The sequence below is a fragment of the Phascolarctos cinereus genome, unplaced genomic scaffold (assembly GCF_003287225.1).
Source record: "Phascolarctos cinereus isolate Bilbo 61053 unplaced genomic scaffold, phaCin_HiC Scaffold_4;HRSCAF=312, whole genome shotgun sequence".
Lineage (NCBI taxonomy): Eukaryota > Metazoa > Chordata > Mammalia > Diprotodontia > Phascolarctidae > Phascolarctos > Phascolarctos cinereus.
In genome coordinates this window covers 339,309,701-339,453,879 of record NW_027555847.1, presented here as the reverse complement: position 1 = coordinate 339,453,879, position 144,179 = coordinate 339,309,701, and the positions used below count along the sequence as shown (strand labels likewise).

At 39.6% G+C, this 144,179-nt stretch overlaps 2 protein-coding genes across 2 annotated transcripts; one reads left to right on the top strand and one right to left on the bottom strand.

Moving 5' to 3' along the window:
• Nucleotides 1-83,133: 83,133 nt before the first annotated feature.
• On the top strand, nt 83,134-94,914 carry GZMA (granzyme A). Its single transcript, XM_020997160.2, has 5 exons — nt 83,134-83,257; nt 86,246-86,387; nt 88,667-88,808; nt 92,404-92,676; nt 94,570-94,914. Exons 1-5 carry the CDS (start codon nt 83,188-83,190, stop codon nt 94,729-94,731), a joined length of 789 nt encoding a protein of 262 aa, XP_020852819.1. The 5' UTR covers nt 83,134-83,187; the 3' UTR covers nt 94,732-94,914.
• Nucleotides 94,915-101,813: 6,899 nt separating this feature from the next.
• Nucleotides 101,814-143,367, bottom strand: CDC20B (cell division cycle 20B). The gene is made up of 10 exons (XM_020997195.2): nt 143,121-143,367; nt 134,449-134,582; nt 132,364-132,457; nt 128,821-128,931; nt 122,900-123,096; nt 121,986-122,080; nt 113,036-113,258; nt 107,961-108,086; nt 107,372-107,489; nt 101,814-102,890 (listed from the first exon to the last, which is right to left on the bottom strand). The coding sequence occupies exons 1-10, from the start codon at nt 143,365-143,367 to the stop codon at nt 102,790-102,792; spliced, it is 1,446 nt and encodes a 481-aa protein (XP_020852854.2). The 3' UTR covers nt 101,814-102,789.
• Nucleotides 143,368-144,179: the final 812 nt, after the last annotated feature.

The window sequence follows — 144,179 nt, the reverse complement described above, 5'->3', positions numbered from 1 at the left end:
TGTGTTATCTTATATTGGTCAGTTGAGTTGTTTTAGTCATGTCCTACTCTTTATGACTCCATTTGGGTTTTTGGGGGTTTTTTGCAAAGATACCAAAGTAGTTTGCCATTTCATTCTGCGGTTCATTTTACAGATGAGGGACTGAGGCAAACAAAGTTAAGTGACTTGCCCAGGGTCACAGAGCTAATAAGCATCTGAGGCTGGATTTTAACTCATAAGGATAAGTCTTACTGATTCTGAGCCTAGTGCTCTATACACCGTACCACCAAGCCAGCTGCCTATCTTACATTACTTCTCTGTTAGTACGTAGCATCTTCTCCATCTCTACCACCATAACTCCCACTCTCAGCCCCAGTAGACTACAAGTTGCTTGAGGACAGGAATTGTTTTTCATTTTTGTCTTTGTATCCATAGCACCTAGCACTTGTACATTGTAGGTGCTTAAGAAATGCTTATTGAATTGAAATAAACTGAAGTCACCTAAAGGCACACAAATATCAATTGATGCCAATAATCATACTTACTCTTTCCTTGTTGCTTCTTAAAATCCTTCATTGATCATCTTCTTGTATTATTTTGGCAAATACATAACCTACCAGAGATGAGAGTCAGAGTGACCAAAACTATTTAGGCTGAGCCAACAGCCACGGGCAGAAAGTGGGAAAGGGTATAAGAGAACAGCTTCTAAGATAACTCCTCTATAACTCTATGTAAGAAGGAAATAATTCAACAAGTATACTTGAAATTCCAAAAATAAGCCCGCTGTAGAAAACAGAAAGCAAAAATTTCTGGAAGTGCCAGCCCATCCATATGCAAATTACTCAGTAGTATGCAAATAGCTCAATGGCATAACCAAAGGCTGCTGAAGAAATCATTTCTATTTTTATTCCTAGCTATAACCTAGTTTTATTCATCACATAACAAATCTGAACTTGAAATTTTCAAATCATTGGTGCTGCAACTGTGAATGCAATTAAGATGAAAAAAATAAATGTCCCAGTCTTCATCCTGTGTATTCCCAAGTGTCCATAAGAGAACTATCCAAGATGGCTGCTTGCTCTTCATTTAAAAAAAAAAACTGTCAGTGTTTCTCATATCAGGAATGTTCTTCCTTCACAGAGTCATAGATTTAGGTGTAGAAGGGACCTTAGAGGTCATCTACATATATACTTGAGGTTTGTAATCAAAGTGGCACATAGTAAGCACTTAATAAATGTTTATCGAATCCTGTGAGCCTATGATATATCCCTAATTGTTCATGCTGTCTTATTCTTCAAATTATCTTGTATTACTTGTCTGTTTATACTGTATCATTCCATTTCTCCCATAGAATATAAGCTCCCTGAAGATAGGGGTTGTTTTTCATTTTTATCTTAGTATCTTTAGCACTTAGGACAGTGCCCTGCACATAGTAAGTGTATAATTTTATAGATGAGAAACCTGAGATCTGAAACTTGAGTGATAGAGTGATTTGCTCAAGGTCATATAGATATTAAGTGGCAGAGATGTGATTTGAAGCCAGGTCATCTAAATACATTCAGTACTCTATCCACTGCTCCTCACTACCATATTTTGCAAATGGCCTTCCTACTTCTCCTAGAGTGAATTGCATAGATATATGTCTATGTTGAGTCAAATTTAGCTGAATGAAGTTCTGGACAGAAAGAATGAGGGAGGATAAAATTGTGTCTATAACCATCAATGACTCCTCTCATCTAAAACAAAAAACAAAAATAAAAGGCATTATTGATTTTTAAAAGTACATTATAGCATCTTCTTTAAGGCCGAGAAACTCTAGCTGCCTTCAAAATCATTAGATGCTTAGTTACACAACAATGTATCTGTTAAGCTGTATAAATTGACAGCTAGTAACTGTAACTGTGCTATTATCCCTTCTTTCCATTTATTGTGTAAATTCACACTTCAAAGGGAGCTTGATTATTTAATGCTACAAAAAGAAAGCTAGCAATTTAGATATGTCACCTGATTATGGTGACAATCACACAGTCCAAGCAGGAAGATGTAAATCAGATATGAATTCAATTAAGTTAAGAGCTTAGCATGATTTTTTCATCTTTTAAAATTATATACTATATATGTGAATATGGATATGTACATATATGTATATATGTGTGTATGTCCCTTGAGTTTTAGATATACACATATGTCTTTGTGTATACATATGCATATATGCATATACACACATATACATATGTGTATGTTAAATATAAAAACACAAGATAGATGAGATAAAGAGATTGCTATAGATACATCTATAGATATCTATGGATACATCTATAGATCTTTGTTTGCAAATGTACATAAGATCCCATATATAAGGGTAATGGTATATAGAAGATCCCTTAGAGAAATCTATAGATATCTATATATTAAACTTAGTCTAGTCCCCGGGGATCCTCACACATGGGGTCCCCTGAATGTTACCCCAGAATCAGGACCCATTGTAGGTATAATTCCACACCTACTAGAAACCTTAGCTCACAACTCCTCCCCTACCATCATCATCACCATCATTTCTGCATTCTTTTGCCAGCTAACAAGATGCTGCATTATTTCAAAGCAACAAAAAAAAAATTAACAGCAAAGTGATAATATTTTCTATACGCAGGAAAGCTCCCATAGCTTACTACACTACTATCGAGGGAGAGGATGTGCACAGGGAAACAAACATACATGGGGGAGCACAGATGCTGGAACTACATGTGACCAGGACACATGCATGCCCTGGGTACCTTGAGCCTCCAGTGCTATGGAGTCATCAGCCTCTTCTGGCGATTTCATGGGGCTATCTACTTCCTCTGTTGTGCTGCGGTCTTCCCTTTCTCTGATGGCTCCACCATACTCCTTACTGCTGAGTACTTCTATCAGGCTGCCTGTTGGCTGTTCTTTCTTTGCAAAGTGTTCCCTCTGCTCCTGCTGCTCCCTATTGGGCACCTCTACCACTACTGTGTCTCCAGGCGCTGCTGTTCCATTTTGATCCTGTCAGTCTTACGCTATTAAGTCAACTCCTCCCTGTAGAAGGAGATGTCCAGTTGTTTAGTTAGATATCCTCAGCAACTAGCTCTAGCTCTTTTTGTTACATAAACTTGATCAGTCATACCTAATCACTTAGCTAGTGGAGCCCTTCTGGCACCTTTAAGCCTGCCTTTTCAGCATTTCTATGTATCACAAAACACTGCAATAAGAGATACTTTAAAAAAAATCCCATTTAAAATAACTCTAGACAGTATAAAATACTTGGGAGTACACCTGCCAAAACAAAATCAGGAACAGTATAAATTATAAATTATTAAATTATTTTAAAATTATATAAATAAAATCAGATTTAAATAATTGGAGAGATATTAATTGTTCATGGGTAGGCAAGGCCAATATAATAAAAATGACAGTTTTACCGTAATTCACATATTCAACACCATCCCAGTTAAATTACTAAAAAATATTATTTTACTGAATTAGAAAAATAATAACAAAGTTCACTTGGAAAAACAAAAAGTCAAGAATATCAAAAGAAATAATGACAAAAGTATAGAAGAAAGAGGTTGAACAGTAGCAGATCTTAAACTGTATTATAAATCAGCAATTATCAAAACTATCTGGTACTGCCTAAGAATAGAAAGGTAGATCAATGGAATAGAGTAGGCATACAAATTACAGCAGTAAATAAACATAATAATAACCTTGTATTTGACAAGTGTAAAGACTTAAGATTTTGGAATAAGAATTCATTATTTGGTAAAAATTATTGGGAAAACTGGAAAACAGTATGGCAGAAACTGGGCATAGACCAATATCTCACACCATTTACCAAGATAAGGTCAACATGGCTGCATGACCTATATATAAAGAGAGATTTTACAAGAAAAGTAGAAGCACATGGAACATATTACTTATCAGACTTGTGGCTAGGTGAATGATTTATGAATAAACAGAGATAGAGAGCAAAATTAGGTTTAAAATGGATAATTTTTATTATATTAAATTAAAAAGGATTTGTGCAAATAAAATGAATATAGCCAAGATTTGAAGGAAAGCAGAAAATTGTAAACAAAAATTTTATAGATAGTTCATCAGATAAAGGTCTCATATCTCACTTATATAAAGAACTGTGTCAAAACTATAAAAGTATGAGTCATTCCCCAGATGATAAGTGGTCAAAGGATATTAAAAGGCAGTTTTCCAGTGAAGAAATCTAAACAATTTATAGCCATATGAAAAAATGTTCTAAATCATTGTTGATTAGAGAAATGCAGATTAAAACAACTTTGAGATATCGTTGTATACCTACCAAATATATACCCTTTGACTCAGCAATACCACTACTTGGTTTATGTCCAAAGGTGATCAGGGAAAAGGGAAAAGAATCTATATGTTCTAGAATGTTTATAGTAGCTCTCTTTGTGGTGGCAAAGAACTGGAAATTACAGGGATGCCCATCAACTGAACAAGTTGTGGTATATGATTGTGATAGAATACTATTGTGCTGTGAGAAATGATGACCTCAATGATCTTAGACAGTGGTGGGAAACCTGTGGCCTTGAGGCCACATGTGTCCTTCTAGGTCCTTGGGTGCGCATTTTGACTGAATCTACATTTGACAGAATAAGCCCTTTTACTAAGGGGATTTGTTCTGTGAAATTTGGATTCAGTCAAAAAGCCACACCTGAGGACCTAGAAGGCCACATGTGGCCTCAAGGCCGCAGGCTCCCCACCTCTGTCTTAGAAAAACATGGAAGGACTTTCACAAAACAATGAAAAGAGAAATGAGCAGAACCAAGAAAACATGTATACGTAATGGCAATATTGTTTTAAGAATGACTTTGAGCATATAAGTTATTCTATTATAAATACCCAAATTAACTATAAAGGACTTTTGAAGAAAGATGCTTTCTGCATCCAGAGAAAGAACTAATAAATAGAAATATGTATAGAATAATTTTAAATATATATACCCATTTGTGTCTAATGGTAGCCATCTCTAGGATGGGTGGGGAAGGGAGAGAGAAGAAAAAAAGAAAAAAGAAATTTAGGTGATAATTTTGATGTATATTTGCAAGGAATAGTAAGTTATGATAGTAGATTTGTGGTTTCATGTACAATCATTTTTTATTGTACTAGGTTATAGAAATGTTTGTTTTATCCCATAAATGAAAAAAAAAATTTTAAGTCTGTCTTTTGAATTCACTCTTCTCCCCTGCCTTTTGTTTTCTCTCAGTCTAACTCTTCACTGAGTCTAGTTGTTGTCAGAAAAATCCTCTTAATTCCCATCATATAAATGGTCCAAAGTAAATAATTCCCAGGGGCTCCACTTAGCAAAATTATAAAGAAATTGAGTAAATCCATAGTAAGGATACTCTTTTTAGACTCCCCTTTCAAAAAAAAATTCTTCTTATGTTTCATGCAAATCAAAGGAACTAGGGTGGGTGAAGTTTGAAAAGGACTAGCAATGTGTGCCCTACTTCCCACCAAGAGCCAAAAACACTTCATTCCAAAAAATAACCTCAACTAGAAAAGCAGATTAGTGTTTTAGTGGAAGCTTTTTTTGATTAAATAAATGTCAGCATTGCAGATGATACCAAGCTAGGCTAACATATCAGATGAGAATCAAGACGCAAAAATGTCGAAACGTTGGGCTGAATGTTAAAATATTACATTTTAAAGTGATAAATGTAAAATTTATAGCTGGGTTCAAAAAGTCTTCATAAACACAACATAGAGGAAGAAGTTGAACTGAAAAACACCTGAGAGTTTTAGGGGGCTACAAGCTCAGCTTGAGTCCACCCCATGATATGGCAGCCACAAAAGTTAATTCAAACCTTTTTCACTTCTCAGTTTGAATGAGAAAGGGTGGAGATTCTTGTCTTTTTATCTCCTCACTCCTTCCTCAATTCCACCTCATGGAATCGTTCTCTTTCTTCTCAAGAACCATCTTCCACAGGAAACCTTTCTGAATTCCTTTCTCCTCCTCCTCCACCCATCTAATTGCTAATATCTTCCTCCCCATTTATTTATTTCATAATTATAGTGTATATACTTATATATGAACATGTCTCCCCTGGTAGAATGAAAACTGCTTGGCAGGGGAAGGAGAGGGAGGAGAGGAAGAACCACTTCATTTTTGTCTCTGTATCCTCCAAAGTTAACACAGTGTCCGACATATTTTTTTTACTGTTCAGTGGTGTCCTTCCCTTCCCTCCCCCCCACCAACCCCCCATGGCATACCCCTCCCATGATCAACCCCCACCCACCACCCATGCCAAGGAATTTTCATTCTCCATTAGGGATTTTCTTGACAAAGATACTGGAGTGGTTTGCCATTTCCTTCTCCAGCTCATTTTACAGATGAGGAAACAGAGGCAAACAGGGTTAAGTGGCTTGCCCAGGGTCACACAGTTAGTCAAGTGTATGAGGCCAAATTTGAACTCAAGTCTTCCTGCCTCCAGGCCCAGCATTCTATCCACTGTGCCACCTAGCTGTCCAGCCTGACACATATTAGGAGCTTTATAAATGCTTGCTGATTGGTTGATCTATTGATTGATAGGCTGCATTGAAAGGCATCTCCCAAGAACTGGGAGATGATAGTTCCACTGTACTTTGCTCTGGTCAGAACACATCTAGAGAACTGCATTAATTTTTATTACCACATTTTAGTGAAGACATTGATGAATTAGCATTTAGAGGAGAACAAATAAGATGATGAAGGCCTTCAAGATCATACAATAGTCCATCATACATGAAGATCTCTTGAGAAAGAAGGTCTAGACTTATTCTGCCTTGTCCATGAAGACTGAAGCTAGAGAAAGGCAGATTTGGACTTGACTTAATGGAAAACTTTCTAACAATTAAAGTTAGGCAAAAATAGAATGGGCTACCTATGAAGGTGCCAGCTTTTCCCTCACAAGAGATCCTCAGTCAGACTGGATGGCCACTTTATCAAATATATCATAGGTCCTTGCTTGAAGACCTGCAGCCAAGAACAATTCACTGTTCATTTCCCAAGGGTCACCCAACTTATTTTTTGAAAAGATTTAATTGTTGAGAAGTTTCTTAAATCAAACCAAAATCTATCTCTCTAACTCCCACCCACTGCGCCTACTTCTGGTCTCTGGGACCAAATAGAACCTGTATTTCTTGTGAGAGCTCTTAAAATATCCTAAAACAGCTACTGTGTCCTCTAAAGTCTTCTCTCATCAAGGCTAGATATTCAACCATAATCCATTTGGAATTATCTCCCAAGCCCTCACCAGCCAATCATCCTTGTTTGGACAACCTGCAATTTGGCCCTTTCCTTTTAAAATGTAAGGCCCAGAACTGACTGGGAAAGAATACAAAGGGATTAGTGATCCTTAGGATTCTGGACCCTAAGCTTCTTCATGCAGTCCAAGAGCTCTTTTTATCAGTAGCCTTGTCTCACTGTTGACTCCTACTGAACTTGGAGTCTATGATAAACCTCCAACCTTTTTCAGATGAACAGTTATCAAGTCAGGGGCAGCTAGGTGTCACAGTGCATAGAGCACTGGATTTTAAGTCAAGAAGATTTAAGTTCCAATCCAACGTCTGTACTTCATTTGTAAAATGGAGATGATAGCACCTTCTCCCAGGTTTGTTGTGAGGATGAAGCAAAATAATATTTGTAACTTATATAGCCATGATGGCCTCATCTTGTGAATTTTCATTAAGATCACTCATCCTGGGGCAGCTAGGTGGCGCAGTGGATAGAGCACTGGCCCTGAAGTCAGGAGGACCTGAGTTCAAATCTGGCCTCAGACCAATCACTTGACACTTACTAGCTGTGTGACCCTGGGCAAGTCACTTAACTCCAATTGCCTAAAAAGGAAAAAAGAAAAGAAAAAAGAAAAAAAAAAGATCACTCATCCAAAGTTTACAGATTCCACTCACTTCCATTTGTTGGAAAAATGGAACAGCAGTCACTGACAGAGACTCAGCTATCATCTACCAGTTTTTTTCAGACCATGCACAGCCCTCCCTCCCTCAAATCAAAGTCAATTGCAAGTCAGGTCATCATCTCCCTGATGCCATGGTCCTCTTTAAGAAAGAAGGACAAACACAACAACCTCTCAAAGACCAAGCCTTAAACCTAATTTGCTCTGGAGCTCATAGATTGGATAACAATAGGTCCCTGCCCAAGCACCACTTCATGGTTCTTTTTTGGGCCCTCCTTGCTTAGAGTGAATGTAAATACTAACTGTTTTTCTTTTGGCCAGCAACCCTGAGGGTTCTCCCCTCCTGGTTTCTTTTTTTTTTCTTTTGGATAATTTATTTATTTTTGGTTTTGAACATTCACTTTCATAAAATTTTGAGTTTTAAATTTTCTCCCCCTTCCACTTCTTCCTTCCCCACCAAGATGGTGTACAATCTTATATAGGCTCTACATATACATTCATGTTAAGCATATTTTCCCATTAGTTATGATATAAAGAACAATTAGAACTAATGAGAGGAACTACGAGAATGAAGCAATAAAACAAAACAACAAAGGAAAAGGAGAGCAAGTAGTATGCTTCCATCTACCTTCAGACTCCAAAGTTCTTTCTCTGAGTGTGGATAGCAATCTCCATCGTGAGTCTTTTGGAGTTGTCTTATATCCTTGAATTTCTGAGAAGAGCCAAGACTATCAAAGTTACTCATCACACAATGTGGCTGTTACTGTGTACAATGTTCTCCTGGTTCTGCTCACTTCACTCAGCATCAGTCCATACAAGTTTTTCCAGGTTTTTTTTAAGTCTGCCTGCTCATCATTTCTTATAGCACAATAGTATACATTATGCTTCAGCTGAAGTAAAAAATATCAGGGGTAGCCATCCTGATGTCAGACAAAGCAAAAGCAAAAATTCATCTAATTAAAAGAGATAAGGAAGGAAACTATATCCTGCTAAAAGGCACCATAGACAATGAAGTAATATGATTACTAAAACATACATGCACCAAGTAGTATAGCAGCCAAATTCTTAAAGGAGAAGTTAAGGGAGATACAGGAAGAAATAGACAGCAAAACTATACTAGTGGGGGATCTCAACTTCCTCCTTTCAGAACTAGATAAATCTAACCACAAAATAAATAAGAAAGAAGTTAAGGAGAGTAATAGAATCTCAGAAAAGTTAAATATGGTTGACCTCTTGAGAAAACTGAATGGGGACAGAAAGGAATATACCTTTTTCTTGGCTGTACATGACACCCACATAAAAATTGACCATGTACTAGGGCATAAAAACCTCACAATCTAATGCATAAAGGCAGAAATATTAAATGCATCCTTTTCAGATCATGATTCAATAAAAATAACATGTAATAGAGGGCCATGTAAAGATAGACTAAAAATTAATTAGAAAATAAATGGTATAATCCTAAAGAATGAGTGGGTCAAACAACAAATCATAGTAACTATAACTTCATCCAAGAGAATGACAATAATGAGACAACATAACAAAACTTATGGGATGCAGCAAAAGTGGTGTGTAGGGAAAGTTTTATATCTCGAAATGCTTATATGAATAAAATAGAGAAAGAACTGGGCATGCAACTAAAAAAGCTAGAAAAAGAACAAATTGAAAATCCCCAATTAAGTACCAAATTAGAAATTCTGAAAACCAAAGGAGAGATTAACAAAATTGGAATTAAGAAAACTAACCCAGCAACAGCACTGCTATGGCTGTATCCCAAAGAGATCATAAAAATGGGAAGAGGACCCACATGTACAAAAATATTCATAGTAGCTCTTTCTGTGGTGGCAAAGAATTGGAAATTGTGGGGATGCCCACCAATTGGGGAATGGCTGAACAAGTTGTGGTACATGAATGTAATGGAATACTATTGTGCTGTAAGAAATGATGAGCAGGCAGACTTCAGAAAAACCTGGAAAGACTTGTATGGACTGATGCTGAATGAAGTGAGCAGAACCAGAGAATATTGTACACAGTAACAGCTACATTGTGTAATGACTAACTTTGATAGACTTAGCTCTTCTCAGCAATGCAAGGATCTAAGACATCACCAGAAGTCTCATGATGGAAAATGCTATCCACATCCAGAGAAAGAACTGTGAAGTTTGAATGTAGATTGAAGCATACTATTTGCTCTTTTTTTCTCTTCTGTTTTCTTTTGTTTCTTCTCTCTTGTGGTTCCTCCTATTGGTTGTAATTCTTCTTTACAATGTGACTAATGTGAAAATATGTTTAATAGGAATGTCTATGTAAAGCCTATATCAGATTGCATGTTGCCTTGGGGAGGGAGGTGGAGAGAGAGGGGGAAAATTTAAAACTCAAAAGCTTATGGAAGTGAATGTTGAAAACTAAAAATAAATTAAGAAAAAAATTAAGAAAACTATTGAACTAATAAATAAAACTAAGAGCTGGCTTTATGAAAAAAACAATAAATTAGATAAATCTTTGGTTAATTTGATTAAAAAAAGAAACAAAACCAAATTACCAGCATCAAAAATGAAAAAGGTGAATTAACCACCAATGAAGAGGAAATCAAAACAATAATTAGGAGCTATTTTGCCCAACTGTATGCCAACAAATTTGACAATCTTAGTGAAATGGATGAACATTTACAAAAATATAAATTGCCTAGATTAACAGAAGAGGAAATAAAATACTTAACATCATTTCAGAAAAAGAAATTGAACAAGCCATCAGTGAACTCCCTAAGAAAACATGTCCAGGGCCAGATGTATTTACAAATGAATTCTATCAAACATTTAAAGAACAGCTAATTCCAATACTATATAAACTATTTAAGAAAATAAGTGGAGTCCTACCAAATTCTTTTTATGATACAAATATGGTGCTGATACCTAAACCAGGAAGAGCCAAAACAGAGAAAGAAAATGATAGACCAATTTCCCTAATGAATATAGATGCAAAAATTTTAAATAAATTATCAGCAAAGAGATTACAACAACTTATCTTGAGGATTATACACCATGACCAGGTAGTATTTATACCAGGAATGCAGGTTGGTTCAATATTAGGGAAACTATCAGCATCATTGACCATATCAACAACAAAACTAACAGAAATCATATAATTGTCTCAATAGATGCAGAAAAAGTATTTGACAAAATACAATACCCATTCCTATTAAAAAAAAAACCACTAGAGAGCATAAATGGAGTCTTCCTTAAAATGATAGATAGCATCTATCAAAAACTGTCAGCAAGCATTCTATGTGATGGGGATAAGCTAGAAGCATTTCCAATAAGATCAGGGGTGAAACAATGATGTTCATTATCGCCACTGTTATTCAGTATTGTGCTAGAAATGTTAGCTGTAGCAATTAGAGAAGAAAAAGAAATTGAAGGAATTAGAATAGGCAAAGAAGAAACAAACCTTGACTCACTCCTTAAAGAGGCCTATTCACTGAAAGTGAGAACCTGAAAAGACCTCACCTTAAAAGGACCAGGGTCTTCCATTGCATCCTGGACCATCTCCAGTCACCCTGATGAATATCTGGCCACTGGACCCAGATGGCTCTGGAGGAGAAAGTGAGGCTGGTGACCTTGCACAGCCCTCCCTCCCTCAAATCAAAGTCAATTGCAAGTCAGGTCATCATCTCCCTGATGTCATGGTCCTCTTTGAGAATGAAGGACAAACACAACAACAACTAGTTATCTTGAGTCCTTATTTTCTGTCCTTTTCAGTCCAGAAATCAGTCTGCTTGGATTCATCAACTTCAGGCTGTGGGTTCTGCCTCTTCTTTGATCCTGCTTCTTTACCAATATCCTTCTTTTTCAATCCTGTCTTTGTTGATATTTTCTCATTTAACCACTTCACTTGTGTGAGCAAGTTCTCCTGCAGTGCCCATCTGACCCCATCTCACTGATCTGTCAGATACATATCATTAAGCTAGTTGAACTCACTGTTACATTCAGCCAGATGGAAAAGCAAAAGTTAACAACTCACCTGCACAAGAGGTTGGGTCAAGCCCCTAGAGGAGGGAATTCTATCATGCAAGGAATCTAAACAAAGCAAAACAAAAAAATAAAAATGAAACTATGAGGAGTCCCTGTATCAATGCATGCAATCTTACATGTCTGAAAAATGTAAAAGAAAGTCTGTGAATGGCTTGGACCTGCAGATCCTTTGAGAGTCTGCAAAGCATAGGTTAAGAGTCCCTGCCATAAAGCCTTTCAGCCAGGTGTAGTAAGAATGACCTGTGTTCATTCTGCCTGTGTTTTTAGGCTTTCAATTTTCCTCTATTTAAGTCTCTCAAAACAGAGTTTGGTTCAATGTTTTAGATCCTCACTAGCTCAAAGAACGATATCTCTAAGCAAACTTCTGCGATTAAAAAATTCATACCAAGTCAAATTAAATCATGCTAATTGAGTTCTTCTCATTTTCCCAATGGGTACCTAAGTCTGGGCTTAATGTGCTAAGTCATTTTATTTACACCTTTCCCTTAGTTGAGGTGAATATTGCCTGTTCCAAAAGGGTTCATTACACCCAATTCTCTGCATAGGAAAGAATAAAAATGGATATTGATAGAAGAAAAATCTCCCACCAGGCCAAAGTATAATTTGGTAGAGTACCATTTGCTGAGTTCTATCCCAATATCCTTCACACTTGCTAAAGAAAAAATAATTGTGGTTGTCTGAAACAACAGAGCCAAACAAGTAAATTCAGGGGGCCAAGAGTGAGTTACAGCCTAGTCTAGACCATCCCCCCGGGACCTCTCCAACAGGAAGAAGCCCAGCCCATGAAGGCTATGACCTGTGGATGCTATTCACAGAAAGTCATCTAATCCAGGGAACGGGCCAATATGCTGGGCCTGGGCAAAAATCCCTCTTCTGGTGAGCTTTAGTCTCTAGAGCCGGGAAACCACATTGGGAAAGGAGAGCCTGGACAGAAAGTCAGTTGTGAGCTACCACCAAAGTAGAATAATGAAGAGGGAGGCAACCTTGGGACGGGGGACCACACATATATCAAGCATCCAGCAGAAGAATATTGCCTGGGGATGAATGGTGTCTTGCTCTCTTTCTCATCCATTAGTTCCATGGGGCTGGAAAACTAGACAAGTATGTCCAGCCACACCCTTAAGGTTAAAAAAAAAAAATCAGGACTGGAACCAAGTGTCAGGTGCTGGCTGGGGAATCAGGAGAGTTGTGTCAACCCCCTTGACAGGTTACAAGAAGTCACTGTCACTGTCAGTTGAAAATGTCCAGTAGTAAAAATTATTATGGTGATGACCCTACAACAAAAGTCATGGTGTGTGCAAGACATGTAAAAGGTCACCTCTTGCAAGGTGAGATATTAAAAGGACTATTTTAAATGTTGCCCCACCCCCCACCCCCACCTTTACCTATTAAATTTCTACTCATCTTTTAAAACTCATTAGAGTTTAACTCAAATGCTATTTCCTGGTTCCCATTATTAATTAATTTTCTCCTTTTCAGACATCACAAAAATACCTCTCTAATGAATTTAAGGTATATCATTTTCTTATTCTACTTGCTCCATGTACCCTATCCTCATTAGATTGTGAGCTCCTTGAGGGCAGAGACTATCTTTTCCCTCATTTTGTATCCCTAGAGCTGAGCACAATGCCTGGTACATAGTAGGCACTTAATAAATGCTTATTGATTAACTGCTAGTCTGTAATGGACCAAGTATGATCTACCCTTCCTATCTCTTCTCAGCAGATAGAACAGTGATACTCAGAGTGGTTGCTTAGTGAATGTCTGTTGCATTAAAAATACATCTCACTTTAATTCTCTGAAAAATCTGATGAGTACATAGCATATATAATAACTAAACATTTGAAAATTTTCTCAGACCACTTTCTCCAGTCATGCCAAATGATGATTTCAATTCAATTCATTTTACATGACTGTGACTCTTTCTGCTGTGTTTTGGTCCTCCATGATTCACTGAGTGGTTCCTTTTGCTATTCACTGCCTTTGTGTTCTGTAATATCCAGTACAAAAGTCCTGGCCTCACTACACTTATTATGTACCTAATATGTTCAGAGCTCATAGAGGAAAAGTTTAGTTAAGGCATGCCCTCATGAATCTTAAAGTCAAATTAGGGATAAGGCAAAAATTAGATAATGATGATAAACAATACTTCAAAAATCTGTGATTTTGGAGGGAGATTATTCCCTTCACCAATACGGGTCACAGCCCCTTTTGTGACATGTTAGATGGTCTCTAAGAGTTAATGCAAGAGAAAAAATACATCGTCCTATGCCCTTTAGCTGAGCCACTCCTTGGATGACAAGCATAGTCCATTCATGAGCTTGTGTTCAGAGTTTTTACAACTAAGTAGAATTTTACAGAGTTTATTTACTTCTGGTAACTTCTGGTCTCAGGGGCAGCTAGGTGGCACAGTGGATAGAGCACCGGCCCTGAAGTCAGGAGGACCTGAGTTCAAATGCGGCCTCAGACCAAACACTTGACATGTACTAGCTGTGTGACCTTGGGCAAGTCACTTAACCCCGATTGCCTCACTAAAAAAAACCCAAAAAACAAACAAACAAAAAAACCTGGTCTCTTCTCTATCTCAAGGAGTCATCAGAAAGGACTATAGTAGAGAGCAACATACACTATTCCATGACAAGTGGATCAGGGAGCTTTAAAACAAATCATGTGTAAGGTCTGAGGTGGGCAGCTAGGTGGCACAGTGGATAGAGTGTTGGGTCTGGAGTCAGGAAGACTCCTCTTTCTGAGTTCAAATCTGGTCTCTGACCCCTACTAGCTCTGTGATCCTGAGCACATCATTTAACTTTGTTTCCCTGTTTCCTCATCTGTAAAATGAGCTGGAAAAGGAAATGGCAAACCACTCCCAGTATCTCTGCCAAGAAAACCCCAAATGGGGTCACAAAGAGTTGGACAGGACAGAACAACAACAAGAAAAAAAAAACAACAAAGTCACGTATAAAGTTTGAGATGGGGAAAAATCATCAATGAAGAAGGTGGGCTAGGTAACCTCCAGGTGCCTTCTAGATATATGATCCTATGAAGTTCCAAGCATTTTATTATTATATTATATTTAATTATTATATTGGATCATTTTGATTTCATTAAAGACATACTTGTCATAAAACAAAACAAATTTTAAAAGCCTGTATTCACTGAGAGCTCCAGGAAAGGAGAATAGAAGAAAACAAGTATTTATAAAGCACCTACTCTGTGCCAGACAGAGATAGTTTGATCCTCACAATAACCCAGGGAGGCAGGTGCTATTAAAAGGAGGAAGCTCCAAAGTCACTCTGGGACTCCTGAGGTCGAGGAGGGGAGGGTATAAGATTCAAATCCCAAGATCCTCAGTCAGTATGCACCAGTTTTAAAATCTCTTTACCATGCCAAAAGGGACCTTTCAACTTTTCCGCAAACTCCTGTTCACTCACATCTTGGCAAAAATGTCTCTAGAACCTGATGGCTGGGTTTTCCTTTCAGGCCTCCCTCTGTTAGCAGATTTTAGTGGTAGTAGCGCAAGTTACCAAAAAGGAAGCTTCTTTCAGCAGCAATCACAGACCCAGCGACTCTGAAGTAGGAGGAGAAACGGTTTACTTTAAGTTGATGATGGAGTCCACAATGGAAACGCCTCAGCTCCAGGAGCTGGCGTCTTGTTCCTGTTGCCAGGACCTCACCAATGACTGTCTCCAAGTGCTAAGAAACCAAACTCCCCACAAATTAGCCTTCTAACTCTGTCTATAGACTCCAACAGAAGTTTCCAAATAGTTTTTTAAATGGTCTTAATTACCTTGATATTATAATCAAAACTGATTTTATAGGAAGAGTCTGAATTGTCCAAACAACTGTCTCCATTCCCCACATGCCAGTATTGAATGCCTGCTTGCATTACAAACATGGAGGAATTCCTGCTTCCTTACATCTAGATGGGACAGACATGGAAAACAGAAAGCCCAAATGTGCAACTGTGCAATAAATTAATTGGGTGGAGGAATGTGGAAGAGTTTTCTGTTTGTCTTGGAATACAAAGCATATTAAATTTTAAACTCCTTGATAAGAGATTGAGTCTGCTCTATCTTCGTATTCCCCCTCAGTGTCCAACATAGTACATTTTGAACATATTGGGCATTTCACAGATAGTTGCTGACTGAGTGAATTAATGAATGAAATGAAAAGTCTTCAGTAAAAACTTCTGAGTGGAGAGTTTGCTTAAGCAGGGGTGGGGACCTATGGCCTTGAGACGTTCTAGGTCCTTGGGTGTGATCTTTCCACTGAATCCAAGTTTTACTGAACAAATCTTTTTATTAAGAAGATTAACAAATCCTTTTATTAAGAGGATTTGCTCTGCAGAAGTTTGGTTTCAGTCAAAGGGCTGTACTTGAGGACCTAGAGGACCACATGTGGCCTTGAGGCTGCAGGTTCCTCACCCCTGGTTAAGAGAGACTATTCAACAATACAAACCATTGAAAATCAGGTAGCAGAGCTTACTAACTTGTCTTCCTCATTAAGATCCTGTGGATCTTATAATAGTTTACATGGAGCAAATGTAGTGGAAGCATAGGTGTATAGACTATGATAGAATATAAGCTCCTTGAGGACAGGCACTGATTGATTTCTGTCTTTTTATACTCACACTTAGCACAATGCCTGGCACATGGTAAGTGCTTAATAAATGTTTATTGCTTGACCCGAGGTCTAGAACTAAAAGGGACCAACCCCCTAATTTTACAGATGAGGAAGAAGTCCAGATGGAAGACAGAGTGGAGAGCTCCTTTCAGAATCTCTGTTTAAGGAGAGCACCTAGGTGAGCTATCATTTTATTTCCCACCCAGCTGCCCTCCTTTGAACTTCTCCATCATGTCTATGTGGCAAATATCTTTCCTCCCCTCACTCCTAGCTTTTCAGATTCCTTTTGTGTATTGTCTTTCCTTAAGCTCTGTAAGGGCAGGGACTGTCTTTTTCTTTATTATTTGTATTTCCAGAATTTAGCTCAGCGTCTGGTAACTAGTATCTACATAATAAATTATTTATTGGTTGACAAAGTACTTTGTAAAGCACTATATAAATGTAAGCCCATGGATCCCATCACTTCTGGATCCTCACAGGCTTGGAGTCAAATCAAGGGGAATTTTAATGGTAATTTATCTATCTTTTGCTAACTTGCTCCCACCCAGTTCAAAATCTGGGAACTTCTGAAGTTAAGGTGGGCCTAAAATCTAGTGTTTTGCCATCCTCACAGACACAGGTAAGCAATAGCATCACAACAATAGGACGTTTAATTAGAACACAAATTATTAATTTACAAAAAAAAAAAACAGAAAACATTCTTGGCCACATTCTTCAATGAGTTAATTCCCTATTCCATGAAAGTAATTTGGGAAATGAGCTCCCCCAAAAGACTCAAAGGTTCTAAAGGACCAACTCTCTTTCTCTCTCTCTCTTTCTCTCTCTCTCTCCTTCCCTCTCCCTTTTCCTTTCTCTGCTTCTCTTTCTCTCTCTGTCCATCTCTGTCTCTGTCTTTATCTCTGTCTGTCTGTCTGTTTCTCTGTCTCTCTGTCTCTCTTTCTCTCTCACACACACAGATATACACATACACGCTTTCTGTCTCACACACACAGATATACACATACACGCTTTCTCTCTCACACACACATGCTTTCTCTCTCTCTCCATCTCTGTCTCTGTCTCTTTCTCTCTGTCTCTCTTTTTCTCCCTCCCTCTCCCTTTCCCTTTCCCTCTTCCTTTCTGTCTGTCCATCTGTCTCTATCTTTATCTCTGTCTGCCTGTTTCTCTATCTCTGTCTCTCTATATCTCTCTGAATGTCTTTCTCTGTGTGCCTCTGTCTCTGTCTATCTGTCTCTCTCTCTTTTTCTCTCTCTGTCTCTCTCTGTCTTTATCTTTCTCTGTGTCTCTCTCCATCTCTCTTTTTCTCTCCTAGTGGAAGGGAGAATGGAACAGTCTTGGACCCCAAAGAGTTAGCATTTTACCAAGGGAAACAACATGTTAAGTAAATAATAATAACAATAATAAGTCAACATTTATCTGTACCTTTGGTGTGCCAGGCACTGCACCAAGCATTTTACAATCATTTGACCCCAAATGAGATAAATATAAAATGCATACAAAATAATTTTATAGAATCTGGGATAGGGAAAGCCTAGTCTAGGAGGTGCCACTTGACCTGAGCCTTGAAAGGCAGAGATTTAAGTGAGGCAGAGCTGCGCAAAGTCATCAACCTCACTCTCTCTTCCTGACTCATCAAAGTCCAGTGGCAAGACAAAAGTCAGGATGACTGACAATGGTCTGGGATGCAGCAGATGACCTTCGTGTCTTCAATGTCTGACCAAGCTCTACACCAAAGGTTCCCAAACTTGTTTGGCCTACTGCCCCCTTAAAAAAAAAATTACTCAGTGTCCCCATGGAAATCTACTTTCTTTAACCCTTTAAATGTTTTTTTTAATTTGCATCATTTCAAAAAAAATATAAAATATTTTAAAGTGGCGCATCTTAAATTTAAGAATTTATTGTAAATTTTTGGGGGTTTTTTCCTGCATTGAAATTTTGATGATACAATATTGCATCATGTAGCCATATAGTATTGTATTACAAACAAGTCATTATACATACATATCCCTGCCAAGGCTGGACTTCCCAACAACCTTGACAGGCTTGCCTGCCAACACTTGCTTGATAAGACCTGTTTCCAGACTTGACCACTGATCAGTTATATCTTGCATTTTGTGTGTTTATTTGGAAAATAATTTAATCATTATGACTTTGACTCTGTTACACAACAGATGAAACATACATGGTTTTTCAAAATGTTCTTCTCTTCTTTCCTGATGCTTCCACCACCCCCTTATTTTTATTCAATGTCCTTCAGTTGCACTCGAGGCTACTACCGCCCCTCCTGAATCATTCCAATGCCCCCCAGGGAGTGGTATTGCCACTTTGGGAACCTATGCTGCATGCTCCACAGCACCTGTTTCAGCCACCTTCATGGATGTTGAAACAAATTGTTCTCATCTGCCTTCTTGGAGCCACAGGTGAGAATTGGGTGAAAAGTGAACACCAAAGGTGGATAAGCAGCACAGAAAAGGGCCTGGCAAGCCCTCACTCTGGAGGTGCTAGTCCTCCCTCATATGTCCCATACATCTTCATACATTACACCTCATACATCCCAGGTACCAGGAGGCACAACGGATAAAGTGCCAGGCCTGGAGTCAGGAAGATCTAAGTTCAAATTCAGCCTCAGGCACTTACTAGCTGTGTGACCCTGGGCAAGTCGCTTAATCCTGTTTGCCTCAGTTTCCTAATCTGTAAAATGAGCTAGAGAAGGAAATGGCAAACCACTCCAATATCTTTGCCAAGAAAACCGTAGATGAGATCATAAAGAGTCAGACATAACTGAAACAACTGAACAACAAGAATTTGAATACAGGAAAATCCGATCATTACAAATTTAAATACATTTATATGTATGCATGTACATAAGTATATGTGTACAGATAAGTGTGTATATAGATAGGCATACATATGTAGAGATAGATAAATAGATCAATAGATCAATCTACTTCTACCCAACCAGAAACTGTTCCCCTTTAGAGGCCTAAGCATTGTAAGCAGCACTATTATTATAGGAAGAAATCATGCCATTCAACACTTTTATTATATTTGACCAATAATAAGTCAATTTTTTTCAGCTGCATCAAGAACCACAATTGGTCAGCACTTTAGGGTAAATTGGGGTCCCATAGCCAAGTCTTGGTATCAAGTTAGAACTTTCAGAGACTAGGAAGAGTGTTAGTGTGCCACAATTTGAACTTAGTGTGGTCTGATCAACCTGCCCTTGAGTTTACCCCTTCAGCCATCTCTTTTCCCAAGGACCCAAGAGAACTGGTGAAGCATACAGTTCATCTGACTCCCTGGAGGTGTCTTCTTGTCCTGTGTGTTCTGGGATTGGCATTTCTACACACTCTTTGGATAGTTGAACCACAGTAAATTGAATAGAGCTCATACTCTGGTACGGTATGAATCAGTTGCATTTATGTATGCCTATGGTCTTGGTTTCCTTGTGGAAGGGAGAATGGAAAGAACACTGGATTTAGCATCAGAGGACCAGGGTTCAGATCTTACCTACTCCAATTGTTACCTTGATGACAATAGCTAAATCATTTCGTCACTCTAAGCCTCCATCTGTTTATCTGTAAATTGAAAAAGGGAAGGGCTTAAGGTCCTCTCCAGTCATAAACCTTTACTCCTGTGGATGTTGGACCTTAGTTTCCTTAATTTCAAGATAATAGTGACAAAACAAACATACCTTAAGTTGTTTTCTGCATCCGAGGTATAGGAGGCATAACTAGAAAAAAAATAAAAATAAAAATAAAGTTTTCAGATGTAATGGCATAACAATGATAGGAAAGTTATTGGGCTTCATACTATGGAATCTCCTCCTTTGGGAGCCTTCAAGAATAGGACAACACATCCATCTGGGATGGGTTCAATATAGTTCTCACAGGTAGGTGGGCAGGCTAATTGCCTCTTAAGGACCCTTCCAATCCAATGATTATGGTCACTGTGCCTTGGAAGAAAAACTCTATGTAAACACTGAGTAGAATTGTTTATTTGAAAGTCACAATGAATCTTCATTCAAACCCTGGCCTTGCTTTGTAATGAAAAAAAAAGGTTATGAAAATAATTAGTATGCCCAGCCTAAAGCAGATAACTTTCAAAGTTACTTGTTTTGGCCACATCACTGTTTTCTAAATACCAAAGTGGCTTCGTCAACTTTTTAGCAATAAAGGGCTGTAAAACTGTAAATCATTTAATTAATTTTTAAGCAAGTTTTTATTTTTCCACAGAAATGGAAAACTGAAGGCATTTAGCCAATGTTAAGTGCTGGTCTTCAGTGCTCTATAGAACTTTCTTTGCAAGCTTGGGTTCTGTCATTATCTTGGCATCCTAGCATGCAAGCTCCTTGTGGGCAGGCATTGTCCCATTGTTGTCTTTGTATCTCCATCACGGCGAGGTGCTTTCTGATATATAGTAGATGCTTAATAAATTCTTGTTGCTTAGATTATTTAAGTAGGAGACAGATACCAGACCCCTACTATAAATTCCTAAATGGAGGCACAGGGAAGGCAAATTGCATGCCATTAATCTCACATCTAATCAACACAGATCCAAGGTTGGAATTCAGGCATCTTGTTGCTCAGGAGCTGATTTTTTTTCAGCCCATTTGAGACCCTCAGGAAAACAAGAGGGAGAGAAGAAGATGAAGAAAATAGTATACTTACTGAGGTGCTAGTGAATCAATCTGTGCTCAGAGTGAACTATGGTTGCTCCTTAAGCCTCTGAAAATACCGATGGTCTAGTTGTGGTTCACACTGTCAGTGTTTGGCAGAGCCATCATGTACATATGAAGAAATTGCTTGCATCTAGAACAAGCAGCACAAAAAGCTCTCTCATTTCAACTTTTTAAGACAAATTCATTTGGGAAGTTGAGTGGATGTGGCCCCAGGACATAGCAATGCTATACTCCACCACAGACGAGAAGGAAGCTCACCTAGAGTATGGCAGCCCAGGAAAAGAAACTTTCAAAAATTTACCTAGAACATAGCATTCATAACAGGAAAGTATATGAAATAAGGCTGGGAAACTACATGGAATCCAGATTGTGGAAATCCTTAAATGTTAGGCTGAGAAGTTTGCATTTTATCCTAAAGGTAATGGGAAGCCACAAAAGGCTTTTTTAAAAAAAATTTTCAGTTCCAAATTCTCTTTCTCCTTCCATCTCCTACCCCCTCCCCACTGAGAAGGCAAGAAATATGATACCCATTGCACACATGAAATCATGAATATTCACATATTAGCAATGTTGCAAAAAGAAATAAAAAGAAAGTGGGGGAAATATGCTTCAATCTGTACTCAGAATTCATTAGTTCTCTCTTTAGAGGCATATAGAATTTTTCATCGTGAGTTTTTGGGGATTTTCATGAATAATTGCATTGATCAGAGTAGCTGAGTCTTTCACAGTTAATCATCATTACAATATTGCTGTTCAATGTTTTCCTAGTTTGCATCAGCTCATACAGGTTTTCCTAGATTTTTAAAAATTCATCCCCTTTGTCATTTCTTATAACACAATAGTATTCTATCACAATCATATACCACAATTTGTTCAATCATTCCCCAATTAATGGGCCCTCTGTTTCCAATTCTATGCTACCGCAAAAGAATCAGCTTACCTTTGGGTTCTCTTCCTTATGCTTTGATCTCTTTGAGGCACAGACCTAGTAGCAGTATTGCTGGGTCAAAGGGTATACTCAATTTTATAGCCCTTTGGGCCTAGTTCCAAATAATTCCCCAGAATAGTTGGACCAGTTCACCTCTCCACCAATCGTACCTTACTGTAGCTATTTTTCCACGTCTCCTGCAGCCTTTCTCATTTCCCTTTTCTGTCATGTTAGTCAATCTGATGAGAATTAGTTGTTATCTCAGAGAGGTTTTACTTTTTATTTCTTTAATTATTTGTGATTTAGAGCATTTTTCGTGTGACTTGATAGCTTCTCTTTCTTATTCTGAAAACTGCCTGTTCATATCCTTGACCACCTATCAATTGGGGAATGGCTGTTAGTTTTACAAATTTGGCTCAGTTCCTTATATATTTGAAAAATGAGAAATTATGTATTTGAGAAATATCAGAAACTAACTGCAAATTTTTTCCCCAGTTTCCTGCTTTCCTTCTGATTTTGGTTGCATTGGTTTTGTTTGTGCAAAAATATTTTAATTTAATGTAATTAAAATTATCCATTTTATTTCCTGTGATCCTCTCTAGCTCTGGTTTGGTCATTTAATCTTCCTCTATCCATTGATCTACAGGTAAATTTTATTCCATGCTTTTCTAATTTACTTATGACATCACGCTTTATGTCTAAACCACACACCCATTTTGAGTTTATATTGGCATACGGTGTGAGATGTTGATCTATGCCTAATTTCTGTTAAGACCGATTTTATAAAAGACTTTTAAAAGAAACTCTTTTTTGCTTTTTTTTTTTTTTTGGTGAGGCAATTGGGGTTAAGTGACTTGCCCAGGGTCACACAGCTAGTAAGTGTCAAATATCTGAGGCTGGATTTGAACTCAGGTTCTCGTGACTCCAAAGCCAGAGCTCTATCCACTGCACCACCTCCCTGTCCCCTTTTAAGAGAAACTTGATCAAACTTTGACCTTATGAAGACTATTTTAGTGGCTTTGAGAGGATGGGTGAGAGAGGGAAAAGATTAGCTGCAAAGAGAACAGCCAGTAGGCTTTTACAGTAACAGAGGTAAGAGATGATAAAGGTATGTGTGGGGCATTGGTTGTATAAATGGAGAGAGGGGAACAGATGCAAGAGATAGAATGGAGGTAAAATCTATAAGAATTGGAAACTAAGATTGTATTTTGGGGTGAGGAAGCAATAAGAGTGAAAGATGAATGTGAGGCTACAAAACTGGATGACTGGGAGAATGGCAGTACTCTCAAATAGGAAAGTTTTCAAGAGGGACAGGTTAGGGAAGATGATAAAGAGTTACAGCTTTGGACACATTAAGTACAAGATTTCAATGGAACATACAGGAATAACTAGCAGGTAGTTGATGACGAATGCCTAGAGTTTAGGAGAGGGATTAGGATTGAATACAACGGTGGGCTGATAAATATTTAACAACCAGCTCTCTCTCACACTCTCTCCCCCCCTCTTTCTCTCTCTGTCTCTGCCTCTCTCTCTCTCTCTCTCTCTCTCTCTCTCTCTCTCTCTCTCCTTCTTCCTCCCTCCATCTCTCTCTCTCTCTCTCTCTCTCTCTCTCTCTCTCTCAAAAAAGACATTTTTAAGTTTAATCTGCATTATTAACATTTTTCCATCATTTTCTTAGGTCTAGACAATCAACAATAGGCCCTGATTTGTAGCATTTGCCAATTTCCAAGGTATAAATGCTCACATTGAAAATTTAAATATCAGCTCTCACAAGCTGGTTTGAGCTGGCTCCAGCATGCCTCTCTATGTATATGTATATGTACATTATGTATTGTATGATGGCCTAAAGTCTTAGTTTAAAGATATTAAAGCTTAAAATTTAACTAAGACTTTTGAAACACCCTATATATATGTATGTATGTCTGTGTATATATGTATATACGTGCATTTGCCTGTGTTACAAATGTCTGTGCATGTATTCACACTCTGTGTGTGTGAGTGTGTGTGTGTGTGTGTGTTCCCAGAGGATCACTTCTACCTCAGGTTCAGTGTACTTCCCATTAAAAGTCAGCTATTAGACACGATTACTTCTTAGCAAAAGCATTTACTAAGATCACATAGTAAAGACACTAGCTACAAATTATTCCCCTCCAGAAACCTGGAACACACATATACGTAGTGTTTGTGGTAAGAGTGGAAATAAATTTAGAGAAAAATGGGAATGAGGCACATGTGTAGGGAACACCTTTTGTCAAAGAAACTTAGAACTCTGGTATTGCAAGGCTACAAAATCTTTTCTGTACTCATTCATTCCTCTATATAGTCCAATTCTTAATTGTCAGAGCTCTATCTTGAGTCCATATCTGGTTCTGTTCTCTACTGACAGAGGTCAGAACTCTCCTTAAAGCTACTTCCAGCCTTGAGTGGTGGTCTTTCTGTATCTATGTCTGTCTCAAATATGCTTCTGCTGCCAGATGGAGTGTCTACTTCTGTAAATATCTCTGCTACTGAACATCATGGTCATTGGGGAAAGGGGGGCAAGAATTGCTTTCTCCCCCTACAAAAAATGAAAAGTGACGTCTTTCCCCAATTTCTAGTTCCTCTCAGAACAGCTTCAAATAAACTGGACTTGGGGTAGCTAGGTGGCGTAGTGGATAGAGCACTAGCCCTGGAGTCAGGAGGACCTGCGTTCAAATCCCACTTCAGACACTTGACACTTATTTAACCCCATTGCCTAACCCCCCCCAAAAAAAAATTTAACTGGACTTTTTGGAGCCACTCAGGAAGGCCCATCATTGTTTGTCCAATTAAATTATTCCTTTTGACTTCTCTAAGGGTTTGTGTATGTGCTTACATGTGTATACACATATATACATATATGTATGACTCTGTTACAATTGTCTTGGTGTATTAATATACATGTGTGTATATTATATGTATGTGTATTATATGTACATACCTATGTATGTAGATATTCCCACAAACATTGTATGTATTTGTGTATCCCAGCTTTCTAGAGGGGAATATTTTATAGCTGCTATCCTTACTTAATAGAACTGTGTGTATGTGTATACACATATGTATACATAGAGGGAAATGAATGTATCTACATGTATTATACTCACATACATACGTGTATATTCCCAGAAATTGCTGCTACCTCAAGTTCAGTGTACTTCCCATTAAGTCAGTCATTAAACACAATTACCTCTTAACAAAGACATCTACTAAGATGGCATAGGAAGCACATATGTTCATATTTCATAAAGGAATCATCTGGTACAGCTGACTTTTAAACATTTAGTTTAATACCTCATTTAGTTTCCCCTTTTCTGTGATTGTCTGGGCTTCCAATGATCAACTCTCTCTATATCACGTATATGTGTGTATACATGTATACGTATTTATTTGTATGTTTATATATGTTTGGAAATCATTTAATTTGAGAGGAAGCTTAACTAAAGGAGTTAATGAGATCTCTTACAGAATGTATAGAGAGAAGAAGAATAGGGCAAGATATGGATGGTGATCCAACAAAGGACCCTGAAAAGGAGCCGTGGTCATTCAGGTAGGAAGAAAACTAGAGAGAGCAGTAGCATAGAAACACCAAGGAAGGTCCAGAAGGAGGTACTGATCAGCAATGTCAAAAGCTCCAAAGATGTGAAAGGAGACAAGGTCTAATAAAAGCCCATCAGATTGAAACATCGAAAAAGTCTTGATGAGAGACAATGTGGCACAATAGGTAGAGTACCACCAGCTTAGCGTCAGGAAGACTGATGGTCAAATTCTGTCTTTGACGCATACTAGCCATGTGACACTGGGCGAGTCATTGAACCTCCCAATGGCCCCAGGCCATTTCTCGAGATTCAAAGAGCAGGTATACTTCTGTTTTGAGAGAGGGAGTTTCTTCATCAGAAGTTTCTTACGCCAATAACATCCTAGGTCCAGTTGGGAAAAAAAAAAGTAGCAAAAGACAGAGTATTATTCATCTTGAGAAGGGCTATTTCAATATGGTGCTGAGGTCAGACCTAAGATTCCAAGAGACTGAGAAATGAATGGGTGGTGAGGAAGCAGAGACATCAATTCCGGGAGAGTAGCTATGAAAAAGAGAGATTTGGTGAATGGCAGCATCAAGTGAATGTTTTCTAAAAATGGAGTAGACCATTTTATATGGCTCTTTAAAGAACTCCTGGAGAATAAATGCCATGAAAATAAAAAATTAAGTAAAAATTAAAATGGAGTAGACCTGAACATGGCTTGTGGGAAGAGACAGAAGAAGAGAATGCCAAGGGAATGATTGGCAAGACAAGCTTTGGAGCAGGAAAGGGATGAGATGAGTATTGGCTTCAGCAACATCTCAACAAGGTGCCATTTTGCCAAACAAAGGAATATCGAAAATGCCGTATTTTATTCAGAACTTATTAAAATAGAAACGTATTGCTAGCCTACAAGAATACTTTTTAAAATTAAAAACAAATTGTTCAATATGTATCACATGGGCAAATTAACAGTAACAAAGTGGGTTGACAAGCCTGCAAACAATGCCCATGTTTATCTCCTCTGCTCTAAGTATTTGAAAGCAAAGTGTGACATTCTTCTTTAAAACATTATGTTTTTCAAAGTGTGCTGATAATCCTTTGAAGTTTTGTAACTTTGGAGAGGGATTAGCTAAAGAGAATTTCCCAGTTGTTTACTGGTGGTTCAGTTGGAGGGCTGTAAAATAACAAGGAATTGGTAAACTGCTCTTTTTGTTTTCAAAAGCAGTAAATCATAAGGACCATCAATTACTTTGTGAAGAAAAATCTTATAAGTTTAATATTAGCTATGTAATTCACAAACCTACCCATAACATTAACAAGCTAACTTCACACTTGAGCTGACAGTGGCTTTACCATCCTATGTGTTCAGCCCTAGTAACCAAGAAGCATCCATGCATATGCATGTGTGTGTGTGTGTGTGTGTGTGTATGTGTGTGTGTGAGAGAGAGACAGAGACAGAGACAGAGACAGAGACAGAGACAGAGAGACAGAGAGAGACAGAGAGTAGAGGAGGAAAGAGAGAGAGTGAAAAAGGGGCAAGAAAGAGATAGAAAGAGACAAAGAGAAAGAGTTGGGGTGAGAGAGAAAGGGAGACAGAGAGAGAGAGGGAGAGAGAGAGAGAGAGAGCGTGAAAAAGACAGAGAGAAAAGGAGGGGAGTTTGAAACTACAAAGTAATTGATTTTTTAAAAGATACCTTTTTCAATATTTCAATAAATTACCTTGATATAACACTTTAAGATTTACAAAGCACTTTCCTCACAACACTATATGATAAATGACACTAGTATTACCCTACTGATTTTCCTAAAACACAGGACGGACCACACTTCTCCCCTGCTCCATAGGCTCCAATGGTTTCCTGTGCATTTAGGATCAAATACAAACTCTCTGTTTGGCATTTAAAACCTTTCACCACCTGGCTTCAATACGCCTTCGCACCTATTATATACATTGCTGCCCTCCATTTGGGGCAGACACACTGGCTTTCTTTGCTGGGCCTCATCCAAAGCATTCCCTCTCCTGTCTCCATGGCTTATCAGTCTTCCCATATGATAATATCCACTTCACAGGACTGGTGTGAAGACAAATGAGATAAGGTATGTCAAGCACTTTGCCAACCTTAACACACTATATAAATGCTAGCTGATATCATCATTACTATGCCTGGAATTCACACCTTCCTCACCTCTGCCTCTTCCTCTCTAGCTTCCTTCAAAGTTCAGTTCAGGTACCATCTTCTACTTGATACTTTACCTGAATCCCCTCCAACTGATAATACCTGCCTCCTCCCCAGATTACCTTGTATTTATCCTGTCTTGTAAGATAAAGGGAAATAAGGCTCATAAAGTCCTTTGTAAGCATTAAAGCACTATATAAATATTTGCTGAGTTGCATATATTTATATGGTAAAGAGAAATTGTTTTTATTCAGTCATTTCAGTTGTGTCCCACTCTTTGTGACCCCATTTGGGGTTTTCTTGGCAAGATATTAGAGTGGTTTGCCATTTCCTTCTCTGGTTCATTTTGCATATGAGGACACTGAGGCACAGTTAAGTGACTTGCCCAAGGTCACACACCTAGTAAGTGTCTGAATTCAGATTTGAATTCAGGTTGTCTTGACTCCAGGCCCCAGCATCTATCTACTGTGCCACCTAGCTGCCCTTATATAAATACTGGCTATCATTATTATTATTATTATTATTATTATTATTATTATTAATTTTATTTCTACTTATTTGCTTTGGCTTGTAAGCTCCTTGACAGCAGGGACCATTTCATTTTTGTCTTTGCGTCCCCAGTGCCTAGAGCAGTCTATAAGCATTTATTAAGAACCTACTATGTGCCAGGTGCTGTGCTAAGCATTGGGAATTCAAAGAAAAACAAAAATGCTACATGCTAGGCACTTAATTACTTGTTGATTGTTTAATCTTTATTTTACATATTAGGACTTAAGATGGAGAAGTTATGTGAATTGCCTGTGATCACACACAATGAGTGGCTTAGAGAGCATTTGACCTCAAGCCTTCTAACTCTAAGCTCAGGGTTCTGTCTCATCCACCACACTGCCTCTCAAAGGAATAATAATTTATACGCACTTACTACAATTACTGAACTTCATATTCAAATGGAACTTTTTGTAATTGTATTAACAAAAATGATGTCATTTACATCATTATATAGAACTGAAAGTCATAAGGATCTAGACAGGCTTCATTGTGTGAGGCCTCATACATAATCTCAGTGGTTTGGGGCTACAATCTTCTCTCCACACACATCACTCTTATCTTTTTCAATCCCAGTTAGTTTTCAGTCTATGAGCCTTCACAGGGAGTCACCCAAGTTGCCATGGAAACCTTTCAATTGTGGCCAAGAGCCATTTGTGTTCTGGGCAACAAATTGTTTCCAGTGGCTACCTCCAGAAACTGAGCACCTCTGCCATGGGGCTGCCGGGCAGGCAGCAGCAGTTATGGAAAGCCCACGACTAAATACCTGAGAGCTTCTATTACTGAGAAGAATATTCACTCACAGAAACTAGTAACAGGCAGGCTTTGCTTTGATGCCATCTGGCAACCATATGCCTGTTTTTACCTTCTTGCTCAACCCACACAGCTATTGGTTGTCACTTTGGACACATAGCTACAGTACCTATTAAAGGAGGCCAGTCATCCCTAGTATACAAGATCAGAGCACAACTGTGACCAGAACAAAGTTTTCTGTGCTCTTCCATTCTCCAACTCACCCCGTTGCCTCATTGAGCCCTCCTTGCTCCCTTTCAGTGACCTCCCACCTCCCAACTACCTGAAATACTCATGCTCATGCTTATGCTCACACTCATGCCCACAGAGTAAAGACTATACAGGCATGAAGACATTCCCTAAGCTAGCAATGCTTGGACAAAACTCTAAAAGAGAGGCAACATGGCAGAGTAAAGCTAGGCTCAAGACCTGCCTCTGACACAAACTGGCAGTGCCACCCAAAGGAAGTCATTTAACCTTTCAGTATCCCCAGCCAACTCTCCAAGACTGCAGATTGAGGAAGAGTTGGGGGCCTGAAGTTGTAGAAGGAGTTTCCTCCCTGGAGATTATCTACCTCCAAGGATGTACTGGCAGATATTTAACAACAACAAAATGTACCTGGGACACACTTTTATGTTTAACCTGCATTATTGGCATTTTTTCTATTCCTTTTTAAGTCTGTTCTAGCCAATCAACAAGACAGTAAATCAAGCCTTCATTTATAGTCTTTGCCCATTTCCAAGTTGTAAAGCCTCACACTGAAAACTTAACAATCAGCTATCATGAGCCAGGCTGATATCTTTATGCAACTTTGCCTCACTTAAATCCAACTCACACAGGAGTCAAGACAGCGCTCCATGATGTCATTGATCCCCTTTAAAAATGAAGGTGAACAGGAGCAGCTAGGTGGAGCAACGGATAGAGCACCGGCCCTGAAGTCAGGAGGCCCTGAGTTCAAATCTGGCCTCAGACCAAACACTTGCCACTTCCTAGCTGTGTGACCCTGGGCAAGTCACTTAACCCCAATTGCCTAAAAAAGAAAAAAAAATGAAGGTGAACAACAGCAACGTTGGAGCTGGCTCTAGCAGACCCCTGTTTAGATCAGTGAAATAATAGTTCTGGACAGAAAAAGAGAGAAATCACACCCAGCAACACTATATGAGGTCAGCTTGTACTTTATAGTCTAGAATCTGGCAAGATAAAGTTCATAGTAAATCTTGGTCCTTAGATAAAAATTCAACCATTCTATAGTGATTTTTGGTACAGTGCTTCAAATGATGGATAATTTGTTTATGGAGATGTACAAAGGGAACAAAACAGAGAGCCTGCAGTATACCAGTCACCCAAATGAATTAGTAGTTGGGAGGGCTCCCTGTAATTAACAGAGATGTGGGAATGTTTCAAAGGCCAAGTATATAGGCAAGAGCAAAGGGAAAAACAAACAGCATTGAGTGCAGCCCTGGCAGGGGAGCAGATGTGTCAGTTTCTGATAAAAATGCACATTGCTGTTTTTCAAAGGTATATAGAGACCCTTTAACCTTTGCTCACTCATGGTAGCACACATCTGAGCTTACGATCACAATTACAATACAGAGCTCTAACTAACAAAAGAAAATTTGCAGTATAAACTGTGTCTCAACAAACAAAGAATGTGCTAGGTACTGGTGATATCTATATGGAGAGAGAGAGGGAAGGAAGGAAGGAAGGAAGGAAGGAAGGAAGGAAGGAAGGAAGGAAGGAAGGAAGGAAGGAAGGGAGGAAGGAAGGAAGGAAGGAAGGAAGGAAGGAAGGAAGGAAGGAAGGAAGGAAGGAAGGAAGGAAGGAAGGAAGGAAGGAAGGAAGGAAGGAGGAAGTATCCCTGACCTCAGGGAGCTTATATTCTATCAGGGGAAGGGGAAGGAATACGCATTTATATAGCACCTACTACATGCCAATTACCATACTAAGTGCTTTTTACAAATATCGCATTTCATCCTCACAATAACCCTGTGAGATAGATGCTATTATTGTCCCCATTTTACAGATGAAGAAACTGAGGCAAACAGAAGTTGTGACTTACCATGGGTCATATAGCTAGTGTCTGAGGCTGGATTTGAACTCGTGTCTTCCTGATTTCAGGCCTAACACTCTATCCACTCTACCACTAGCTAGGAGACATGTAGAGAGAAGAATCAATAGAAAAATATATGCAAAATATATGTAAATACCAAGTACTTTGCAGAGAGAAACCAGTAAAAACTGGAAAACTTTCAAGGCCCCTCAACTTAATTATCACCCATTTAGAGTCAGCCATGTAAGACCATTCTAAATTTTGGTGCCTTCCATTTTAAACTATTAGAATGTAAAAAGTCCCCTTTCCAAGCCCCTTTCAAGCTTGCCAATAGCTACTGCTAGCCCACAATCCCCTACTCCTTTGCTCAGAATTCATCCCACATTCCCCAAACTGGTGACCACAAACTCATGGTCTCTCTATAGTACAAAATCTCTTTCACTCCTGGATTCTTGTCACAGCTCTCCTAAGGAGTTTCCTTCAGAGCTGCCATGAACCTGTCATCAGGGAATTACCCAAAACGGTTAAATGTCACACTGCTGGTTTTTTCCCTTCCTCCCACATCTTATTGTCTCCCTCAAACACACACGTTATGCTAACAAGTTGTATTCAGACAGCTGGTAGAATAGTCGTCCTGTGACCCCAGTGCCCTTAAAATTTCCAAAGAGAAAAGACCATCATAAGAGTACCCAGGGCCGTGGTTGCCATATGGCAGATACCAGCCTCCTCCATGCTCACCAAATAAATAAGAGAGTTGGACTATGTGATCTCTAAGGGCCCTTCTTTCTAGCTCCAACACTTTACAATCTATGATTCTGTGGTTTATATGGCTCAGTTTGGGAAGGAATTAAATCTCAAAGGTTCTGTAGAAGTTACAATTAGCCATGTTGCTGTTGTTTGAGTTGTATATCTAATTAGCGGGAGCATTTTCTCATCCAGAACATATCATTCTTATTAGGCATTTCTATGGAGTTTGTTGAGGTAGCAAAATGAGACTGGTCCTGGGATCTGCTAAAAATATATATATTTTTTAATCTGAATTTAATAATAACTCTGTGACTCCAGAGTAATTTAGCTACAATAGGCAACCTCTGTCCTCATAAAGATGATGATGAGTAGGAGGGCAGCATTCTTTGTATCTAAAAATTTGGCCTACAATGCACTATGATTTGGACCCAAAAAGTTGAGCAGCCTGCATTGCCTTTGGAAAATTGCAAAGTTCTTTCAATGACCACAAACTTCTCCCTGAAACAAAGCTCCTTTTTTTAATACCCATATGCTAACATGTTGTTGTAAGGATGTGACTCATGCAATGCTACAGTCTCGGAAGAACTGAAAATGAGTATCACCCAGAGGGCCAATGGAAAGGCAGAAGGTAAATGTGAGTGGGTTGGCTGCAACACGTAACAAACATGGAAGCATGGTACAATTGAAAAAGCAATGACTTTCAAGTCAGAAAACCTGGGTTCAAGATCTGCCTTTTATTCTTACTACCTTGGGCAGCTGGGTGTTGCAGTGGATAGAACGCTGGTCCTGAAATCAGGAAGACTCATCTTCCTAAGTTCACATCTGGAAGATTCATCTTCCTGAGTTCAAATCTGACCTCAGACATTTGCTACCTGTGTGACCCTGGGCAAGTCACTTAACCCTTTTTGCCTCTGTTCCTCATGTGTAAAATGAGCTGGAGAAGAAAATGGCAAACCAGTCCAGTATCTTTGCCAAGAAAACCTCAAATGGGGTCAGGAAGAGTCAGACAGAATTAAAATGACTGAAATAACAACAACCTGTGACTGGGGCCAATCCTCTTTGCCTTTCTATGTCTCAGTTTCTTCATTTGTAAAATGGCAGGTAGGGTGGGACCAGATAGCCTTTAAGATCCCTTCTAAATAGAAATCTATGATCCTAAGGAATTATGGAGGAGCGGCAAAATCAAAGGAATATAAGAGCAAAAAAATGGGTCCATCACATGGTGAGAGTAGTAGAGAGTTTATGTGCTCCACTGGTATCTTCATATCAAGAGAAAGGAAAGAAGGCATTCACCACAACAGAACTCTTTGTGGAGAACCCATGAGAGCACATACTCAAGAGCCACACAGGAAAGGTAGGCATGGATGGGTTGTAATCTGCATCCCTGTAAAGCTCCTAGGCCCATAAGAGCTTTAACAACTGAGTCTAAAATAGTCACTGTCACACTTTCTCTGAAAGTACTGGTGAATTTGTACTCAGCTGTATGTAGCACCACAAGTTAGAGGGGGTTTCAGATATGGGGGTGCACTGGAGTGCAGAGAGCCAGACAAGGAAAATTCATTCAGAATTATAGAATTTGAAAGCTATATGGGGCCACAGAGGACATTTAATCTTCTTCTTTACCCATGAGGAAGCTGAGCCCCAGACAGGGGAAGAGGCTTGTCCAAGGTCACATAATTTACTGGAGGTGCACAAGAACAACAAAAAAGTAAAGAACCCAACTCTTCTGACTCCTAGTCCAGAGTTCCTTCTACTATAGAAACATTATAGTGCATAATCAATACTTAACAAATGTTCTGTCTATCTATTGCCATCTCTACCCATCTGTAATCAGGAAGTATAAAAGTTGTCAGTGGTGAAATCAATACACCCTCTTGCCTAAATCAGACCATTATTTGTCTGGTATATAATGGACACTCTAAATAATGCCAAACCAACTCATCCCTGTTTATTCAACAAAGATCATCAGTAACATGTCAAAATTTTTGTTGTTATTCAATAGATCAGTTGTATCCGTCCCATGAACTATAGTACACCAGGGTCTTCTATGCTCTGTTATTTCCCAAAGTCTGTCCAAGTACATGTTCATTATTTCCATGACACCATCTATCCTTCTCATCTTCTGCCATCTCCTTCTCCTTTTGCCTTCAATCTTTTCCAGCATCAGGGTGTTCTCCAATGAGTCCTATCTTCTCATTATGTGGTCAAAATATTGAAGCTACAGCTTCAATATTTGACCTTCCAGTGCATAGCCTGAATTAATTTAAGTATTGACTGATTTGATTTCCTTGCTGTCCAAGGGACTCTCAAAAATCTTTTCCATCACAATTTGAAAGCATCAATTCTGTGACACTCCGTTTTCTTATAGTCCAACTCTCACAGCCATATATTGCTACTGGAAAAACCATAGCTTTGACTCAATGGACCTTTGTCAGCAAGGTGATGTCTCTGCTTTTTAGTGTGCTGTCCAGATTTGCCATAGCTTTCCTTCCAAGGAGCAAGCATCTTTTAATTTCATGACTGCAGTCACCATCTGCAGTGATCTTTGAGCCCAAGAATATGACATTTGACACTGCTTCTATTTCATTTCCCACTGTTTGCCAGGAAATGATGAGACCAGTTGCCAAAATCTTAGGGTCTTTGTGTGTGTGTGTGTGTGTGTGTGTGTGTGTTTGTGTGTGTGGTTTTTTGTTAAGCTTCAAACCAGCTTCTACACTCTCTTCTTTCACCCTCATCAAGAGGCTTCTTGAACAAACAAATTATACTATCTAGTCATTGAAAGACACCAAAACAATGGTGGATGCTATGAAATTAGGTGTAAAAGAAATGAAGACATCACACAAGCAAGTCAAAATTGACCAAATTGAGGATATACAAGCCCAATTGGAAGATATGATGGCAGATGCAAATGAAATCCAAGAGGTGCTGAGCCGCAATTATGGAACCCCCGAGATTGATGCAGATGACTCAGAGGCGGAATTAAATGCACTTGGTGATGAGTTCTTAGCTGATGAAGACAGCTCTTACTTAGAGAGGCAGCATTTGCACCAGCAATTCCTGAAGGTGTTCCCAGCGATGCAAAAAACAAGAATGGTGTACTGGTGGATGAATTTGGACTACCACAGTTTCCAGCTATATAGAGATATGTCTTTAAAGTATATTATGTATAATAAACACAAATTATGGAAAACTGGGAAATATTCTTTTTTAGAGAACTGATTCATTTAATAGGAACTTTCTTTATATAAGATTTTAAAATTCCTTTCATCTTACAAAAGAAAAAACTTGTAAAATATTGGTGGTTGTATAGAACTTCTGTTTCCATTTATTTATATTTTATTTCTGAAATAAAACCAAGAATATGTGATTTCTTTAAATTCTTTAATTTCCTGATAGCTTGATAAAAAAGAAGTGATATATTTATAAGACCTACTTCCTTATCAAGATTGTTAAACTATTTTGGACCATTCCTGTAATTCAATTGAGATGTAGGTTTTGTCGTGTCTTTAGGTCAGTGAATCATCACTATTTTCAATATTTACATCGATTTTCTTCCTATGCTTTTTGTTTTAAACCTGGATAAAGTTTTAATTCTAAGGTTTCCTCAGTATTACAACTGAGTTGTAATCATTAATGAAATTATATCCTGACAACTTAAATGTATTTGTACTCAGTAAATATTTTTCAAAAGGATATAATAACATTTCCTTCAACCTAAAGGCACCACTAAAAAACAAAATTTGCCAATGACAATGCATCATGGACAGTGACAGTATGGTAGAAAATGCTCTAGACTGAGTGCCAGAAGACCTGGACCCTAGGTCTGTGTCTGCCAACTGACTAGCTGGGTGACTTTGGATTAGTCATTTTATCTGGTAAGTATAGCTTACTTGCCTGTCTTGCAATTGTTGAAAAGATTAAGTGAATTAATATAGGACTGTAGGTTTTTAGAGCTAGAAGGGATCTTGGAGATTTTCTAGTCTAACTCCATCATTTTACAGATCAGAAAACAAAGGCCTAGAGCAATGAAGTGAGTTGCCCAAGGTCTCATAGGTAGTAAGTAGAAGAGCTGGAATTCAAGCCTGAGTCTTCTAACCACAAATCCAGTGTTCTTTCCACTGTACTGTGCCACTTCACATGTGTGTTCAATAACATATGGACACACTCTTTGTAAAATACTACACAAACATCATGTTTTTACCACATAGGTGCTCAATAAATATTTGTTGAATTTGAAAAAAAAAGGCTTCTTAATTTTAGGTTCTACCTAAAAAGAAAAGTGAAAGAGAAAATCCTAACAGTTAAGGAGGTAATTTGGGGAAAGGGGTAGCAAGCTTTTTTTGCTACAGAGAAGGAAAATGGAATATTGTTGTCCTGGATATCAGTACTGATGTCTACACTGGTGTGATTCACTTGATGACAGGTCAATGTAGGGACGTCACATTGTCTGTGTGGATACAACCCAGAGCTGTGCTCAGCACAAGAAGTCAGAATAATTCCTTTCTTGGGAAAAGGAAACGTCTTACTTAAGATGTCAGAATATATGGTCTCTAATATTCAGTACTTTTTCTAGCATACATGTACATGCACACAAAAACCTGAACCTGCACTTTGTGCCTACTAAGTTACCTTAGCTAAATTTGGAAGCACTTTGGTGTGACTGTTTTGAAAGCACACGTTGTACCAGCTTTCAAGCTGTTAGCATGGCACTGTCATGCCAGTCTCCCCACTTTTCGATTTCCCTGTGGGCCTTTGCTTTCCCAATTCCACGGCTAATGGCTGCTGGGTAGCACTGTGCCAGACAGAGTGAAAGAAGCAGAGGCATAGAAAGCCAGGCAGGAACCACAAAATGCTGCTCCCTGCTGGTCTCACTTTCACCGGTTTGGCAGCCACAGCTCTGTCCTACACTAGACAAGCAGACAGAAAAAGGCATCCCGGGCAAACCATTTTTCTTCCTTTAATAATATTTAACAGCATCCATGGAGATGGGAAGCAGCTAATAGGTTCTAAACAAAATAAGGCCAGACCAAAATGGAATCAGCTAGTGGACGTGAAGGAAATTGAACCTTTTGCCTCTTTTTTCTATTCTGTGTGTGTGTGTGTGTGTGTGTGTGTGTGTGTGTGTGTGTGTAAAGTTTTCAAATAGAGTTTGAGAGGAATCCTGCTAAATGGATTAACCTTTTAGCATACCAAGTGGTTGAGGGGTGGGATTGAAATGGGAAAGAATGATGGAGTCAACTCAAATTTTGTGACCTAGTAAAAATTTTTGGAAACACAAAGATTTTCTATTAGCAGGGATACTTACTGTATAGTGAATTGAGAAAACTGTTCCCAATCAACATTCTTGACACTTTGGTACATCCCCAAACCATTCTTGATTAATCAAATTGACCAGTATTTATTAAGTACTTACAGCATGGGATAATGTGCTAGGCACTGGGAGTACATAGACAAAAATAAATTAGTCCTTATCTGAAAGAGGGAAACAAAGAGGAAAAAGGAAAAATGGAAGGAAGGAGGGAAAAGAGGGAGGGAGGGAGGGAGGGAGGAGGCAGAGAGGGAAGAAAGGGATGAAGGAAAAGAGAAAATAAAAGAAAGGAAAGAAAAGAGAAGAAAAGAGAAGGTATTTCTGGATAAAATTGAGCCTAGAATCCAAACTTACACCAATAATGCTCGGCACTACATTTTTGTAAACAATTTCTTACTTACACTGTGAGCAAAGTTATGTCATAGTAATGATGATAATTTACTTTTCTATAATATTTTAAAGTTTATTAAGCACTTTCCTCGCAACAACCTTACCAGATAAGTACTACAAGTATGAAGTAGGTAGTTATCCTGAATCTTTTAAGCCAGTCCTGATTTTAAGAAAATAAAGTACATACTAATGAGTCTTTGAAAAGGAATTTTCTTTTGACGTTGGGGGAAAAAGTATATTTTCTTTTGATTGTCCATTGTTCAGTCATTTGATTCTGTCTAATTAAATGATAAGGGTTTTATGTAAAATTTTACTCACTTTTTCTGTTGGCAACAGAGGCAGTGTGACTCTGATAGAAATCCAGCCTTTAGTCAGGAAAATCTGGGTTTGCATGCAACATCTGCTATGATTCTGCATAAGTTTGAGCAAGCCCTTAACCTCTCCATCAGTACCTTTAAGCAATTCTCTAAGCTAATAAGTGACTAACTGTCAATCCACAACTGTAGAGGCAGCTTCCTCATAAGCATTTCCCTACACCAATAAAATCAAAGGTCTGGGACCCTGAAATAAAATAAAATAAGCTCATAATAAAGAGGCTTCATTTTGTAGGGAATATTGCTAGACTTAGAATTAGGAAATTCTGGGTTCAAATCTTGCCATTGATACTTACTACTTGTGTGACATTTGACTAGTCACAGATCTCTGTACATCCTCATCTGAAAAATTCAGGACAGGGAACTAGAATCAATTGTCTTTAAGATCCTTTCCAGCTCTAAATCGGTGATCCTAAGAACTCACTCTTTGAAAAAAACTGCTGGGAAAACTGGAAAAGAGTATGGCAGAAACGAGGCATAGACCCAAATCTCACACCATATACCAAAATAAAGTCAAAATGGGTTCGTGACTTAGATATAAAGGCTGATACCACAAGTAAACTGGGAGAACAAGGAATAGTTTACCTATCAGATCTATGGAGAACAGAAGAATTCATGACCAAACAGGAGAAGCAAAATGAATCATTTTGATTACATTAAATTGAAAAGTTTTTGCACAAACAAAGCCAATGCAACTAAGATTAGAAGGAAGGTAGAAAATTGGAAAAGAATTTTTACAACCAGTCTCTCTGATAAAGGCCTCATTTCTAAAATATATAGAGAATTAAGACAAATTTATAAGAACACAAGCCATTCCCCAGTTGATAAATGGTCAAAGGATATGAACAGACAGTTCTCAGATGAAGAAATTAAACCCATCTATAGTCATATGAAAAAATGCTCTAAATCGTTATTGATTAGAGAAATGCAAATCAAAACAACTCTGAGGTACCACATCACACCTATCAGATTGGCCAACATGACAAAACAGGAAAATGATAAATGTTGGAGAAGATGTGGGAAAATTGGAACACTAATCCATTGTTGGTGGAGTTGTGAAATGATCCAACCATTTTGGAGAACAATTTGGAACTATGCCCAAAGGGCTACAAAAATGTGCATACCCTTTGATCCAGCAATAGCACTTCTAGGGCTATATCCCAAAGAGATCAAACAAATGGGAAAAGGACCCACATGTACAAAAATATTCATAGCAGCTCTTTTTGTGGTGGCAAAGAATTGGAAATTGAGAGGATGCCCATCAATTGGGGAATGGCTGAGCAAGTTGTGGTATATGAATGTAATGGAATACTATTGTGCTATAAGAAATGATGAACAGGCTGACTTCAGAAAAACCTGGAAAGACTTATATGGTCTGATGCTGAGTGAAGTGAGCAGAACCAAGAGGACTTTGTACACAATAACAGCCACGTTATACGATGACTAATATTGTTAAACTGAACCCTTCTCAGCATTACAAGGATCTAAGACGCTTCCAGAGGCCTCGGGATGGAAAATGCTGTCCACATCCAAAGAAAGAACTTTGGAAGTCCAATCGTTATCACTTATTTTTACCTTCTGTTGAGTTTTGTTTCATCTTTCTGATGGTTCCTTCTATTGGTTTTAATTTTTACTTACAACTTCACTAATGTGAAAATATGTTTAATGGGTATGTAAATGTAAAGCCTATGTCAGATTGTGTGCAGTCTTGGGGAGGGTGGGGGGAGGAAGGGGGAGAAAAATTTTCAACTCAAAAGCATATGGAAGTGATTGTTAATAAATCAAAATAAAAATAGAATAAAAATAAAAGAAAAGCAAGGAAAATAAATGAATGAATGAATCTGTGATCCTAATAGAGGCTTCATGATGTAAACTAAAAGACTGCTGACCTGGAGTCAGGAAGACATCACAACTTCCCAGCTCCCTAAGGCTCATCTACTAAGAAAAGGGTTGGAATCTTGTAGAGAGAATTTCCACACCAGGAGCTCCCCACTCCGACAAAACCACAGGTCCCTTGGCATTTTTTTTAAAGCAATATGCTTTCTCACCGAATATTCTATCTTTCAGAGAGGAAGCTCAGTGTAATAGAGAGCCAGTCTCAAAGCTAGGAAAACCTCCTTTCAAGTCCCACCTCTGAAAAACCTGGCCATGAGACCTTAGGCAAGTCACTTAACCTCTAAGTACTCCAGGACACACTCTAAAACTATTGTTGTTGTTCAGTTGTACGACTCTTTGTGATCCTACTTAGGGTTTTATTTTTTGTTTTTTGTTTTTTTGGTGAGGCAATCAGGGTTAAGTGACTTACCCAGGTTCCTAGTGAGGATCATATGTCTGACACTGAATTTGAACTCTAGTCCTCCTGACTACAGGACCAGTGCTCTAGCTAGTTCAGGATTTTTTTTTAGACAATTGGGGTTAAGTGACTTGCATAAGGTCACACAGTAAGTGTCAAGTGTTTGGTCTGAGGCCAGATTTGAACTCAGGTACTCCTGACTTCAGGGCCGGTGCTCTATCTATTGCACCACCTAGCTGCCCCTCCTTTAGGGTTTTCTTGACAAAGATACTGGAATGGTTTGTCATTTCCTTCTCCAGCTCATTTTACAGATGGGGAAGCTGAGGCAAATAGGGTTAAATGACTTGCCCAAGGTCACACAGCTAGTAAATATCTGAGGTCAAATTTGAGCTCAGGTCCTCCTGACTCCAGGGCCAGCACTCTATCTACTGCACCACCTCCCTGCCTTCTATAAAACAATAAATTGCAGAAAACGCATGACTTACATTAGAGGAATTCTATTCTTACTCACACACAGTGTATCCCAATTTGGAATTTGGAACAGTAACTGTAGATACTGCGCAGCCTCCCTGGGAATAGCACAGAACTGATGAAGGTATTTATTAAGCAAAACTCTGACAGTCTTCCAGTTGGAATTATAGAATAGGGTATATTACTCCTTACCAAGTAGGATGGGCCAAAATGGCCTGTCACAGCTGAAATTTTCTCTGGTCTAGTTATTAAGTCACCATAGTCATCTGATCAACAGAATTTCTAGTCAATCAATGATTGATTCCAAGTTCCCTTGGGATAATGCTGCTGTGTTCCTCAGGTGGTAGCTAGGTCATGCAGTGGGTTATGTACTAGACTTGGAGTTAAGATGACCTTAGTTCGAATCCTACCATAGACACTTGCTAGTCATGTGATCCTGGGCAAGTCAGCCTCCTTCCCTCATTGGAAAAATGGGAGAAATAATAGCACCCACCTCAAAGAGTTATTGTGAGGATGAAATAAAATAACATGTAAAGCACGTTGCAAACCTCAAAGTGCTATATAAATGCTATTATTATTATTATTATCATTAAAGCAAAAAGGCAACTTCATTCCTCTGACCCAGAGATATCTCCCTAAAAATACAAATGCTGGAAACAGCTGAGCACTGTTTAAATCACTGTAACACTAAAGACAGTGGGGTATGGTAGCCAGATCACTGATTAAGAGTAAGAGGACCGGGGTCCAAGTTATGGGTCTGCTACTTACTGTGCATGACCTTTGGAGACTTTCTCCTACCTCGGGAACCTTACTTTCCTCATCTGGAGTTGCTGGATGTCCAAGATTCTATTCCTTTAATAAGCATTTATTAAGGCCTATCTTTCGGGCAGCCAGGTGACACAGTGGATAAAGTGCCAGGCCTGGAGTCAGGAAGACTGATCTTCCTGAATTCAAATTTGGCCTTATCAGCTGTGTAATCCTGGGCAAGTCACATAACCCTATTTGCCTCAGTTTCCTCACCTGTAAAATGAGCTGGAGAAGGAAATGGCAAACCACTCCAATATCTTTGCCAAGAAAATCCCAAACAGGGTCAAAAAGAGTTGGACATGACTGCAAAACGACGAAACAACATCACCATTTTTTGTAAGGTACTGTGATGGGTGTTCTGTTATACATAGGCAAAAATAATAGTCCCTGCCCTCAAGGTTCTTTCATTCTGTTGCAAGGAAGTAACAGGTACCCAGATAAGCCAATACAAGATTTATATATAGAAAATAACTTCACAAGAAAGGTCACTAACAGCTGGGGGATTCAAGAAGGTCTCAATGTAGGAGGTGAAACTGGAGCTCATCCTTGAAGGAAGGGAGAGATCCTAAGACGCTGGTGAGAAGAGCGTGCATTTCCAGGCATGGAGGACAGCCAGCACAAAGGTCCGGTGGGAGGTGGAATTAAGTGTACAGGGAGCAGCAAATGCACTAGTTTGCCTGGAACATAGAGTACATGAGGGGGAGGATGTGAAACCAGTCTGGATAGGTTCAGTCCACACTGCACTCTCTGCTTTTTTATAGAAGCAAAGGGGGCACTCTGAAGCTTCTCAGATAGGGAAGGAGGGGTGAATGAGATCAAGGACTCCCACCAGTAGAGAGGCTGGCTCTACCTCGGGGAGAAATGTTGCTTCTTTGTCAGAGACTGCAACAAAGGAGAAGAGAAGAGGAGATCGAGAGATTCTGAGCAGCAGACTAGGGAGAAAGAAGGAGAACTTGGGCAAATGGTCTCTAGTACCTCAGCGAAGGATGTGGAGATCCTTTTCCAAGAGGGAGGGGGAAGACTTGAGGAGGGAAGAGAAGGTTCGGAACAGGCTTCAGGGAGTCTGATAGTCAATTAGGTTTCAATTTTTTTTTTAAGGCAATTGGGGTTAAGTCACTTGCCCAGGGTCACACATCTAGTTAAGTGTCAAGTGTTTCGTCTGAGACTGGCTTTGAACTCAGGTACTCCTGACTTCGGGGCCGGTGCTCTATCCACTGTGCCACCTAGCTGCCCCTCTGATAGTCAATTAGGGAAGAATAAAAGTAACTCTAGACTCTGGAGGCTCGCTAGCGAGGTTTTAAAGATTAAACTAGGGGATGGAGAGATAGTAAGAAGGAGGGAAAGATGTTTAAATAAATGGCAAAGCTTAACCAGAATAAGTGGGTAGTGAACACACTTACAAAGTGGGTCTGAATTTATGTTTTTTGGCTTGAGCAGAGTGTGTGAGAGGCTTCAAAGGCAGAAAATGTAATTTAGGGAAGCAGTTGGCCTTCTGACACTCACCAGCACTGCTGTAGGCAAATATATAGGAATATTTGGAGATGATTGGGACCCCAGTGTGGGTTACCTGACAGCCGCTTGGCCCCCTTGGTCAGCACCACAGACTCCAGTCTCATTAGGTTACAATGACCGCCCATCACTCAGGGGTGAGAAAAACTTCGAGAAGTTTTCTCAGAGTTTCTGGCCTGGTCTTCTGCGTAATGGTGAATGAGTCCTGTTTCTAGGTGAGTAGTCATGGGAGCACCATATTCAAAGTGATAGAACTTAGGCTCTCACTTTGTGCCAGGAGTCTTACTGATGCTGAGTAAAAAAAAAAAATTTAAAAAAAAAAAAGAAGGCAGTCCCTGCTTCCAAGGAGCTCACATCCAATGGGGGCAACACTATGGAAACAACTATGTATGGACAAGATATCAGTGGGAGAACGTGGAGATGGTGACAATGAGAAGGCACTCACATTAAGGGGAATCAGAAAAGACTTCTCCTTATAGAAGGTGGGATTTTGTTGTTTCATTGCTCTTCTTCCTTCAATAGAAGAGGACCAAAGACGTCACAAGGGTGAAGTCCTGAAACGCCTGTGAAGTGGATTTACCATATTTCACTGTATAATCATAACAGATTTTATGCCAGATTTTTTTTTCCATTATGTGAAGCTTTTTTTAAAAAATGTGCTGGTGTTACTTTAAAAAATCATTTATTATTAAACTGTATCACTGGCAGATGAATTGTACAGTTTAGCTACAAGATGCAAGTTTTACCTTATCATCTGACTTCCTCATGGCAGGTTTGCTTGCCCACCCTCCCCTTGTGCCTACAGCTCTTCAATGGTCTGAGTGACAATACCGTTAGTACTGCAGCGTTCTAAACAAACCATGCAAGTCGGAGTGCTAAGAATTCTATGCTGGCAGCTCACAATGTGCAAGAGATAAATGCATATCCATGTGCCACTGGTGAATACATTGCTGTTCTGTTTACCTTTTAAGCAGCATGGCAAACAGAATTATGCCATGCAACGATTACTCGATGAAAGGTTATAAACCAATTTTTGGACTGAAAAAAAACCTCCCAGGGTGTTGGGGATGATTGGGACCCCAGGGTGTTGATACCACATAAGCAGTATCAACAATTATGCAGTAAAATATGGGAAGTGAGCTGTAGGATTTTAGCTGAGGTTTAAATATCAGCTGAGCAGGACTAGTCATAAGGAATGTGGACTAGAAAAAACAGCCAAGAGACTGGATAGTAACAAACTGACAAGCCATCACCTCATCCAAAAGTCAGAATGAGCCAGGGGTCTAGAAACCAGTGGGACCCTAGGTGGCGCAGTGGATAGAGTGCTAGGCGGTTGAAAGGACCTGAGTTCAAATCTGGCCTTAGACACTGACTAGCTGTGTGACCCTGGGCATGTAACTTAATCCTGTTTGCCTCAGTTTCCTCACCTGTAACATGAGCTGGAGAAGGAAATGGCAAACCGCTCCAGTATCTTTGCCAAGAAAACCCCAAGTGGGGTCACAGAGAGTCAGATACTACAAATTGACTAAACAACAACTGAAAACCAGCGATTCAGGATAGAGGCCAGGGAGGTTGCATGGCTCAGTAGTCAAGATCAGGCCAGAGGGGTCTGAAGGCCAGGGGAACAGTCAAGTAATGATGCAGCAAGCATAGCTTAGGGGAAAACAGCAAAACAGACAGGAATCCAGGTCAAGTAGGTTATTCCCTTAGCACTGGCTTCTCCTTACGCTGAAACACAATCTGCTTCTGGAGGCAGCTGGTGGTGCAATGGATAGAGCCCCTGGTCTGGGATCAGAAAGTCCTAAGTTTGAATTGGGCCTCAGACACTTGCTAGTTATATGACCTCAGATAACTTAACAGGTTTGCCTCAGTTTCCCCAAACGTAAAGTGGGGATAACGATAGTCCCTATTCCCTCCCTCCTCCCCCACTTCTCTATGGCTTCTACCCTACGGCCCTCTGAGGGGTCAAGAAGGGCAAGTCTCTTTCTTGTGGCTCCTGCCCTTAGGTGTCCACCTGGCCAGTGCCTCAGTATGGCTCACTATATCAAAAGAGCTGGATTCAAGACAATATTTGGAAATTGAATAGATATATGGGATGAGGGAGAGTGAAGCCTAGAGATAATGCCAGGATTACAAACCTGGGAGACTGGAGAAATGGAAAATGCTGGACCTGGTTGCTCCAAGTATGTTTCATCTTACTCCTGGGGATCTTCTTCCTGCTGTCTGCCTCATGGCCCAGACCAGAGGCATCAGACACAGAGCCCGCAGGAACAGGGCCCACAACACTCCCATGTGTAGCCCAAACCAAATTAAAATGTAATTGGAAAATATTTAACAAAATGAATAAAAATGCAATAGAACCTGGACAATGTTGATATGTGGTTTTCTAAGTCAATATGCCACAGAGATCTTTATGCACAAGTTAGTGGTCCAGGTTCTAGTTGAGTTTGATACCACTGCCCTAGAAGATTTAACCTTTTCAGCTCCTAAACTCCTGTCCTAGCCCCCTTTTGGTCCTGATTGGGGAATGAGGCCCACTCTATGAAGCCAGGTGCTCTTCATTTTACTCCCCCTCCATCTTCTCACCATTGGGGTTGTACCCTCCTTTTGCCTCCTCCCCTGCTTTCCAGCTCTGGAACCATAATCAAATATAATGCTACTATTACTAGAAAGGTGACAAGCTACCTGCCATGTCTCCCCTGTGACATTCCAAACCAAAAAACTCTGCCAGTTACCATTGTTTTATATGTTTGGTCTGTCCCATTAGAATGTAAGTGCCTTAGTGGGCAGCTAGATGGCACAGTGAATAGAGCTCTGGCCTCGGAACCAGGAGGACCTGCATTCAAATCCAGCCTCAGACACTTAACATTTACTAGCTGTGTGACCCTGGGCAAGTTGCTTAACCCGATTGCCTAAGCAAAAAAAAAAAAAAAGAATGTAAATGCCTTCTGGGATTTTGTTTTTATATTTGTAGCGTTTGACATAGGGTTTGGAATGTATAAATAACTTAATACCTTTTTTTCATTTATTTATTCATCTATTCAATAAACACAAGGTAGTTAAGTACAAAATAATTGGGAATGGAAGACAAAACAGTTGAGAGGATCTAGAAAAGCTTCGATATGGAAAGTGTTTGAAGTGTGTCTTGAAGGAACAGAGGGATTCTATGTGCTAGAGGTAAGGAGAGAGTGCATTCCAGGCATGAGGGACAGCCAGTACGATGACATGGAGATGGAAAATGAGGTGTTCTGTAAGAAACAGAGAGCAAGTCAGGTTAGCTGGACCCATGAGTGCAAGAAGAGGAGTAAGATACAATGAGGCTGGAAACAGAGGTTGGGGACAGATTGTAAAAGGCTTGAAAAGCCAAACAGAGCAGTTAGTATTGAGTAGGGGAGTCATGTGGTCAGAATTGCTTTTTTTTTTTTTTGGCAAGGCACTCTTCTTGATCTGTTTTCCAGATCAGTTGTTTTTCTTATGAGATATTTCACATTCTCTTCTATTTTTTCATTCCTTATTTTTTAAATTATTATTTCTTGGTTTCTTATAACTTTGCTGGCTTCCTCTTACCCAATTCTAACTTTCAAGGAGTCTTTTCTTCCTTAAAATTCTGGATCTCCTTTTCCAGTTGGTTAACTTTCTTTTTATAATCTTGTTTTTCTTGGATTGTTCTTATTATTTATTTTTTAGTTTTTCCTCAATCTCTCTTGTTTGATTTTTAAAGTCTTTTGAATTCTTCTTTGGGTCCTTTTTGGGCAGGTGACCATTTGACATTACTCTTTGGGGTAGGAGAGGCTTTTTTGCTTCAGTATCCTCCTCTGAAGATGAACCCCAGTCTTTTCTATTCCCATAGTAACTTTCTGTAGTTAAGTTCTTTCTCCTTTGACTGCTCATTAAAAAATAAAAGTTATTGTAATCACCTCTAGTTCTGGGGTTTGGGGGATGGTGCCTCTGGCCTCAGGTCCTCCTTCAGTTCTCCCCTCTGGCCTGGACCTGAAACCAAGAACTCCACCCTCTTATAAGTGTCCACAGCCATCGGCATCCCTACCCCACTGCTTCTACACTCACCAGGCATGTGCTGGCTGCTTCTTACCCAGGTCTGAGTCTTGGCAACACTGCTGGGCCTCGCTTCCCTTATCAGCAGAGGTTCCCTCAATCTTCCCCCACTCAGACACCCAACTCCCCACACTGTTCGGGAGGTAAAAGTTCCTGTGGGTGGGGCCAAGCCTTCCTCCCAACCCAGCTTGTTGCTTGTTGCTTCAGCAGACAGGGACCAAACCTTGGTCCTTCTCTGGTTGTCCCAGGAGTCCCACTGTTCTGTCCCAACTCTTGTTTATTTTTTACCACTCTGTACTCACCCTAAGGTGCTATTTTATCTTGTTTGTGAAGGGAATCTGGAGAGCTTGTAATTTTCTGACCTACTCCACCATCTTTTCAGAATCCTTCCAGATCTGCTCTGAAGGAAAATCATTTTTGTAATAGCATATAGGATGAGCCAAAGTGGGGAAACCCTTATGGCAAATAGACTGATTAGGAGGTCATTGCATACACTAATTAGGAGAGAGGAGATAAAAGCCTGAACTAAGGTGGTAGCTATGTGAATAGAGAGAAAAGATACAGATTCAAGAGATACTGCGAAGGTAGAAATGCCAAATTTTGGCAACTGTTTGCTAAATGTAGGGTAAAGGAGAGTGGAGGATTAAGGATAAAGCTGTGGTTATGAACCTGGAAAGCTAGAAGGGTAGAACCCTGAACAGAAATAGGAAAGTTTGGAAGAAGGGTGTGGGGAAGGAGATAATGAGTTCTGTGTTGACTTTGAGATGCCTACAGAACATCTGGTTTGAAATATCCAATAGGTTGCTGTTGACAAAGGATGGAAGCTCAGGGGAGAGATTGGGGCTGGACATATATCTGTGAGTTAATTACAAAGAGATGAATCAATGGGAGGCTATGAAAACCTATCAAAAATTCTTTCTAAAATTCATCAATGCCATTCCTAAAATGTGGCATCCAGAACTGAGTACAAGATTCTAGATGTAATAAGAGGAGATCAAAGAAAGCACGACTGTCACCTCCCTCATTCAGGGCATTCATTACACTACTCTTAATGCAGACTACATCTGCATTAGGCTTTTTGGCCACCATATCACAGTACTGACTCGTATTGAGCTCATATTTCATGAAAAATCCCAGAGTCGTTTCAAATACACTGCTTTCTAACTATTCCTTTCCTTATCTTTCTAGCCATACCTTCCCTATCAATTAAGTTGATTTTTTAAACTCATGTCAGACTTTAAATTTTATCTTCATAGATTCAGTCTGACATTCTCAGTGGCCTAGGTCTTTTGGAATCCTGACCCTGCCATACATCGTGTTAGCTATCTCCTCCAGCTTTGGGTCATTTACTAATTTTCTGTGCATATAATCTTTGTCGTTGTTGTTTTTGTTTTTGCAGGGCAATTGAGATTAAGTGACTTGCCCAAGGTCACAAAGCTAATGTCAAGTGTCTGAGGCTAGATTTGAACTCAGATCCCCCAGGATCTGGTGCTTTATCCACTGCTCCACTAGCTGCCTGCTGTGCATATAATCTATGCCGCTCTAGTGGCAATCTTCTTTCTGCTGCTGCTTCGACTTCTCCCCTTGTGGGGAATGGTAAGTCTTGGGCCCAAGCAACAGAAAAAAGCTACTACAGAAAATGATTCAGGAGCAGAGAAGATGCTTTATTGAAGGTCAGAGGAGGGCACCAGATTGAAATAATGATGCTGCTCTGCCCTGGCACTGGCTGCTGAGTCCACTTGCCCTGCTCCACAATGGGTTAGCTAAGGCCAAAACCAATCAGAACAGATGAGACCAGGGAAAGCAGTGACCTTCATGAATAACAGTTCACACCCGATCCCAAGTTCCATGTCCTGGCAAATGAGAAAAGAATGAGCATCTAAGTACCACAAATATGATCAGCGACCATATGAGGTAGGTGCTATGATTATCCTCATTTTACAGATAAGAAAACTGAGGCAGAGAGAAAAAAAATGACTTGCCCAGGGTTACATAGCTAGTAAATATCTGAGGTTAGATTTGAACTCAGGTCTTCCACACTCCAAGTCCAGAATTCTATCCATTGTGCCACCTCAGATGAGCCAAGATATTAAGTCCAGAGTTTCTGTGTCTTTGTCTAAAGACTGTTGCTATTGGAAGTTTGAGTTGAAAGAAAAGGGGAGCTGTGTTATGTTGTCCTTACTCCTTTGCCCATTCACCAGGTAATAGGAGTTTGGAACTAAACAAACTCATTCTGCCTCTCCTAGAACTCTCAGATTTGTAGGGATCCTATTACTACCTGAGGTCTGAAAGAGACGTGGAGGTGGCATGCAGTCATTCAATAGATATCTTATTGTATATTTTTCAATGTTTGTAGCATGCCTGTTCTAAAAATAAATGCTGCTAGTATATAAGGTTGCCTGTAGTTTCTGAGAGAGATGACACCTTTATGCCGCATTCACATGACTAAGGCTCAAGAAACAGAGTAAATTCAGGGAGGATAGGGGTTTTGCAAAAATGGAACTCAAACACTGAATTTTAATTGGGTCAATCTATAATCCACATACTCCTAGATAACAAATTATCATTATGTCCACAGAGAAAGACAGAAAGCTGTCTACTCTCTGAGAATCACAGAGAATTCAGAACTTTCTCTTCATTTTGACCCAGCAACTTCCTGGTTGACTATGGGGTTCTCCAGGGTCAGACAACTTTTTTTCTGTGCAGGATCAGGAGCATTACAAAGCATGGGGCGGGGGGAGCATTGAGGTGTCACTAGTAAGTGATAACAATATACAAAAAGATTATCCATAAAACATTTTTTAGAGACTTCAGGCAAAAATAAATTTACCAACCTTCATTAGGCATACGCCATTATTGGCCAAGAACCTATCATTCCAGAAACCTAAATCAAAGTCTTTTTTTTTTTGGCTTTTTAAAAAAATATAAATTTATTTTCTATTAGTTTTCAATATTTACTTCCACAAGATTTTGAGTTCCAAATTTTCACCCCATCTCACCCCTCCCCCCACCCCAAGATAGCATGCATTATGAATATCCCTTCCCCTAGTCTGTCCTCTCTTCTATCTCTCCCCCACTTCTCTTATCCCCTTCTCCTTCTATTTTCCTGTACGGGAGGATAGACCTCTGTACCCCATTTCCTGTATTTCTTATTTCCCAGTAGCATATGAAAGCATCTTTTTAAAACATATGTTTTTAAAACTTTAGGTTTCAAATTTTCTCCCTTCCTCCCTCCCTACCCACCCTTATTGAAAAGGCAAGCAACTCAATATAGGTCATACATGTGCAGTTATTCAAAACACTTCCGTAGTAGACATGTTATGAAAAACTAACTCTATTTCCCTTAATCCTATCCTGCCCTCCCATTTATTCTATTCTTTCTTTTGACCCTGTCCCTCCTCAGAAGTATTAGCTTCTGATTATCCCCTTTCCCAATCTGCCCTCCTCTCTATCATCCCCCTGCTCTCTTGTCCCCCCTCCCCCATTTTCCTGTAGGGTAAGACAGATTTCCATACCCAATTGAATGTGTATGTTATTCCCTCCTTAAGCCAAATCCTATGAGAATAAGATTCACTCATTCCCTCTCATATTCTCCAGTTTCCCCTCCACTGTAAGAGCCTTTTCTGGTTTTTGTTTGATTGTTTGTTTGTTTTTGGTGAGATAATTTACCCCATTCTACCTCTCCCTTTCTTCTTCTCTGAGTATAATCCTCTCTTATCCCTTAATTTTGTTCTGCAGCTATGACCCCTTAATCTTCAACTCACAATGTGCCCTCTATCTATCTCTATCTATCTATCTATCTATCTATACATACATACATATAATTTTTTTCCTCCAACTACCCTAATACTGACAAAGGTCTCATGAGTTATATATATATCATCTTTCCCTGCAGGAATGTAAACAGTTCAACCTTAATAAGTTTCTTATGATTTCTCTTTCCTGTTTACTTCTTCATGTTCCACTTGAGTCTTGTATTTGAAAGTCAAATTTTCTATTCAGCTTTGGTCTTTTCATCAAGAATGCTTGAAAGTCCTCTATTTCAGTGAATGACCTTTTTCCCTGAAGGATTATACTAAGTTTTGCTGGGTAGGTGATTCTTGGTTGTAATCCTATCTCCTTTGCCCTCTGGAATATTATATTCCATGCCCTGCGGTCCTTTAAGGTAGAAGCTGCTAAATCTTGTGTTATCCTCACTGTGTTTTCACAGTACTTGAATTGGTTCCTTCTGGCAGCTTGTAATATTTTCTCCTTGAGCTGGGAACTCTGGAATTTGGTTACAATATTCCTAGGAGTTTTCTTTTGGGATCTCTTTCAGGAGGAGATCACGGATTCTTTCAATTTCTATTTTGCCCTCTGGTTCTACTATATCAGGGCAGTTTTCCTTGATAATTTCTTGAAAGATGATGTCTAGGCTCTTTTTTTGATCATGGCTTTCAGATAGTCCAATAATTTTTAAATTCTCTCTCCTGGATCAATTTTCCAGGTCAGTTGTTTTTCCAATGAGATATTTCACATTGTTTTTTTTTTATTCTTTTGGATTTGTTTTATAGTGTCTTGATTTCTCATAAAGTCACTAGCTTCCAATTGCTCTATTCTAATTTTTAAGGAAGTATTTTCTTCAGTAAGCTTTTGGACTTCCTTTTCCATTTGGCCAATTTTGCTTTTTAGGGCATTTTCTTCATTGGCTTTTTGGACCTCTTTTGCCATTTGGGTTAGGCTATTTTTTAAGGTGTTATTTTCTTCAGTATTTTTTTGGGTCTCCTTTAGCAAGCTGTTGACTTGTTTTTCATGATTTTCTTGCATCACTCTCATTTCTCTTCCAGTTTTTTCTACTTTCCCTTACTTGCTTCTCAAAATCCCTTTTGAGCTCTTCCTGGGACTGATTCATATTTTTCTTGGAGGCTTTGGATATAAGAGCTTTAACTTTGTTGTCTTCTTCTGGTTGTATATTTTGATTTTCTTTGTCACCAAAGTAAGATAATATAGTCTGACTCTATTTGTGCTGTTTGCTCATGATCCCAGCCAATTATTTGAGTTTTAAACTCTTTGTTAAGGTAAGAAGTCTGCTTCCAATGTGGAGAATGTACTGTCCCAAGCTTCAGGGGTTTGTACAGATGTTTTCAGAGATACTTGTAGGGAACTATAAATTTTCAGTTCTTCCAAGGTGGTATGATAAGGGGCGAGGTGTTTACTCCTTTCCTGGCCTATGCTCTGGTCTCTGAATGACCACAAGCACTCCTTTCTGTCCTGTAACTGTGAGGAGGGTTTTCTCTACAAGGAGGGTGCCACTACAAGCTCCACCACTCCAGTGTTCCTCCTAACCCCAGGACCACCACCTAGAACTGTGACCCAGATCCAAGCACAGGCAAAGCAAGAGATTCCTGCCTCAGCACTGGCAAAGAGATCCCTGCAGTCCCCCTCTGATCAGCCACTGGATTTCCCCTCAGTCGGTGGGCCAGAAGCTCAGGAGGCAGCTGGCCCCCACCCCCACCAGGCTACACTCTCAGGGAACTGGAGTTGAGACCCTGTGCTCCTCTCTCAGCACTGCAGAAACAGACTTTTCCCACTGACCTTCTAAGTTGTCTTTGGCATTCGTGGATTGAGGAGTCTGGAAACCACCACAGCTGCCCTCAATTCAGTCCTCTGAGGCCTGCTCCAGGTTCACTACGGCCTGCTCCAGGTTCGCTGCAGCCTGCATGCCCATGCCGCACTGCGCTCTTCTACCAGCCTGGCGTGATATACCTTTCCAATCAATCATCTAGGTTGTCTTGGGCTGGAACTTTGTTTCACTCTGTCTTTTTGTGGGTTCTGCTGCTTTAGAATTTGTTCAGAGCCATTTTTTATAAAGGGGTTTGGGGGAGAGCTCAAGCAAGTCACTGCTTTCACTCTGCCATCTTGGCTCCACCCTCTTAAATCAAAGTCTTAAGCATTATCTTCTTAACCAACTATTGCCTTCCCAAATCTGCCTTTCTCTTCTGAAACCCTTACCTTTATTGAACAGCAATAAAGAAAACCCACTTTTGCCCCTACAGTTTTCGTTTTCTTGCCCAAGTCTTCATATTCCTTATAAATGCTTTCTAGAATGCTTTCTAGGATGCTTTCCAGCAATATTATTTGAATGACCAGAAGTAGGTGATTGACATCAGGTTTGGTAGTCATATACTAAATACTTGCAAGAAACCAGACCTTTGAATTGCTAATGCCAGGTCAACAAACAGCTGCCTCAAAACCCCTCAGAAGGAAATAACATGAGGGAGGGAAAGATGAGGGAGAGTATAACCAAGATGGTAGAAAAAAGCCAGGAAGTTGCCTGAGCTCTCCCCAGCTTCCCTTGGAAACAATGTGAAATCAAACCCCTAAACATATTCTGGAGTGACAAACCTACAAAAAGATGGAATGAAATAATTTTCCAGCTTAAATAACTTACAAATATTTCGGGAGAGGTCTGTCTCACTTGGGTAAAAGGGGAGCATGGCCCAGCACAGACAGTGTTGGGGCAAGCCAGTGGGAGGCTTTTAGCCACAGCACAGATCAGCAACTGAGGCCCCTTAGTCCTGGCTCAGCAGGCCAGTGACACAGCAGGACAGCTGGGAGGCCTCCAGCCCCAGCTGAGAAGGCAAACTGCCAGTCCCAGAACCCCTGGAACAACAGATACAGCTAAGCCAGTTCACTCCAGTGCAGTGGCAAGCCACCAGCACCTGAGGCTCTGGCACAGAAAGTCAGAGACTAGGCCATTGGCCTCCAGCCCTAGAAGCTTGGGACACTACCCTTTGTGCCCCAGAAGCAGAGCTCAATTTCAAAAGTCACGAAATAGACTATAAATGATGGGGGGAAAGAGCCCTGATCATAGAAAGCGACTATGGTGACAGGGGAGATCCAAACACAAACTCAGAAGAGGACAATAATGTCAAAATGCCTACATGTGAAGCATCAAAGGGGACTATGAATTCTTCTCAAGCTCAAAAAGCCTGCTTGGAAGAGCTCAAAAAGGATTTTAAAAACCAAATGAGAAAGGCAGAAGAAAAATTGGGAAAAGAGAGTTATGCAGGAGAGAGTCAACAGCTTGGAAAAGGAAGGACAAAAACTGACTGGAGAAAACAATTCCTTAAAAAATACAATTGGCCAAATGGGGGGGGGGGAATCCACTGAAGAAAACAATTCTTTATAAAGTAGAATTGGCTACGTGGAAAAGGAGGTACAAAAGCTAATTGAAGAAAATAATTTCTTAAAAATTAGTATTGGAGAAGTGGAAGCTAATGACTCTATAAGACATGAAAAATCAAACAAAATCACAAGAATGAAAAAACAGAAGAAAGTGTGAAATATCTCATTGGAAAAATAACTGGCTTGGAAAATAGATACAGGAGAGATAATTTAAGGATTATTAATCTACCTGAAAGCCATGATAAAAAAAAAAAAAAGAGCTTGGACAGCATTTTTAAAGAAACAATCAAGGAAACTATACCCAAAGGGCTATAAAAGTGTGCATACCCTTTGACCCAGTAATAGCACTTCTAGGGCTATATCCCAAAGAGATCACACAAATGGGAAAAGGACCCACAGGTACAAAAATATTCATAGCAGCTCTTTTTGTGGTGGCAAAGAATTAGAAATTGAGAGGATGCCCATCAATTGGGGAATGGCTGAGCAAGTTGTGGTATATGAATGTAATGGAATACTATTGTGCTATAAGAAATGATGAACAGGCTGACTTCAGAAAAACCTGGAAAGACTTATATGGTCTGATGCTGAGTGAAGTGAGCAGAGCAAAAAGAATGTTGTACACAATAACAGCCACATTGTGCAATGACTAATATTGATAAACTTAACCCTTCCTAGCAATACAAGGATCTAAGACATCTCCAAAGGCCTTAAGATGGAAAATGCTGTCCACATCCAAAGAAAGAACTATGGAATTTGAATGCAAATTGAAACATACTACTTGCTTTTTTTTTAATCTTCTTTTGGGTTTTGTTTCCTCTTTGTGGTGGTTCCTCCTATTGGTTCTAATTCTTACTTACAGCATCACTAATGTGAATATAAGTTTAATAGTAATGTATATGTATAGCCTATATCAGATTGTGTGCCATCTTGAGGGGGGTGGTGGAGAGGAAGGGGGAGAAAAATTTTAAACTCAAAAGCATACGGAAGTGAATTGTTGATAAATCAGGGAAAAAAAAATTTTTAAAGAAAAAAAAGAAATTATCAAGGAAAACTGCCTTGATATCCTAGAACAAGAGGGTAAAATAGTCATTGAAAGAATCCACCAATCCCCTCTGGACCTTAACAGACCCATACCCTAACAAAGAGTTTAAAACTCAAGTAATTGGCTGGGATCATGAGCAAACAGCGCAAAAAAAAAAAAAAGTCAGACCATAGAATCTTTCTTTGGTGACAAATAAGATCAAAACATACAACCAGAAGAAGACAACAAAGTCAAAGCACCTTCATCCAAAGCCTACAAGGAAAATATGAATGAGTCCCAGATCATGGAAGAACTCAAAAAGGATTTTGAGAAGCAAGTAAGAGAAGTAGAGGAAAAACCGGGAAGAGAAATGAGAGTGATGCAAGAAAATCATGAAAAACAAGTCAATAGATTGCTAAAGGAGACCCCAAAAAATACTGAAGAAAATAACACCTTAGAAAAATAGCCTAACCCAAATGGCAAAAGAGGTCCAAAAAGCCAATGAAGAGAAGAATGCCTTAAAAAGCAGAATTGGCCAAATGGAAAAGGAAGTCCAAAAGCTCACTGAAGAAAATACTTAGTTAAAAATTAGAATGGAGCAATTGAAAGCTAGTGACTTTATGAGAAACCAAGACATTGTAAAACAAAACCAAAAGAATGAAAAAATAGAAGGCAATGTGAAATATCTCATTGGAAAAACAACTGACTTGGAAAATAGATCCAGGAGAGATAATTTTAAAATTATTGGACTAGATCATGGAAAGCTATGATCAAAAAAAGAGCCTAAACATCATCTTTCAAGAAATTATCAAGGAAACTACCCTGATATTCTAGAACCAGAGGGTAAAATAGAAATGGAAAGAATCCACCAATCAACTCCTGAATAAGATCCCAAAAGAAAACTCCTAGGAATATTGTAACCAAATTCTAGAGTTCCCAGGTCAAGGAGAAAATATTGCAAGTAGCCAGAAAGAAACAATTCAAGTATTGTGGAAACACAATCAGGATAACACAGGATTTAGCAACTTCTACATTAAGGGACCAGAGGGCTTGGAATATGATATTCTGGAGGGCAAAGGAGATAGGATTACAGCTAAGAATCACCTACCCAGCAAAACTTAGTATAATCCTTCAGGGGGAAAAATGGATATTCAGTGAAATAGAGGACTTTCAAGCATTCTTGATGAAAAGACCAGAGCTGAATAGAAAATTTGGCCTTCAAATACAAGACTCAAGAGAAGCATGAAGAGGTAAAAAGGAAAGAGAAATCATAAGAGACTTAATTAAGGTTGAACTGTTTCTATTCCTATCTATTTCCTATGGAAAGATGATATTTTTGTAACTCATAAGACCTTTGTCAGTATTAGAGTAGTTGGAGGGAAAAAATTATATGTATAGATAGATTGGCACTGGGTGAGTTGTAGATGAATGGATGATATCTGGAGAATAAAATTAAGGGTGAGAGAGGATTATACGGGAAGAAGGAGAAAGGGAGAGGTAGAATGGGGTAAATTATCTTACATAAAACAGACAAGAAAAGGCTTTTACAGTGAAGGGGAAGTGGGGAAAGGTGAGAGGGAATGAGTGAATCTTATTCTCATCAGATTTGGGTTAAGGAGGGAATAACATACATACTCAATTGGGTATGGAAAGCTATCTTACCCTACAGGAAAATAGGGGGGAAGGGGATAACAGAGTGAGGGATGATAGATGAGAGGGCAGATTGGGGGAGGGGTAACCAGAAGCAAACCCTTCTGAGGAGGGAGAAGGTCAAAAGAGAGAATAGAATAAATGGGGGCAGGGTAGGATGAAGGGAAATATAATTTAGTTTTCCACAGCATGACTACTTTGGAAGTTCTTTGCATGACTACACAAGTATAACCTGCATTAAGTTGCTTGCCTTCTCAATGAAGGTGGGTGGGGAGGGAGGAAGGGAGAAAATTTGAAACCTAAAGTTTTAAAAACAAATATTTTTTAAAAATTGTCTTCATATGCAACTGGGGAATAAGATATGCAGGCAATGGGGTATGGAAATCTATCCTGCCCTACAGGAAAATAGAAGAGGAAGGGGATAAGAGAAGGGGTAGGGGAGATAGAAGGGAGAGAAGATTAGGGGAAAGGGAATTCAGAATGCATGCTGTCTTGGGGTTGGAGGAAGGATGAGATGGGGAGAAAATCTGGAACTCAAAATCTTGTGAAAGTGAATGTGAAAACTAAAAATATATAAATTAATGAATCTTAAAGAAAATAATAAACCCAGAAGTTGTTGGGGGGGGAGGATTGGGGGAAAAAATTTTGAATAACCATATTTCAATATAATTGATTTTCTTTGTAAGTCTATGTATTTCATGTTATACATTTAAGAACATGATTCTGAGAAGGGTTTGACTGAGAAGGGTTTCCCCAGACTGCCAAAGGGATCCTTGGCACTCACACGCAGTAGAAAATTCCTGTTTTAAAAAATGTTTCATTTGCCCTCAAACCACTCTACTGTCTAAAAAATAAAAGATGAAAGAGAGAGACACTTTGACAATAGAAAGAGATTACCTATCTGTGGAGGAAAGTCAAACATCAAGCATTTAATGGAAGTCACTTCAAAATTCTCCTTGTCCTCCATACCTGCTGTAAGCAAGATCCTAGTCCTCTGTGGTTCCCTCTAGTAGCTCTCGCGGCCAAGTTCTCTGGCAAACACCAATGTCTGTTTGGTCTCTAAATATTTTTATGTATCCCACTGAGTATGGGTGGCCCTGAATCCACAAGTATTTATAGGAAGCAATGGCAGTCATAAGGAGGGTCATCATGATCCTCACTAGAACAGAATCAGATATGCTAGGATTATTTAAGACAGTCTTTGTCTTCTTGCATTTTTTTTACACAATTTTTCACTGACGTCACAGATGACTCGTCACATCATTGAACTATACAATGCCAGAGTAAGAAGGGACCTCAGAGATCATCTCATTTAAGTCCTTCATTTTAGAGCTAGAGAAATTGAGACTAGTGGCTAAAATGACTTGCCCAAGGCCCCACAATTAATGGCAGAGCCAGACCTAAAAGCTCCTACCTTTCCAGTCTTCTTACACCCAAAACATACTCTTCAATCTAATGACACGGGCCTCCTGGTTGTTCCAAGAACAAGACACTCCATCTCTTGTTGTCAGTATTTTCTCTAGTTGTCCCTCATGCCTGGAATTCTCTCCCACCTCCACTCTGACTGCTGATTTTCTTGGCTTCCTTTAAATGCCAACAAAAATCCCACCTTCCACAGGAAGCCTTTCTCAACCCCTCTTAATTCTAGTGCCTTCCCTCTTTTAATTATTTCCTATGTATCCCGTATGTAGCTTTCTGTGTGTGTGTGTGTGTGTGTGTGTGTGTGTGTGTGTGTGTGTTTACTTGCTTGTTGTCTCTGCCATTAGATTGTAAGTACCTTGAGGGCGGGGATAATCTTTTACCTCTTTGTGTTTCCCCAGCCCTTAGTACACTGCCAGGCATATTGTAGGCACTAAATAAATGTTGATTAATTGGTTGATAGTGATTAGACATAACTTCATTGGCATGAGGAATTTCCAAGCGAGGAAACTCCCTCTACCAATGTAAGTCAGTACCTCTAACTACAACTTAAAAATTTAGAGTTGCCTAACTCACCAAGAAGTTAAATGGATTGACCAGGGTCACATAGCCAGGATGTGGCAAAGATTAAACTGAAGCCCAACTCTTCCTGGCTTTAAAGAGAGCTTTCATGCTGCCTCTTATTTTTTCATGTCTTAGAGAAATGAAAATGTTGAGTCTCTCTCTTCTCCATACGAGGATATCAGTTAACAAAGCTTGATTGATTATCACAGAGAAACTAGGAAGACAATTTGGGCAATGGCTCAGACTTATAATGGGAAGCTCTCTACAGTTGAAGGCCTAGAGTTATTCAGGGATCAAACTTACAGAGTTTTAGACAAAGAACTGACACAGTACTGATAGGAGACTGCCCCATCACCAATGGGATGAGGCAATGGGGTGGAATGAGGATATTCTCTGAATTGCCTAATAAGGATGAAAGAATGAAGGGCAAGGAGTCAGGAATCTTAATTGTAATTGTATCACAGCAAGTAAGCAGATAGAAGAGGATGGTACCTGGTCTCTGGGTTGGTTAAGTCTTAGCCATACATGCATCATGAGCTGTCCTGGGGACTGGAAACAGACCAGTCAAATCAGGTTTCACTGGCTCACAGACATGGATAAAGATCTAGATATATAAATAGGTATACACACATGCATCTTTGTATGTATATACATTATATATGTATATATATATATATATGTATAGTATATATATATATGTTTGTGTATATGTGTATGCATATATATGCAAACAAACATGTTTGTATATGTATGTATTGTGTGTCTATGTATTTGTATATAGATGTGTATGCACACACACAAGAAGACAGGCCAGAAGTATGTGTAAACATATATAAATGTATGCTATATACACGTATGCATGCATATATCCAAGAAAGAAAGTTGTCTGGAAGTGTGGGGGACTTCTTTGCTTAGCTTTTTTTCTTGTTTGACTTCAAGTGTTTACTCATCTGAGTAAATCTTGGGAGAGAACTTGACTTGGTGATCCAAGTCTCGAGACAGCTTCCATATTGTCAGATGGGATTTTTTTTGGTAGAATTCTCCAAAATTATTTTGGGAACACAGCAGCCCCAAAAAGTGGTTAAAGAGGAACCACAAGGATTTTTTAACCCAAAGTCAGACAGTTGTCAAGTACCATGGACTCTGACTCAGTCCCAAACATAGTCAAAAGAATAAACTTTTAAAAAGCCTGGGAGCATATTGGCTGGCTTTTATTTGACATTATTAGCTTAGGGTGGAGGCTCATAGGCCTAACCATACTAAAAAGCCTGCTCTTGTCAGAAAAAGACTATTAAGTCAATGCATCTTGGTAAGAACAGAGAATCAGTAGTTGTCCTAAACAGCTAAAACCCAGTAGATGGCAGCAGAGAGCAGTTCAACCTAGATGAAACAGTACCCAGAAGAGAGGAGATATAATTGTCCAGAAAATGACATGCTTAGCAGTTTGGTGATGCTACCAAAGGATTTTGACAATTTTGCATTTAAGAATTGCCCTGGCCATGTATGTTCCCTGACCACACTTTTCTCTATAAGTATGTTCTCCATGTGTGCCACAGCTGCATGGATCCCTGGCATGCACCCTTTCCTGCATGGTCTTTGCCCACATGTGTTCCCTATGTGTATTTCCTCCATGCATATTACCTGGTCATGTATGTTTTTTTCATGTTCATCTTCCTCCACTGGTAATGTGGTAAGTGATGATAGAAAAATGGGAGGAGTGATCATTTGTCATCACTGTATTTACTATTCTACTTAATTGAAGTCTCAACTAATGTATTCTCTGTCTAGTGGGTAAAAGTAAACATATTGTTAAAGGTTCAGGAGTCAGGACCCACACAGCATCCTAAACATGAGGCAGCTTTCCTGGGGCCCCAATAATAAGAAGGATTTCACTGGGTGCTACATATCTGTATCTATATCTACCTATATTTACGTTTTTATGTTTCTGAACTTGGAAGATAGCGTGATGCCAGCAGAGGGGGGGAAACAAATCAGAAGAGTAAGTGATTAGTTTATTCATCTCCCTACCCATAGCCAATGCCAATGATATAGATATATAATTAAGCAAAATTGGGCTAAAGCACTTGGGCACCTCTCTGTATCTGACTAATAGGACCCCCTTCCTTTAGAGGTGATCTGATCTGGTGGGCAGATGGGTCCAACAAAGGATTCAACCCCTGTATTACCACTTCCATCGCCATCCAAATAGAATTTGGTAGAAGGATTTCTTAGGAATATTGACACTGTTTGAGTCTGGGGGCAGCATGAAGGCAAGGGATGCCAACTAGTTACTGTGGGATTCTTGGTACAGACGAAACTTCCTTTTCCATGAAGTTTATCATTATTATTGTTGTTGTTGTTGTTGTTGAGAATAATAACAATAGCTAGTATTTATAGAGACCTTTAAGGTTTTCAAAGCACATTGCAAATATTATCTCATTTTATTCTCAAAACAACTCTGGGAGGTAGGTACTGTTATCCCATTTTACAGGTGTAGCTACTGAGGAAGACATAGGTGACTTGCTTAGAGTCACACCACTAATGAGTGCCTGAGGCTGGATTCTTGCCTTCATGTCCAGCGTTCTATCCACTGAGTCACCTGGCTGCCTAAATAATAGCAATAACAACAACAATAATTATAGCTAACATGTATATAGTACTTTAAGATTAGAAAAATAATTTATGTATATTATCTCATTTGATCATCAGAACAGCCTTGTGAGGTCGGTATTATTGTTGTCCCCATTTTACAGATGAGGAATCTCAGGTGGAGAGTTGTGACTTGCCCAGAGTCATACAGGTAGTAGTGTCAAGGGCAGGGTCTAACTTCAGGCCTTCCTGGCTCCAAATCCAGCATTGCACTTACCAAGGACCTTAGCCGCCTCCAAATTGGGGTTCATGTTGTTCTCCCAGGGGGTACCTCTTCAGTGGTTTCTTTTTCTCCCTTGCTTGGCTTTTCCCTGTGCCTAGCTTATAAAGTCACTAGGCACATACTTATGTTGAATGCATGTTCTATTTAGAAATATGGGGCAAGTCTGCTATGAATATGATACTTTGCATCGTGCTGATGAATGATTCCACAAAGATTAACCACTTGTCCCATGCCCCTCCCATTTCCCACATTAATTTTTATTTTAAAACTTATAGTAGAGAATTTTATTCTAGACCATGTTTTCATATCATTAGACTTCCCCCATCTGAGGCCCTTAAACAAATCAACCTTCTTGGCATTTGCAAAAGCTCCATTTGGGAGGAGGAGACCGAACACAACATGTTTCAGCCACGTCAGCGTGAAAGATGTCTCACCCACTGCAACCAGACACACTGCAGCTGTACAAGAGCAAGGCTTGCACTGGGTGGGATCTCTCGACTTCTTGAAGATGAGGCTCATCTTGGGGGAGAGCAAGTTTAAAAGGACAGGAAGCATGTCTTTATCTTAAATGGGGAGGAGGAAACTTCAACTCTCTTTCTTAACTCTGACAGTTCAATGCTTTAGGGCTCCATGACCACACAAGATCTTTGTCTCTGCTCCTCAGAATCTGTAACAGGCCCTTACTTGTCTTCTCACACTCCCTCAAATATACCCCGCTATGGTGGGAGGGAGAGGGGGCTGGGCAAAATCATAGGATCATATTAGATTTAAAGCTGAAAGGGCCTTTAGACATTATCTAATCTAACCCCCATCTTTTAAATATGAAGAAACTGAGGCCCAGTGACTTGCCCAAGACCACACAAGTAATAAATGGTAGAGAAAAGATTCAAAGCAAGGTACACTGACTGCAAATTCAGGGATCTTACTACTGTACCACAAGATGGTCCAGGACAATGACATTCTCAGCCTTATGCTGTTTTAAACCTGATCAACAAAACCCAAGGAAATGAAACTTAGATTCTAAGTGTAGAGTTTTTAAAGGTAATTTTAACTATGAATGTGAAACTGAAAATATGTGAAGGAGATTATATGAAGATGATATTATATCAAATTATTCTATATTATGGAGATCAGCTAAATACATATCTATGCAGATATATCAATTTATAGAGATAGATGGTATAGAGATCAGCTAAATATATATCTATACAGATATATTGATTTATAGAGATAGATATAATAGAGATCAGATATGTGTATGGGCATCTAGGTGGTGCAGTGGATGGAGCACTGGGCTTGGAATCAGGAAGATTCATCTTTATGAGTTCAATCTACCCTCAAATATGTACTGTGTGACCCTGGGCAAGTCACTTAACTCTGTTTGCTTCAGTTTCCTCACCTATAAAATGAGTTGGAAAAGGAAATGGCAAACCCCTCCAGTATCTCTGCCAAGGAAACCCCAAAATGGGGTCAAGACAAGTGGGACACAACCGAAACAACTTAACAACAACAACATGTGTTTGTATCTCTCTTTCAAAAGCTTGTTCATTCATTTTCTGGTATACTAGCATATTGTACATTCTATGCTTGGAAAATAGCATCTCCATTCTATGAAAATAGTTCGGCAATAGACATTCTGCTGCTTTCCAGCATTCCGCATCCTGACCCTAAACCCAATACACACCCAAAACTCTCTTCATGCGAGAATGAAGACAGCGTAAAATCCCAAAAAGTAACGCTATCACCCTAGCTTTTTCTCCAAGACACAGTTCATATATATTTATGTGTTTTCGGTGCTTGTGAAGAGTGCTCCAATGAAGAAGCTGGAACCCTTTTAAAAAGATTCATAGATTCAAAGAGCTTTAGAGCTGGAAAGAACAGCTTGTCCAACACTCTTGTTTTTGGATGTGAAAACTAAGGCCCAGGAGGTGAAGTGATCTGCTCAACATGACATGGTTACTCAGTGGCACAATGATCAGCCTTAGATCTCCTGACCCCTAGTTCAATGCTTTTTATACCATACACTCCAAGTTTCCCTCTGTTGAACAGATAGCCTGCATGTTCCACTGCTATCCACATGTCAAGAAAATGAAAGAAAAAATCCCTAACCCTTTGAATGCACTCTGCAGAGGATTGATGGGGGAATGAGGGTTATGCCAAATAGACAAGCACAAATGGGCTACAATCTATACCATTGTCCCTTATGTAAATACCATAATTTATTCTGCTATTTTCCAATTGTTGGACATACGAGTTATTTCCAGTACTTCTATTACAAATAGAACAGCTAAGAATATTTTTGAGCAGATAAGTCTTTTCCTCCCTTCTTCTATCTTAAGGACAAAGTCCCTAGCATTGGGGAGAAAGGGTCAAAAGAAATGACCAGTTTTGTGAGTCATACAGGGCATGGAATTTAAACTTACATGACTAGCCATTCACCTCCATTCAATAGCAAGGTGTTTACTATTACCGTAACTGTAAAATCAACCACTAGATCCAGGGTTCTTAACTTTTTGTGTCATGTACTCCTTTGGCAAGCTGTCTGGTGAAGCCTAGGGACCTCTCCTCATCATAATGTGTTTAAATAATTGAAAAAAAAAATAAGCTGGGTGTGGTGGCTCTAGCCAGGGAAGGCAGAAGATGATGGATAGCTCAAACGTGGTAGTTTTGAGCTGCCAAGATGATCAGATGTCCTAACTAATTTCAACACCATTATGGTGAACCCCCAAGACCTAAGGAGGAATCACATGGCCCAGGTTGGAAACCTGCCTCAGTGAAATCTTCACTTTAGAGTTACCCTTCACATTTTGGATTTAGGTAAGTGAAGGAAGAAGGGGAGAAGTTTTTATAAAATGTCTACTACATGCCAGGCACTTTTTATAAATATTATCTCGTTTGATCCTCACAACAACCCTGGGAGATGGGTCCTATTTTTATCTCCATTTTCCAGTTGAGGAAGCTGAAGCAAACAGAGGTTAAATGACTTGTCCAGAGTCACACAGCTAGCAATTATGTGAGGTCAGATTTGAACTCAGGTCTTCTTGACCCCAAACCCAGCACTCTATCCACTACATCACCTAACTGCCTGGGCAGAATTTATACAAGATCCCATTTTAGATGTTGATGTTTGTGATGAATCTCTAGCATGGACCATTTCTCTCTTTATCAGTGCTCAAAAGGCACAGATTGGTGAGGGTGGCACCAACTCATTTTGGTGACTACTTCTCTTGGACAAAACTGATCCTCTTTACCTGAAGCTTTGCCCTCGAAAGGAAAGAGTTCATACAGAAGAAGAGGACAAGTGGAGGGAATAGTGTCTACACTGTCAGCCTCAGTCACCATGTTGGTTGTTTTTGCTGAATTCTTTTTTTCCTCTTTCTTTTTTTTTCTATTATATGGATAACTCCCTGAGTAGAGATGGAGAGAAATATGAAGGTAATCTAAAAACAAATTATTTATAAGTGATTTTTTTAAGGAAGGAGAATGGAGAGGTGCTGACAAGAACATCCTGCTAGCAATTGACTAGTAGTCTGGAAAGGAGAATGCCGGTCTCCAGAGCTTCCTGCCATGGTACAGTCCCTGCCACCAGAAAGGCCCAAGGAAAGGTGGCTTGGGCAACAGCCTAGGAGAGCTTTCCTACGGATGGTGAAACTGAAGCACCACTGTACAAGGTCTCTTTCAAAAGTAAATGAACCTGCTTTTTCCCCAGATAGCAGAAGGGCAGGTCCTGGTGATTGATGGGTATGGCCATCTCCTGAGCCATCATCCACACAAAGCAAATGTTCCTCAATGGGAAGGGGATAGTTGTCTGCTGTAAAGGAGCCAACATTTCAGAAAACTTCTGCAGAAACCATCTGCCCTTTCTTTGACAGCACATGAACACAAACCCTTTATGGGGCCTCTGTCACTTCTTCAGAGCCCTAAGACACGTCAGGCCAAATCCAACCCACTGCCTGCTTTTGTTTAGCCCTCTGGGAGTTAAGAATGGATTTTACATTTTTATATATGCTAAAACCAGCCATGGGAATAAAAAAAGAGATCAAAGGTCCTGTTTAGGAATATAAAAACACCTTACAATAAGAATCAAGATGATGTCAACAAAAGAAAACAGGAGCCAAGAAAGATTGAGTCTAGCTTCATTTACATTCCAATGAGGAACAGCCTTTTGAAAAATTCTTGTGACTTTGTGACCTTTCCTCATTGCTTTTATATTTTATTAACCCTTATCTATTTCTTGTAACTACCAGTAGCAAAATCATTTTATTTTTTTAATTGTATTTTATTTTTTCCTATTATTTGTATGATTTTTAACATTCATTTTTTAAATTTCTAGTTCCAAGTTTTCTCCCTCCTTCCTTCCCTCCCCATCCTAAAACAGTAAGCAATTTGATATAAGTTATACATGTACAATGATATAAAACAAATTTTCACATTAGTCAGGTTGTGAAAAAAGAAATAGACTGAAAGGAAAAAACACATACACAAAAATAATAAAGTGAAAATAGTATGCTTCTACCATCAGTTATTTCTCTGGATATGGATAGCATTTTCCATCATGAGTTCTTCATACTTGTCTTGGATCATTGTGTTGCTGAGAAGAGCTAAGTCATTCATGGTTGATCATCACACAATGTTGCCGTTACTGTGTACAATGTTCTCCTGGTTCTGCTCATTTCATTTTTCATCAGTTCATATAAGTCTTTCCAGGTTTTTCTGAAATCTGTCTAGCCTAAAAAGAATTGTGAGCTTATGTTAGATGGATCAGGGTAGGGTAGAGCTGAAAGAAAAATTAGAGGCCACCTAATCTAATTTTCTAGTTTTGTAGATGACAGAATTAAGGCCTACTGAGGTTAAATGTCTTGTCCAAGGTCACACCATAGTCAATGGCAGCAGATCAAAGATTCAAATCCCAGGTTCTTTGGATCCAAATCCAGGGCTATTTCCTCTCTGCCATGTGCCTTAGTCCTATTACACAAGAAACCTGGGGGTAGAAGAAACTTTCTAGCAGAGAAAATAATGCCAAGTAAAGCCAAGCCCTTCAGTTCTCAAAAAAAGAAATCAAGCAATAAACAACTGTATTTTTAAAATGCTCTTGGAGGTCCCCAAAGTGTCCCTGGAATGATCCAGGGAGGTGGTAGTAGTTTCAGGTACAGTTGGGGGCTATTGAATAAAAGTAAGGGGCAATGGAAGCATAAGGAAAGAAGAGAAGAGAAGAAAATTTTGAAAAAACATTTGTGTGTTTCATCTATTGTGTAACAAAGTTAAAGTCATAGTGATTACATTATTTTCCAAATAAACACACAAAATGCAAGTTATAACTGATCAGTAATCAAGTCTGCTGACAGGTCTTAACAAACAAGTGTTGGCAGGCAAGCATGTTGCACATTGTCAGGAAGTCCAGCAGGCATCAGCAGGAATATGTGCATGTAATGACTTGTTCATGTCATGATACTATATGGCTACATGATGCAATATTGCATCATCAAAATTTCAATGCAGGAAAAACATACAAATTTACAATAAATTATTAAATTTAAGATGCATCATTTAAAAAAACATTTTATATTTTTAAATGATTCAAATTTTTAAAAATGTTAAAGGATTAAAGAAAGTCAATTTTCAGGGGGTGCTGAGTAATTTTTTTTAAAAAGAGGGTGGTAGGCCAAATAAGTTTGGGAACCTCTGCTCCAAATTGTTAGTAAGAAGAAAAAAAAGCAAATTAAAACAAAGGTAAGTTTTATCTCACACCATCAGATCATCAAAGAAAAATGCTTTGAAGGCATTTCCTCATGCATTCTGGAGTTCCCTATGTTAATGAAATGACGGGCTCATCTCCTACTCGAAATATATATATACACACATATCTATTATACACACACACACACACACACACACATATATATATAACTGCACAAAGCAAAAGTTTCAGTTTCTTATATAACCCACTTCCTTAGTCTTCATATCTTGAAATGTTTGTGTTTGTTGACAATTAATAAATAAAACATTTTTTAAAAGTGAGTGGAGAGGAAGTAAAGGAAATGAAGTAAATGGAATTTTTCAAGTGTTTGCCTCTGAAAAAGACAAATGATATAAGAGATCTTGAAGGGATGGCAGGGTCAAATGAGGGTTATTTATTTGTTTGGTTTTTGTTTTTTAAGGAAGAAGGGTACATGTTTATAGGTAAGAGGGGAAGTCTCTGGATAAAGAAAGATTAAATATTATAGGGGGTGGGGGAATGTTCTGGGAGGAGACAAGAGATCTTCCATCTGGAGAAGATCCTTAGGGAATGGGAGGTGGAGGGATTCTTTTCCAACGGGGTCCAGCCTAAAGAAGGCCTTGGGCCAGACCAGTGGAGAGGAGGCAGGTGTCAGATTCTTGTCCTCAGGAAGGCAAGGAATGAGAGGGGAGCTAGGTAATAGGCATCAGTGGCTTTTGATTCCATCGCACGTATCACTGTGAAAGAAATAAATCCAGTTTACCTTTAGAGATTCCCTCTGGAGTAGAATAATTGCAGGAGATTCATAGTCCTGAAAAGGTATCTCCCCAAGTGCTTGCTGGTTCCTGAAATTCATTTAACGCAGTTAGACGTAAAGGGTTTAAAATGTCTCTGTCTCTAACAATGTTCTGAGATTCCAGAAAGGGCCCTCCAATATTCTGAACCTCAAATATTCATGGGAGTCTAACTCCAAGAGGGAGAGGTCATTGCAAGAACACAGAGCATCCAGGGTAAAACCAAGCAGGACTGAATATCTTACACAAAAATGCAGCAGGGAGTGAAGTTTGGCTCTGGAACAAAGCCCAAAATTTAGGAACTAAAGCTAGAGAGATAAATAAATCAAATAAGACTCCTACAAGTACCAAAAAGTATTGCAACTCTAGTTCTATAAAAAATGTTTTAAGGTGTGCAAAGCCTTTATCATTTAATCCTTACAACAATCCTGAGAGGTAGGTGCAATTATTATTCCCATTTTACAGATGACAAAAATGAAGCAGATAGAGAGTAAGTCACTTAACCCAGGATCACATAGCTAGTAAAAATGTTAGGCAGGATTCAGACTTAGGATTACCTGACTCCAAGTCTAAAGCTCTGTCTACTATACCATCTCAGTGTCTCCCAACTACAAGCAGAGACTTAAAGGAAAAAAGCAGATTTTACATAAGGACAACATTAATAACTAGAAGAAATAAAATAAGAGATTAAAAGAATCAAATAAAAGAACATGAGGAAAGAATTAGAAGAAAAACAAGTACCCTCAAAGACAAAGTGATGAACCTAACCCAAGAAATGGAATCTCTAAAAACTAAAATAGCCCAAACAGAAGTCAATGATTTCATGAAATATTGCAACAAAATCAAAAGACTGAAAAATAGAAGAAAATGTATGATAACTGATATTGGAAACAAAAGGCCATTTAAAAATCCCTGGACTTCCTGAAAAAAAAATTATTTTTTTAAAAGCCTGGACACTAATATTAAGAAATCAGATGAAAATTAGTGGAAACTGTCCAGGTATATTAGAGCAAGAGGGCAAAGTAACAATAGAAAGAATCTAACAACCAACTCCTGAAAGAAACTCCAATGGAGAAAGTCCCAGTCATAGACAAAATAATAACAACAAGCATTTATATAGTGCTTAAGGTTTACAAAGTGGTTTATAAATATTATCTCATTTATCCTCACAACAGTCTTGTAAAGTAGGTGCTATAATCCCCATTTTATAGATGAGGGAACTGATGCAGATAGAGATTAAGTGGCTTGCCCAGGATAACACAGTTAATAAATGTCTGAGGCCATATGTAACTCAGGTCTTCCTAACCCAGGTCCAGCAATCCATCACACATCAAATAAAAAACACTACAAGAATCCAGAAAGAAGGAGTCCAAGTATCAAGGAATTACACTCAGGGTGACATGAGATCAAATTCTACTAAAAAAACCTGAGAGGATCTTGGAATACAGTACTCCAAAAAGCAAAATATAAAGATTCTCAATTAAAAATAACTTACCCCGCAAAATTGAATATAATCCTACAGGGGGGGAACGAATCTTTAATGAGATCAAGGACTTTTCTGATGAAAATACCATAGATGAGTAGGAATTCTGAAATAAAAACACAGAGCCCAGACAAATCTAGAAAGGTAGATTTATTGGAACAATTTAAATATGCATGATGATGTAGTGCTAACATGAAGTAGGGAAGAAGAAACAAGTATCCCTTTAGAACCCTAAAGTCCTCAAAGAATATCAACAAAGTAAAATTTTTAAAAATATAGATTCTTGAGGTAGATTGGTTTTGTTCTGAGGATTTGAAGAGAGGAAAAAGAAGGGAGAGCAAGAGGAAGAATACGATAGTGTAGAAAGGAATAAATGGGATGTAACTTGGGGTGCATGAGAAAAGTATACAAACATGAAGGATGGCATTAGAGGGAGTGGACATATAAAGCTCACTCTTATCAGAACTGGACAAAGGGAAAAAACACACCACGTTAGTGTAGAAATACATGAAACTCAACCAGGAAACAAGTAGGAATGACTAATAGGACTAAAAGGAAGGATAACACCTGGTAGAGAAGTCACACAAGCAAAACAAACTTCTTCATCCTGAGCGGGGAGTTAAAATATGGGAGAAAGAAAAAAGGGCTCAGATTCTTTGGAGTATAGCCAAAAGCTCGGATTCTTTAAGAACCTAGCCAATAGCTCACAAATGTTCAGATTCCTTAAGAGTCTGGCCAATATGGCAGATCTTTAGTAAACCTTGTCTCTGGTTGAAAAAAGGCTTGGGGGGAATTCATTCAGGCAGGATCCACATGTCATGATTTTGGGGTCTCAGCACCCCTAATCTCCAGACTTCAGCATATGGTTCCCTGCCAGGAAGAACTGCCTAATCCCAAGCACTTCTCCAGCCAAGACTGGAAGATGCTTGAACTCTTTTTGTAGAATCACAAGCCTTATTTTCTTCTGCTGTTAATATCTTTCCTTTTGATTTATCTGCTTATGGTCAAAGACTTTGGGCTTTCTTTCCTCCTTCTGAGATCTGTGGGGGAACTTTAACAAAATAGAGGACTTCCAAGTATTCTTGATGAAAAGACCAGAGGTGGAATTCTACGAAAGGGAGCAAAAGTCTTCTTCCATTCATGGCATCATTGGGGCAGCTAGGTGGTGCAGTGGATAGAGCCCTGGCCCTGGAGTCAGGAGGACCCAAGTTCAAATCTAACCTCAGATATATAACCCTCACTAGCTGTGTGACTCCAAGCAAGTCACTTAACCCCAACTGCCTCACAAAAAAAAAAAAAAAGAATACAACATCCATTACATCATCAGAAAGATCCAGGAATGAGCCGGTCACATAATGATCTTATATTCCTGCAGCAGCCTGATGAGATACACAGAAAATCAACAAAGATAACAAGAACTGTTAATAAGAATCTGCTTTCCATGCACAGGAGCAAGAGTAAATTGAATGTCTTCTCAGTGGATCCCTCTTTATAAAGCTCTGTGTTAACTTCTTATGTGACATGCATACCAACTGGACAGTTATTTATGAAGCAACATTAAAAGATATGAACATAGACATACAACTATATACTTTGAAAAGTGCTACTTGCTAGATCTCTAAACTTCATTACAAAGGGAAAGCTCTTTGGCTAGTTGACATTTTGTTTAAATGGCTTAATATTTGTTTTTTCAGACTGATATATTAAAATAGGACCTGGGGGTAGATATAGGGGAAAAAAAGATTGATATATATATTTTGGAAATAAAAATAGAACTGCAATGAGAATGTAAAATGAAACTCAAAAATGTACAAGAATATTATCCTTTTATGTTATCCATATTACTTGATAAGTTTTGTAGTTACTTAACATAGGTATATATTATGCTAAACATTCTCTAAGTTTATTTTTAGCATACTTGCAAATGTTATTTTTAAAAATTAGTGTTTACATTTTTCTCAACTATACAAAAAGCTAATATTGCCATTGTAGCATTTAATTAATAACTTCTTTATGTAGAATACTGGCTAAGAAAACTTGAAAAGAGAAAATAGCCATAAATTATACTGTTTTGGTCATGTCTACTATGAAGAAGGGGGGAATGCAAACAGGCTGCAAACAGGAGTGAACCAGCCCAGGTCAGAAACATAACAGGTCAAAACTTTTGTGTTCATTAGTAGTGGCATCAAGTCAGTGAGAAGCACCTGCATTTCCAGCCTAGAAGACATAGAGGGATGTTGCTGGACAGAGGACTTTTTGCTGTAGTGATACCATGCCTCTTGCTGCTGTCATAGCCTAAGCAAATTTCTCCCTTGTATTTCTGAAACTTAGTTTCCAGCATTACCTCTATTTGACTTTTGCTTTTACCCATTTCACCTTACGTGCATTTATTTTTAAAAAAAAAACAAACTCTTAAAAAAATAGAACTAACTAGAATCTTTAAGAATGTATTTGATTGTCTCTTAGGCAATTGGAGAATGGTTGAAAATGCTGTGAGATATTAATGTGATGGACTATTATCGATATGGCAAAAGTGACCATTTCAGAGTATGCTGGGTGACATGAAATGATGCAGAGTAGTGTGAGCAGAAGTGCAACAATTTATACAAGGACAACACTGTAAAGAAAAAAAACACCTTTGGAAGACTTAATTCTGATCAAAAATGTCCAGAGGACATTTAATGAAACACATTACCCAACTTCTGATGGAGAGGTGGCAGCATATAAGCTGCAAAGACAAACATTTTATGATGTGAACAATGTGTGGATTTGTTGTTTAACCATGCTTATTTATGGCAAGGTTTTTTCTTTTTCTTTGGGTTAAAAAGAAAAGAAGGGGAGAAAGGAGGGGAGTCAGCACCAACGATGAAAAAAAGAGGACCATAGTTACATTTTTTTAATTTACAAAAGAGAGTGGAAAGAAATTCAGAAGGAAATACAGACAAGCACGACAGTTTTGAAAATAATGAGTAGAATCTATTCTATACTTTTTAAAAAAATCAAATAGTTTGAAATGGAAATTCATGGTTTCGTACAAAATCCCCTTTTTTGTGTTTTGCTGCTGTCTTCTGTCATTATAGAAATGCTTCCTTTTTCTTTGGTGTCTAAGTTCAGAATAAAGAAATTAATTTGTGTGTTTGTTTTTATTATGAAGATAATGAAATAAATTATTAAATAAAACAAAATAAATAAAATAAAGGAATTAGCTTCTTTTTTAAAATAATTTTTTCTAAAATAAAATATACATGTATTTATTTTATTTTTTTTTCTAAACTTAGATGTCAACAAAAAAGAAAGCATTTCAATAATATATCATACACATGTACTATATGTGTATGTGTATATATACATATATGTAATATAACATGAATTCATTCGACTGTTCTGGAAAATAATCCAGAATTAGGCTAAGAAAGTGACTAAAATGGCCATACCTTTTAAACCCAGAGATCCCACTAATAGATTACAGTATATACCAAGCAGGTCAAACAAAGAATGAAAAAAAATCATGTGGTCATTTGACAAGCTTCTATTAGGCATTTGCTATGTGCTAACCACGGTGCTAAGTGCTTGAGATACTAAGAAAGGCAAAAATATTGTTCTTGCCCTCAAGCAGTTTACATTCTAATGGGGAAATAACAGGAAAGTAAATGAGGTATGTACAAGATACATGCAAAGTAGTTGGAAAGCAATCTCAGAGGGTATAGCATGAGCAGCAGTACGGATCTCTGGTCACTTGGAGAAGATGAAATTTGAATTAAAACTTTAAGGAAGGGGCAGCTAGGTGGTGCAGTGGATAGAGCACCAACCCTAGAGTCAGGAGGAGCTAAGTTCAAATCTGACCTCCGACACATAACACTCACCAGCTGTTTGACTCTGGGCAAGACACTTAACCCCAATTGCCTCACCAAAAAAAACCCCAACCAAACAACAACAACAACAAAAAAAACAACCTTTAAGGAAGCCAGGGAGCCTAAGAGGCAAAGCATTCGAGGCCTGGGAGAAAGTCAGTACTTGCCTTCATCTTCGATCTCTTCCTCTCCCACTCCTGCTGTCTTCTAGTTCTTACTGAAACCACAGCCTCCCTGGCCACCCTTCCCAGTACCAACTGTGCCCTCACTTGTTCTCCTCAGTTCACTGGTTGAGGCTGGGAGGTTGGAACACTCCTTGCTTTCCATTGCCACTTCTGGGCTCTTCCTCTTCCTCATTCGCCCAGGAACCTCTCCTCCTTTGAGGTTCATGCTATTCATATCTACAACCCAAAGTCCTGATGGCTGTTGTCTAGAGACCTGAAGGTCACTCTCCTTCCTTCCTCAATGACTTCAATGCCTGGCTTACAATTTTTCTCTCCTCCTCAACTCCTGCCCACATACTAGGAACATCAACATGCATATTGATTCTCCTTCAGATACCCTAACCACTCAGTTCCTCAAGTTACCTTCCATGAGCTACTACTCCTCTTCCCCTGGATTCCTCGCTATCTCTCACTCCTCATGTTAAAACTGTTGCCAAGGCCTGCTGATTTCACCTTTGCAATATCTCTCCAATAAGACCCCTTCTCTCCTCTGATACTGCCACCACTCTGGTGCACACCCACCTTTCCTCACTCCTGGATTATTGTAATAGGCTGCTGCTAGCACTGTGCGCCTCAATTCTCTCCCCACTCCCATCCATCCTCCATTCGGCCATCAGAGATTTCCCGAAAATGAAAGTCCAATCGTGTCACACCACTACCCAATAAACTGCAATGGTTTCCTTTTCCTTTAAGGGAAAATACCAAGCATTCTTTTTTTGGCATTCAAAGCCTTTCATAACCTAGCTTCCTCCTACCTTTCCAAGACTGGGAAGACTTACATCTTCCTCCCAGACATGTACTCTTCAGTCTAGTGACACTGGCCTCCTGGCTTTTCCATGAAAAAGACTCTATCTCTTAGCTCCAGGAATATTCTCTGGCTGTCCCCACACCTGGAACAGCCTCCCTCCTCTGTTGGAACTAGTAACCTCCCTGGCTTCTTTTAAGTCTCAGCTAAAATCCCACTTTCTAAACAAAGCTTTCCCCAACTCCTCTTAATTCCAGTGCTTTCCCTCTTTTAATTAGTTTCTATTTATCCTGTATGTAGCTTGCATTATATGTATTTGGTTACACATTGTCTCCTCCATTCGACTGTAAACTCCTTGAGGGCAGGGATTTGTCTTTTGCCTCTTTTTTTGTATCCTCAGTACTTAGCACAGTGCCTGGCACATAGTAGGTGCCTAATAAATGTTTACTGAATTGAATTGAAAATCACCGAGACAGGAGATAGAATGCAGTGTGAGAGGAACAACCAAGTGGACCAGTGTAACTAAATTATACAGCATGTGAGAGAGAGTAAGTATAAGAAAACTATAAAGATGGGAAGGAGCCAGGTTGTAAAGGATTTTAAATGTTAAAGAGAAGCCTTCATATTTCATCCTGGAGGCAATAGGGAGCCACTGAATTTTAATGAATAGAGAAGTGATGTGGCTTAACCCGTGCTTTAGGAAAATCATTTCGGCCGCTGTGTGGAGAGTGGTGTTGGGTGGGGAGAGACTGAGGGCAGGCTGTTGCAATAGTTCAGGTGCAAGGAAGGAGATGAGGGCAGTTGTTATGTGGGTGTCAAGAGGGGGACATATACCAGAGGTGTGGTAGAGGAAGAAGCAATAATATTTTCATAGTGACTTTTTTTTTCCAGTAGCAAAGAAATGGAAACAAGGTAGATACTCATCAATTGGAGAATGAGTAAGTAAATTGTGGTACACGAACGTGAGGGAATATTATCATAGCCCCATGAGAAATAATGAATACAAAGAATTCAGAGAAATATGGGAAACCTAAGCAGAACCAGGAAAACAATGCACACAAAGACTACACCAAAGTAAATGGGAAGAACAAAAAATTATAAGGTAATTATAATGATTAAGATTAGCCTCAAAGAAGGAGAGAAAAGGTACTTCCTTCCCTTCTTTGCAGAGGGCAGCACTAAGGGGGAACACAGCACATATTGTCAGACTCAGTTTATGTCCTGGTTAGTTTTGCCGGACTGTTTTCTGTAGTCTTTTTCTCTTTTATTCTTTGTTACAAGGGATGGCTTTCTGGAAAGGTGCTGGGAAAGTGATATATTTGGAAATGAAAGAAGTAAGAGCAAAAGACATGAAATACGTTTTAAATGTTAGGAAGTATTGATTATATAAAGATAAAAAATAAAGAAGTGTTCTATAACATTGACCTCAGGGGTTTTATTTTCTTACAAATTTTTCGTATTCTCAATGTCTGCATATGTAACATTGGGGCATTAACCATCTAACCTAGAAGAATGTGACAATCACCTGATAAGAAATTTTAAAAACCACTCTATTCTAGCTGAAATTGAGGGAGAAGGGTGTCCAATAATCACCCAAAATCTTTAGCAGAACAAAGAAAAGACCACATCCTTTGTGTGTGGAGGGGAGGGGTGCATATTCGTAAGCTCAATACCCAAGTAACTACTTATATCTACCACGATAAGTAAATAATCAAAAACAATAGAAATTTCCTTTTTTCCCTCTTCTTATCACAATTTTCTACTGCTAATTTCAGGAGATAAGTAATATTTACTGGTATATTCATTTCAGCTCATGGGAGTAGGAGATCCTGAAAGTTTTACATTTAAAATTTTTATGTATATAACATATATATGTATATGTGTGTGTACATATACGCATACAAATACACACACACACACACTCTGTAGTCATTTTTTCAGTTGTGCCCAACTCCTTGTGACTTTATTTGGGGTTTTCTTGGCCAAGAACACCTTCCATTTGCTTCTGCAGCTCATTTTATACATGAAGAAACTGAGGCAAACAGGGTTAAGTGACTTGCCCAAGGGCACACAGCTACTACATGCCTGAGGTTGGATTTAAATCCAGGAAAATGAGTCTTCCTGACTCCAGGCCCTGAACTCTATCCACTGCACCCCCTAGATCCCCCACACACATACTCACACATACGTATGCCCATCAATTACAAGATCCCTTCCTTATTCACAGCTTTCCTGTCATTTAATTCATCATAGCTGTCTGGCTCTGTCTTCTTTCTACACTTAGTATCACAGGATCACAACTCTCAAGCTGTGGTCTAGAACCAAGGCTCACACACACCCCTTTCCTTACACCTTACTCCCTACCATACACTCTTAAATCCAGTGACATTGGCCTCCTGGTTGTTCCATGAATAACACACCTCATCTCTCCACTCTGAGCGTTTTCTCTGGTCATTTCTTTTACCCATAGCACCTCACACTCTTGCTCTAGAGATTAAGAAAAATTTTTTTTAAATTTGGTACCTATTAATCTCTCCGCTCTCTTCTCCACCTACTGCCTTTCCCAACTAAAATCCCGTCTTCTACAGGAAGTCTTTCCCACCTTTCTTAATTCTGGTGTCTTCTCTTTTAATTATTTCCTACTTATCCTGAATATTGCCTGTTAGTACATAGTTGCTCACAGGTGGTCACCCCATTAGACTGTAAGATCCTTGAAGGCAGGGACTGTCTTTTGCCTCTTTTTTGTATCCCCAGCACTTAGCACAGTAGTAGTCACTTAAGAAATGTATATTGCCTGATGGATCATTTTACAGATAAGGAAACTGGGACCCAGAGAGGCTAAGTGATTTAGGCCAGGCCACACAAATAGTGAGCATCAGAGGCAGGATACAAACCCAGGTTCTCTGACCCCAGTGCCATACTGTCAAGAGAGTGATTTAACAAAGGGCACACCAAGGCAATTCTCCAAGCGAGATATCTTTTATTAGCAAGGGCGTGCAGCCTGGTAACATGGGGGTCTTACAGCATGCCTCCCTTTGTGCCAAAGATCCAGAGAGAGGGTCAACACCACCTTTTAACACTATGTGCTGCTTTCTTCTGATTGGCGTGACAGAACGTCATTCGGACCTCCCCTAGAAAACATAAAGCAGCTCTGGTTGGTGGACATTTTAATGGGGAGGTGGGCTAAGAGCTCTCGCCTCTTCCCTATTGCTAAAACCAGGCCATAAAAGGCATCCTTGGGGAGGGCCTTACTGGCTGGTAAGCAAATGCCTTGGGGGCTAGGAATAATCACCTTAAGTACACCTTTCAGAAACTGCCTGATCTTCAGATGTGGGGTCTGTCAAAATGGAGGAAACGATGGATCACATAGAAATATTGGCTATTAAATGAGATGATCTAGTACTAATTCTCCTCGACACCTTTTCCTCTGTACCACACAGGCACTGCTACTACTTTTCTCTTCTTTTAAACGATTTAGTAGCCCTCTGCTTACCAGCCCAGATGGAGCTCCTTACTTCTTTTTACCCCATAAACAGAAGCCAGCTTGAACCCCTGGGTGTCATTATACAAATCCTATTGCCCATCTCCTTATTCCCATCCCCCTCAATCCTACCCTCCCTCAATGCCCCACTCCAATCTATCTACCTCTTCCACTGTATCCTCTTGAATGCCTGTCCTACAATTAACAAACTTGCTTTCATCTAAAATCTTTCCCTTTCCCACTCTTTCCATCTTCTGGCACTCATTGATACCTGGTTCTCTCCTGTTAGCATTACATGCCTGGCCACCCTCTCCAGGGTTGGTTCTTTCACTCAGAGGTATGAGTCACAATACTCTATGCTCCTCATTGCCACCTCTCCTTTGAGGTTCATTCAATCCAAACGTATCCCCCATTCAAGATTCTGGTAACTGTTGTCCACCAACTCAATGAGTCAGTCCCTGGCTCAGTCTTTTGCTCCACCTTAGCCACTGCTTTCACACTAAGGGACTTCAATATCCATATTAATATTCCCTTAAACAACCTCTTACAAGTCCTTCAATTCCCACTTCACTTCAACAACACACAGAAATCATCATGCCCTTGATCTTCCAGAGGTGTGCTGGTAAATGTTTAACAACTGGCTCTTTAGGAGGGAAAAGTACATTTAATACACTTTTAAATTTAATCTGCATTATTTATATTTGTCCATCACTTTCTTAAGTCTAAACAATCAGCAAAACAATAAATCATGTCCTGATTTGTAGCATGTGCCAATTTCCAAGGGGAAAATGCTCAGACTGAAAATTTCAGCTCTTAGTAGGAGCTGGTTCCAACAAGTTCAGTCAGGCAACATTTTTTCTATGAGACTTTCAGGAGGTGAGTACAAATCTGCCCCAAAGAATAAGCCCCAGTGGAAGTATTTAGAATCTTTTCAAATTCCCATCATGATAGAATGGCTCACTCAAAAGAGAGAGGAAGCAAATATTGCCTTGAGAACACTAGAATGCCTTTCCTATGTAGCAGGGGCCATCGGGTGGAGCAGCCCTCCCTGGCTACAGTAAACCGTGTAGAAACTCTGGGGCCTGCTTCCAGACCTGAGGCCACCCACTTAGGAGCCTTTGGCATTTTGGTATAATGGGGCCAGCCCTGAGTGGTTTTTCGGCCCTTCTCCTGCTCCTTTGACAGCAGCCCAAAGATGGGCCTCTCTGTCAGTTATAAGAGGCAGCTTCCAGTCCAGGCTCTTGCTTTCTGTGTGGCTGGTAGCCTGCCTTGTCGCTAGACTCTCTCTGGAAGAGGGTCGAGGAAGGGGTAATATTCTTTTTTTCCACCCTGTGACCACTCTCACCTTCTTTCCAGTGGGAAATGAACTCAACTACATAAGTTGTCCTGGGCCCCTGGCTGTCTTTTCTACCTTGTGTTTCCTTGCCTGAGTATATGATCAAATATGATTTTGGGGATTGATATGTGTAGGCTTGGGGGCAGCTAGGTGGCACAATGGAAAGAGCACCAGGCCTGGACTTGAGTTCAAATCTGGCCTCAGACATTGGCTGCATGACTCTGGGCAAGTCACTTAACCAGTTTGATTCAGTTTCCTCATCTGTCAAATGAGCTGGAGAAGGAAATTGCAAAACACTCCAGTATCTTTCCAAGAAAACTTCAAATGGAGTCATGATGAATCGCACACAACTGAAAATGACTAAACAACCACAACAAAATGTGTAGGCTTGAAGATGACCTTGTGAGTTGAGAGGTTTCAATGTCCTGGGTCCAAGTGAGTTTGAACTGGCAAGTGGGAGGGGAAGCTTCTACACTGGAGAGGACTGCCCCTCACAAAAGCTGCTCTCTAGCCTCTATCTCTTTCTGGAACTAAAAATTGTACCCGTAAACCCTGGGCTCTGATTGATAAGCACTGCCCAGTCTCAAGCCACCATGACTTCCCAGACATCTCTGTGCCATACTGCTGCTTTCATTCGCCAACCCACCCAGCCCCCTTACCAACTCTAACTAGCACAGTAATCAGATCAAAACTACCATTCCTGGCCAGAATAGCTCAATCAATTGCTCTATTACTCCAATTGCAGTTCTCTCTGACCTCCCTCTCCAAAATACATCATCAATCCCTCTATATGTTGTCTTACTCTATTAAATTATAAGATCCTTAAGGGTAGGGACTATGTTGTTCATTTATGTTTGTATCCCCAGTGCTTAACACAATGCCTGGCAAATAATAAGTGCTTAAATAAATAGTTTTTATTCATTCGTTCAAGCTTGGCCATTTTTCCTACAGTCATGTACCGAGAGAAGTTAATTGAATCACCTTCACTAAAGTGAAATGTAAATACTTAATTAGAAGTCCCAAAATCCACTTTATATTCTGGTGAGGTTTAAATATCATTTTCCTATCAGTCAGTAACAGTTGTTGTAAATGAAATTACAGAATTCTGTTTGAAATTTATTCCTTTCAAATGTGTACTTGTGAGTGAGTGTCCTGTGTAACAGAGCCTAGCCCCCTGTCACTAAAGGACAGGCTCCCGAAGACTGAAGCCTGTCCAAACCATGTGCCTAGGTACAGTGCACAGTAACTCAGTCCTTGTAGGCCCAGCAGCAATTTCGTTTTTTAAAAATTTGTCATCAAATCAGTCATGGCAACCACAGTAATAGTAAGAGAAGCAAAAGAGTCAAAGCTTCCTTTGAGGGTTTTTCAGTCACTATGTGTTAACCAGTCTTGTTTTTTGTTGTTTCAGTTTACATTGAAAATTACCCACCAGACTCCCCATCAAAACCAGCAACAAAGGGGTCCATTTCTGAAAGCTATGACATATCTCTTAAGTGGTGGGAAAAGCAGAAAGGACGATCTCAGACTAGTCACACTTGAAGGTTTCAATTATGATTTATAAGAAATAGCTTTAAAGTTTGAGGTCAATAGCCTGTTAATGGTGAGCCCTGTAAGTTCATCATCAAACAGCTTAAAGAGTCATGGAAACGTCTGCTTGATATTCCAGCACATCACACCTCCCTATCCGTCAGGTATAAAAATTAAATTTATTTCTAAAAGACTAGAATGTAACTAATGTTTCCTCAAAAGCTGAAGCTAGTAATTCTTAGAAAAAAATTTTCCTCGATTTGGACAGAAGTGGCAAGATCTGGCTTCCTCTTTCAGTTAAACATTCCTTCCTTAGCACATGTATTCTTTTAAGAAAAAAAATTCCCTGAGATACTTAAGTTTTACAACAGTCTGAGAAATTTTTGAAGCCTTAGGAACATTAAACTCTTTTTAAAACACCAACTCAAAGAGCATCAAGAATCTATATGGTCCAAGGGTTCTTAATCTAAGATTTCATGAACTTGTTTTTGATACTTTGACAACAATATATCAATATAATTTGTTTCCTTAATAATGTATTTTATTTTACGCACTTAAAAATATTAGTATGCGTAAGATGTGATTTTGTGTAGGGGTTATCTAAATACAGTTTGCAGGGAGTTTTATACATAGATATAAATGTAAATGTAGATCTATAGATATGAAATCTTGCCCACTCCTCTCCAAGGGAGACTTTGATTCCTGCCTGGGGGAGGGGGGAGCAAGAGAATGGGTCATGAGGCTGGCCTTTCTCTTCTCCTCTGAGAGGGGAGATTGGAAAAGATGATCTATCTTCCCTTCCCCCAAATATTGCTGGTCTAAAGGCATGATTTAAAAAAAAAAAAGAAAGAAAGAAAAACCATCCAAGCCACTTTTTGGGTCATTATCCTTTTAAGAGACTAATGTTTCTAATTCACACTAATTTTATATCTACTGGCTTAATTCCTTCCTACCAAATATTAGTTACTTGAAAGACCATCAGTAATAGTGAAAAACTAGTAAACTCATTTATCCAAGTTGATAGAAAACAGAAATCAGAGATATTGTATAGATTAGACTACACCAGAAAAGATACAGAATGAACGAGCTGGATGGGTCAGCCAAGAGATGGGCCCCAATCTTGCCCAACAGGAAATTCCCCAAAATCTCCCTGGAGGAAATCAGGGACCTGTTGAGACATGGCCTCTTTTATACATCTGCCACTTTTCAAAGCCTTTTTTTACCTCCTGCTCTCCAAAATTGGTCCCAAACAGAGTCTGGAGCCATGTATATCCTTTCTTGAAGCAGACATGATGAACATCTCTCCTTTCCAAAGCTGCCCCAGTCATACAGCATTGAGTTATCCTTCTTTCCACCAACCAGAATCGTGCATAAGCAGCAATACACAATGTTAAAGAGGTCAATAACAAAAAGAAAAGGTTGAATACCCCTTGTCTAATTCATCTGTTCTTCCCCAACACCTCCAGACAAGAATACGGCTAACTCATTCTCCAGAAAGGGGAAGGCAACCAGGAGACCAGAAGGCATCAGCCTGGGGATGGGTAGGAATATTCTTCCACTCAAAACTGACAAATCAATTCATCTTTACATGTCTTAGAGATGGCTAATAAAAGATCTGGTTGATGATTGATAGTTCATATAGTTTTTCCAGACTAAATTTATTGGATCTCAAAATACCTTCTTTTCCCAATTAAAATCACACTCCTTGAAATATTAGCCAAGACACTTGGTATCTTTTTACTTTAAAAAAAAAATGAGTCACATCAGTAATACTAGTGAACAACTTCAGTAGTATTCTGACTCAAAGGGGGTCCTCTCCCTTGCCCCATCCCTAAGTCTATGTGTTATCCCCCATTACTGGTAAATTTATGCAAGGCTGGAGAAATATCATATGGCTGCTAAGATTGGTCATCTGTTATTGTCACTTGGTGGTCACACATGCTTCGTTTCCTAACACCAATTTTTGAGAGCGGAAAATGTAAGTGGGGGAAGAGATGTGAAAGAAAACCACATCCTCCTTTTATTTTTTCAGTATATATTAGAGAGCATCAGTGCTCCAAAAGACTCCCAAGAGTAGGTGGGTTCAAGCGAAAATGGACATGCCTTTGACTTCCTTTGTCTCTTTGCTCTCTGGTCTCATGTTCCTACTGCTGATTCCTAGAGGTAAGACTGTTTTTAACTGTTTCTGTTCCAGTCCTTAAATGTGCGGGAGGAGGCCTTGATATTGTTTCTGTCAGAAACAAAGGAGAAGTTATCATAGCTTGCAGAACTTTTACATTTTTAGCATTCTTTCTTGACAGCTAAAATGCATGCTTCTACTTTGGAAGGAAAGCTTTTTCATCATTCTATCTGGGGGAAAAAAAAGGTGCTAAAGCCCCTGGCATTATCTGCTCAGACAAGCAAGAGAAATACAAAGGGGCATCACAACCAGCTTTAAGCTTTAAATTTGCCAATAAGGATAATGTTGAAAACTAGTCAAGTCACAACCTCTAAGAGCCCTTGATAATGTTCTAAGACTACTAAGCTGTGGAGAAGATGGCTATTTGCACTGGTAAAGGGAGATCTCTATATCCATTCATTCATTAGTCCAGTCCCTGGCTCTTTGTTACATGGGCCATATCATTTATTTGGGGGATGGGGAGGTATAATTTATTAACTGTAAAACTCTCATAAATATTATCCAGTAGGCATGAAGAAATATATTGGAGAGTTGGCAATAGGCTTCTGATAGTCTCTGAAAATGAACAACCAAAGTTACAGGGTTAGTTACATATACTTGTAAAGAGAACTTTGTATACAGAGGTGTGCTGGTAAATGTTTGACAAAAAGTTTTCCAAAAAATAATAACAATAATGAAATGGACCCACAGCAAACTTTTAAATTTAGTCTGAATTTTTAACATTTTCTCCATTGCTTATTAAGTCTAAATAATCAACAAAAAACCCTAAATCAAACCTTGATTGATAGACTTTGCAGATTTCCAAGGTATACATTTTCACACTGAAAATTTAACAAACCGCCTTATCATTTGGTTCAAGTTGACTCTAGAATACCATGTATCATCTTCTCCATACTCATAGGCAAATATCTTCAAACAATTCCGGACTATCATGCAAAAATGATATTTTACAAAAGCAAGACTGTTTGTGTACATTCTATCCCCTCTCCTAGGAAGCGAAAGCTGTGGCCCCGTGCCATGACTAGAATAGAAAAATCCAAACCTAATCCCACGTCATTCTTAGTGTGACCACAACTGGAAGGACAAATCAGAAGGAACGTTACGATGGGAAGAGGAAGACGGCAGCTGCTAATAGCCCTCAGGAGTACAGGAATCTTTCACTTCCACTCTAAGGCTACTTAGAAAGTTGATAAAAATAGGAAGAGCCAAAACCTCTGGGGTAGTTTTTATTATGAGTTGGAATATTATAGTGCAATTACAGATGCTTTTTTCTTTTTTGGGGGGGGAGCACGCTAGGCAATGGGGTTAAGTGACTTGCCCAGGGTCACACAGCTAGTAAGTGTCAAGTGTCGGAGGCCAAATTTGAACTCAGGTCCTCCTGACTCCAGGACCAGTGCTCTATCTACTGCACCTCCTAGCTGCCCCAAGAGGTATTTTTCTTGAAAAGATCTAAGGAAGATCTCATCACAACAGCAATTGAGCTACAGGGGTGTAAGGAATCTTGAGGGGCTCTCTGGGCTTGACTGCTTTCAGCTGTGTTTTGTGCTCTCTTGGGGAATTCTTGTGGTTTGTGTTGTGCTGTGCAATGAGATTTTTGGGGTTTGAGACAAAGGATTTAAGTAAAGATTTCTCTAGGGCAGCTAGGCGGTACAGTGTATAGCGTGCCAGACCTAGAGTCAGGAAGACTCGTGTTCCTGAGTTCAAATCTAGCCTCAGACACTTCCTAGCTGTGTGACCCTGTGCAAGTCACTTAACCCTGTTTGCCTCAGTTTCCTCAACTATAAAATGAGCTGGAGAAGGAAATAGCAAACCACTCTAGTATCTTTGCCAAGAAAACCCCAAATTGGGGCAGCTAGGTGGCGCGGTGGATAGAACACCAGCCTTGAAGTCAGGAGGACCTGAGTTCAAATCTGGCCTCAGACCAAACACTTGACACTTACTAGCTGTGTGACCCTGGGCAAGTCATTTAACCCCAATTGCCTAAAAAAGGGGGAAAAAATAGAAGAAAAAAAAAAACAAAAGCCTAAATGGAGTCAGACACGACTGAAACAACTGAACAACAATGATTTCTCTGTACTACATAAATATATGCATGTAGAAAAGCAAGACTGTAGGCTCGTTAAGAGCAGGGATTGTTTCATTCTATGTATTCATAACCCTGGCACCTAGTACAATTCTAGGACGCAAATTTGTGTTCAATGATTAATACAATGGATAGAATACTGGACTGGGAGTCAAGAAACCCTGGGTTCATATCCCCCATCGGACATACTAGTTGTGCCATCCTGGGCAAGTCACTTAACCTTTGATTGCCTGACAAAATGGATTCACTGGATAAGGAAATGGCAAACCAGTGTCTTGGCCAAGAAAACCCCAAACGGAGTCACAAAGAGCTGGACATGACTGAAATGATTGAACGACAACAAAAATAAGAAATTACAAGATGCAAAACACTATCGCCAAAGGAAATCACACTACAGGTCAAAGACTTGGAGGTAAAGTTGTGACCAAAGGGCTGCTTGTGTCCGTTGCATTAAGGGACTTTGCCAGGACCTGAGGGTGGGCAGAAGTTCTGCTCCTCAAAACTAGCTCTAGGATCATAGTCTGGGATCCTCTAAAGGCCACAGCCCCACACAAACACCACTCATGCTCCCCAAACAACTACAGACTTGTTTGGGCCCCGTCTTATCCATCTGCCCTTTGGTTCTCCAGATATTACTAGGCCAGTGATTTGTTACAACTCCAACCTGAATCCTACTCCCCTCTACCATTCCCTCCCGCAAAGACTCTCAAAATCAACATGGTCTTTGTGAGTGACATGGAGGTGGGCCCACCCTCCCAGGTGGAAATGTTTAAAGGCAGCATATCCAAGAAGAGTGAAGAAACAGTTCTTTTCATACAGCCTCTCCAGAAAAGATTGGTGATGGAGACACAGCTTTTATTGGAATTACTTCTTTTTTTTTTTTGAACAGACTCCTGTGTAGATATAATTGGAGGTGATGAAGTATATCCTCATTCAAGACCCTACATGGCCTTAATCCTGGAGGGAAAAAAATTATGTGGAGGAGTTCTGATCAAAGAAAACTGGGTGATAACTGCAGCTCACTGTTCCATGTAAGTAAGCACTTTGCCTCCTTCAAAAAAATTTTAAATTAATTTCACTGAACTGCCCCAATTCTTCGTGCAGATTAATAGGGAAGTAAAACAATGGGATAGAAAGAGCAGAGACAGGCTTTGACTCACAGAAGGAAAAAATTACTAACAAGTAAGTGAACCCAGTGTTGAATATGTTGCTATCATAGCTCCTGTTAATAGGTTCAGAATGTGAATTGGGATTTTTGAGAAGATAGTATTATGTAAAATAAATGTGTGTCTTTAGAATGTTGCAATTTGTAAATCTGAATAATTGAGTGCTTTGTTTTGTTTTTGGTTTGGGGGAGGGTTGAAAGGAGAGGGTGAAGAGAGAGAGACTGGTTCTCCAAAGAAAATAAAGAATCCCAGGTTGAAAAAAAAAAACCTTTAGTATAAAATTTCTATTTTGGAGTTGTTTGAGTCCTACAACCTCATTACTTAACTTCCAGTCTGGTTTCACCCTAGCCCCTGATGTTTTCCATATACCTATCCATCGTATCTACTTGGTTTTTCTGGGGAAGTCCAAATCTGGGACCCTGAATTCCCCAATTAGACCTTTGCTGTCAGAAAACCCCGAACAATCTGTGAATGGGCAAGCCTGCCTCACCCAACGACAAAAAGGCCGGGGCCCAGGGTCCACATGGGAATATAACTCTCTCCTCAAAGCCCATTTGCTGAAGACTCCTCTGAGGGACACTGGCAACTCCAGTGCTCCATGCCTACAGGATGGGTGAAATTAGCAAGAGCTAGAGAGAAGAGAGATCCTGGTCTTCCACTTTTCAGTTTGAGAAAGAAGACACATGTTCCAGATTCTCTTCAAGTCCTTGAACATGATTGAGGTGCCGGACTCCTCTATGTGTCAGCTTCTTCTCAGGTTTTCTTCCCCTTCAGGGAACTGAAGAAGTCTAGAACTGGAAATCAGGAAATCAGGCTCCCTCTCCTCCCAAGCTCTTATCAATCCTCCCTATCCTCTTCCCTATCCTCCACGAAGGCATAGAGCATTGAAGTAATTGATCTCCAACAAAGAGGAGTCTTATTCAAATGGGTTTTGAAGCTAGGGCTACACAGTCTCTGCAAAATGTGAGGTCAGCTGAAGCAGATGAACTATTTCACAACCATCAGTAAGAAGCAGAGAATGCTACAAAGCTCAACAGCAGGATAGCCATTTATTCCTTTCTCTTAGGGCAGCTAGGTGACACAGTGGTTAAAGACCTGGGGTCAAGAGGACCTGAGTTTGAGTCCAGCCTCAGATACTTACTGTCACCCTGGGCAAGTCATTTAACCCTGTTTGCCTCAGTTTCCTCATCCATAAAATGAGCTGTAAAAGGAAATGGCAAACCTCTCCTTAAAAATAGTTCCTATTTTACAGAGTGCTGAAGGTTTGCAAAGCACCTTACAGGTGTTATCTCACTTGATTCTCACAAAAATCCTGTGAAGTAGGTGCTATCATTACCCCCATTTTACAGACGAGGAAACAGACAGAGAAGTTAAGTGACTTGCCAGGTTCACATAGATAAGTAAGTGTCAGAATTTACTCCTTTTTCTGATTCACAGTCCAGCAGCTACCCACTGTACCACTTACCTGACTCTCCTTGTAAAGAGTGTTGTTTAGTTGTGTCTGACTCTTCATGACCCCATTTGGGGTTTTCTTGGCAAAGATACTGGAGTGGTTTGCCATTTCCTTCTCCAGCTCATTTGACAGATGAGGAAACTGAGGCAAACAGTGTTAAATGACTTGCCCAGGGTCACACAGCTAGTAAGTGTCTGAGGCTGGGGTTGAACTCGGGAAGATGTCTTCCTGACTCCAGGCTGGCATTCTATCTGCTTTGCCACCTACCACTCCTCATATATTGTATTAGTACTAAGTAGATATATACTACTATTACTACTACTACTACTAAGAAGACAAACTTGTATGCCAATACTTTACTCAATTACCAAAAAAAAAAATTCTTTTAGTCACTTGTGCAATAGTCCAGAGAACATTAATTAAATATTGCTTATCTTAGGACCATTTCTATCTGAATTTTATCCCCCCCCAAAAAAAAAGAGGAAAATGAGATGAATAACCATAATGCCTTAGATATATAAAGCATTTTAGAGTTTTCCCTTTATTTTCACATCCCTTTCACATCTACAACAAATAGGGCATTTCAGCAATATACATCTCTACACACAGTTGACATAGCTAGATCAGCAACATGACATAGGCAGCAACTAATTGGAATTACCTGATACTAACAGCATCATATCTGATTCAGAAAAAGAACAACCAATGTCATTCTTGGAGCTCACTCAAAAAGCAAGAAAGAGGCAGAAAAACAGATAATGACTGTTAAGAAAGAGATTCCCTACCCATGCTATGACCAAACCACACATGAAGGTGATCTTAAACTTCTTCAGGTATGCAATTTCCAATTTGTTCTTCTTTTACACATAGAACTGCTATGAATTAGTCAACACATCAGTTGTTGGCCTTATAACTGTAGGGAGTTAATCAAAGATGTTTCCTGATCAGCATGATGAATTTATAAGATGATGTGCTTTTGGGAAGAATTTTGAAATATCTCCTGATTCAAGGAATCCCCCAGGGGTCTTTGGATAGATTTCACAGGGTCTGCACTTGGATGGGGAAAATATGGATCTTTACTTCTATATAATTAGTTTTCTTTGCAATCTTATGCATTTTATTTTGTGCATTGAAATACATGAAACAGAAAAGGGGTCCATAAGCTTTACCAGGCTGCGAAAGAGATCCATGACACACACAAAAAAGGTTAAGAACCCCTGCTATAAAGTACCTGTAGATGCTGTGTTGAGAGGAAAAAAGACTCTCTTATTTGTGTCTCAGTGACTGGGGCTGTCCCCAAGATGAACTGGTTGGTTAGGAGCTACCCTTTAGTATCTCCAGGTCCACAGATTTCATGAACTGGGGCTGCCCCAAGATGAACTGATTGACCCCCAGGGTTAAGGTTTCAGAAGCTCCACCACATTAGAGGGGAGATAATATACGAGTCTGCAAAAAGGAGCTTTCATCTAGAACTTGGGCCCTTTTCCTTTTTCTACTAGAGACAGCTTACTAAAGGCAGTATGTGTTGGGGGTGAGGAAAGTGAGGAGGAGGGAGAGTCTCTCTTAAGGGGCATAAGAATCACTGCCTTGGGGCAAAAGCATATATCATAAGCAGACATGCCCACAGACATAGCTAGGTGGCCAGTGGATAGAATGCTGGGCCTGGAGTCAGGAAGACCTGAGTTCAAATATGGCCTCAGACACTAGCTGTATGACCCTGAGCAAGTCACTTAACCTGAGTCTGTTTTAGTTTCCTCCTCTGAAAAATGGAGATAATAATAGGCCCCACTTACCAGGATTGTTTTGAGGATCCAATGAAATAATATTCGTAAGTATTTAGCACAGTGCCTGGCACATATTGCACATTTAATAAATGCTTATTTTTCCTTCCTTCCAGTGGGGAGGAAAGGTAACTAAAAGATTTCCTTGATAAATTCCCTAGATATCAGAGGGTCTCATATTTAAAGCCAGAAGAGACCCTGGAGATTCATAAATTCACAGTTGGGAAGGACCTTGGAAGTCCAATTCCCTTATTTTGTAGACGAGGAGGTGGTCACTCAGAGGTTATGTGACACGTAGCTTACAAGTGTCAGAGGTGGGACTGGAACCCAGATCTTCTTGACTTCAGACCCAGAGCCCTACCTATCTACTGTACCATGCCCCCTCATACTGCATTTTCATTAGTTTCATAGATTTTCATTAAAGCCAACGGATCTACTAACTCCATAAGCTGCCTTAGAGGGTTTTTTTGTATTTTTTTATAGGACAATTTTTATTTCACCCCTGTCAGAATTCAAAGGATTGGCTCAGATTCTTAGGATCTGGCCCACTTGCATTAGTGATACAAATGCTTAGATTTCTTAAGAGCCTGGCCAATTGGTGGATTCTTTAAATTTCACTCACCCTCCCCTCCATTGATGTTTTAATAAACCTTGTCTTTGGCTGAAAGAAGGCTTGGGATGAATTTATTCGGACAGGACCCAAGTGTCATGATTTTGGGGTACCAGCACCCCTAAACCTTTAAACCTCAACATTTTGGTGGCCTGTACAGGTAAGCTGCCTAACCCCAAGCTCTTCTCCAGCCAAGACTGGAAGGTATGTAAGCCCCCTTTCCTCTTACTTGCCCCGCAGTTGGGGCTGCTCTCCAAGCACCTAGAAAGGCTTGGAGATGCTTTTTGGGCAGACAGCTACGAGGCTGTCTTGAACTCAGCCTCATGCTCTCAGGCTCTCAATCCACTGGTTCAGTTTGAGGCCAAGGACCCGGGTACACCTTCCGCAGCATAGATGACAAGGATGGACACCCTATCCAGAAGCATATGCCCAATTCTCTTCGTGCTAGGGAATTGGGAAAACTGCAGATACTTTTTGGTTCCCTGAGGCTTACTTACTTCTTTCACTCCACACCCCTGGATCCTCCTTCAAGGAGGCTACAGGGAAAAGCTAGAACAAATGAAAACATCTTAACAGATTCTGGAGGCTTTGTGATCAATCATAAAGGAATTTTGAAACACTTCCTTACAACCCTGCTCCCTCCCTTCTCCCACTCCCTTTCCTTGAGTCAAGAGGGTATCTTTGTTAACCCCTCTCATAGGAGAAGAGAGTTTCACCCTTCCCCCCTCACCTTCAAATTTGCCCTCCCTCACCTGGCAAAAGGAAGGAGAGGGGAGGGCAGCAGCTACAGCATGGGACCCACTAGCAATGGCCTTGGGCCCTGGGGCAACCTTTGCCAAAAAGCATCACCCTGGTTTGGCACAGCCTGCTCACCCCCACCTCAACCCCCAGCAGCTGTGGGGAGAAAGGGAAGGGGGATAGTTAAGGTAAAGAAGATAGCCTTCAAACTTGGGTCAGCCCGCTCTTTTAAAGTTGTAGTTTTAACTGTTAATGATGAGATGCTGACTCTCTGTGTAAAGTAATTTGGAAATACATTTAACAAAACTAAAGTCACCTGATTGACAATAGGTTTGTTTCAAGTTTAGCTTGTCTAGGCTCCATTCTCCCTTGGCCACGTGGTCCAGGTCCCTGGTGTTCTGTTACCTCACAATCACCTCAGCTTACTGATCACTGTCATCCAGATCCTTCTTAGACCCTTCCTCAAGTCACCCCAGACTACTTGGCTATGCCTAGATCCCTCCCACAGTCTTTCTGTGTATAAGGTCCATCTGGCCTCCACTAAGGTGCTCAGATTCTTAAGATCTGGCACACTTGCATTAGTACAAATGCTTAGATTATTTAAGAGTCTGGCCAATATGGCACATCTTTAATAAACCTTACCTTTGGCTGGAAAAAAAAAACCAAAGGATTTCCTGGAGCCCATTACAATTAAATTGCTCCTCTCACTTTCTATCCCTAGAACCCATACCAACCTCTAGTCTTATAGTACTACCCTAAGGGTGTGAACTTGGTGAATACACCATCAGAACCCTTGACCTTTGGAAGCTACAATCAGGTAGGCAAACGCCAAGTTTTGCTCCCCCCACTTTAGGACTCAAGCCTCTCCCATTCTCCCAGCCCCAGGCTTCATGTACTTGATCCTTGGTCCTAGGATTCCTAATATTATTCCAGAAGTCTGATGTTTGAGAACACTTTCCACTCTCTTCCCCCCCGCCCAATATTGGCCAGGTTGCTCCTCTCTCTTTGACTGCCATCTCTCAGACCAAAGGCTTCTACCATTGCTTCTTCCCATGGCTGCCATATCTGGGGTGGAAGGGGATACTTTGGGTTTGGGGGTGGGGGACGGAAGGATGTGAAAAGGAGGGTTTCACATACACACACACACACATAAATGCATTCTTGGGTTTCTGGTCTTTGATGTGTGCTCAGTTCTGTCTGGATCTCTCCAATTTGAATCTATTTTATTGGCAACAAAGATGTGCATTATTTTACTATCCTGTCCTCATAATATAATTGTTTACATTTGTTATCCAATAGCTGAATGGAAAAGTGAAGATTACAAAGGCTGTAAGACTACTGAAACTGCCCCAAAGTGGAAAAGACATCAAACCGGGTACTGCTTGCCAAGTTGCAGGATGGGGAAAAACAGTCAACAGATCCAATAAGCCTTCAGACACTCTGAGAGAAGTCAACGTCACTGTTATCGACAGAAAAATCTGCAATGATGAAGATCATTACAATCTTAAACCTTTTATTGGCCCAAACATGATTTGTGCTGGAGATATAAATGGCGGGAAAGACTCGTGTGATGTAAGTAAAAGAACAAGTTGGAGTTAGTAGTTACTTTGTTAGGTAAACAGAGTCAGGGATAGAATGAATGGTTCGCCTTTCTAAATGAAGGAGATTATTGTGGGTGAGGAAACAGATGAAGGGAAATTAATGTGAGTGCCCCACCACTGGAGACAGCTGTGGTCCAGATTGTGAAATAGATGGAGCTGGTCAGTGCCATGCAGCTTCCTTTTCTCAGTCCCCAGCCATATCCTTTAACATTCTATTCCTCACATGTCCAAGTCACCTTGACAGGACAGAACCTCACTCCCTATTCCCCAACACCTCTTCAACTCTCTCTGCCAACTCATCAAAACATACATCCTCTGTCCTGTCATCCCCTGTCCTAAAGATCAGAGAGGGTGTGAGATGCCCATAGTCATACAGATAGCTAACATCAGAGGCCAGGTTTTAACCCAGCTCTTCCCATTATGCCATGCTGCCTCCTTAACCCTTAATGAATAAAAGCCATTGCTGTGAATTTTCAGCACCATGACAAGCCTACAAAGGAGATGGGTTTGATCAGACCTCTTAGATTAGCCCATATTAGCAGTTTCCCTACTCCACCTTCTCAAATGGCTTGCTAGCCCTGTTTAACTATGCCAGATGGTTTGTATAAACGATAACTTACTTCTGTAGGAGTGCTACAGGATAGAGGATCCTGCCCATCGACCACCAGATTTCTCTGCAGGTAGTCATATTTTGGCTCCCATTCTGACTGATAATAATATCTAGCATTTACATACAGCCTACTATGTGACAGGTGCTATAATAATAAATATATATATATATATCTTTTTATATGCATATATATATATATATATATATAACTTCTACTATATACCAGAGTGCTTTATAAATATTATCTCATTTGATCGTCACAACAACCCTAGAAGGTAGGTGTTATCATCCCCATTTTACAGCTGAGAAAACTGAGGCAAGCAGAGGTTAAGTGACATGGGCACAGTCATATAGGTAACATCAGAATTAAGATTTGAATTGAGGCCCTCTGACTCTAGCGCACATCTTAGTATGTCACTGGTTGCTAAGAATTTTCTAATCCAAATGAAATCTAAGAAAAGATATCTTTTCTGAGATTTTTGTTAGGCCATTATTGGGTTTTGGGTTGGGCTCCTGGTCTGGCATGGCTTAGATTTTGGACTTGGGCTCTTTTTGTTTTTGTTTGGTTTTTGGTAGGGGGATAATCCATAAAGAGGGGTAGTGAGGTGGCACATTAGATAGAGTTCTAGGCTTGGATCTGAGTTTAAATCCAGCTTTAGACACTAGTTGTGAGACCCTGGGCAAGTCACTTAACCCTGTTTGCCTCAGTTTCTTCATCTGTAAAATGAACTGACAAAGGAAATGGCAAACCACTCCAGGATCTTTACCAACAGTCACGAGGTCAGACTCGACTGAAATGACTGAATAATCCATAAAGAACTTAAACCACCAAGACATCTTTTCTTGGACTTCAGTCTAAATGTCTCAAATATATTTGACTAATTTGTTCTTTGGTGTTAAAGCATTGCTTTTAATTAAATTACTAAATTCACCATGTCCAGAACTTTTTCAAAAAGAAAAGATTTTGATTAATTTCAGACGATGAGAAAAAAAAACACACAAAAAGATTTAGCTGATGCTGCTAGGATTTTAGCTCGTACTTTCACTGATTCTGAAAGAAACTGAATGATAAAATTTAGGATTTTTCAAATATTACCTAACATAATTGTATTTATTAAGCATTAACTCTCACTTGACCTAAGTATAAACCAAAGACAATTCATTTTTTAAAAATCTTTTAAACCTTTTTCCTATTTTAATTAACATTTAATGTTGATTTCCCTCCCACCACATGTCTCCTTTTTTTTTTTCCAGGGGGATTCTGGTGGCCCTTTGATATGCCAAGGCAGTTTTACAGGAATCACTTCGTTTGGTCTTCCTGGAAAATGCGGGGTTCCCCAAGGACCTGGTGTCTACACTCTTCTCTCAGTGAAATACCTCAACTGGATAAAGAATACCATCAAGAGAGTGGCTTAGCCCACTTTGACTCAGTCCCGATGATTCCTTAATGCTATAATCAACAATCAGGACCTAAGAGAAAATCAATTTTTTTCCTGAAGCATAAGTAAATGTAAGCCAAGTTTCCACTGGCAAAGTGAAGCTAAAAATTGAGAGTAATTTAGGTAATTCAAATTAAAAAAACGCAGATGTTAATGAAAAGTGGAATTTTGCCTGATTTATTCAGATAACTGCCTTAATAACCTGACCGATCTGCCCCTCCTATGTGAGAAATACAGCAGATGTGGATGGCTCCAAGATCCTGTCTGGACAGCATTAGAAAAACTCATGTTTCCTTAGGTACAAACTCACAAAGCGTCTTCTTCACAACCCTATGAGGAAGGTAGTATTTGCTAACACAGGACAATTTAGGGTATCGTTTAAACTAAAAGACTGGTTGTTCACGTGAAATCTGTCGAACTATTTATATTCGCTTTACCAAAGCTGTATCTATACCCCAACCCCAAATTCAGCATCCTGATTCATCCTAGCTTTTCTAGACAAAGGTTAGAAGGAATAAGCATTTACATAGTACCTAACCTGCTGAGCCTCCCTCAGGTTTCTGGATGCAGACTAAGAGCATGACCAGCACCAGAGCAAGAGAGCTGAATGAAGGCTCTACCCAAGAATGTGATGATAATAACTTGTTCTCCAGGGAGGAAAAATGTATGCAAGACACACTTTCAAATTTAACCTACATTATTAACATTGTATTCACCACTTTCTTACGACTAGTCAATCAGCAAAACACCAAATCAAGCCCTAAGTAGTAGTTTGCAGATTTCATAGCTTTCATGAGCTGGCTCCAGCATACCACTGGCTATGTTCTTAATGAATGTACTTTCCCTCCTCTGAATATCCTTCCTTTGCTATGGTTACCTAAGTAAACCTCCTTTTGCCAGCTGTTAGAAGGACTGCAAGAGTCTCGTTCCATTCCAGTTTTGACCATGAGATACTTATTAACCTGGCCGATTACATTTTATTTTATAAAAATTCAAAATTTACAACTGATATGTAAGCCATTTTATCTCTGTTACATGGTATATTCTTCCTGTTCATGTCATATTATACTTCAAATTTCATAAACATTTAACTACAACAAAAATTTCTTTTTTTTTTTACAAATCACCTAGACTTTGATTCAATTCAATAATGTTTTCTTAGATGTCTATACAAGTAAATCTATCTATCTAAAGTATCTTGTACTTTTTCCAGTACAAGATAATGGGAAAACAGTGACAAAAATGAAATAGTCCTTACCCTCAACAATTTCATATTCTGCTGGAAAGATAAAATATGAACACAAATAATACAGAAACAAAACTGAGGAGGGAGAGAGCAGTACTAATTGGGGATTAGGAACTGTTTCACAGAAGAGATTGACCTGAGCCTTGGAAAGAGAAAGGGTGGAGATGATGAGAGGGTTAGAATGAAGGCAAGGATGTGAGATGGAATCCTAAGTTTGGGAAATCACTAGCGTCCCAGTTGGGCTTAAAGAGACTATGGCAAGGGGGATAGAATGAAGTAAGGCTGTGAAAATTAGGTGGGAGCCAGACTATGGAGAGCCTTAAAATGCTAAGTTGAGGAGGTTGTATGGTTTATCCTAGAGGCAGTACAGAGCCACTGAAGTTTTTAAGGAAGGGAGTAATCAGATCAAATCTTTGCCTAAGAAAGATTTGGATGTTGGGAGTGGGTTACATCTTATGGAGTCTGGACTGGAATGAGAGAGCTCAGAAGAAAAAGACTTAATTGGAGGGTCAGAGGGTATTGTAGGAGTGTAGGGTAGTAGTCTTTAAAGTGAGGTGCACAAGCCCCAAAGATGTGCAAGATGATCCATTTAGTTGTGGAGGAAGAAATTAGAACGTCTAGCTACATTATTATATATTAAAATGTATGCCTAAAATAAAACATTACTTACACAGAAATACTACTTACTTATAAAATTAGAATTAAGCTGTGTAAATATTTAATAGCTAGATAAGCACATACACTAACTTGGTATATATGTCATATGCCTTCTGCTTCCTAAGGGAAGAGCAAGACCTCCAGATTACGGAAGGGTTGAAGTGGTACCCTCCCTTGTTTTCCGCTATTGGCTCATTGCAACATATTGCAGTCTATGTGTACCAGGTTAAGTGAATTCAGGGACTATATTATCCAGCTTTAACTAATTCTCACAGAATGAACAAGGAGCTTTGTAAAATTCCTGCAAAGAAACCACAGGGTAAAGATGAAATACTTTTGAAAGCACAATCGAACTATAAAATAACAGACATTTCTACTCCTGGGAGGAATTTTCTATCAGCCATATTCTATGGATACAAAGACAATGTTTATCTAATCAGATCTGCCAAAAAAGTTAACAAAGAAAATACAAAATTATCAAGAATATTATTTTGAATACAGATTTACATCTACTATCATTAATGATGGCCCTTACCTTCACTACATTTTGCCCTGAGATATTAGTCATCACAATTAGGAAGAATTTTAAAAACTAAACTTTGGTCGTCAAAAAAGATGTGTCACCTATAAAAACTTGCATAATTACACACTTAAATTTGGAAACAGAACTTTCTAGCCTGCATCCAAATCAAATGAAGACTTTCATTGGATTTTGAAATTACTTTATTAAAAAAAAAAATAAGTAACACCATCTAATTAGTTTGCAAGAACCACTTATTAACATAAAAAAGATAGAAATTTGCTAGAAAATTTTCAACAAAAACTTTTGCCTAATTGGTGAACTGGAACTGAAAGATAAACATTCAGAATTAGAAAATACATCTACTGATGTACTTCTTTCATTTGGATCCATACAATTTTTCCAAGATATCTTTTTCGGCTATGACAACCACAAAACCACGAATGAAAACAAACTGAACTTAGAAACAGACCTTCAAATCATTTGGTTTAACAAAGCGTTAAGGCAAGATTTTAAAAAACATGGAAGCATATTCAATCACATCCCATTAAAATATCATTATTAATAATTTGTGAAAAATTAGCTTATTAGAGCAAATGCTATTAGTAACACTTTAAAATTGTTTTTAATATTATTTCATCTTCATCTCATATTTTTGCATTCTTATTTTTGGCCATGTGAACATAAAGTGTCCCAAAACTCTTAGGGCAGTTTCACATTCTAATAGCTGACATTATACGTATTTAATTAATTATTTAAGTGAGTGAAAATAAAAGGGCAAATGCTCAAAAGATTTGGGTTTTGGGCTTTGTCTTTGTGATTGTTATTTTTTTGCTGATGGGGTATGGGATCAAAAAACTTTATAGATCATTGTTCTAGGGGAGAGAGGGGTCTAAATGAGGGTGGTGGCCATGTAAATGGAGGAAAATGGAAGTAACAATATTGGGCAACTGATTGGATGTGTAGGATGGCAGAGAAGGAAAAGTCATTGATGACTCAGCAGTCACAAATCTAGGTAAGTGAGAGAATAGTAGTACATGCAACAGAAACAGAGAAGTGTGGAGGAGGGGCAAGTATAATGAAAGAAGGAAATGAGCTTCATTTTGGGCAGCATTGAGTTTGAGGTGCTCATAAGAGATGTAGAAGGGTTTAAGAGTGTGTGAGGACAGCTTCAAGGACATTATTAGGGCTGGATTTATAGATCTGGGAGTCATTGATGAAGACATTATTTTTTCCTTTGCCCCAGGCTTTACACACATACACACACACACACACACACACACACACACACACACACACACACACACACACACACATGCTCATCAGCAGATGAGTGTGTTCATACTTTTGTAAGTACAAATCCTTGGTTACAAGTTATTGGTTCCAAGTTACATGTGTCATGTGAGAAAAGTAAAAAATAATGCTCTCAGTATAACTACACTATGTCATGTGATTTCTAAAAAGCTTGTAAACCATGTAGAGTCATGAGAAAGTGGTTTTGGGGATGATAGATTCACTCCAGCTTCTATAATGCTCTCAGTTCAATGATCATTCACATTCTTACTTCATCCATCTGAGATGCAGTCAACCAACTACCATTTATTAAACACCTACTAAGTTCCAGGCATAGTAGTAGGAGCCGGGGACTCAATGACAATGAATGCAACAATCCCCATTCTCAAGGATCTTATAATCTAACGGGAGAGACAACAGGTACATATTATAAGTATATGTAGAAAAGAAATATAAAAGGAATAAATACAAATAAATAGTGTCATTAAATAACAATGTAGTTTTGGAGGAAGGATATTGGCAACTGGGTAGATCAGGGAATGCTCCTTGTAAAAGGTAGTGCTTAAGCTGCATCCTGCAGAAAGAAGAGGATGCTAGTAGAAGGAAGTGGAGATGAGGAGGGAGTGTAATCCAGGGATGAGTGACAGCCAGTGAAAAGGCACAGAGCCAGGAGATGGGGCATTGTGTGTGGGCCATGGTGCTAGATTACAAAATGTGTAATTCTAGAGATATTAGAGAGGGCCAGTTTTTGAAGAGCTTTAAATGCCCAACAAAGGTATTTGTAGTGTTTCATAAAGATGATAGGGATTAGATGGTAGGGATAATTTAGGGTGGGGGGTTAGTAAAGCATGAGTCATGACAGACAAGGGAACAAGAGATTTGAGAGTGAAACATAGAACTAAGTCACTAAGAGGTTGAGACTGGGAAGGAAGAACAGAGTTAGAGCAGGGGCAATAGCATAGGAAAGTACTTTTAGGATAGATGGATTGGCAATCCATCCACTGTGAATACAAAGAATAAGGTTTGGAAGGTAAAAATGAAATAATAGGGAGTTATGATCAGATAAAGAAGTTGCAGAATTCTTAATTATGAAAGTGGTATTAGGTGGTACCATGGATAGAAAGCCAGGCCTGAATTCAGGAGGACTTGAGTTCAAATCCAGCTTCAGACGCTAATTAGAAGTGTGACCCTGGGCAAGTCACTTAACCCTATTAGCATCAGTTTCCTCATCTGTAGCATGAGCTGGAGAATGAAATGGCAAACTGCTCCAGTATCTTTGCCAAGAAAACCCCAAATGGAGTCACCAAGAGTCAGACATGACTGAACAATAACAAGGTAACAGATTCACTGTGGGAAGTGACAGAGGAGTCAAAAATGACACCAAAATTTCCAGTTTTGGCAACTAGCCACATGATGATACCATGGACAGAAATGAGAAGGCTGGAATCCAGAGACGATTTTAGTTTTAGACGTGTTACATTTGAGATAACTATGGGGCACCAAATGCTGGACAAAAAAACGCTTGGTACATAAAAAGAAAAGCTGGGTGGGCTTGGGTGAGAAGTAAGGCCTAGCAACAGCAGAGGTGATCCCTGGAGCCACGAGAACGGAAATCCCTGCACATCTCACCACTCTGCTCAAAAGCTCATGGAGCTCATTCTGCCAGTGTAAACCACGTGAAGGACAGTGGTATAGGAGAACTATAGGGACAAAAGGAGTCTGCAACCCATACAAACACTCATTAATTATGGAAGCAATGTACTCAACTTCTTTAAGGGCCTGTAAAATGGGAATAATACTTGTAGAACCAGCCTCACAAGACAGTTAGATTAGATGAGCCAATATGAATATTACATGAATATTGGACTTCCTTCCAAGGTCTGTGATTTCCTCATTGTGGAGACACCCTTCATCCATGCTGATCTCAATGTTTTATGTCTTACCAGATATTATTCATGTGTTGTTGTGACTTAAAAAAAATCATTTGGTAACCAATCTCAATATGAATATTAAATAAGCCAATATTTTTCACAATATGAATAGATGAATGAATGAATGAGAAAAGGGTTTGATTGAGTTTTCTGTGCCCATGTCTATGCTAACTGTTGGGAACACGAATATAAAAGCGAGACATCCCCCCCCCAACCCCCAGGTGTTTACCATATATGGAGCAGAGGAGAGAATGACTCCCAGGAAGGAAATCTGGAGAGACACAGGAGTGGTGAGTGGAGCCATAGAGCAGTTGATTGACATGCCTACCCAGAAGCAATGGGAGTGTTGATTTGATTACTGTGTCTAGAGAAGGAAGTAGAAAGTGAAAGCCTGGGGGAAAAATGGTCATTCAGTGAAATAGAGGACTTTCAAGCATTCCTGATGAAAAGACCAGAGCTGAATAGAAAATTTGACTTTCAAAAACAGGACTCAGGTGGAACATGAAGAGGTAAACAGGAAAGAGAAATCATAAGAGACTTATTAAGATTGAACTGTTTACATTCTTGCATGGAAAGATGATATTTATAACTCATGAGACCTTTGTCAGTATCAGGGTAGTTGGAGGAAAAAAATTATATGTATGTATATGTAGATAGATAGATAGAGGGCACAGGGTGAGTTGAAGATTAAGGGGTCATATCTGGAGAATAAAATTAAGGGATGAGAGAGGATTATATTTGGAGAAGAAGAAAGGGAGAGGTAGAATGGGGTAAATTATCTCACAAAAAAAAAAACAACAGAAAAGTCTCTTACAGTAGAAGGGGAAACAGGGGAAGGTGACAGGGAACGAGTGAATCTTATTCTCATAGGATTTGGCTTAAGGAGGGAATAACATACACATTCAAGTGGGTATGGAAATCTGTCTTACCCTACAGGAAAATAGGGGGGAAAGGGGACAAGAGAGCAGGGGGATGATAGAGAGGAGGGCAGATTGGGAAAGGGGTTAATCAGAAGTAAATGCCTCTGAGGAGAGACAGGATCAAAAGAAAGAATAGAATAAATGGGAGGGCAGGATAGGATTAAGGGAAATAGAGTTAGTTTTTCACAACATGTTTACTATGGACATGTTTTGCATAACTGCACATGTACAACTTATATTGAGTTGCTTGCCTTTTCAATGAGGGTGGGTGGGGAGGGAGGAAGAGAGAGAATTTGAAACCTAAAGTTTTAAAAACATATGTTTAAAAAAAATGTTTTCACATGCTACCGGGAAATAAGAAATACAGGAAATGGGGTACAGAAGTCTATCCTGCCCTACAGGAAAATAGAAGGGGAAAGGGATAAAGAAGGGGGAGAGAAGAAAAGGACAGACTAGGGGAAGGGATATTCATAATGCATGCCATCTTGGGGGGGGGGATGAGAAGGGGTGAAAATTTGGAACTCAAAAACTTGTGGAAATGAATGTTGAAAACTACAAATAAATAAATTTATATTAAAATTAAAAAAAAAAAGAAAGTGAAAGCCTGGGTGGACAGCTGAATGTGGATGTGAAGAATGATCTGGTCTGAGACCAGCTAATATGTGGGCTATGGGGAGCTTTTACTCCCTCACACACCAATCAGTACAGCTCAATTCCAGGTCAGAAGTTCTAAATCCAAATGGTACTAAAGATATCATTTCTAGTATAGATGTGGAGAAATACGGCCACAGCAGGCAAATGGCAAGATGTCAGCTATTGTGATTATAACTGAAGAAGTGTAGAGAGGAAAAAACAGGGCTGAGGACCGAACATGAAGGGATCAAGAGCATTCAGGGGACAAGGAGAAGAAGAAGATACAAAGACTGAGAGATTTGGGAGAGATCTGCTTATAATGGACAAAAGCACTGGTGGGCTACGTATGGGGTAGCATCCAAAGTTAATCATCTGACTTTCTGAAAATGTGCTCCTAGCAAATAGGTTCTCCTAAAAGCCTCTCGGGCAGCTAGCCCCCAGGGCAGTTTGGGACTCGCTCTTTGGGGTGAGAGCTGCCAGCAGGCCACGTGACAAGGGACTCAGCTGCAGAAGGTGACTGAAGTGGCTACATCGTTTGTAGGGGCATGGTACAGTTTTCAAGTGGTTTCGAAAAGAAGAGAAAAACAACCTGTGGAAATGTTTGGGTATCTAAGGAAGTGGGTGATGGGCTTTCCTTCACATGTCTTTTCTGTCTGGAGGAGTGAGAGGAAACTGGGGTACCAGTAAAGGCAACTCATCTGGAACATAAAGTATGCTCCCAGGCCGGGCTGTTGCTGTTCCTCTGAATCCAACAGAACTGAGGCCTATCTGCCCCAGGGCTATAACAGAGCTCCCGAGGCAGGGACTCCATCAACCCCTGTCTCCTTTGACCAGATTAACAGCATCTCCAGACATAGGCTGTTCCATCAGCTGCAACCGAAAAAACCTTGCTCTGATCCGGACTCAAGGCCAGGTGCAAGACTCTGCATCTGTGGCCTGTAGAAGAAAAGATACAAATTCATGTTGTAAATACCAGGGGTTAAAAATAATATTTAAAAGCAAGTTGGTACATGAGCTAATCATCCAGTTATATTAATCTTGACCCAAGATACAATGCACATTAATGGCCTCATCCCTAACCCAGACCTCAACCTCTGACTGAGCCTTTGCCCAAACTCTGCTAAAATGCATGGAACTAGGACTAGTAATGGGTAAAATTAAGAGGTAAGTGAAGTATGTGCCCCTCAGCACCCTTCCCTGGGGCCTCCCCCAGATACCCCATTGTCTTTAGGCCTTATGCCCTCCCTGAGATTATCATTGCCATCATTATCAATGTTTTCCATTCCCATAGAAATTCATCTTTTCTGTATCACATTTCCTCAGGATCCAATACTATTCATTAATTAATTAATTGATTGATTACTCTAATAGATGACTCTTGATTACAGAAGATGAAAGAATTCTACCAGAAAATACCTGCATTGTAACTGGTTTCTCTTAAGCAATGCCCCTATTCTTTCTTGTTTAACCCATTAATGGCTAACAGGTGAGAATTTCTAACCAGGTAGAAAGGGAAGGTGGTACTGTAGAAGGCTCATGGGAAAAGGGAGGTCAGCTAAGGAAACTGAAGCCGTGTGGTAGCAGCAATATCTACCAGGGTCCCAGCCATGTAGGCTAGGCTAACTTTTCCTAAAATCTCTCTAAACTTCATTGGTCCAGGGGTCAAAGGCTTCCTGGTGGTCCAAGTGCAAAAAGCTATCATCCAAGAAGTCAGAAGCCATTCCCTTGACACCGACGTACCTCCATGACAAACACAGCAGCGGGAAAGCTGTGCCCAAGTGAATCAAAGCTATACCCTTATCGAGCAGCCTTTCCTTGAAAGGCTGAGTGAATTTCCTTTCGATAATTGCTCATCCATGAGTACCTCATTTCATCCCAATCATAAACCTGAACCAGCACCACACCGGTCTGATTCAAGACTGGGCAGAGAAGAGCAATGATGTAGATAAAGTCACATGGCTGGTAAGTGGCATAGCTAACACTAGAATCAAGGCCTGCTGACTCCTAGGGCAGTGCAGTCTCTGTGATGATACCTTTAATCAGAGATGGAGGAGCCTAGGTGGTGCCATCATGCATAGAGCGCTAGGGCTAGAATCAGGAAGACCTCAGTTCAAATGCAGCCTTAAACACTTATTAGCTATGTGACTCTGGGCAAGTCACTTAATCTCTACCTACTTCAATTCCTTGACTGTAAAATGAGAATAATAATAGCACCTATTTCTCAGACTTATTGTGAAGATCAAATGAAATAACCTGGAGGCAGCTAGGTGGCACAGTGGATAGAGCACCTGCCCTGAAGTCAGAAGGACCTGAGTTCAAATCCAGCCTCAGACCAAACACTTGACACTTACTAGCTGTGTGACCCTGGGCAAGTCACTTAACCCTAACTGCCTTAAAAAAATGCACTAAAAATTAAGATTGAATCTTAAATTGGGGGCAGCTAGGTGGCACAGAGGGTAGAGCACCGGCCCTGAAGTCAGGAGGACCTGAGTTCAAATCCAGCCACAGACCAAACACTGGACACTTCCTAGTTGTGTGACCCTGGGCAAGTCACTTAACCCCAATTGCCTAAAAAAAAAAAAGAAAAAAAAAAGAAATAGCTTGTAAAGCACTAAGCACAGGTCCTGGCATATAGTAGGTGTTTAATAAATACTTGTTTCCTTCCCCCCCCACTTTGTTTTTAAGAGACACTGCATCCTAGGAGGGTCAAGCAAGAGTCAGATCTGACCAAAAGAAGATTCGCTACACCTCTTTTAGAGCTCAGTAATAAAACAATCTTTAAGAATTGGTTTTTGGTTTCTTCTTTGTGGCTAATTTTAACTGTGAGGTGGATCTCTTTCAACTGAAGCTCCTCAGTCTTGTGGTTACAAATATGAATATTCTATTCCTTTGAAATAAAAAAAAAATAGCATTGCTAACAGCAGTTGAGAAAAGATATGCTAGCATTGCAAAGAGCCTAACTGCAGCCAGCTGCTGTGGCAGGGTGTGGGTGCTGCTCTTGAGCCCATGCAGAAGTGCCCAGACATCATTCTTGGTGCCACACTGGAAACCCATGGAAATTAAATATGTACGCACCCATGAGCAGTGCAACAGTCTCAGAGAATTCAAAGTGTGCATCACCCATGAGGCAATGGAGAGTCACATGGTGGGCACGAGCAGACCGCAACACATTAAAAATGAAGCTTGGAGAGTATATTATAAGATAAATGTATGAACAATAAAGAAGGTAGCCTGGCAAGATGGGTGGGATAACCAACCGACGGACAGCCTGTGTGCACCGCGGGTTTCCTCCCATCAGAACTTAAGGGAGATCCCCAGGCAAACTGGTGAAGGCCCCCAGGGGTGAATTAACATATTGGGAGATGGAGAGAAGAGCATTACAGGATGGGCAGGCGTGGATGAGCTCCTTCTGCTTCACTGTAGGGAATACCTACATCCTGCAATGTGTAATTTTTAAGTGTAAATGTTTAAGAACCAGCTTTGAGGAGGGAGAAGGAGGGTGTAAAGGACACACTTTTAAGGCTGATCTGCATTATTAATATTTTTTCTATCACTTTCTTAAATCTAAGCAATCGACAAAACAGAAGATCAAGCCCAATACGTAGTATGTGCCAATTTCTGAGGCGTAAATGATCACACTGAAAATTTAACAATCGGCTCTGCTAGTTTGCTTCAAGGCAGCGCACTCCTGCCTATGAAATCAGAGATCCACATGACAGTCCGAGCTGGTGGTCCCATATTTGGAGGATCACAGGACTAAGGTTCTGTGTGTCTAACACAACTGCCGTTATTAAGGTTTCTGTAAAGAGAGTGATTTTTGGAATAAGACATGTGTTGACATTCTCTGGAGTGCCACTTCATGCTGGAAGAACAAATATAATTACTAAATTCTATGAATACTAATTCAGCAGATCATGGGATCTTAGCTTTAGAACTTTGCAAATGAGGAAACAGAGGGCCAGAGAAGTGAAAGGACATGCCTAAAGTTACACAGCTAATAAATGTCGGCAGCAGAATTTGAACCCAGGTCTTCCTGACTTTAAATCCAGCACCTTATCCATTATACTACACTGCCTTGAGAGATAACATCAGAGAATCTTAAAAAAAAAAAAAAAGATGCCATAGATCTTTTACAAATTTGCTTATTTTTAGTGAACAATTATAAAGCACCAGGGCACTAGGTGGTGCAGTGGATAGAGCTCCAATCTTGGAGTCAAGAGGACCTGAGTTAAAATCTGACCTCAGACACTTGACACTTACTAGCTGTGTGACCCTGGGCAAGTCACTTAACCCCATTGCCTAGCCAAAAAGCTACATATATGTGTGTGTGTGTGTGTGTGTGTGTATGTGTGTGTGTGTGTGTATGTGTGTGTGTGTGTGTATATACATATATATATATATATATATATATATATATATATATATATATATATATAGCACCTACTCTGTGCCCACATACACATATAATGTTGATGATGTCTATTCATAGATCATAGATTCCAAGCTGAAAGGGATCTTAAGGATTATCTAGTCTCATTCCCTCATGAAGCAGATAAGGAAAATAAAGGTCTGAGAGACAAAGATCACAGTGTAGTCAGGGTAGAACTGGGCTTCAAGCCCTGGGTTTCTGACTCCAGATGTGCTCCGGCCATCACACCAGGCTGCCTCCCTAGGCAAGCCTTGTTTCACAGACCAGTCATCCATTGGCCTCCCCAGCTCCAAAGGGCCCTCTCAGTGTGGGGCTGCACTTCCCATTCTTCCGATTAGGACTAGGAACCTCCTCTATGGTGTTCTGATTGCAATTGTCAATAAATAAGAAGCAATCTTCCCTCAGAGGGTACAACCTGAGCAAACAGGAAGCATGAGGGTTTTGAGTGACCACATCACATCTAGCATCGATGAATCAAAGTTTCACACCTAGAAATTTAGCCCTGTCATGGTGTCTCATCTCCCACCCTTCCAGGTAGCGTTTTTTGCATTTGATGTGAGGTGAGGTGGGTTGCGACACAAGGTCCTAAGGGGGCTCAGAATTGGAGTTCAGTTGCCTAATGTTGTCACTATATCCCCCATAACTAGATGCCAAGAGAAGGAGGCCCAAAGATTTGAAACGACAACCAACCAACCTCAGTCAAATTCCAGTAAGTTATTCCCTCTCCACTCCATTTTTCATGCCAATTAAAGAAGAGTAATTGGTTTCCCCTCATTCCCCTTCTCATCCCTCACCATTGCTTTTCAGTTTCTTTTTATCTATTGTCTTCCCCAAATAAATTCTAAGTTCTTTGAGGGCAGGAACTATCTTTCTTTGTATTTGTATCTCCAGAGCTTAGCACATAGTAGGGTACATCTAGCACATAATAGGGGCTTAATAAAAATTTACTGACTGTAGGACCACATATTTGATTCACCCACTTACTTACCAAAAAATCCACCAGATTGGGTCAGGAGGGGATAGTTCCATAGAGTCACTTCATTTTTAGGAATACCAAGGCCAGTTGCAATCTCTTTTGTCTTAGGTAACCAGATCAGGGAACAAATCTGTTGAAGATTCAAAAAAATTATAGAATTGTGACCATTTTTGTTTCAGTCATAAACACAGTCTGAAATACAGTCTGAATAACAGTCTCAAAAGGGTAGTTTTTCTATAGGGAAGAAAGTCTATTCTGGTTCTACTCATCCAAACCACTGTAGAACAAGGATGCCACCCATACCCTTGAGTATGGTGTAAGAGGCATTGAGCTGGAATTGGCCTTTTGTCTTATTTCCCTGGCAAAGTGATGGTGAGAAGTGAGGAGTAGGTGAATGAAAAGAGGCAAGTTAAATAATGAAAATAGCATTACTAGATGAAAGAGCTATACAGGAAAGAAGTTTTGGCAAATTGACACTTTTGCATAATCAGCAAGTAAGGAAAGGTATGATTTGGACCCTTCACTTCGCCACAAAATGTTATTTAAAATACTGGAAGAACCAAAATGAATGCAGAAGTTCAAATCTGTTTCATGAGTTTACCTGTGATTTTGTACATGGAGTCTGGATGCTGTTCTCAGTGTCCATATCCCAGACATGTAAATGTCCATCATTCATGCCTCCTCCAACAGCAAGGATTTCAGATTGCCAAGGACACCAGTTCATAGCCTTTAAGTGTAGATAAGTTTTCATTTTGTAAGTTCAATACTTTGCACAGTCAATAAAGAAATCCTTCCCCTCTAGTAGAAGTGAGGACCCCATGAAATGGTATATGCATCAATTAGGTCAGTAGATCAGTGCTAATTAGGCGACTGTCTGAAGATCAATCTCTATTCAAGCTAATTATTAATCAACCAACAAGTACTGAGCAATTACTATGTTCTAGACATTATGCTATGCAAAGGATAGTTAAAGAAAAGCAAAAAAAAAAAAAGTCCCTGCCCTCAAGGAGCTTATGTATACAGTATAAATGGTGGGGGTAATCTAGAAGTGGGGAGAACATCACATACTGACCCCCACACACACACCCCAACTGCACAGCAGTTCTTCCGTCACTCTCTGACTCCATGACAAATTCCCCACAGCCTCTATTCCTAACTTCTCTCCTCCAGCCCCATCACCCTTTCTCATCACAATCTTGTCTGCTACTTTTCTGAGAAGCCCAAAGCCATCCATCATGAGCTTCAGACCTCTTCCCTCCTTCTACTCCTCCGAATCTACTTCTTCATCCTTCCTTTCTTCCTTCCCTTTGGCTTCAAAGAATAAGGTGGTCTGCCTCCTTGCCAAAGCTAATGCCACTAGACTTAGATGATTCTGGAGGTCTGAGGCTGATGACTCTGCACAACTCTGTCTCACTTAAATCCAACTCACTTGCAAGTCAAGACATCACCCTCCTGACGTCATTGGTCTCCTTCAGGAACAAAGGATGAACAAACACAGTCCTATTACACCCTGGATCCCAGACCCTTTCATATCCACTTGTACCTTACTCCATCAATTATTCTCTCTGGTCTTCAATCTCTCCCTCTCTCCTGGATCCTTCTCTGCTTTCCATAAACATGTTCAAGTCTTCCCTCTCCTAAAACAAACAAAACACCCTCAAGGCTAGCCCTGCTTCACTGCTAATAGTCCAGAAAGAGCAGTCTATGATTCTTGCTGCTGCTTTCTCACCTTTCGCTTATTACTGAGCCCCAACCACTCCACTCTCTCTAATGCCATGTTTCTAATCTTTCTTCGAGAGGCAGCATGACACACAGTGTGTAGAGAGCCAGTCCTGGAGCCAGGAAGACTTAGGTGCATAGGACCCCAGATTTACAGCTAACAGAGACCCCAGACCTCCTGACTTCACAGTTGAGGAAGGCTTAAAGAGGTTATGGGACTTGTTCATGGTCATACAGTGGTAAATTTCAAAAGCAGAATTTGAACCCAGAACTTTCTGACTCAGACGACCCTCTATCTATCATGTCACACTGCCTCTTCAAGTCCAGCCTCTGCAAGACACTGGCTGGGTGACCCCAGGTGTGTCATTTAATTTTTCCGTGCCCCAGACAATTCTCTAAAACCATAAGTTGAAGAAGTAGGTGCTGAGCTTTACTGGTCGAGGGGGTTCATCATCAAGAATTTCTAATATCAAGGAAATCCCAGATCCAGTCCAAAAATATTTTTCCTTGACCTTTCTGCATTTGATACTGTTGACCACCTCCTCCTTTGCTTTTATGCTCTCCTTCCTGGTTTCCAAGACACTTACCTTCTCGGTTCTCCTCACACTTATATAACCACTCCTAACCACTGGGCAGGCTTTGTGGACTCATGGTCCTCCTCCCACCCCCTAAGTGTAGTGTCCACCAAGGCTCTGTCCTCATGCCTCCTCACTCCTCTCCTTAAGAAACTCATGTACTACCATGGCTCCATTGATTACTTCTATATAAACAACTACAAAATCTGTACGTCAAACTCTTTTCTCTTACCTGAGCAGCAGCCCTCTATCTCCAACTATCTGGCAGACATCTCCACTTAAACGTCCAGCCAGCATCTCAAATTAAACCACTTCAAAAAAGAACTCCCCATCTTCTCCTCCTTCCAAACCCAGCCCTTCTCCGAATTTCTCTATCTCTGCTGATGGCACTGCCATAGTTCTAGTCAAGCAGGCTCAAAACCTTGGTCATTTTTCACTCCTTCTCTCTCACCTCCCAAATCCAATCAGCTACCGCTGTGAAAGCCATGTCCACAATTTCTCCTCCATCTGTCCTCTCTCTTCTCTACGTATACTCCAAACATCTTAATCTCAAGCCTATATCATTTCTTGCCTCAGTTATTGTAATAACCTTTTAAATAGGCTCTCTGCCTCCAGTGTCTTCAGTCACCAAATTATCCTTCTTCACACAGCTGACAAAAATAATCTTCCTAACGTAACCTTTCATCAGCGTCAATATGGAGTTGAGAAATGAAAGATGCATTCCCAGAATCCCACCAGCACTGAAATTGTAAGCCAGGGATTTCTGTGCCTTTCACAGAGATTTCTGGGAGAAAGATGCCAGAAGAGAGGCATTGTTCTCTCAGAAATCTCTGTGAAAGGCACAGAAATCCCTATCTTACATCTTGCCATCAGGTAGATTTTATCATAAGAAAAAACAAAACAACACTACTTAGCTGGTCTCCTGATTTTTGCCCCCCTGATATTTCACACAAAGAGTGAGAGGAAGCCGTAACTATTGCACCTGCCACTGCAATTAACAATGGAGTTGCTGCTGGGCCCAGAGAGATTGTGTGAGTGGTGATGACAGATGTGGTGATGACAGGACTAGGTTTGGTGAGATGACTCCAAATCCGTTTTAGAGATTAAAACTCTCTGCCATGACTCTGAGTAAGAAAAGAAAGCAGCAAGAGTGAAGTACTCCATTCCTGCGGAGTTTTCTCGATTCTTCCTGAGAAGAAAGAATTAAAAGGGAAAACGGACTCTTGCAACAGATTAGCAATGCCCAGCACTTGCTGTGTTTATGTACAGAGTGTCTCTTTCATCCTCACACTCCCTGTTCTTTCTTTGTTACTATTTATTTCCACTGTTACATAAAGGAAATAGTGGCTACTGAATTGGTTTTGTATTGAATATTAATGATTAATATTTTATGTTATATCCTTTTATTTGTAGATTACATGCGGAGACTACCTCTCCATAGATATTTCCTTAGACAGAAGAGATTTTAGCTCCTTACATGTGAGGGGCATTCCATCCCCATTGCCTTAAGTTAATACAGAGCTGTAATCATATCAGCCTGGTCACATGAACCATGTTGAGGAACTTTCAACTCCCTATGATCTTTAAGATATAATACAATCTCTTTAGCATGGAACTTAAGGCCCTCAACAATCTGTCTCCAAGTTTATTTTATATCTCTTTCCCACATTTGCTATATTCCAGCTAAGCTGGGTTTCTATCTAGTCGCCGTCTCATCCTGAATTCTCCTGTTTCCACATTCATGTAAACCACCCTAGTCATCGCTACTTGTTTAAATACTTTTATCTCTTCAAAACCTATGCCAGGAGGTACCTCCTCAATATCTGCCTAGTCAAAAGTTTTCTCTTCCTTCCTATAAACATGCCGGTGCTCTGCCCAAAAGAATATAAATTTTGATCAATGAAACCTTGCAAGATATCTTGGGGTTTATTGGCTAGATTTCTTTCTTAAGGACCATGCCTTAAACCCAAATCACTCTGGCTATCATTGATTGGCCAATAATAGGTCCCAGCCCAAGCCTCAGGTGGTCATTGTTTGGGCCCTGAAGGCTCAGAGTAAATAGCAATTGTTTGTGCTTGGGCCAGAAACCCTGACTTTTTTTTTTTTGACTAGGTGCAAGAGGCCATTCTTTGCCTCATTTCTTACCTAGCCTTAATTACTGAATGGGCACTGCCTCAGTCAAACTGAGACCTGTGAAAGACTTTAGCTTAAAAAGGCCAAGGTCCCCCACTGCATCTGGGGCCACGTCCAGTCATCCTGATCTATGCCTTGCCACTGGACCCAGATGGCTCTGAAGGAAAGAGTGAGGCTGTTGACTTTACACAGCCCTCCTTAACTTCAATTCAATTCACTTGCAAGTCATGGCATCCCCTCCCTGATGTTCCTCTTGTAGAACGACAACTACAACCCATGGCCAGGTGTGGCCCAACACTCCTCAGTGCTACAATACTGCCCAGTGATGTGAACCCGACTAAAATGAAATAGAGAAGTAAACAAAATAAACAGAAATGGAATAAAGCACACTTATGTTAATATTTGGTTTTCTAACTCAATATTCACCCAGACGGATCCTTATACATGGTTAACTGCTCTCTCCCCTTCCTGCCCCACCATTTCTCTTTGAGTTTGAAACCACTGTCTTTCCCCTATCACATGCTTAAAGTATTATACTTTGGAGGAATATGGCGTAGTATAAGGGAAAAAATTCTGGACCTGAAGTGAAGAGAGATGGGGGGGGGGGGTTCAAATCTTACTTTTGCCACTTATTGGCTGTATGACCTTGGGCAAGTCATGTGACTGCCCTGAGCTTACACTTCCTCATTAGGTCTAATAATACCTGTAGCACTGACCTCACAGGACTATTGGGAGAAGCAAATGAGTTAATGTATGTAAAACACTTTGCAAATCTTGAATTGCTGTGTAAATGTAAACTATTATTATTTAGAATGGGGAGGGGGTAGTAAGACTAAGGGGGGGGGCTGTTTGTTTTCTCTTTTTTTGTCATCTATTCTGGGACCCTCAGTGACTAATACATTATAAGTACTTAATAAACACTAATCAAATTGTATTTGTTGAAGTTGTTGTTTAGTCCTTTTTCAGTTGTGTCTGACGCTTTATGACCTCTTTGGGGGGTTTTCTTGGCAAAGATACTGGAGTGATTTGCCATTTCCTTCTGCAGCTCATTTTGCAAATCAGAAAACTGAAGCAACCAGGGTTGCTTACCCAGGGTCACACAGCTAGTAAGTGTCTGAAGCCAGATTCAAACTCACAAAGATGAGTCTTCCTGACTCCAGGCCTGGCACTCTATCCACTACACCATCTAGATACTCCAATTTGTTGAACTGAATACTCTTTAACCAAAAAGAGCTTTTGACTTTCTTACCTTAACTGCTGTAGAATGATGTAGGACTTTTAGTGGTTGACAGAATTTGGCACCAGGATCATAGGGCCATATATTCAATAGCCCATCAATACAACCACTGGAAAGCAGCTTACCACTCGGTGACCACTTCAGGGCACATATAGCTCTCTTATGTCGAAGTGTCCCAATGTGATGCTGAGCTATTCGAACATCGTAATGATGAATATGGCCCAGTCTTGAACCACTGTATGGGAAAAAAAGAAGCATGGTTGACCATCGCCTCCCAGGTTATATTCAACTACATAAACTGTACAAGAATTCTGAGCCCATCAAGAAAATACAAGGGGACTTCCATGAATCAGTGATAAAATTATCCAAAGATCCCTAGAATGATCTTTAGCAAAAATAGATGCTATTGACTCCTTGTAGCAGCAAAAAACAGTCAGGGAATGGCTAGAAAAGTATGGTATTTGAATATATTCAAAGGTTTTTAATTTATTCATTTTTCTAATATTTTTAGTTCTGTTCCCAATTCAGTGATTTGTTCTTTCTCTCTTTTTTTTTTTGTTGTTAATAAAAGTTCACCCTAAGAACTACTTTGGCTATATCCCCAAAATTTTGAAACATTTTTTTCATCATTGTCATTATCTTTAATGAAATTTTCTATTGCTTCTATGATTTCTTCATTGAGCCAATAATTCTTTAGGATTGTTATTTAGGATTTGTTATTTAGTCTCTCATTAATTTTTAATACTTTTAAGAGGATGCATATAATATTTCTGCTTTTCTGCATTTGTGAGATTTTTGTGTCCTAAGACACGATCAACTTTTGTAAAGATGCCATGCACAGCTGAGAAATATGAATACTCTTTGGTAGGAATGTATACATGTAGCCTGTATTGGATTGCGTGCTGTCTTGGGGGGCAGGGGGAGGGAGGGGGAAAGAAGTTTGGGACTTGGGGGCTTATGGAGGTGATTGTTGATGAATCAAAATGGATTAATAAAGTAAAAAAAAAAAGAAATATGAATACTCCTGTTTCCATTCAATAATTGCTAAGGGTCAATCACATCTAATTTTTCCAAAATTCTATTCATGTCATTAACTTTCTTCTTGTTCATTTTCTTTAGATTTATCTAGGGCTGATATGAGTAAATTGTGACATCTTATGATAGTCTTATTGTCAGGAGCATATGTGTAAAGAATTAAAATAAATTCATAGTGTAATAAAGAATATAATTAAATATTATTGTGCTTCAAAAAATGATGACTATGGGAAGATTTGTATGAATTAATGTGAGCAAAATAGAAACTAGAGAACAATATACACAGTGAGTAAAATAATATAAATTTTAAAAACTCACTAAAAGGAACTCTGAGTTGAACTCTGAGTAACAGAAAAAAATGAAGATCCCAAAGAAAAGATAACGAAGCATACCTTCTCCCTCTTGGCAGAGAGGTAAGGGGCTACTAGGACAAAATTTTGCGAACATTTTCAAATACAGAATCTATAACAGATGCCCTTGTAAAAAGGAAGGGTTCAATCTAGAAGAACAATAGGAAATGAACGTCATATAAAGGTAATAGACATTAATAAAACATCATTTAAAAAAAAATAATATCCAGGATGGACAACCTGCAGCCTCAAAGCCACATGGCCTTCAAGGCCCTTGGGTGCGGCCTTTTGCCTAAGTCCAAGTTTTATGCAACAAATCCTTTTACTAAGGGGATTTGTTCTCTGAAGGTTGGATTCAGTAAAAGGGCTGCACTTGAGGACCTAGATGGCCACATGTGTTCTCAAGGACACAGGTTCCTACCCCTGTTAAATAGATGCTATTGGTCACTTCTGACTCATTTAGAAATCCTTTGAATAACTAAGAATGAAACTTCTGCCTGAAATTTCCTTTTCAGAGATAAATTGATTTATGTGACAGACCTAAAATTTTTAGATTAAGGAACAGGACAATGTTCCATAAAACTTATTTTAATACAAAAGTAATGGAAATCATAGCAAGGATCATATGATCTCCAAGAGGATCATCAACTAGTGTGTATGGGAGAAAAGTCCTGCTAAAGAAGTTTTTATTTGGAAAGAGTTTTACATTTAAACAATATAGTCCTTAATACTGAGCCCACAGGTTTCAAGAGGAACATTTGCAGAAAGCACTTGAGGTAATCAGTTATACCATTTCTACGCGTGAATATCTGAAGATACAAAAATACAATGATTGACTCATTGATCTTTTTTATTTCTTTTTAATAATTTTATTAATTTATTTTGATTTATCAACAATCACTTCCATATGCTTTTGAGATGAAAGTTTTTCTCCCCCTTTTTCCCCCACATCCTCCCCAAGACGGCGCACAATCTGATATAGGCTTTACATTTTCATTCCCATTAAACATATTTTCACCATAGTGAAGTTGTAAGTAAAAATTAAAACCAATAAGAGGAACCATCAGAGAGAGGAAACAAAACTCAACAGAAGGTAAAAATAAGTGATAGCGATTCGACTTCCATAGTTCTTTCTTTGGATGTGGACAGCATTTTCCATCCTGAGGCCTCTGGAGATGTCCTAGAACCTTGTAATGCTGAGAAGGGTTCAGTTTAACAATATTAGTCATTGCACAAAATGGCCATTATTGTGTACAAAGTCCTCTTGGTTCTGCTCACTTCATTCAGCATCAGATCATATAAGTCTTTCCAGGCTTTTCTGAAGTCAGCCTGTTCATCATTTCTTATAGCACAATGGTATTCCATTACATTCATATACCACAACTTGCTCAGCCATTCCCCAATTGATGGGCATCCTCTCAATTTCCAATTCTTTGCCACCACAAAAAGAGCTGCTATGAATATTTTTGTACATGTGGGTCCTTTTCCCATTTGTTTGATCTCTTTGGGATATAGCCCTAGAAGTGCTATTGCTGGATCAAAGGGTATGCACATTTTTGTAGCCCTTTGGGCATAGTTCCAAACTGTTCTCCAAAATGGTTGGATCATTTCACAACTCCACCAACAATGGATTAGTGTTCCAATTTTCCCACATCTTCTCCAACATTTATCATTTTCCTGTTTTGTCATGTTGGCCAGTCTGATAGGTGTGATGTGGTACCTCAGAGTTGTTTTGATTTGCATTTCTCTAATCAATAACGATTTAGAGCATTTTTTCATATGACTATAGATGGCTTTAATTTCTTCATCTGAGAACTGTCTGTTCATATCCTTTGACCATTTATCAACTGGGGAATGGCTTGTGTTCTTATAAATTTGTCTTAATTCTCTATATATTTTAGAAATGAGGCCTTTATCAGAGAGACTGGTTGTAAAAATTCTTTTCCAATTTTCTACCTTCCTTCTAATCTTAGTTGCATTGGCTTTGTTTGTGCAAAAACTTTTCAATTTAATGTAATCAAAATTATCCATTTTGCTTCTCCTGTTTGGTCATGAATTCTTCTGTTCTCCATAGATCTGATAGGTAAACTATTCCTTGTTCTCCCAGTTTACTTGTGGTATCAGCCTTTATATCTAAGTCACGAACCCATTTTGACTTTATTTTGGTATATGGTGTGAGATTTGGGTCTATGCCTAGTTTCTGCCATACTCTTTTCCAGTTTTCCCAGCAGTTTTTTTCAAAGAGTGGGTTCTTATCCCAGAAGCTGGGGTCTTTGGGTTTATCAAATAATAGATTACTATAGTCATTGACTACTGTGTCTTGCATATTTAACCTATTCCACTGATCCACCTCCCTATTTCTTAGCCAGTACCAAGCAGTTTTGATGATTGCTGCTTTATAATAGAATTTAAGATCTGGAATTGCTAGGCCACCTTCCCCTGCATTTCTTTTCATTAGTTCCTTTGATATTCTGGACCTTTTGTTTTTCCAAATGAATCTTGTTATTATTTTTCTAACTCTATAAAATAATTTTTTGGTAGTTTGATTGGTATGGCACTGAATAAGTAAATTAGCTTAGGTAGGATTGTCATTTTTATTATATTAGCTCGGCCTACCCATGAGCAACTGATGTTTTTCCAATTATTTAGATCTGATTTTATTTGTGTGAAAAGTGTTTTGTAATTGTGTTCATAGAGTTCCTGGGTTTGTTTCGGAGGTAGACTCCTAAATATTTTATAATGTCTACAGTAAGTTTAAATGGGATTTCTCTTTCTATCTCTTGCTGTTGGGCTTTGTTGGTAATATATAGAAATGCTGATGATTTATGTGGGTTTATTTTATAGCCTGCAACTTTGCTAAAGTTGTTTATTATTTCAAGTAGTTTTTTACTTGATTCTCTAGGATTCTCTAAGTATATCATCATGTCATCTGCAAAGAGTGATAGCTTTGTTTTTCTTTGCCTATTCTAATGCCTTCAATTTCTTTTTCTTCTCTTATTGCTAAAGCTAAGGTTTCCAGTACAATATTGAATAAGTGGTGATAATGGACATCCTTGTTTCACCCCCGATCTTATTGGAAATGCTTCTAGCCTGTCCCCATTACATATAATGCTTGCTGAAGGTTTTAGATATATGCTATTTATTATTTTAAGGAAGACTCCATTTATACCTATGCTTTCTAGTGTTTTTAATAGGAATGGGTGTTGTATTTTATCAAAAGCTTTTTCTGCATCTATTGAGATGATCATGTGGTTTCTGTCGGTTTTGTTGTTGATATGCTCAATGATACTGATAGTTTTCCTAATATTGAACCAACCCTGCATTCCTGGTATAAATTCTACCTGGTCATACAGCATTTTCTTGTGATAAGTTGCTGCAATCTATTTGTTAGTATTTTGTTTAAAATTTTTGCATCTATTTTCATTAGAGAAATTGGTCTATAATTTTCTTTCTCTATTTTGACTCTTCCTGGTTTAGGTATCAACACCATATTTGTATCATAAAAAGAATTTGGTAAGACTCCTTCACCTATTTTCCAAAAGAGTCTATATAGTATTGGAATTAATTGTTCTTTAAATGTTTGATAGAATTCATGTAAATCCATCTGGCCCTGGAGATTTTTTCCTAGGGAGTTCATCAATGGCTTGTTCAATTTCTTTTTCTGATGGGGTTATTTAAGTATTTTACTTCCTTTCGTTAATCTGGGCAATTTATATTTTTGTAAATATGTATCCATTTCACTAAGATTGTCAAATTTGTTGGCATATAGTTGGGCAAAATAATTCCTAATTATTGTTTTAATTTCCTCTTCCTTGGTGGTAGCTTCCCTTTTCATTCTTGATACTAGTAATTTGGTTTTTCTTCTTTTTTTTAATTAAATTAACCAAAGGTTTATCTATTTTATTGTTTTTTCATAAAACCAGCTCTTAGTTTTATTTATTAGTTCAATAGTTTTCTTAATTTCAATTTTATTAATTTTTCCTTTGGTTTTCAATATTTCTAATTTTGTTTAGTTGAGGATTTTTAATTTGTTCTTTTTCTAGTTTTTTTAGTTGTATGCCCAATTCATTAATCTCCTCTTTTTCTATTTTATTTATGTAAGCATTTAGAGATATAAAGCTTCCCCCATTATTGTCATTCTCTTGAATGAAATTGTTGATTGTTTCTATGATTTGTTGTTTGACCCAACCATTTTTTAGGATTAGATTATTTAGTTTCCAATTATTTTTAGTCTATCTTTCCATGGCCCTTTATTACATATAATTTTTATTGCATCATGATCTGAAAAGGATGCATTTAATATTTCTGCCTTTCTGCATTGGATTGTGAGGTTTTTATGCCCTAGTACATGGTCAATTTTTGTGTATGTGCCATGTACTGCGAGAAAAAGTATATTCCTTTCTATCCCCATTCAGTTTTCTCCAGAGGTCTATCATACCTAACTTTTCTAATGTTCTATTCACCTCCTTAACTTCTTTCTTGTTTATTTTGTGGTTAGATTTATCTAGTGCAGAGAGGGGGAGGTTCAGGTCCCCACTAGTATAGTTTTGCTGTCTATTTCTTCCTGTAACTCCCTGAACTTCTCTAAGAATTTGGATGCTATACCATTTGGTGCATATATATTTAGTAATGATATTACTTCATTGTCTATGGTGCCTTTTAGCAGGATGTAGTTTCCTTCCTTATCTCTTTTGATTAGATCTATTTTTGCTTTTGCTTTGTCTGAGATCAGGATTGCTACCCCTGCTTTTTTTACTTCAGCTGAGCATAATATATTCTGCTCCAGCCTTTTACCTTTACCCTGTATGTGTCACTCTTTTTCAAATGTGTTTCCTGTAAGCAACATATTGTAGGATTATGGTTTTTAATCCATTCTGCAATCCATTTCCATTTTATGGGAGAGTTCATCCCATTCACATTCACAGTTATGATTACTATCTGTGTCTTTTTCTCCATCCTTTTTCCCCCATTTATGCTTTTCTTTCTCCTTTTTCCTTTCCCCCTTCACTAGTTTTTGCTTTTGACCACGCCTCCTTCAGTCCCTCCCCCTTTTATTATCCCTTTCCCTTTTCTTCCCTTTACTCTTACTGCTTTTCCCTCCCTTCTTTCCCCCTCCCTTTTCTTTCCCCTTTTCCCCTCCTACTGCCTATTGTGCAAGTTAGATTTCTTTACCTAACTGATTATGTTATGCCCTTCTTGAGCCAAATCTGATGAGAGTTAGGTTCAAACAATGCTCCCCCCCTTCTTTCCCTCTGCTGTAATAGGATTTTGTGTCTTTTCCTGTAATGTAATTTACCCTTGTCCTCCTCCTTTCTCAGTACATTTTCTAAGATCAGATTGATCCACTTATTTGGATCCATTTAACCCACTTGATTAGATTTTTTTTATCATTACATCAAAGTCAACTAATATCCACCCTCTTTATGTATTCCTTTAACATGGTGTAATAACAATACAGTTCTCAAGGGTTGCAAGTGTCATATTCCCTTGTAGGGTTTAAACACCCCCCCCTTATTAACAACATATTGTATCTTCTGTCCCATTTACCTTTTTAGTCCTTCTTGAGTCCTGTACTTGAAGATCAAATTTTTTGTTGAGCTCTGGTCTTTTTATCAGGAAAGTTTGGAAGTCTCCTATTTCATTGAATATCCATCTCCTCCCTTGAAAAATGATGCTCATTTTTGCTGGGTAATTGATCCTTGGCTGCATTCCAATCTCCTTTGCCTTATGGAATATCATGTTCCACCCTGTGGTCTTTTAATGTAGAAGCTGCAAGGTCCTGTGTAATCCTGACTGTGGTTCCATGATATTTAAATTGTTTCTTTCTGGCTGCTTGCACCTTCTCTTTCATCTGGTAATTTTGGAATTTTGCTATTATATTCCTTGGTCAATTTGGGATCTCTTTCAGGGTGATGGTGGATTCTTTCTATGGTTATTTTCCCTTCTGGTTCTAGGACTTCTGGGCAGTTTTCCTTTATGATTTCCTGAAAGATACTGTCCAGGCTCTTTTTTCATCATGATTTTCAGGTAGTCCAATAATTTTTAAATTGTCTCTCCTGAGTCGATTTTCCAGGTCGGTTGTTTTACTGATGAGGTATTTTACTTTTCATCTATTTTTTCATTTTTTTGTTTCTGTTTGACTGATTCTTGCTCTCTCATAGAGACATTAGTTTCCATTTGTCCAATTCTAGTTTTTAACAGATTGTTTCTTCTGTTAGTTTTTGTACTTCCTTCTTCAATTGGCCAATTGTGTTTTTTAGGGACTTGTTTTCTTCAGTGACTCTTCTGTTAGTTTTTGTCCTTCCTTCTTCAATGGCCAATTGTGTTTTTTAGGGACTTGTTTTCTTCAGTGTATTTTTTTTCCAATTGGCCAATTGTATTTTTGAAGGACTCTTCTACCTCTCTCATTTGACTATTAAAATCCTTCTTGAGCTCTTCTAAGAAGGCTTTTTGGGCTTCAGACCAGTTCATATTCCCTTTTGTTGTTGCAGATGTGGGTTTGTTGACAATGTTGTCCTCTTCAGAATTTCTGTCTTGATCTTCACTCTTCTCATAATATGAATCTATGGTACGTTTCTTTTACTCATGGTGTTTCTTTATTCCCTGGCCTTTAAAAAGATTGAGCTCTCCTGCTGGGGAACAGAGGGTACTGACCCAAGCTTCTTGTTTTGGGAGCCTAGGTCTTGGTCACTGGCTTTGCTTTCTGGGGCCTCTTATGCTGGGAATTGCAGGCTGTAGGTTTCTGGCAGCTTACCTTGTGTTGGGCTGGAATCAGCAAGGCTAGAACTTTCAGGCAATTCTAGGTTGCCTGCTTTTCCTTTCCTTTAGCTTTCTTCAGCTCCTTTTAGATGGGTGCTGCTGGGTGTTTATCTGCCTGGGGCCCCCTGCAGTGTTGTCTCCCTCGTTTCTGCTAATGCACTGGGAGATTCCTTTGTGTTACAGTGGCTAGGCACCTGGTGGTTTTCTGAGCTGGTTTCCACCGGTTCCCCACCCCCTTCACTGAGGCACTTGGAGGTCCAGGTGTTGGTGTTTGCCTATTCTACCACCTGGGCTTCAGGATTTCTTCACAATTCAAGGCTGCAGGGCTCTGACAGCTCATCTGGTGTTGGGCTGGAACCAGCAAGGCCAGGGCTTTAGGAAGCCTTTAGATTGTTTTCTTCACCTCCTTTTAGATGAATGCCGCAGGGTACTTATCCGCCTGGGGCCCTTCATAGTTCTGCCTCCCTTATTTTTGCCGAGGCACTGGGAAACTCCTTTTGCTGGGCTGCTGTACTGCTGCTCCCCGTCTTTCTTCTAGTTCAGCTGTTCCAGGGTTTTTTTCTGGGGTGATATATTCTGGATTTTCAGAGGTTGATAGGGGAGAGTTAGAGCGACTACCTTTTCACTCCTCCATCTTGGCTCCCCAAAGCAAAGTCCCTATTGATCTTTTTTTAAATTGATTCATTTTGCTAACCCAGCCCCACTGCTCAATTACAATTAAACACACACAACACACACACACACACACACACACACACACACACACACACACCTGCAAGATGTTTAAACATCATTGGCTCCATCAGTGTATTTCTCACCTGCTGAGGACACAATGATTCCAGCTCAAAGCCCCAACTACTGAAATATGACCAACCATATTTCTCAGCCTCTTTTTAGTCACCATATCCCATAACTGGGGATAGAAAAGAAATAAATACATTATAACCACATCAGTGTTCTGTTGGTGCTTCTACAAACCTAATTCAATCTGTGCAGGGCTGGTTATTAATGAATCAGTTAATTTTGAGGAAGCCAGTATTCTGTTGGCTGATGGTCAAGACAGCATTATTAGCCCTGGCCACACCCCCTCTCTGGCTATTATTAAAAACTTATAATTAAATAATATGTATACAAGTATATACTATATATAATATAGTATAAATTATATAAATAAATTATTATAAAGTATTGTAAATAAAAATCATAATTAAATAATATAATTGTATATAATATAATTATAAATAATTAAAATTGTTTGAGCTCTAGCTGCAGTTTGTCTAGAAGCAGATTGTAAAAGTCAATTGGTCTCCTCCATGTTCCCCATAAGAAGTCAAGTATTTGTTTCTTTTACAGCTAAGGGTCTGCTAGCCAGCAATGTTGCCAGTATTCTAATCTATGTGATGAACGAAACTTTAATGTTGTACAATTCTTCCTTGCATAAATATGGGGTATAAGAAGAAAGCTTGACCCACATCAAAGGAAGGAAAGAAGAAAAAGAAAGTGAGGGAAGATAAGGACAACAGGGATGCTTTAAACCCCCCAGGAAAGAATTTTAATGCCACTTCCCCTTAATCCACAGTAGGAGAAGGAGAATAGGAGAATAGGAGAAATCCTTCTCCTATTCAAGAGTTTACATTTCATATTAACCTACCAATTAAAAAGAGCTTTGAAAGATTAAATATTGTTGGTCTAACATGATCAAAAATGTATGTAAAAACAAAACATTCAGTACTTGTATTTCTCCCTCACTGGTGCCAATGGCCAGGGAGGCTCCCTCTTTTATCCAGGAAACTGAGGAGATGTAGTTGGACCAGGGACTCAAGTCTATGCTTCCCATCCTGTCGTGGCCTTCACCATTCCAGATGTGTACAGCAGACCCAAGGGCAAGAGCAAGAAGACCTTCAGAATTCCAGTCTAGGATGTTTAGATCTGGAAGGAAGGAAGGAAGGAAGGAAGGAAGGAAGGAAGGGAAGGGAGGGAGGGAGGGAGGGAGGGAGGGAGAGAGGGAGGAGGGAGGGATAGAAGGAGGAAGGAAGGAAGGAAGGAAGGAAGGAAGGAAGGAAGGAAGGAAGGAAGGAAGGGAGGGAGGAAGGAAGGGTGGGAGGGAAGGGAGGGAGGAAGGAAGGGTGGGAGGGAAGGGAGGGAGGAAGAGGGGGAAGGGAGGGAGGGAGGGAAGGAGGGAGGGAGGAAAAGAAAGAGCTATAATAAATCATTTTCTTTAGCAATAACAGAATCCTAGAGTAAACATCTCTTAGACTTACATAAGTGAGATAAAGTCATTATCTGACTTTTTCAATGCATTTAATCTTAATGCTGTGAGGCATGAGTGGGCAAGCATTATTATTCTCTTTTTATAAATGTGGATTTGCCAAGTGAGTGAGAGAGAAGAGAATGGAACCCAAATATACACACTAATGGCAGTCCAGGAAACAATTCCATTTTTTGGTTAGGTCAAGGGCATCTGATAAGAGGCTAAAGGAGCAGGACACTTTCCTTTACTACTTTATTAGCATATGAGCAACATCCCACCCCAACCCTGCAGTTACAAACATGCTGCTCTCATAATATATCATATAATGTATTTGGGAGGAGACATAACTTTGAATCCCATCTCCACCAGATGGAGACTGACTGTCAAGAGGAAAGAACTATTCCATTTTTTGTTTTGGGGTGTTTTGGATTCAACTGGGGTTAAGTGTCTTGCCTAGGACCACACACCTAGTAGGTATCTGAGGCTAGATTTGAAATAATCAGGTCCTTCTGACTCCAGGGCCCATGCTCTATCCATTGCATGACCTAGCTGCCACTATAAAATAAGAAGGTTTTTTGGCATTCCTTTCTAGCCTAGGTTATTAGAAATCTCTTCCTACTGAAATAAATCATATTTGATTACTTATTAAAATGCACCAATCTACATTCTTTTTTTAAATTTATTTTTAGTTTTCAACATCCACTTCCACAAGATTTTGAGTTTCAAATTTTCTCTCCATCTCATCCCCCCCCCCCAAGATGACGTGTATTCCAAATACCCCTTTCTCTAATCTGCCCTCCCTTCTATCTTCCCCTCTTCTGTTACTCCCTTCCCCTTCTATTTTCCTGTAGGGTAGGATAGATTTCTATACTCCATTGCCTGTATATCTTATTTCCCAGTTGCATGTAAAAACAATTTTTAACATTTGTTTTTAAAACTTTGGGTTCCAAATTCTCTCCTTTCCTCCCTCCCCACCCACCCTCATTCAGAAGCAAGCAATTTGATACAGGTTATACATGCATAGTCATGCAAAACACTTCCATAAGAGGCATGTTGTGGAAAAACTAACTATATTTCCCTTTATCCTATCCCACTCCCCATTTATTGTATTCTCTTTTAATCCTGTCCCTCTTGAGAAGTGTTTGCTTCTGATTACCCCCTCCCCCAATATGCCCTCCCTTCTATCATCCTCCCTCTCTTAACCCCCCCCTATTTTCCTATAGGGTAAGATAGATTGCCATACCCAATTAAGTGTGTATTTTATTCCTTCCTTAAGCCAAATCCAATGAGAATAAGATTCACTCATTCCCTCTCACCTTCCCCCACTTCTCCACTGTAAACGCTTTTTCTTGTCTATTTTATGAGATAATTTATCCCATTCTACCTCTCCCTTTCTTCTTCTCCCAGCATAATCCTCTCTCACCTCTTAATTTTATTTTTTAGATATCACCCCTTCATCTTCAACTCACCCTGTGCTCTCTATTTCTCTATCCATCTATCTAGCTAGCTAGCTATATAAATATATATTTTTCCCCTCCAACTACCCTAATACTGACAAAGGTCTCATGAGTTGCAAATATCCTCTTTCCATATAGGAATGTAAGCAATTCAACTTTAATAAGTCACTTATGATTTCTCTTTACTGTTTATCTTTTCACACTTCTCTTGAGTCTTGTATTTGAAAGTCAAATTTTCTATTCAGCTCTGGTCATTTCATCAAGAATGCTTGAAAGTCTTCTATTTCACTGAATATCCATTTTTTTTTCCCCTGAAGGATTATACTCAGTTTTGCTGGGTAGGTGATTTTGGTTATAATCCTAATTCCTTTGACCTCTGGAATATCATATTCCAAGCACTCTGGGCCTTTAATGTAGAAGCTGCTAAATCCTGCGCTATCCTGATTGTGTTTCCACAATACTTGAATTGTTTCTTTCTGGCTACTTGCAATATTTTCTCCTTTACCTGGGAACTCTGGAATTTGGCTATAATATTCCAAGGAGTTTTCCTTTGGGGATCTCTTTCAGGAGGTGATCAGTGAATTCTTTCAATTTCTGTTTTACCCTCTGCTTCTAGAATATCAGGGCAGTTTTCCTTGATAATTTCTTGAAAGAGGATATCTAGGCTCTTTTTTTTTATCATGGCTTTCAGGTAGTCCAATAATTTTTAAATTATCTCTCTTGAATCTATTTTCCAGGTCAATTTTTTTACAGTGAGATATTTTACATTGTCTTCTACTTTCTTATTCTTTTGGTTTTGTTTTATGATGTCTTGATTTATTATGCTTTAGCTTCCATTTGCTCCTTTCTAATTTTTAAGGAATTTTCTTCAGCGAGCTTTTGGACTTCCTTTTCCATTTGTCCAATCGTGCTTTTTAAGGCACTCTTCTCTTCATTGGCTTTTTGGACCTTTTTTGCCATTTAGGTTAGTCTATTTTTTAAGGTGTTATTTTCTTCAGTATTTTTTTGGGTCTCCTTTAGCAAGCTATTGACTTGTTTTTCATGATTTTCTTGCATCACTCTCATTTCTCTTCCCAGTTTTTCCTCTACTTCTCTTACTTGCTTCTCAAAATCCTTTTTTAGCTCTTCCATAGCCTGGTACCGATTCATATTTTTCTTGGAGGCTTTGAATGTAGGAGCTTTGACTTTGTTATCTTCTTCTGGTTGTCACCAAAGAAAGATTCTATGGTCTGATTTTTTTTTTGGGCTGTTTGCTTATGTTCCCAGCCAATTACTTGACTTTTAAACTCTTTGTTAAGGTGGGGTCTGCTTCAGGGGTTTTGTGCAGCTGTTTTCAGAGATACTTCTAGGGACCTGTAAATTTTTGGTTCTTCCAAGGTGATATGATCAAGGGTGAGGTGTTTACTCCTTTCCTGGCCTGTGCTCTGGTCTATGAGTGACCACAAGCACTCTTTTCTGCCTTGGAACTGTGGGGAGGATTCTCTCTACACTGCCACCATAAACTCCACCACATGAATGCTCCTTCGACAGCGACCCAGATCCAAGCCCAGGCAAAGCAAAAGAATCCTGCCTCAGCACCAGCAAAGAGATCCCTGAAATCTCCCTCTTATCAGCCACTCAATCCCCCCCACCATCTGTGGGCTGAGAGCTTAGGAAGCAGCTACCGCCCTGGGACTGTTCCAGGACTGGGACCAGACCAAGCTCCTCTCTCACCCAAGTCTGACAGACTTTTCCCACTGACCTTCTAAGTTGTCTTTGGTGTTTGTGGGTTGAGAAGTCTGGGAACTGCCACAGCTGCCTGTGATTCACTCCCCTGAGCCCTGCTCCAGGTGGGCTGGGACCTGGTCTTTGCCTGCACACCCATGCTGAACTGCATTCCTCTCCCAGCCTGACACAACAGTCCTTTTCCATCAACCATCCAGGCTGTCTTGGGCTGGAAATTTGTTTCACTTTGTCTTTTTGTGGGTTCTGCTGCTCTAGAATTTGTTTAGAGCCATTTTTTACAGGTATTTGGAGGGTTTACGAGAGAGATCAAGCAAGTCGCTGCTTTTACTCCACCATCTTGGCTCCACCCCCTGGATTCTTTATCTAAGGGATAAGCTGCCATCTTGCTTTCTATCTCATGATAATCACAAAAAATAGAGTCAGCTCTCAGTTACTCACACCTAGGGCAGCTAGGTGGTCCAATGGCTACAGTACTAGACCTGGAGTCAGGAATTCAAATCTGGTCTCAGATACTAGCTGTGAGACCCTAGGAACCACAGTTTTCTCAGTTATAAAAACAAAAGCCCCTAGTGCATAGGTGGTCATACAGATCAAATCAGATATTTGTAATGCCTTTAGTACAGTACTATGTGAAGGCTTATTCTCTCTTTCCCAGCTATGTTTGTCCACTGCATATTTTTCCCTCAATACTTCTGTTAATACTATCTCTGTTTGTTCTGTAGCTTAACTCAGGTATAAAAAGATCCTCTCTTTTCCAAACAAGCTATTTAACTTTCTCCCCCTAACCTTGTAGAAAGTTAGTGTGAACCAGACAGCAACCTCAGTCCTTGAGAGGCTGGGACCTGGGCAGTGAGTCTATACTGTCCACACTCAAAATCGGGTCAAGACATGGCAATCTAAAGAGAAAATTCGTTGGCACAGTGGATAGAGCACTGGACCAGCTTAGAAAATTACTCGCTCTGTGACTCTGAATAAGTCACTTAACCTCTGTCTACCTAAGATTCCTCATTCTATAATAATTGTTGTCAGATAAATACTGCATATATGTATGTGGTTTATTTTGTTTTTCATTTATTATCATAGGGATTTAAGATTTACAAAGTACCTTAACATGTTATTTCATTTTATCCTCACAACAACTCTGGGAGGTAGGTGCTATTATTATATAATATATAAGGAAACAGGCCATTTACTTGTCTATAGCTGTGACAACAAGAAATTTTCTAAAATGACAGCATCTGAAACATCCCTATAAAAGGTAAATGGCACTTTTCCTCATTAAAAGAAAAATCACAAGCACTAAAATCTATTGTTATAAATAGTAACAAACATGTGTTCATTCACAAATATTCAGTCTGTGTACTATCTCATTTCTATGACATGTTCAACACACATGTCCCGGCTCTACCTGAATGCATCCTACACCATTAGTTTTCTTATTAGATTGCTTGATCTTGACATGATTTAGAGTCTAGACAACACAGATTCATTTCCTGGGTCCCAACCTCCCAACCCCATGCTCACTACATCACTATATACTCTGAATCCCCAGTGGACCAGTTGTTAGCATGCTATTTGACCTTTCACTATTTTGCCAGCTCTGGCAGAATTATCTGTCTTCAAAGGGAATAGTCACAGAAAGACAGACACAAAGATAGAAACAGAGAGAGACAACTTGGCTAGAACACGATATTTTCTTTAAATATTTGCATATAAATATAACAATCATGTTAAACTCACCTGGGAGAGTGAAGCCCTATTTTGTGAATGCTTTTCACAAAGCATTCAATAAATATTGGTTGATTGATTTGAGAAACAGAGAAAGAGGGACAGAGACAGAGAAACAGACACACAGAAACAAATAGACAAAGAGAGACAGAGAGACAGAGAGACAGAGAGAGAGAGACACACACACACACACAGAGAAAGAGACAGTAGCAGAGAGAAAAAAGGACCAGTCCCATCTCCCAATATCAGCATTTAGAAACCAGAACAACTACTATATTAATCATTTTTTAAATTATGGCCATTTTGGAAATTGGCGTGCAAAAGAATAAATTACTTTTCCAGACTCAAAGGGTGAGTTAGCACCAGAGGCCAGGAGAGAAAGCAGGACTCCAAATTCTACAACCAATGACCCAATGTGTCTACATTCCAAATTTCACTGCTCACTTCTACCTTTCAATTTATCTGCTGGGAGAAGAAAGAGAAAAAACTCACAGTAGTCATCTCGTAGGCCAGTAAGATGAATCTTCACCTCTGGCTGGAGTGTCACGTCACTGAAACTTTGATGATGCACAGACTCCTCTCTATGAATTCCACCCCTGCAGCCTACAAGAAACAAATCAAAGATGAGCCCATCCTGCACTCCACGGTGGTCCTGGGAACCTGTTCAAATATTTCCTCGTGTGTATGAAGAGGTGCCAGAGATGTAGGGAAAGTGAAAATCATGCTGCATTCTAAAGTGGGAAAGGAGAGAAGAGGAAAGGGCAGGTAACAGTAGTAACTGCAATCAGAGGGTATTATTTTTACCAATAAAAAGACATTTTCTAATTTAAAGAATATACATATACATCAGTGCACATTATTAGATGGTGAGCTCCTCAAGGGCAAAAACTATCTTTGGCTTTCTTTATACCCCTCAATCTTAGCACAGAGCCCAGCACATAGTAGGCACTTAATAAATACTTAATCAACTCTGTCACTGACTGATATATGCAGATTATAACCCATTTATAATTTAGTAGAAAAGCCTTAGGAAGTTGCCTGGGGAGCAGAAAGGGAAATTGTCTCTGTGTTGTGCACAGAGATATCATCAGGGGTAATATTTGAACCCAGGTCTTTTTGGTTCTAGGTCCAATATTTTATTCACACTTTCTCAAAACAAACATATACATACATATAACCATAAGCAATATGACTTGGCTAGAACACACTTTGGCTGTTTACTATTTTATTTGAATCCACAAATCCACATTGACACTTGCATATTAATATAAGCAGTGTGCCAAAATTCACCTTTGTTAAATGAAGCCCTACTTGGGCGAGCACTTTTCACAGAGCATTCAATAAATATTGGTTGACCAATTGATCCGTTTCTATGCTTCGTTATCTCTGTATCAAGGCTTCCAGAGAGATACTGTTTCCAGTGTATTTTACCTATGAGAGTAGGTAAATAGAATACTAATTCTTTATACTTTCAAGACACAGTCATTAAAATGCTGACAGCGTCAAGTTCAAAGGCAAAACCCATAGGACTGTCTGAGGCTTCTACTTGTCTAGCCTTGTGCACACAATTAGCAATGCAACAAACACAGCAGTCCTGCAGCAGAGTGGCTAATGAGACAGCTAATATGATATCACAAGGGGGCCCTGCATGCTGGAGCAAGGAGCTGCCTTGTCATATGTAAGAAGCTATCTGTCGGCTGAGGAAATCTGCAGTCCCGTACAGAGCATGGTGGGACAGCCAGAAACAGCCCTGTTCTATACGTCAGTCATTACAAAGAAGACCAAAGGCAGTTAATGAGTAACATGCCCTCGACCATCTCCACTACATATCATGCAAATTCCTTTTCTTTTGTTAAACTGGGAGACTCAAACCTAGTCCAGGTTTCCAAAGTGTGGGACTGATTGATTAGAAAAAGCTCTTAGCTTTTTTTTTTTGTCTCATAGATCCCTTTGGAAGTCTAGTGAAGCCTAGGGACTCTTCAGAATAATCTTTCTAAATATTTGAAGGCTATGCTAACTTCCAACTAGAGGTTAGTAATTTTTTTTTCCCATCCAAGTTCATGGACCCCAAGAAATCTAGGAGTTTAACCGCCAGGTCAATAACTCCTATATTAAAACCATGGAAGGCAATTTCAGCAAGGTTTTTTCACTTATTTGGAAGCAAAGAAGCCATCTTTTTTTTTTCTCAAATGTTGGATTTTTGCTCAGTTGATTGCAGATTCTGAAGCCAAGGGACCAGGGTAGGGTTAATAGGCTCTTTATGAGGTAATCAAATGTTGTGGGCCACAGCTGCAGACTTAGACATCCTCAGGCCAGATGTGCTTCATGCCAAAAATCCCCTAGAATGTCAAAATGCAGACACAGGATAGAGCCCTCCTTGCCTCAACCTGCTACATAATCTTTGGCCCAAAATCAAGTATCTAGAATCTTATTAAAACACAAGCGTGTTACTGGTCACATCAAAAGATGAAGTAGAGGAGACATTTTCCCCTCTCCTTTTCACCTACACATTTCCCCAAAGCCCGTTGATGTTTGTGCTTGATTTTAAAGAGTCATCCTGAAAGCAAAGATCGCAAAGGTCTGTCCATAGCTTTCTCCATTTTCCTAACTTTAAATTCCTGCACACCTAAAAGAACATATAAAATGTCTGAAGCTTTTGCCTCCATTCTAACATATGGGGGCTATACTTGTCCCCATTTGGCACCTGGAAAAACTGAGGAATGGAGAATGAATGATTACATAAAAGTCTAAAGAAGGAGGCTGGGGAGTAGAATTATAATTTAGGATTTAGGTCTTCTGACTCCCAATCAATCCTGAACATATTTAATGGTGACCCTTCCAAAACAACCTAGACACTTATTCCAGAAGGAAACATATCTAGCAGCTTTCCTAGACATTGATGAAAGGAACAGCTAGTTCTCCCAGTGATGTTTCCACCCAGAGGCTAGGTTGCTCACCAAACATCTCCCACAGACATTACTTCCACCCATGAAACCTCTGGTGGAACCCAATGTAGCCTGAAGAGACAATTTGACATGGCTATAGCTTCCAGATTTCCTGATTGCGTCCTGAGGTACAGGGGTACCATTCAAGCAAGTTCTTTGGGCTCAACAGACAAACTAAAGGTGGGGTGGGGGTTTCCAAGGCTCAGGTGATTCAACAGAAAATATCAGTCACACCCTTCCTCCTCCAAGGAGGCAGCAACAATGCTTTCTGTGCATAACTTCTAGGTCAGACTAGGAGCTAAGGCTCAGCTACTCATTCAGTTGAGGGGTCATTACTAGAAGCCTCTGGGTCATGTGGAAAAAATGCAAAAGTCAGTCAAGTCAATCCAAAGGAAAGACTTTATGTCAAGAGCTTGCTTTTTCCTTTTCCTGTAGGTATAACTAGCCCCAGCCCTGAAGAAAGATTTGAAGATTTCTTTCTTTTGCAGCAAAGGAGAGGGACTGACCTCGTCTGAAATTTTTGCTTAAGGCTCAAAGTTATGCTGTAGTTATGCCTTCACCCCTTTGTCATACCTATGCCACATCAAGCATGCTTAGGGAGAGATGTGGCCCCTGCTCTATGCACATGCACTCACAAAAACACATTCTCTTGTACACTTAAGAAAGTGTCTTAGGTCTCAGAAATCCTAGAGGACAGTTATCTCTCTATGCTCTTGGCACCTCCACCTCACTAGAGAGCTACCTCCTGAGTAAGGATAATACTCAGTAAAGAGACAAAAGAAAAAGAAAAATGAAGGGAGAGAGGATGAGGATCATAGATCTAGAGCTGGAAGGGACCTCGCAGGTCATGCAGCCCAGCCTCTTTTTACAAATGAGGAAGATGAGGCCCGGGATATTAAAAGATTTGCCAGAGTTTCAGAGGTGTAATTTGAACCCAGGTCCTCTGACTCTGGAGCTCTTTCCATTTTACCTCAAAAGAAAAGAATTTCTACAACTTGACAGAAAGAAGATGGATTAAAGAAAAAACTTTTCTCTGAGCTTCTTTAGGCACTACCCACACTCCATTTTCTCACGTCTTTCCAACACAGACCTTTCCAAAAGCACTTGGGTCTCTCACAGATCTGCATTTTCCCCGTGACATTCCAGGGCTCCTTCGGGAGTGATGGCAGTGGGGTGATACATCTCTGAAAGTAAACAAAGGCAAAGGCTAGGCAAGCTTCAAACATAATGAATAATGTGAGGCTGTCATGGATAATTCTCTAAAAAGTTCAAATTCAGGAGGAACTGCCTTTGGACTAGAAGCTGACATAGCTCTCAAATAAGTTGAGAATCAATCAATAAGCACCTACTACGTGCCAGGTACTGGGCTATGCTCTAAGGATACAAAGAAAGGCAAATGAGTCTTTGACCTCAAGGAGCTTACAATCTAATGGTGAAGCAACATGAAAATAACTGTGTGCAAGCAAGATTTGGACAGGATAAATTAGAGATTATCAACAGAGGGAAGGCACTAGCATTAAAAGAGACTGGAAGAGGCTTCTTTTGGAAGGTAGGACTTTCATTGAGATTTCAAGGAAGCCAGGAGGTAGAGATGAGAGAGAACATTCTAGGCTTGGGGACAGCCAATGAAAATGCACAGTCAGAAGATAATGTGCCAAGGTAGCACATCAGTGGGACTGGAATAGAGATGGAGCAGAGTAAAGTAATGTCTGTAATGGGGGTAATCAGCTAACAGCTGTGAGACTACCACCATCAAAGGACCACGTGCCACCTGTAGGGCTCAGTGCCGAGGTGCCCAGGCTTTGGACTGACTAAAATCCTTTGGTTCCCATGAAAGAAGCAGTGGCTTGGCCACTGAGGCAGGGATAACTGTCCACTCAGTAGACTAAAAGGAGAGAACAATTTCAGCTCTCTCTCTCTTCTCCTTTACCTCCCTCTCTTCTCCTTCAACTCCTTCTTCTCCCCCTTTTCCTTCACCTCTTTTTCTTTTTATCCATCTCTCCCTCTTTTCTTTCATCTCTCCAGAATATATATCACAGAACCAGGAATGTGCTGGATCCTGTTCAAATCACCTCATTTGAGCAGATTGTTAAATTTTTAGAGTGAGTAATTTACACCTTGGACATCAGTAAATGCTACAAACGAGGGCTTGACTTATTGTTCTGTCAAATGCCTCAACTTAAGAAATTGATGGAGAAAATGTTAATAGTGCAGATTGAATTGAAAAGTGAGTCCTGCATACTTTTGGGGATATGGGAGATGGGGAGGGAAGCTTGTTAAACATTTACCAGGACACCACTGCATAGAACTAGCTCCTAGTTCTATTACATATGAAATAAGTGGAAGCCAAATGGTAGAGGATTTTAGGAATCAGGCTGAGAAATCTATTTCTGACATTTAAAAAAAATAACACAAATTATTATTTTTCTTGTGGCAATAAGAATACTTTCCCTAAGGACTCTTTTAGTTTTGCTTCAAAATCCTGGGAGATAAGTAAAATTACCTCTAATTTAGCCTAATTCCATATGCACTAGACTAGACTTCTAAAATTCTTCCTATTTCATTTTTTTGTTTGTTTGTTTGTTTGTTTTTGACCACTGAACCAGTAAACTCTTTAATGCTAACAGAAATAAGTAATAAAACAACAGAAAACAATTTTTTAGTTATTTATGTCAGAGAAGACCTGGGTTAGAAAGTTGCCTGTCAGATGTACATCCTGCTGAATGTCTACGTGATTTACTGGGCTATGTCACAGAAATTAATTAAAAAAAAAAAGAACATGAAACATTGAGGGTTGCCATTTTCTTCACATTAAGATCAGCCAGAGAACATACCTAGTTTTGATGCTTCAATGCAATGTATTAACAGCTCACTGTAAGAGGTCCCCAAGGTGTCAAATCTGGTGGTAAGATACATCCTGACAAGAACCGAATGACACAAGATCCTATCTACAGCGTGTCTTATTTTCATTATTTAATACCTCACATTTCTAAAGTGCTTTAAAATCAGCAATCAATCACAATTCTCAGAAATTGGAGCCAATCCTTTGTAGTATGTACATGGAAGCACCTAGGAAGACCTCCATTTATTTCCCAGGGTCAAACAGCAGTGTCTACTTCCTCTCTCCTCTCCTGGCCTTATCCACTGAACCTCAATAGCAACAATGCTTACCTACCTGACTTTTCAGAGCAACATTTTTCTGCCAGTTTCTCCATTGGATGTTAGATGACTCCCGACACCTTAAAGCATCATCATTTCTTCCTAACTTTGCTACCGCACAGGTCTTCCAAAACTGATCACTGGGGGATCCTGAAAACAAGATTTGATTTTTATTTGTAAGCCAGAAAAGAAGTCTCACCCCTTCCACTGAAGATCTCAAGAAGGGAATTGTCCTCATTCAGGGGGCCAACTCCAAATGGGAGGCTGCCCTGAAGGCATCTCTACACAACAAGGAACACAACCTGGTTAGGAAAACCTGGTAAGTCCTAGTCTAGCATGTGCAAGGTCACAGAGTTACTATACTCTAAAGAGCCAGGAGGGTTAATTTCTTAAAACAACACTTTTGTTGGTTACTGCAGCCACAGGATTCTGCAATTTGTGTCAAAGGACCTGGCCTGAACACAGGAATGGCAGTAACAATTCAACATCTAATGTTTGGGAAAAGGACACTGTCAACCCATACTTTTGACTACAATAATAATAAATAAAATAATAAAATTTATAAACTGCTTTGAAGTTTACAAATTTACACACACACACACACACACACACACACACACATTATCTCTTCTGAGCCAAATGAGTTTGGGAAGTAGATACCATCAGCCTCATTTTACAGATGAGGAAATTAAGGTTCGAGAAGGATAAGTAACTTGCCAATGGTTACATAGCAATAAGAACCAGGGTCAAGATTTGAACCCAGGTCTTCTAGTTTCCAAGTCTAAGAATTCACCCACTCTGTCACAATGTATCTCAACAAATCAACTAGTATCTGGCAGAATGCTATTGCTTTCTCAGGAAACCATCAATTAACCTTGGCTTTGTCATTAACAGTAATGACAATATGACCACAAGCAAGCCATTTATTCTCTCTGCCTCAGTTTCCCAAAGTGTCATTCTCCTCCTTATTTTAAGGGAATGTTCTGAGCATAACTCATAGGTCAATAGGAAAGATGCACGGTGCATGTAAGAAGGTTCCAGTACGTTATTCACAATGACTTACATAGGAAAAGGGTATTTAATTAGCTAATTAATTAAAGAGCATTCACTATATGCAAAGAACTATGCTAAGTGCTGGGGTTTTATATAGAAAAGCAAGGCAATCCTTGCTCCCTTCGCTTACATTAACAGGGGGAGACAACACATAGGAGGGTTCAGCGGCAAGTTAAATGGAAAGGCCAAGTAGTCCTTATGGGACTGTGGCAAAGCAGGTATCAAAAAGCTGTGTGGTTCAGAAGAAAGGGCATTAATTCTAGAATCAGACACCCTGGGTTCCAGTCCTACCTCTGATGCTACTACCCCATGACCTACTTCACTTAACCTGGTGGGTCTTTGGTTTCCTCTTTGGTAAAAGAAACATGTTGGACGAGATGGCCATTGAGGTCCCTTCCGGCTCTAGAGCTATGATCCTATGTCATCCAAGACAGACATTGTCAGAAAAGTAGGTGGAGTAGCCACAGGAGGAGAAAAAGGAAGCCTCCTGTAGCCAAAGTAGCCAAACTTCACAGAACTAATACCCTTAGTAAAAGGATTTGTTCTGTAAAACTTGGACTCAGAGAAAAGGCTACACCCAAGGACCTAGAAGGCTGTGCCCTCAAGGCCACAGGTTCCCCACCCCTGCATCTAGTTTATTGACTGCCTTTCCTAGGGAGGATTTATGGAAAGATACAAATAAGAATGGCTCAGAATGGGGTAACTAGGTGGCGCAGTAGATAGAGCACCAGCCCTGGAGTCCTGAATTCAAATCTGGCTTCAGACACTTGACACTAGCTATCTGATCCTGGGCAAGTCACTTAACCCCAATCCTAGCCAAAAAATGTGTGGATTGTAAGCTGCACTGATGGAGATAATAGCCATACTGATGAGGTCCCAGATACCTCAAACCTAAGTTAGAGTAATGTATAAATCAAGTATCTTAAAATTGTTATTGTTCATTTCCATTTTTCTTTCAAAATTGATAAAACACTATGCCTCTTTCCTCTCCCAAATATTTCATTGCACCTAAAGAATTATACATCTCTAAATCCATAATTCTTGCTCCCTGACTTGCTATTAGTTTAATAAAAATGCTCCTTAAAGCTCTATAAACACAAGAAGTATGAATAAGTTTATCACTGGTCCTTAACCTCTATTATCATACAGAATTTGTTTATATTATCACTGGGCCTCTGGTGTCTCTGGGGCCACTTGATACTTTTTCCAAGTTCACAGTAGTTGTTTGGAGGGAATCAGTTATGAAAATCATAACCCAAGTTCCCATTTGGTGTAATGTCCTCTACTACCAGACAATCTGGTAGTCAACAATCCAATAGCAAAAGTATTTAATAAAGACATAAAAGCAATGTAGGTCCCCACCAGTGTCCAGGGGCTGGCTGACACTACTATGATTTTGCAGACATAAGTACTTGCAGAAAATGGTGTTTCCAATTTTGGCAGCCAGAAAGTTTGCCAACTAAGACTTTCTGTTGCTAGCTGAGGAAGGGTCAGAGAAAGGCTCACTCCCCTCTCATCACTATCATCACAGCTTCTATTTCTATAGGGGTTGGAAGTTGTAAAGAATTTCTTATGTCTTATGACATGTACAGCAGTCTCATGAGAATTTATACAACAAGAAAGTGCTATAGGTACAGCATATATGGATTTCATCAAGACATCTGACAAGAGTCTTATATGATATCATTGTAAACAAGATGAAGAGACATGAGACAGATGATAACATAGGATGGCTTCAGGAACTGGCTAAACAGCTGTACCCCTCCTCAAATAGTAACTAATAGAATGGTTTCAGCCTTCAGGAACTCTAGTTACTACCCAACATTTTTATCAATTGCATGATAGATAGATGACATACAGTACTTGTAAAACTGAAGGTCCCACAAAACTGAGAAGGATAGCTAATAGGCTAAGTGTGGCAGGTTTGGGATCCCAGAAGGTCTTGACAGGCTATAACAATGAGCAGAATCTAGGAAAAGAGAATAATTTTCTGACATAGATAAGGACTGGAAGTGCAATTTCATTGGTATAGGGATACCAATATATTGATATAGGCTCTGGGAAGGAGACTCCTCTACCAGTGTATGTGGGCACTGTCCCTACAACATGCACTTGTATGGAATTGCCAAGAGCAATGAGAGGTTAAATGACTTGCCCTGAGTCACACAGCCAGTATGTGTCAGAGATAAGACTTGAATCCAGCTCTTCAAGGTTTTGAGGTCACCCCATCTACTGTACCACACTGCCTTGTGATGTGAATCTAATAGGATAAAATGTAATGTGAATAAGTGCAAAGTCCTTCTCTCAGATTCAAAAATCCAAGTCTTCCTTTACAGTCTGGGAAAAACATGACTAAGCCTGCGGTTTTTAGTGCACTGTAAGCGATGACACAGCAGTTCAAGAAGCAAGTATGATCTATTGCACAATAGAAGTGTAGTGCCTGAATTCAACTATAATATGCCAGGCCACATCTGGAAGACTGCAACTGGGTCTGTGCAACATGTTTTAGGGAGAGAGAGAAACCTAAACAAAGCATGCTAGGAAAACTTGGAAAGGAAGAATGCCTTCAACTAGGAGAACCAGGGGCGGCTTCAGGGAGAAGGTAACACCTGAGCTGAGCCTTGGGGAAAGATAAAGATTTCTGAAAGGCAAAGTAAGAAGATGGACTCAACTTAATTGTTTTATCAGGTGAGAAAACATCTATTGAATTAATCAGTCAACGACAGGTTATTTGTCAAAAGTTCTTAATCAATTTGGGGCAGCTAGGTGGTACAATGGATGAAGTGCCTGGCCTGGAGTCAGGAAGACTCATTTTCCTGATGAGTTCAAATTCAGCCTCAGAGACTTGCTAGCTGTTTGACCCTGGGTAAGTCACGACTCTCTTTGCCTCAGTTTCTTTATCTGTAAAATGAGCTGGAGAAGAAAATGCCTCCCATTTCTTTGCCAGGAAAACCCCAAACTGAGTTGGGGTCACAAAGAGCTGGACACAACTGAACAACAACATAAAAGTAGATTTTGGTTTGCTCTAACGAAAGACTTCCTAACAGAACTATTCAAAAGTGGAAGGAGTTGCTTCAGTAAGTAGTGAGTTCACAGATTTTGAGAGCTGGAAAGGACCTCAGTGACCATCTAGCCCAATCCATACACAAAAAGAATCCCTGCTTTTAACATACCAGACAATTGACTGAAGAGCTCCAAGAAGGAAGAGCCTACCACCCCTTGAGGCAGTTCATTATACTATTGGATAGCTCAAATTGTTGAGAAGTTTTTCCTGACATCAAGCCTAAATATTCCTCATTGCAGCTTCTCCCCACTGTTCCCGCTTGATTCGGGGAGGAGGGACTCAGGGTGCAGGAATGAGTCTGATCCCTGCTCCCCATGATAACCCTTCAAAGTTTCTAAGATAGTTGTCTAGTCCTCATACCTCCCCACTCCTATTCCATTCTCCTTTACCCTATGCTAAACAGATCCAGTTCCTTTAGCCCATCTTCATTTGTCATAGAATCAAGGCCCTTCCCATTTTGGTTGTCCTCCTCTGGACACTTTCTAATTTATCAATATCTTTTTTAAATCATGGTACCCAGAACTGAATACAGTACTTAAGATGAGGCTTGATGAGGGCAGAATACTGTGGTATTATCCCCTCCCTATTCCTGGAAGCTATAATACAGTGGCTGGGAACATAACAAAACTGTTAATAAATCCTTTATGCATCTGTGCCCCTCTTAATGTAGCCTGCTGGGAACTTGAGTCCTCAGATACTGTAATGGAGGATATGGGCATGCTAATTAACATGTAAGCAGGAAGCTAAAAGGAAATACCCTCCTTAAGGGTCAAAAAGGTGTTGCCAGTACTGATTTTACTCCCATTTCTTTGTAAAAATGTTAACTCCTACCTCCCCCTCCATTAACTTTTCAAAATTTATAATCAATCTTGTTTTCTCAAAATTGCCAAATAATTTTAGAGATTTACACCAATGTGCATGAAGGAGCTAGGATAATATATGTAACTGCTATGGTCTTGTATTGGGGGGAGAGGGGGTAAATGTCCAGACAACAAATAAATGCTTGTTGCTTATAATTCTTAAAGCTTGCCCAGAGTCACGTGACTTCTGTCAGAGGAAGAACCTGAATCCAGCTCTTATCAGCTCCAGCTCTCTATCCATTATAATACTCTGCCTCTAAAAGGAGGCCATGTGGCTTCATGGATACATACTTATTAAGAGAATTGTTTATCTGAAAAAAAAAATTTTAAAGGAAAGAAAAGCAATATAAATAATGCCAGGGTGTCAAGTAATAAGATCATTGCCAGCTACATGCACTAAAAATAGACACAACTCCTATGTCTCTCAAGGAGATAAATGGAGTAAAACCCTCTGAGAGAAAAGTTACAAGGGGGTAGGATTTGGGGTGAGGGAACCATCAATCATTTCCCCCGATTCCTGTCAGCATGTTCTTAGCACAGAAATCTGCCAACCTCCCAGGGCAGGCTGTAATTGGCTAAAACCTCTCAGGTTGTACCTGGGATCATCAATATTCTGCTTGATACAGAAGTACGTTGTTCCACAAGCACCTCACTTTCTATCTCTCTGCTCTCTGCACTATAAATTGCAAGGAAGATGCCAGCCTACATTGGGAGAGGGAGTTTCTTTATCTGAGAGTTCTCTATATCAAAGAAATCACAAGTACAGTTAGAAAGACCTGAATTCAAACAATTCCTCTAATACATGCCAGTATTCTCATACTGGATAAGCCACTTAGTTTCCCCCAGGAAACAATCCAAGACTTTTAATTGCCCACACCTTGTATCTTTCCCAGTGCATTCCCAGGACCTCATAAACACTCAAAAACTGTTCTTTCCATGCTCACTACCCATTTTTATCTCCATCTCTTTCCCCCAAAATAATAATGAAATGATGCTTTCTCTTTTCTTCCTTTTCTAAATCCACAGTATCTGACAAAGCTCCCAAGATAGGCTCAAAACCCCACAGGAGTCTGATGTCCTGGAGCTTTCTCCACTGAATATGAGCTACTTTGTTGCAGGGGGAGCTGTCCCTATTACATAAACAAACAACTACTTAGGGACATAATAAATCTTTCAAAAGCATCCTGAAGATTATCTCTTTGATCACTCCTGCTGTCCTACCCATAGCTACGCAGACTGTCCCTTTCACCATTTAACTAGTCAGAGTTATCTTTATTCTTAATATAATGGGAAAGTGCATTCATTCCCCTGTGGAAAGTCTTCTCTATGTTCCCTGTGTGCTCCACAATAGTGGGTGCTTTGACTCATTGTATTACATTAGTTAATTAATTTAAAACTTTGGACCTAAATTCAGGTTAGTAAAATCTAAAAGGAGGCCAATGAGGGTTCTGGGAAACAAATAACAATTTTTAAAAAACCAAGTTTCCCAAACCACTATATAGGAACAGACTTAGGGAAAGGAGGAAGTTTTTCTCATTGGAAAAGAGTAGCCTGAATAGACTAACTCCATGAATGGACCTTCTTCCCACCACAACAGCAATGATATTGACAGCAGTGATAATATCTCCTTCTATTAGCATTAATACACCAAAGGTATGCCAATGAAGTCATCAGCTCTCAAGAATTCTATGATTGTCACAGTCTTAGATTCCTGCCTAAGTGAGAGGGTAAGAGTAACGAGGTACCAAGCAATCTATTGGGCACCATCCATGAAGCCTAGAGGTTAAGGGATTTTTTCCTGGAAATCATTATTACATGGAATTTTATTAGCTTAAAATTTCAGTGGATTTTTAAGCTAAGAGCCACAACAAGCTCAAGGCAACCTGAACTTTGACCCAGGGTGCTTACTTCCATTGGGGGCATACTTCCTGAAAACAGTTGTCCTCCCCACCTGCAGCCCCATCCCTCTCTCCCCTGCCCTGGACTAACATACCAAAGAATCCCATTCTGGTCATACCCCTCTCCTGGTGCCCATCTTCCTTTCCTGCCATGCCACCATTACTATAATTGATCAGAACAAATTGTCCATATCATATTGCCAGGCCCCTGTCATGTAGGATGCCAGGGACCAGCATCAAGATCAGAAAGGTTAGCAGTGTGTTCCATTTTTCCACCAGCAGAGCTGGGTTTCTGTCTGTCCATTCCACTCAACTCAGACGCCCGAATTCCTAGTTATGTCTGTTTAGACCTAAAGGTCACTGAGTCTTGTTAGCAATGGCTGGAGCCTATGTACTGGGTGAACATTGAAACTCCTGCTTTAGGAGAAGGGAAAAAGAAAAACAATTATCAAAATGAATTAAAGTCCAAGATTCAAATTTATTTAGACACCTGGACAGAAAAAAAATTAAAAGGGGTTTACAAAGTCTTCAAAGCATTATTCTAGAGGAAGTTCATGCTTTTAAGATCCAATCAGTTGATACTAGAATTCATGCCTGACAAAATTGGGGACAGCCCCTTAAGGAAGTGCCTATTTCCAAGCCCTGCCTAATGTAAGGTCATAAGCATCTTCTTCCTTCCCCTTTTCATCCATCTCTTGGCTCTGCTTTCTTTCTTTCCTCTGCTTTTACAATCTCTATTTTTTCTTTTCTTTCTATTTCTTTCTCCCTCCTCTTTTTCTCTAACCTCATTTTTTACTTTTCTTTCCTCTTCTTTCTCTGAATCATCTCTCTCTCTCTCTCTCTCTCTCTCTCTCTCTCTCTCTCTCTCTCTCTCTCTCTTCTCTCTCTCTCTCTCTCTCTTTCTCTTCCCTTTATTATCTTCTCTAGATTGCAGGGTACCCCTCAAAAAATTTGCTCCTTCCCACTCTCCTGCCTGGTTCCAATCTTTTGCGGAGGGATAATGGGGCAAGGGTCCCTGGCTAAGTACTCCAGGCTCTTGGACCGTCCTCTCTCATGTGTGGGGCCCATGATGGGAACTTTGCTTAGGACAGGGACAACTTGAATTCTAATTCAGCCATGGTGTATAAAACTTTCCAGTTACTTTCTTCCCTCACCCCATCCCAAGAAATTATAGATAAACTAGAAATTAGACACCTGATTATCCCAATATTAATGATTTTCCTTGGCCACCAAGGACCAGCAAATGAACCTCTTACCAGAATAATGAAAACAATTTTTAAAACAAATTGAAAGCATCTCTTTAAAAAGTCATGGTGATTTGTAAGAAATCATATATCAAATTAAGCCTAAAAGAGGTTTTCAAGTCAAATTATATTCTACTTACACACTAAGCTGATGTTTCTATTCTTTGGAAATTTCTAATTCTTTGGAAAGGAAAGAGAAATCCAGATGGGTAAATACAAAATAAACAACTCATATTTCTATAGCTTGGATGGAGCAGAAATAGCATTAAATGGGAAGGAAGGGAGGCACTTGGGAACTTAAAATGTAACAAATAAATTAAATTTAATTTTAAAAAAAGAAGTATCATTAAATTCAGAGTCACAAGACATGGCTTAATAGAATCACAGATCTAGAACTAAAAGGGAGTTTATAGGACCTCTAGTTAATATCCTCCACTTTCCACTTTACAGATGAGGAACTTTGGACCCACCAAAATAAGAAACTTGTCCAAAGTCACACAAGGTCATAAGTAACAGAATGCCCCTTTTTTTAAACCATTCAGAAATAGCCCATAGTATTATATTCTTACCAAGAATCATGGTCATTTCCTCCTGTGTTCTCTCCAACTCTGATCCAGAAGCATCAGTCTGGTCGTCTAGAGAATGGTCCTCCCGGAAAGGGTAAGCTGCACAATTTCCAGTGGAGACCTGCTGCCCTCTCGTGGCTATTGGGCTACTAGCAACAGGCACCTCAGCTGTCTGTCTCTTCACGATATTGCTTTTAAAGTTAGAATATGTAGTATCAACTGCATTCGATGCCTGTTTATTGAACAACATAACAACAAAGAGCTGTGACCTATGGTTGCCAAAATAAGTAAAAAATAAAATGTTTCTAAAAGAAGGCTCAGTTTGTCTGACACAACATGGATTAATTGGTCCTAAATCACCACAGTTCACTTTATTATTTCTAGGGACCTAAGTTCAAATTGTACGAATCTCAGTAAAATTTTTCCCCCTTTAGCAAACATTTTCCCAAACACTTTTACCATACATCCTTAAGGGATTCCTCCTTTACCTCCTTGCAAGGGACACAAAGTATTCAAGGAGAAGCTTTTGGTGGTAACTCAATCCAACGTGTGTTATTATATTACATTTATTGAGAATTCTCTGTTGCGCTGAAAACATAGGTTCTTTATACAACAGTAATAATACAAGATATGTACCAGCTCTTTTTTTAAAACTACAGTGTGCCAACTTACTGCATTATCATGAGGTTCTGGAAATAATGATTTGAGTCCCATAAGTTATACTGAAATTATGGCAAAGAATAGAAAATAAAGTAGCTTCCATGTTTTAAGGAGGGGGGCACAGGTGTTTCAGCAGGAGGCCCACAGGTGTTACACATGGCTCATGTTTTGGGACTTTTTGAATATTAATCGGCTGTGCTAACTTTTTTTCCTTTCTAAAGAAATACTATTTGTCATATAGGATAGAGGGAGGGGGGAAGGATATGTGGGATAACTACAATAATGTAAGAAACAGGAAATATCAATAAGGAGCTCAGTGGAGGGAGTGCCAGGCCTAGAGTCAGGAAGACTCATCTTCCTGAGTTCAAATCTGACCTCAGTTACTTACTAGCTGTGTGACCA

Bases quoted from the DNA above. Each gene is read 5' to 3' on its own strand.
- GZMA (XM_020997160.2), top strand. From the start codon at position 83,188: ATGGACATGCCTTTGACTTCCTTTGTCTCTTTGCTCTCTGGTCTCATG. The intron at 88,809-92,403 runs GTATGCAATTTC...GTTATCCAATAG, and splicing joins GTGATCTTAAACTTCTTCAG to CTGAATGGAAAAGTGAAGAT. The intron at 92,677-94,569 runs GTAAGTAAAAGA...TTTTTTTTCCAG, and splicing joins GCGGGAAAGACTCGTGTGAT to GGGGATTCTGGTGGCCCTTT.
- CDC20B (XM_020997195.2), bottom strand. From the start codon at position 143,367: ATGTTGTTCAATAAACAGGCATCGAATGCAGTTGATACTACATATTCT. The intron at 128,932-132,363 runs GTCTGTGTTGGA...TGTTTCTTGTAG, and splicing joins ACCCAAGTGCTTTTGGAAAG to GCTGCAGGGGTGGAATTCAT. The intron at 123,097-128,820 runs GTGAGTTTTTTC...CCTTCCTTCCAG, and splicing joins TGGCCTACGAGATGACTACT to ATCTAAACATCCTAGACTGG.